This window comes from Epargyreus clarus, unplaced genomic scaffold, assembly GCF_041222505.1.
Source record: "Epargyreus clarus isolate Ecla_fem2 unplaced genomic scaffold, WU_Ecla_fem_2.2 ptg000021l, whole genome shotgun sequence".
NCBI lineage: Eukaryota > Metazoa > Arthropoda > Insecta > Lepidoptera > Hesperiidae > Epargyreus > Epargyreus clarus.
Window position 1 is genome coordinate 3,365,786 of NW_027332228.1, and position 144,179 is coordinate 3,509,964.

Genomic DNA, 144,179 nt, shown 5'->3' on the forward strand with positions numbered 1-144,179 from the left:
CTATACATAATGTTTGTTTGGACCCTTGAACCTTCCCACGTTTATGAGCATTCCCCGGGAATAAATTATGTGACGTTTTTACACCGGCCCATAAAAATATTGCTTTTGGAGTAACGAGACGCAGTATTACACTGATTATATTCAAATCCATGGACGGTATGCTATGTGACATCGGCAGAAAAGGTTCATGAATAGAAAAAAGTCAGATTAAAATTTCGCACATGGAAAACATTTTAATGTTGGTTTTGTGAATATTGCGGAATGGAATGAGTTTTATTTTTATTGCAATGTTTATTTTTGTAAAGTCAATCTTTCAGCAAGCGATCAATGTAAGATTTACGAAAGAATAAAATAAGGATAAAACTACTTACGTTTTATGATAATGTTTAGTTATCTACTCCGGTATAATCTTCATAAATATGCCATATAACAGATATATATCATCCTCAGAGCAAAGAGCGTCCAGTAGACAGTATTTTGTTGTAATTTAATCAATATGCACACTCATACCATAAACACAAGTACTTCCAATTAACCGTGTGATAGTATCAATTATTTATACCATGTTTGTGCAAAATGAGAAACGACATTCCTTTAAAAGTGTTTCTGGGACACTAAAACAAGACAAGAGTCCCGCTCTTCAAAAAGGTATTTTATTTTATACTCATTGCTGCCAATAGTCATCTAAAACTCTCCATGCAGAACAGGGGGTCTACCACCATCTTTTAAAAACCATCATAGTTCCGGAAACTTTTATTTCAATATTGCATCAACATTTTGTTTCGTACCACGACCTCCTTAAAACAGTAAAATATTCCGTCATACACAGTTGGAGAAACTTAAACCCTTATTCATTTTTCGCTTATCCATTGTATAAAACCAACTGAAATTGTCATAGTTTGCTTAAAAACTTAAATTTCCTGCAAAAAAGAATGAATAATTTCGACCGACATAATACAAAAATGTTTAGTGTAATGCTTCGATCACTAATAAGAACGTGTAATGTTATAAAAACAATCTTACTTTAACGAGGTCGTGGTACGAACTTTCAATGTATGATTAAAATAATATTGTTTTAAGAGATGGTAGTGACCCCCCAGGTTATACCTAAAGGCAATCATAGATGCGTCACCACTCCTGAGGACTTAGATGGTTACCGCATAAGTAAATCAGTCGTCATCCGCACCCTTATACCGAAAGCCAGAACTAGAAGCAGTTCTGAAGAGTTCGCTGGAAATGGAATCAAAAACAACCGGAGAATACTGGTATGGAATATGGTAGCCGACAGTAGCTATTTTCCGTTAGCTAACCACATCACTATATCAATTATAAAAAAAACTAAATAAAAAAAATGTGAGCCGTCACGGGACGCCTGGCAGATGTGAAACATCGACATTATTTTGTAAAAGTAATATGCAGAAAATAACATATTGTGATAGGAACTAAATATGTCATAATGATAAAATAAAATATTACGATTTTTTTCCAAATAACGATAACTAATTATTGAATTCGATTGCGCATGGCGACGCGTCGCCACACCGTACACACTACTGCATATAGACTGTATATATATATACCATCGTATAGCGTGGCGATGCCACGGCATGCGTCGCCACGCCAGAAATCGGTTTTACGTGCGGCTATAGATGTTTCACATCAATAAAACACAATTTCATTTAATGATCGACTCATGAAAATGAGTTTCGGGAAGCACCTTACCTGCATTATGAAAGTGTATCCGTTTAGTACCATAATAATGGTTTTATAAAACTTTTTTATGTATGATGCCGTCTGCTTTCACGGAGTTTTATTAAGAGTTCTTTCAGTTTAATGGACTCGTAAACATTTTATAAGAAATTCGGATCTGCATCAAATCGTATTACTTTTACGTTGTTCCTATAATTAGATATTTCAAAACAATTGGAGGAAGTGAAAAATTAATTCAATTTAGGACATACGCAACAAAAATTTATTCATGTACCTACTGTTCTTCGTCATCAACCCATTACTGTCCCATTGTTGGGTAGAGTTAAGATTACTCTCAGAGTAAAGAGCGTGAGACCTTGGTAGCCCAGATAATAAAGTTATACCTATAGACTTGGATTTTTTTCGCTTATATTTATGGCTTTTACTCATCTACACCCATTACGCCTAAAGATATATTTACGGCCATGTATCAAAGGCATTATAACATAATATTTTAACTCGAAATATTATGTAACACATAATAATTGGCCAATTATGATTATTGGTGCATACATCAGTCGTTAAATTGAGGACAAGTCGTTAGAAAAAAATAACTATGTAAACAACCTTACTCGTGCTCTCTTGTAAACAAGTTGTTAGTAAACATATACAGGGTGAATTTTTCAAATAGGCCTTCAGTGTCAAATCGTAAACTATAAGGATTAGCGAAAAATGCTAAAAGGAGTTACGAGGCCGATTTTGGTAAAAACTAAAACTGCATCATTATTTTTTTTAAATATATTTTTCCTTAATAAAAAGGACTAAAGGATAAACTTTTTTAAAATAACTTATTCCTAGGGAATAAGTTATTTTAAAAAAGTAATGATGCAGTTTTAGTTTTTATGAAAATCGGCCTCGTATCTCCTTTCAGTATTTTTCGTTAATCCTTACATTTTCGGATTTGGCCCTGAAGGTCCGTTTGAAATATTCACCCTGTATATAATTTATAGCATCTAGTAATAAAGCACAGACGCGCATTGTTAATGTGTAATGTCTCAATTCCGCGATAATTTTAGTCTAAAATCATATAGCACAGAATTAAGTTGTTGTTATTTCACTTCCATTTTGAGTTTATTTATTTTAAATTAAATACCGTTACAAATCAATCCTTAGTCGCCTACACTTTCTCAAAAACATCCATAATGGTGATTCTTCTCCAAAAATACTCTTTAGGAAAAAGTGCACACGAAAAGTAGAAACACGTTTACCTATTAGCTGTTATAACTAAATATTAAATTTGAATTAACACTTCATTGAATCGCGTGAAACAGGACTGCGCAGCACTTCGAAAGTGGAAGACACTTGGAAAGTTATTTGCCGAATAAACATTTCAAGTGTTTCCATTGGTTGGTCTCTTTGACACCAGTATGTAGAGATGCGAATATAAGTGTTAACGTTACTTAACCCGTCTCTTTCTTTGTGCCTTAAAGTGAGACAGTAGGTTAATAATGATAATTACTTTTTCAAAGTCGGCATTAAATTTAAAAATACAAAGCTCACATAAGCGACCCGGGCAGCTAAGTCTGACAAGAAGAGGGCTTTGATTCCGACCAGACAGACCTTAAACGATCTATTTAAAATCCTGTTCTGGGTCTGGGTGTTATTATCTGTATGGAACCTTAGTAGCCACGAAACAGGTAATCCTAGCGAAAAGTTATAAATGTAGAAAGCATATTTCCTCAATAAAACTCGAAGCCTTCAGCTCTATGCAAAGAGAAAGAAAGGTGAAAACTAACTTAATATTAAATTGGAACTTACAGTACATTGAATCGTGTGAAACACGACTGCGCATTCGTTTCGAACACTTGACGGAGCCGTGTTTGTGGAGTAAACACTTCAAATGCTTCTTTCGGTTTGGCCTCTTTGATACCAGGCAGAGACGAATACACAAGTGTTTACAGCCAAACACTTTAACTACATTTCAATAGTTTATGTATAAATTATTGGTCACTTCTAGTGAATGTTACTTTAGTGAATTTGAATGAATAAGTTCGATGGCAGATTGGTAGATTTTTGAAATTGAAGCAATTTTTAAGGTAGTAGAACCCTTTGTGGTTCGACTCCGGCGGCACCACCGCCACACCTATTTCTACCTAATAACAGCAATGTTAAGCGCTGCTGTGTTCCGGTTTGAAGGGTGTGGTAAGGGAGACAGACTTTTCCGAGGCGTTCCAGCTTAGTCCTCAGGGGTAGCGGCGCATCTGTGGCCGACCTCAGGTAGGAATATCTAATCCTATCTGGGGTTGATTACAGATGTCCATGGGCGGCAGTAGCCACTTACCATCAGGTGGACTGCATGCTCGTCTGCTACTCTTATATTATAAAAAAAAAAAAAATTGAGCAATCGAGCATGCAATCCAGTGAAGTGAAGCAATGAAGTGGTAACTATCTTTCTGTAATCAACCCCAAATTGGATTGAACCTACCTGAAGTCAATCTTTGGTACCGCTGGTTCTTTGGTACAGGTTCTTTGGTACCGCTGAAGACTTAAGACGACTCGTGTAATTATGTAATATAGGTACTTATTACTTATTACAAATATTTTCCCTCTGTCTTTACTGTAAGAGCACAGGAGGCTCGTGCCCAGGGCCCCCGACATAATGGGGCCCCGAAAAATCAATATATTCGCTTGTATGACACGTTGAGATTAACGTTCAACTTTTCTAAATGGAAATGTTGATCACTGGTCTGGTTTTTATTTTTCTCTACATTATTTCTTATCTATGTATGTATATAGAGATTAAACGTACATTGTTTATGAAGAGATTATGTCAGTGCAATGTTATAAGGTAGAAATAGATGTGGCAGTCGAGCCACAGGGGCAGAAATGTAGCGTGTTGGGACATAGGGCATTTTTCTTTATTTGGACAAACTTTATTAATTAGAACTTTTTTCTATCATATGATGTAACACTATTTATTCAAGGCAATCTTTTTGTAAGCTACGCCACTGAATAAAATAGTCTTAACATGTCCGACAGCAGGGCAGGGCAGCAGCATTACAGCAGTGACCACTACTACCATTATATAATAAGAAAAACAGAAAGTAAGCTATAACAGGAATATAAATCTCTCGGCGGGAGACAGGCGAGCCTGACCGCGGTTGATGGCAGGTAAACGCCATAAAACAATATAATATATAAACGTTATCAGATTTTGCCTTTGTGGCTTAGGGACGGGATGTTTTTTAAATATAGGAGTAGCAGACGAGCATGCAGTCTACCTAATGGTAAGTGCACTGCAGCCCATGGACATTCGTAATCAACTCCAGATAGGTTTAGATATTCCTACCAGAGGTCGACCACAGATGCCCCGCTACTCCTGAGGTCTAAGCCGGAACGCCTCGCGAAAGTATGTCTCCCTTACCACATCCTTCGAACCAGAACACAGCAGCGTTTAACACTGCTGTTATGAGGTAGAAATAGGTGGTGGTGCCGCCGGAGTCGAACAACAAAAAGTTCTACCATTTTCATATGATTCAGGTGATGCTAATACTTAAAATGTTGGCGACCAAGGCTTCCTACTAGATTACATAACCTAAATATTTCTTATTTCTAATTCCAATTTTTCCAAAATATATTTTAAAATTCTGAAACGTCTTTGTATGTAGTTTTTATGCTTTACTTTTAAATATTCGCTTCTTTTTTACAGTGTCGTAGCTAAGTCTTAGTAATAATTCATGTACGTTTCATATTTACATTCCACATAAATAAAGACTTACAACCATTCATTTTCTTAAAGAAACATTAAAAACGTAAAGCTTAACGCAAAACATTTTTACGCCGAACAGTTTTAATTCGAATATTAAGTCCTTCAAAATAACCTACTCAGCGAACCGTAAAAAAGGTTTATTTACCGACCACAAACTACACGCAGTAACGCACGCGCAAAAATCACAATTTCATAATTTACTCGTCGGCTGTAAAATGTTCGTTAGCCTGTGAATGAAAATTTAAAAAATAAATAACCACCGGTACGAATGCAAACAGTGACTTTCCGATTCGAAATAAATTACATAAATTCCCGCCAAATTGTCGCGCGAATTTGGCGCAAGCCGAATAAATAAAAGATAAATTCGATTACAAATAAAATCAGATTACTTTTTTTCAGTAAACGTTACTCTACTGTTGACGCATTGTAACGGTTCAACGACATAATTCAATATTTCTTCGTATTCCGTCTGAATGCACTGCTACAGAAACAGAGTAAAACTAAAAAAAAACATAAAAGTATGGTATATCTCACCGCCTTGTAATTGAAGGAACGTCTCCGACTGCCATGGTGTAATTTACGCGGAACAATGCCGGCATGTGCAGTTAATTGGTGCAAAAACACGAAATCGAAGAAAAAGTGCGGAGAAATATCGTTTCATTTTCGTTCTAAAAACTATTTTTTTTAATAATTTTCAAACACGAAAATAGATGACAGTGACAATTTCAATTGTCAAAACTGGTTACATTTTCTTATTAGAAGTGAGTAATTTTTACTAATATATGAAAAAAAAACTAAAAAATTACAATTTAAGATAAAGGACTGTTCGCCGCTTAGTTAACTATACAGGTTATTCATTACAAAATATTTTCCCTCTGTCTTTACTGTAAGAGCACAGGAGGCTCGTGCCCAGGGCCCCAACATAATAGGGCCCCGAAAAATCAATATATTCGCTTGTACGACACGTTGAGATTAACGTTCAACTTTTCTAAATTGAAATGTTGATAACTGGTCTGGTTTTTATTTTTCTCTACATTATTTCTAATGTACCTAGATAAACTTTTGTCTACATAATGTGATACATCTATACATTCAAATCATAGTTATTATTAGGTACATGTAGACAAGGTCAATAATGCCACGTCGGCTGAGCAAACTGCAATTAGCACTCGCAAGCAATTGACATCTGTTGCAAGACAGCTACGGGACAAACAAACTGAATACACTTATCTATGTATGTATATAGAGATTAAACGTACATTGTTTATGAAGAGATTATGTTTACGAGTATGTATCTAGGTTGTAGTGTACGAGAATGTGGTTATAAATTGCACTTCAAGTAGACATTACAAAATATAGTTTTAATAGCGTTCCGATTTTTTTTATTAATATTGGAGTAGCAGACGAGCATGCAGTCCACATGATGGTAAGTGGCTACTGCCGCCCATGGACATCTGTAATCAACCCCAGATAGGATTAGATATTCCTACCTGAGGTCTGCCACAGATGCGCCGCTACCGCTGAGGACTAAGCTGGAACGCCTCGGAAAAGTCGTCTCCCTTACCACACCCTTCAAACCGGAACACAGCAGCGCCTAACACTTCTGTTATTAGGTAGAAATAGATGTGGCAGTGGTGCCGCCGGAGTCGAACCACAAAGGGTTCTACCACCTTCAAATATGTAAGTCTATCGTTTTAATAAATTTTCTTAATTACAATATAACATACGAGTATTTTATGAACTGCTTAAATCAAGATTCAACCTAAATTCAGTTTAAAAAACGCCCTTTTACGGTTTTACTGATGTGCTCTCAAAATAAGTACCACATAGATCCATTATCTAAAAGCTCTATCCATTTTATAAAATATCCATTTACCTTTCAAAGTTCAGACATACACTTCTAATATTATAGTTATTTATATGAAACTAAAAACGATGCGCTAAATAGCAAAGGATTAAAGCACAAAGCTCACAAAGGCTAAAGTTGAGAGGATGTGGGAATCCCACGTGTCTAGCGCTACACAACGTACTTTTGCTAACGACGGGCAGTATTTCAGCTGGAAACGACTACCTCGCCATGTAAAAACAGTTTTATTGTTCCAAGCTCCACGTTAACGTTATATGATGGTAGGTAGTAACTTTTATCAGTTGTTATGGCTGTTAGTTTATTATACTATAGCGAGATTGGGAGGATTTTAGTTTTCAAGTCCGCTCGTATTGCGAAAGCTGATTAATATGGGAATCGCTTTAGTAATTTACAAAAGACTGTCTGTCATTACAAAATTGTTATTTCATAAATAAGTGACTATGTTTGAAGTTTGAACCCACAACCTCTATCATTTAATGAAGTGCTACTCATCTAATTCACACGAATATTTGACGTTTGAAAATATTCCTGTAAAAATATTTATTTCTATTATTTTCGATATTACATTTACGACTTGGTTTTCAAAAAAGTATAAAACTGACTACATATATTACCAACAAAAAGAACCTTCATTTTTCACAACATAGTAACAATTGGAATTTGTTGTTACAATCCAATACAATCAATACAAACCTAAACAAATTAGTTCAGAGTTCGGCCACCGATCCAACACTCGCTTCATTGTTTGCACGTGGAGTTGGATCGAAAAACAGCGACAGAACTCTAATTGAAATTGCAAATGTTCACTTCGTTTTTTAGAAGAAACTCCGTTTATAAACACTTTGATTAAAGGTGGGAAACATTCTGTGATTTACCGGTCGCTACTGTTTCGTTTACAGAAGAACTGTTGACTGTTTCTTGATTTTATACAGGACAGGAGACCTAAATGTTTAGTGATATTAAAAATATATCTGTAATCAACCCCAGATAAGATTAAATGCCTACCTGAGTTCGGCCACAGATATGCCGCAACCCCTGAGAACTAAGCTGGAACGCCTCGGAAAAGTATGTCTCCTTTACCAGTTACGACACCTTTCGAACCAGAACACAGCAGCGATTAACACTGAAGACAGAAATAGGTGTAGCGATGGTGCCCCGCCCGAGTCCTACCAAAAGTTTCTACCACCTTCTAAATAATAAATCTGCAAAGTAATTTACAAAGCTAAACATCTCTAAATATGTCTTGTAAACTGATCTCATTTGATGTACCTACTATAATGCCCATGGTTACAGTAGCTATCAATAATATGTACAAACTCTGTGGCTTTCTGCCGCTTCTACCGTTACGGGATCCCACAGGTTTCCTATCTGTGCTGACATTTTCCGAACTTTTAATAAAATTCGATCCATACTATCAGCATTTTCCTACAACAACTTTTATTGCTTTTGATATAATAAATAGCGTTGTTGTTTAAGCATTAAAATTTTTAGTTTCATTAAGAAATAGTCTGAAGTAGGTTTATTTTGCAACTTGCTCAAAACACAAAACTATACAGTAAATTTTAGTTTAAATCACTAAGGATTAATATTTAACAACGACCATTGTTGCGAAGTTACAAATTAAAGTCTGGCAAGTTTCAATTGAAACAAATTCCAATAAATGTTGGAGTTATTTTTTTCTTAAACAGAACGATCTGAAACGTGAACTTTGAACTTGTCGCAATGTTAGAGGATTGTTTATTTGGGGGTAAAATTTACTGTAACTTTGAACACTACAGAATTTATGCCAACTGTGATATTTAGAGGAAACAAAGCTTTAAAAACCGTTGTCTTATAATTTATTTATCAATTATGCATAGTTAGATAAGTACATATATCAAAATTTGACTAGCCGTTTCAGGCTGCGAATGAACAGACAGCCATACCTAAATTTTATTAAGGAAACCTTATTTCTTAAATAATAATCATTGTCTTCGTAATGACTAATTTATTATCACAATTAAATTATATAAAAATTTATAGAATATAAATTTATATTTTCATAAATAAAAGAAAAATTTATATTTTTATAAAATACTAGCTGTGTCCCGCGGTTTCACCTGCGTTAAGAAGAAGTAATGCGAGTGAAACCGCGGGGCACCGCTAGTTATAAAATGTAAGTAGCCTAAGTTACTCCGTATTACGTCAGCTACCTGCCAATAAAAGTCCTGTCAAAATCGGTTCAGCCATTTCAGAGTCAGAACAAACAGACAGACAGACAGACAATTTTTTAAAAAAATGTTATTATAGTGTATGTACCGTATCTATATATTCTATATTCTAAATTCATATGCATGTAGTAAAAATCGGTTATTTCAATATTAAAAACAGACACTCCAATTTTATTTATATGTATAGATGTAGTAGTTGTGGACTTGTGGTAGGATTATATGCAGACGTCAATGGGCAGCAGTGATCGCTTTCCATCAGATTGATCGCACGCATATTTTCTAATTTAACTTTCATAAAATATCCTAGGAATTGTATAATAACATTTGACTATATATTAAAACACGATATCCCATTATATATCCCACCCAATCACGATTTAATAATAATTTAGTAGACATAGTAAGTACCTAGTTTTTCTATTTTTCTAAAACCAGACAGAAAAATACGACAAAAAAACCGAAGTAACTTTAGGCATTCTATTGTAAAAATATCGCAGCATAGCAACAGTGAACAGTCAGTAGGAATAAAACTCTGGGTCTAGTGAGGGTAAGGGTAATAAGGATTATTAGGTGCATTGACGTCGCATGGAAACTTTAACATCGAATGAACCCCGAATATAAAACGTTGATTTCTTTTATAAATAAAAGGTTTTTTCCAGCAAATGTAATAGAAAATGATTTTATTATTTACAGACCATTGGTATATAGATTTATATCAATGCTACAGACTATTTCTTTGAAATTACATTTAACAATTAATGTTGTTCAAGTATGGTTCAAGTTAAAAAAAAATCATAAATGCCTATGATTTTGATTTGAAGAAGTAGCATGTAGATATTATAATAATACATTTTGTGATGCAAATAATTCAAATAAAGAGAAAAAAATCAATAACTTATTATGCCAGATTTAGGTACTCGTGAAAAATCGTAAAGTGTAGTCCGGGCCAAACTGCTAGTACACTCAGAATATACAAATGAGCGCGGACCAGCGCGCGCGGGTCCTCCAACACTCGTCTGCCGCCCGCTCTCGCCCACGGGTACGCGTCAGTGGTCAGTGTGCCCTTACTGTTTGCTGAGGATACTGTTTACTAAGGATATATACTTTTAGTTGTGTTCCACCTCATTGACTCTCTGCGCGCAACAACTTCAAAGCGGACTAGCAGTTTGGCGCCGACTATAACTAGCTAAACAATGGACGCGCAATCCTTTGATTCGCAGAAAAAACCTACACCCCTTGGAGGACGTAGGAGCTCGACAAGTGAGTTGTTTACATACTCGCACTTGTTTCTACTCGTCTGTACTCGGCGTATATGTAAACCTGGCACTACATTTTAAATTATGCGACACGGAAATTATTAGTTAATATAAGACGAAGCAAAAAAATAAGAAAGAAAATAATTTTTTATTAATAAAATATTACCAATAAATATTACCATTACCAAGATTATTTAGATTACTATTTATTTTTTAAACTCTCACTATAAATCAAAATTTTAAATGAAAACGGAACGTTAGCTATATGTGTGGCATTTACGTCAACGTCAAAATAAAATTGTTATTTTGTAAAAGTCAAATTGACAAGTGTCACGCGTGCGAGAACTTTCACGTACAGTTTATAAATCTGAATGTTATAATATCTGTTTCATAAATATATGTTAAATATTGAAAACAGTACAGCAAACTCTACTAGCAACAAAGTTGTGAACACTACTGCACTTACAACATAGGTTAGTACAAGTACAATTCAAAATGAATACCCAAAAATCTTAGCACGTGTAAATGATTTTCGGTCAAATCCGCGTTCTTATTTCAAAAATGTCGACATTACGTGTATCGCTAGTGCCGGACGCTGTGCAGGGCATGAAGCAATTAGATCGGGAGAAATTTCAACGTACCATAGCAGTGCCTGTGTTACACCTCTGTTCTGACAAAGTCGCTAAGGCTCTGTCAGTGTGCAAACCCTACATCCTCAAGCTAGAGAATTTTAAACCAGTGCAAAATTTGTGTGATGATGACAAGTTTGATAGACGTATTTACTTGAACCCACTAAAGGTTGAGTGTTGGACTGATATACCTGAGGAAGTCCGCCAGTCGTTCAGCTCGTGTGACGTCAGTGAGGACAACTTTATTAGCAGGCAAATACAGCTAAAGTATGAAAACTATTCATATGAAGATATCTTCAAAGCGGTGTTACCGGAAGGTGAGGAAACAGTGAGTGGCTTCTCTCATATTGGTCACATTATACACCTGAACCTACGTGACCACTTGCTTGAATATAAAACATTAATTGGCACTGTTCTGGTAGACAAGATCAAGACATGTAGAACAGTTGTTAACAAATGCAATATAATAGATAATACATATAGGAATTTCAAAATGGAGGTGATAGCTGGTGATGAAGACTTCTTTGTGACAGTTAAAGAGAGTAATTGCCACTTTCAGTTTGATTTCTCCAAGGTGTATTGGAATCCACGGCTTTGTAATGAACATGACAGGGTTCTGAAGACTTTAAAACCAAATGACATACTATTTGACGTGTTCTGTGGTGTTGGTCCATTTGCAGTGCCGGCAGCAAGAAAAAAATGTAGAGTGTTTGCAAACGATTTAAACCCAGACTCTTTCAAGTGGTTGAACCACAATGCAGAACATAATAACATTAAAAAGACATTTTTCAAATCTTACAATCTGGACGGAAAAGATTTTATTTGTAACATCTTTAAGAAATTTTTAATAGACTGTTGTAAAAAAGAGGAGGTGATACATCCTCATGCTAAAATATATGTGACAATGAACCTGCCGGCCTTGGCTGTTGAGTTTTTGAAATACTTCAATGGTCTACTTGATGATAGGGAGTTATTTGATAAGTTTCATCTTGATATTATTGTTTATGTATACTGTTTTGCTCCTGGGGATGACCCTGTGGAAATAGCTAAGAAGATGGTAATTGATAACATAGGACGAGATGTAACTTCATTAATATTAAATGTGTTTGGTGTGAGAAATGTTTCACCGACAAAGGAAATGATGAAAGTGACACTTAAGTTGACAAAAGAAATATTGTTTGGTGTTAGTGATCAGGACTGTAATGAACCACCGTCGAAAAAGAAGTGTGTAGAAAGTGCAACTGAAAACTGATATGTGACATACTGTGCAATCAATATATTGACTTAAAATTTGGTAAAACTGTACTTTATGACCCATTAAATTTGTTGTTAATTTTGGGTGGGGGGAAGTCATAGTAACTTCCCCTGTGAAGGGGGGTTGCGAAAATCCCCCCTTTTTTTAATGTTTTTTTTTTTAATTTTGGAGGTTACCTACGTATTTCATTAGGAATCAAGACTAAAAAATTAGGGGATGTACATAATATTGAAAGAAAACAACCCCATCCATCTCACCCACCCCCGCATAAATATAAGCTAGTTCCAAAACAATCAACGAACTCCGCTTCACAGGGTTCTTATATTTTTTTATTGATTAAACCATCAAACCAGAACCTAACCAACCAGTTCTATTTGACATAATTTATCCAATTAAAACATCAATTTAAACCTAGAAATTGATTACAATAAGTTCGGTTACACTAAGGTTGTTTGGCCAGGCCTTATAGACTAATAGATGTTTTTGCACCGATGATGCAAAAAATCGACTAAATAATTTTAAAATATCATAAAAAAAGGGTGATTTCCGCAATTCCATGTTCACAGGGAGAGCTCCTGTAGTACCCCCCTACCAACCTATATCACTCGCAATTCAACATTCGGTGGGTTATGAAGTACAGTTTAGCCAAAAATTCTTAGTCATATTTCTAGTTACTTACTTTTTATCAAGATAAGTCAATAGTGGTATGGTTAAAGTGCTCTTAAATTATTATTTTTTTTAAATTTATTCATTATCATGCCCATAACTAGTTAAGCTAAAGCTGTTTTATAACTTTGATCAATAAATTTAGTTGTCTTTTTTTTGTTTTTTTTTTAAACCTAAATTAATTAACTTTGCATACAGGTATTTCAGGTTTATTTACAAGTTATACTATCAATATCTTAAGTTTTTGAAACAATGACATGACAGCATACTGTATATTAATTATAACATATTGATTATATCACTCCTAGAAATACCACTGTAATTAGTTTGAATATTTTAATTTTATCCACAAAACTATAGTTACAAGTAATCAGTAAGTCATTAATTATTTTTAAATGGACCTGTTTAATACAAAATTTATTTCATATTTAACTATGTTTATGGAAACTCATATAATTGTTATTTTCCTGACAATATCTTTCCTTGAAATGTTTTGTTTCCATTCAATAGTTACAAGTCATTAGCTGAAATAAAGTTTGCATGACAGGAAAATGGTAATAACATATTACTATGTGTGAAGTGAAAACAAAAACATGAATTTCTAAAGATTGTTATTAATTAACTAGCACCTATAGCAGGCAGGTGTACTGTGAGGCATCACATAACTTTGGATAGTATTATTGGAACTTTGACAACACAAATATATTAGATATAGTCATTGTTCTTTGGATAGAAACAAAATTTAGGTTTTAGTTAATTTTAAAGTGAAATAAAATTTTACAGCATCCTGAAAGTTATATTTAATAGCCTAAGGAAGACAACATGGATCTGATCGAGCTAGCAGATGTCTTAGAAGAAACTAAACAGGTATTTTAGTACAAACTTTTGGACAGTGGTAAAAGATAAACGAAATAGAAGAATGGTTTACCTAGCATGCAGAATTTTGGTGGAAAGTTTTAAATGCCAGCTGCCTTCTATAGAAGGTGATCTTATTCCTCAAGAGTGGTTTGAGATAGTCCTATAAAGTTATTCTATTACGAGTTGGTTACAGAAGTCCATGGGCAGCAATGGCTACTTACCATCAGGTGTACTGCATGCTTGTTTGCCTCTTCAATATTAGTAGAATAGAAGTAGCAGACGAGCATTCAGTTCACCTGATAGATGAAGAATGAACCCCAGATAGGATTAGATATTCCTACCAGAGGTCAGTCACAAAGAGGTAAGCTGCAACGCCTCGGAAAAGTATGTCTCCCTTACCACACCCTTCAAACCAGAACACAGTAGCGTTTAACACTACTGTTATAAAGCAGAAATAGGTGTGGCGGTGGTGCCGCCGATGTCGAACCTACCACCTTCAATATTATATTTACTGTGAGCTCAGTTATGAATTTAGTTCATTTGAAATTACAATGTTGAACATAAGTTTTATAACATGTTGGATGGCCTTGAACTTTATGATAAGTATTGCAAGATCAATTCCATAAATTCTATTACTTTTCAGGTATTAAAAAATTGTTTCAAGAAATATAAATTAGAAGAAGTTTTTCTATCATTCAACGGGGGCAAAGACTGCACGGTGCTACTCGATATAACACTGCTAGTTCTACAGGAGATGTACGAACGGGACGATATAGCAAACGATCTAAAAGTCGTCTACATACGTACAAAGGGGCCTTTCAAGGAAATAGAGGAATTCGTACAGGAAATAAAGAAGATTTATGGCGTTAAACTAATCGTGTCTGAGGGCGACATGAAGAAAACATTACAGAAGTTATTAGTAGAAGATCCGAAACTCAAAGCGTGTCTTATGGGGACGAGAAGGACAGATCCACACAGCGAAAACTTGCGGTTTATGCAGGTTAGTGATAGTAACTGTTGAAAGTGGTAGAACCCTTAGTGGTTCGATTGCGGCGGCACCACCGCCACACTATTTCTGCCTAATAACAGCAGTGTTAGCTGATGTATTCCGTTTTGAAGGGTGTGGTAAGGGAGACATACTTTTCCTAGGCGTTCCAGCTTAGTCCTCAGGGGTAGCGGCGCTTCTGTGGCCGACCTCAGGTAGGAATATCTAATCCTATCCGGGGTTGATTACTGATGTTCATGGACCGCAGTTGACACTTATCATCAGGTGGATTTCAAGCTCGTCTGCTACTCCTATATTATGAAAAATAAAGATAAGGACATGATTAAGCGGCTTAGCATGTACCGTTAGGTACTTTTTAGAAGAAAAAATCGTTAGTGCATTCATAAAGTCTAACTTCATAAAGTCAAAAGCTTTTGCATGCGTGCACTATAAGTTATACTTCACGTGCACGTGCGCCGTTAGAACTTTACATTTTACACTACATCACTTATAATATTGCAATACATTAAACGTTAAGCCTTACATTACAGTGCGTAGCGCTTATAACATAATACCATCCCAGTAGGTACTGGTTGTTTACTTTAAATTTTATTGCATATAATGAATTGTAAGCTATCTGTTAAATAGTACTTTATAATATGTTTCTAATATAAAACTATTTATTTATTTATCCTCAGAAAACGGACCCGAGCTGGCCACAAATAGTGCGAGTGTCGCCTTTACTAAACTGGAGCTATCACCAAATTTGGAAATACATATTCGTCCATAAAGTTTCTTATTGTTCATTATATGATGTTGGGTAAGTTATAAGCACATGCAATAGAATTTGATGCTATGTCTCTAAAAACTTAAATCTACTTGCAATCCACATACACTTATAATATTCCAACAATAATTACGTATGTATCCATATTACATACTTTTGTATATAATAAGTAATAATAATAGAAAAAGTGGATATGTGCAAGGTAGAGCAATAATTATTATCATACTTTTTACAATCATGTCTAGGCACTCTAAGTACAGATTCGCCAGAACCCGAATAGATCTCAATTCATTTGAACGCCGGTCTTATATACACATACATGATACTTTTCACACTAGATATACTCTATAAAACGTCTCAATTCCAGCTACACATCAATAGGCAGTACCGAAGACACGAGCCCAAACCCAGCGTTACTATACAAGGACGCGCGGGACCGCTGCGTTTACGCAGCCGCGTGGCGGCTCGTAGACCCCGCGCTCGAGCGGGCCGGCCGCGGCCCGCAGCCCTGCGGGGAACTCTGCCAGAGCGTATACCTAGACGATATAGACATGACCAATGATATAGAGGTCACTAACTAATTTAGTTAATTTTTTACAAGGCTCAACGTTGACTGAAGTAATCAAGTAAACACCTAAGGGATATTAGTAGTAGATACTTTAATACCGAAACAAATAATGCAAGGATGGAAGGATAGAAATCTAAGCCGTAAACAAAGTATAAAAAATGTGTGTGATTTTAAAATAACTACCATTTTAAACGTATCTTTTCATTCCTATTAATACTCTTTGAGGTAATCTCTTAAGTGTTCTACTAATATACACAATACTTTTACGTTTAGATAACAGATGGGCAAATATCGAAAATTCTTAGTAATTGGTATCATGTTTGATACAGATAAGGGTGAAGTTACCACGGGATAAGATATTAGGCTCAGACAACACACCTCAGGCATTTCACTCAGGCAAAATGAAAAGATATTTGGACCAATAGTACCCACCATGATTGATAATTGATCATAATTGATGTATCACCAGAATTTTGAATTAGGGGCCTTCTTGGTTACTCAGTTTATTTCACAACAGGAAAACAGTGTAAATGTGTAATGTGTTTATTTTTTTTTGTTATTTATTTATGTAGAAAAATTATAATTAGTTATCAGACCGAATAGAAATAGATCTACAACATAGTTACCGTAGTTAGCGTCTCTATTTCATTACAAAGTAATGTATAAATTTCGTCGCTGTATACAGGTCTACAATTTTTTGTTAAATAGTTTTAAATGTGTTTTGTGAATGTAACAAAAATAGATGTTTTGTTTAAAATGTAATAGAAATAGACTCGTTTTAAATACTTTATTTACATTAGAACTTTATCTATCTATCAAATTTGAACTGTAATTTGAGAATAATTAATTTAATTCTTCAATAAACGAATTTGCAATGTTAATGCTATTTAAACCACATTAAAATCTAAGCCATGCAATTAAAGAAAATAGAGTATGGTTGTGGAATATGTCACAATTTCTAGCAAAATTATGACTATACTATAATTATTACTATATATAGACAGTGTTTTCATGTGAATCAAAAAGTTGAAGTAATTTTACTTAGCAAACTGTATATGTAACAAAATATACTGCCTAGAGTTTTGCTGTTTTAGTACTAAGAAAGTATCACCACTATGTTTAGTAAATTTAAATGCCTAAGTATTTATTTTACGAGAAATATAGTTATCGCTAAACTGCCAGTCCGCTCTTGAAGTTGTTCCCAGCAGGTATAGTCATTACTATGGCGACGCGATTAATTTCTATATTCAGAGCGGACTAGCAATTCGACGCGGACTATACAATACTTAACTAGTAATTATTATGAATAGTAATCCAAGATCTTTATTATAGAATTACAGGCAGCTACTGCTAAACTAGGTACTTAATTTTATTCATACTACATTGTAATTTGTACGTAGATATTAAATATCAAAGACATTCAATTAGGTTGATCACCCTTTATAGAGCATAAATTGCTTGCTTTTAAATTTCTATTTTAAAAGTAAATATTAAAATCTTCATCTGAACAAGAGTTTTCAAACAATTTCTTCATAAAGTTATTTTCAAACCTATTGTTACCCACGTGAAAACCCATTAAAATCTTTATCTATACACGTTTATACACACATATTAACTGTGATACACGAAATTTAAATTATGTTTTGTTTTTTATTTTGTAATATTTAATGATGATATTGGCGTCGAATATTTGGTAACGGTGGCACATCTTTTGAATAAAACAGTTATGTACAGTACCTATTTTCAATTTTTATTTATCCTTACAAAATATATCTTATCATAAACTTATAAAGTATGTTTTTCGCAAGCCAGTTATTACGAATTACTACCGAGATCGTTCGGTTTTATGTGCTTCTTGAGAAACTCCTGGAACATTAGAACATCTTCTGGTTTATCATCTGTAAGAAAAATAATATATCTATCAGTATCTATTTGTTAACTAAAACGATATGATCAATTTTCTGCGATTCCTCAGTGGCTCGGAGTTATGGATTTTGATCCCTCCTCTCAATTGTAGACCGACTAGAACTTAGCTATACAACAGCAACTATAGCCATGTTTAAAATTATAAAGGTTCCAAAAAATATCGAAATATATGAAGGTCCTAAAATCGTACATTTTATATAAAGCTTATCTATAGATAGGTAGGTGCCAGACCTACTATTTTTATGTTCTATTTTTTTTTAAGTAAATTGTAACTGTCTTGTATTCTCAGACCAAATTAATAACATTTATAAACCGATTCCGTGCGGATGGCACTACAGTTGTGCCACATCACCCACAGTTGTGCCACATCCGCACGGAATTAGTTAACCAAACCTTTTAATTCTAACTTTCACTTTAACAGCTATAATTTCAAGAAATGTATGGACAGCTTTACTATTAAATCCAAGTTTAGTCTTGCTATTAAATCTATCAGTGTATGCTTACCTTCTTCTGGTTTCTCCGTCTCGGTACCTTCATCATCACTAGAGCTCTCGTTTCCAGGGTGCTTGAGATACACATCACTGATTTCCCGACCTCCCATCACCTCTTCTATTAACTTATTTTTATCTATTACTGTATCTGACTCATCTGTTAAGGAAAGTAATTTTAATTTATGTAGAAAAATTTAATTATTATAGATAATGGATTAATCGATGTAAGCGTACGTGGTGGAAAAGCACATTATGCTTTTGAAAATAATATTTTAGCAAATACTTTTACTTCACTAATTTAATAATGCAATTATCTATCCATCAGCTTCTTGAAGTATACTGCTGCATGTAGACGTCTACTAAAAAAGGAATTTGTAAAGTTAGCACCTCATGCATGTCAGTAATAAGCCACGGAAAAGACGAAGTAAAACAATTTCTGGCTGATAAAAGTGGATTAAAATTGGTGTGTATATATTGTAATATAACTGATTGCATAATATAACAAAAAACTATTGCATAGAGGGTTTATGTACCTTTGTCTATCCTTTTCTCTTCCTCTTCCTTTCTCTTTTGTTCCTCTAACTTTTCCGCGCGCATTTTTAACCAATCTGCTTTGTATTCCCTGTAAGAAATAAATTTTAATTAAAATAATAAAAGGTTCGCCTAATTTTGAGTTTTTGTGTGGACTTTTTAAAGATTGCTTACTTTTCATACTCTTCTGCCGCTTCATCTACTAACTTGAAGAATTCATCCAAACCCTGAAATTAAATTAAATATCTATTATAAATGATATATGTGTAGTTTAGATTTCATATTATCTAGTAAACAATAAAATAGAAATGGAATGTGGTAGAAGGGTGTGGAAGCTAGCTCTCTTACATACGAGGCAATCATTCCACAGGAGGAGATAACACATCTATGGTCCACTTCAGATATCCACAATATTTTGTATGAATCGGTCACAGATGTCAATGGGCAGCATTGACCACTTACCACCAGTTGACCTGTATACTCGTTATCCACTTCAATCTCATAAAAAAAAGAATATATTTGTCAACTAACTTGACCAGTATGCGCACTGACACCACAACACTTCAGATCAGCGTAGAATGTGTCCAACGCGAGTGCCATAGATCGAGTGAGGTTCCCGACGTAGGAGCCTCCCTCGCCGTCGCCTTCCGCATCAAGCGCCTCCTGGAACGCCTCGAAGTCGCGCATCCACTCCACTGCGTACGCGTTGTCTACTACATCTGTCTGAAAAACATTATAAAAGAAATTTATTACTACTACTCCAGTTTTGATACTAAAAAATTTTGACATAAAAGAGAATACAATTCATTGAATAATTCTTTCAATTAATTAATTACTTTCAATGTAATTGAAGAACGTATTAGAACAGAAATATATCAGTCTGTAAATTCTTGTTTTAGCGGTTATTGGTGAAGTGAAATGAAATGAAATGAAATGAAATGAAATATATTTATTTTGTATAGGCCAACGGCGGCACTTACAAATTGTCAGTTACAATATTTTCTTAAACTACTACCGGATCGGAACGCGACCTCTACTGAGAAGATCCGGTAAGAAACTCAGTGGGTTTGTCTTTTTTAATTTTAAAAATAATTATTCTCTTTTTAATTTTTTTTTTTTTTTTTTTTTTTTTTTTTAAGTAAGACACCTACTTGTCACCACCACATTTGGTAGGCATATTTTGCAACAGAAAGTAGTAAGTACACTTAAGTATACAACATGCAATTATGAACCTGTTAGCTTTTGAGTAATACAGAGTTATATTCAAATTTATTATAAAAATATTGCCTCAGCTTATCACAACCAACAGATTCACACTACAAAATTCTGTTACCTATGATAAGTCTCACCACAAACATTTCAGCCATTAATATATTATGCTCAACCAGAGCCAAAACTTTCAAAATGGATTCTTTAAGTCTAACCTAAACTAACTTACATAGAGAGAACAGCCTAACCTAACCTAACTTACATACAAAGAACAGCCTAACCTAACCTAACTTATGTAAGAAGAAAAGCAATTGAAAAAATACCTTATTCATAACCACAATAAACGGCAGCCTGGTCTTGTACAGTATAGAGCAGGCGTACAGCATGTTGGACATGAATGTGACTGGGGAGACGCTGCGCACTACGTCCATGACGTACACCACCACAGTCGGGCAGGAAGACGCCAATGTCTCTGTCACTATCGTACCTGATGCTGACCATGTGAATACTTCTATTTGTCCTGTTATAAAAAAAATATATAATGTTTTTTGTTCTCAAAGCTACATATCAGGATTCTGTCATGGATATGGTATCCAAATACACACTATATGTATACTACACAAAGATAAATACATAGACATATTGGTCTAACACACCTGCAGGGCAAGTATATGTATAGTTCTATCTGAGGTTTCAAATTAAATACTTTGATACATTATAATCAAACATGTTATAAATAATTTAACATGCCATAAAATTGAATAGTATCTATATTTTTGTAACAAACTCCAAATAAAACGGACTTAATATACTATAACAGAGTATTTCCAATATTTCATACAAAAACAATAAAATAAACATAATTGATTTACTTATTAATAAATTGCAATTAAAATATTCCTGTGTTTGCATACTAACCTGGGGTGTCAATAACACAGTACTTATGCTTCTGTCCAGCTTTCTCAATCAGATCTACAACTTGTCCAAACTTTGTGGAGAATAAGTTAAGGGCTGTCACAATTCCACCATTAGGGCCGAGTCCATATTGCTTCATCACTTTCTTATAGTTCACTGTATCTCTTATATCTGTAATGGGAATTTAAACATTTAAATGCCATGGGGCAAACTGAAAATCAGAGCTGTGGTTAGGTATTTGAACCGCTCATGGGATAATGCTGAGTATGTTCCCTTTTGCGTATATTATTATTATTAAATGTTTTGTTAACATGTTTATTATTTATTTGGTTAGTTTGTGTTTTCTTCTTTTCTTCCATGTTTTTATTATGATTATTTTTATTTATCTCTTTGTATTTTTAGATAAAAATATTGTACTTTGTACTGCAATTGTCTTGAATAAATGATGTTATTATTATTGTTAAATATGTTGATAAATAGTTATTATAAGGCCAACTTTGGAGAATTCCATGTTCAAAATTAAATGAAAGTAAAACTGCTTATTATACACAAATTCTAAACTTCGTCTAGTTTAATTACTACACTACTAACTATTAAACTACTTACTGCAACAATGCATGAACAAAATAAATGGTCATATATTTTTAAATCATGCAGTATAATATATGTATGAATGAAGCGAAACAGAAAAATTATTACAGTACCTATATTCGCCGGATAGGGTACTTCTCGGCAAGCCGGATCCAAATTTATAAGGTAAGGCCTGGAACCATCAATAACTTTTCCGGCTAATCGACGTGTAAACGACGTCTTGCCGGCCCCCGCCATGCCTAAAAATATGATAAACAAACGAAATTAAGAGATAATGCAAAGCAAGTAATGTTAAGGTCACCATAACACAATACTAACCTAAAATAATCATACACACTGGCTTTTTAGTTTCTTCTTCCATTATTTAGTACTTTGATATAAAATACACAAATTCAAAGTGTTTAACACACAAAACTAAGTTGTAAATAATCTTTTCCTACAACAATAATATAATTTATCATGCAAGTACATGAACATGAACTTAACAAAAGTTTACAAAATGGAATTGGTGAAAAGATGACATTGACATTGACATTTCTTTGATTTATTTGACTTTTAAGAAAGCTTTTTACAGCTTGGATTCTTACTTTTTGGTCTAACTGTTTTTTGATATCGTCATTTCCTCTTTAATTTGTTACTTTTATCGTATTTTGCTATTCTATTTCTTTCGATTCCTATTTTTTCTCACTTTTGACAAAGGATTGAATTAAAAATATTTACTAACAATATGCATTTCTATTCTAAAGTTCCATACAAAACGGCTATTGTGAACATGGTATTGAAAAATAAACGTAAACACGATTTAAACTGTTTATTTCTTATTAATAAAATTATTTACATTATGTACAACTCTTCACAAACAAAACATACAAAGTACTAATTAGTGTCTGCTTCTAAATTTAAGAACATAATCGGATACAAATGTCCCAGCTTCGCGATTCTCTTCTGAATTATTATCCGGAGAGTATCTGTGTATTGAGATGGCGGCTTGCAGGTAGCTGGGTCACGCCAATGTAGACCTGCGTAACAAATATATGTAATATACTAGCTGACCCGGCAAACGTTGTGTTGCCATATAAATAAAAAAAATGTTTAGGGCGAACAACAGTTATCACTTAGGGGTATGAAAAATACGTACTAGCCGATGCTCAGACCTACTGAATGATATAAAAATCGGTAAAGCCGTTTCGGAGGAGTACAATAACTAACATTGTGACACGAGATTTTTATAAATAAGATTATAATTAATACAAGTATAGAGGAAAAATATAATAACAGTTTATTTTTTTTTAAATATATCCTCTTGTGAAGAAGCCACATCTATCTGGATACCCTAATACATACCTAAAAATATTGATAAAGGTTATAATGATGACAATGAAGTACCTGAAGCATCGCACGTAAATAACGCAGGCGACGGCACATGGTCTCGTGTATAATTCCACAAACAATCTCTTAGTACTTGGACCGTCTGAAACAAATGATAATATTAAGTTTAATAGTATCATACATTTTATATCTTACATTTTATATCTTTGGATGGTACAGGTTTATTTGAAGGTATATGTCGATAAGGAGAAATCCCTGAATATCCTAAATAAGGTAAACAACTAAGTGAACCAAGATTGCTGAACTTGCTGATTTTTGTTATTTCTATGTGTAAGTATCGATACGAAGGTGGTAGAATCTTTTGTGGTTCGACTCCGGCGGCACCAACGCCACATCTATTTCTGCCTCATAACAACAGTGTTGAGCGCAGCTGTATTCTGGTTTAAAGTATGTGGTAAGGGAGATATACTTTTCCAAGGCGTTCCAGCTTAGCCCTCAGGGGTGGCAGCGCATCTGTGGCCGACTCCAGGTAGGAATATTTAATCCTATCTGGGGTAATTTACAGATGTCGATGGGCGGCAGTAGCCACTTACCATCAGGTGGGCTGCATGTTCGTCTGCTACTTCCATATTATAAAAAAATATATATATTATATACATATTTCCCAAAGAAAATTAAATTCAACTTTCAAAAACAATTTTCCTATAGAAAAACATTAATAACGTGAATATTAGTAGTGCGGAAGTATGTGTAGAAGCGTGTGCGTCACCTCGCTGGCGGTGAGCTCGGGCGCCAGCTCCAGCATGTGCGCGAGCGGGTGCGGCAGCAGCTGCCCCAGCGTCATGGTGGCCAGCAGCTCCGTCAGCGCCGCCAGCTCGCGCGCCACCTCCGCCGACTGCGTGTGGCGGTCTGGGAAATATACATTCGATGTAAACACCATAGATAAATGTTTGTTTTTATGCCACAATGCGCAAAAGACGTGGATCCCTGGTGCGCCGGTTGGAAAGCAGTACAAACAGCATCCTAAACATGATTGCGCATAGACTAGACTGCAGCTGTGAGGCATTGCTGTGCTGTTTCTAGTGGAATGGCATGGCAATGAAGCACATTATAGTTTTGTATAAGATTAGATTAGGTACTAACATAGGAAATAAGCATACTGTATTACTAACAAATATGAGTCAACAGCCGCTCGAAATAAAAAGTTATTATTATTATTATTGTGAATATAGATATCTCACCGCCTTGTAATTGAAGGAAACCATTAAATGGCTTAAACGGCTGATTCTGTCAGCCATTTAATGGCTGTTATGCTGTAATTTACGCGGAACAATGCCAAGCGCAAGTGCAAAAACACGAAATCGAAGAGAAAGTGCGGAGAAATATCGTTCGTAAATCATCTAAAACTACATTTTTTTAGGTTTGTAGCTCGCTACTTGTAAACACTTTTCAAATAGTTCAACAATCAGTTTAAACTGCTATTACGACATGAAATCTCTTGAGTAACTTATAGTTGTTCTTATAACTTTACATCGTGTTAAAAATAGAACTTAAAAATCGAATCTGTATGATTATTTAAAAAATTTAGAGTAGTAAGAAGCCTGAATTTTTCTATCCTTAAAAACCGATATTCTTATAACTCCACCCGTGAGGCTAAATAAAAATAGTCAAATCCCATAAACATTTAACCCAATGATATACTTACCTAAGCATATGCATTATGAAGACAAATTCCAATGGCTCTAAAACCCCCGTATTCCATAACCAAGGGAATAAATCATAGACAATCAGTATTACTGGAAAACTCTTATAAAATCCCAAAGAAACGGGTTCAAATAGACTTCGGATTCGAAATGAACAACCCATAAAACGTATACCTAAGTGGCGTGATTTTTGCGAACTTATAGTTCGCGCCAAACTGTTAGTCCGCTTTGAAGTTGTTGCATACAGATTAATTTCTATATTCAGAGTTGACTAGCAGTTTTACGCAGACTATACCTAGATGCGCCCGTAGCCGATGCAGTAGCGTAGCGGCGGACGCTCGTAGCAGCGCGGAGGCGAGGCAGAGGGCGGGGCGGGCGCGCGCTACGCGGCGTAGCGCCGCTCGAGCTACGGCACAGCGCTCCACCGCGCCGCGCATGTACAGCTCGCGCTCGATGCTCACTTGCTGTTGAAAAAATTGCGAATTTTGGCACTTTGGCAAAGGGAGATCTTCCGCCCGGCTAGGTGATCATGCCCGGGGAGCGGCCGTGCTCCGACAGTCTCAATTCGAAACTTGTAGATACACTAGATATTTAGAAAACTTCGATAGCGTGATTCAGAATACTCGTGGCACCATTTCTTGACGAGTAGGGGGAGGTCGCCACAGCACATTAGGTAATTTAATTTTGCTACCAATACCTACACACCTGCTGATATGTAATTGTAAAACCAAACTAAAATAAAAAAGAGAAAAGCATCCTATGACAATACAACAAATCTATTTAAATAGTTATTTTTCTTAAAGATGAAATGAGTGAGTATAATTAATCCAGTAATAAAAACACTCCAATCCTATTTCAATTAGAATATAGAAAAACAAACATGTGCATACCTTAGTGAAATCCTCATCGGGCCAGGGCAAACCATTGTACATGACGTCGGGGGAGACCAATTCAACCAGTAGCAGAGATATTGACGTAGCACCTTCTACCACGCCGCTGTTGCCGTCCTACAATCAAAATATTGTTGCAATAATTACACATAGTAACACACATGTGGCACTGCACACAACAAAACAACACAACACTACAACCACACGACAACACTGTTGTTACTACTTACTAGTATCGGAGCTCAACATACAAGAACACAGACGGTGCTTCAACGTGATGCACATAATGAATATCCAGAAATTTTAAAAACAACAGATATAGAGATAGTTGTATTTTATTAAATGGTAAAACTAAAACTCAATTTTTTGATGAAGTAATCAAAGCCTCACTAAATAATTTATCGCCATATTAATATGAAACATTATCAGAAAGCTAAAAAGGTCTATGGCTATAAAGATTTTATGTTTAATGTAGTACACTGACATTCGATTAAATTCGGTAATAGAAGATACTATGATAAATAAGAAAATAACACATTCAAACAAATTCTTAAGAAAAACTACAACGCTTTTTTGAAATTATTAATAATGATGTGGTTTATGGCTACATTTGATACGAAGTTTAAAAAATAATGATTTCAACTAAACTACATAACAGTGCGATAATATTTCACAGTTACTCACGTCTTCTTGTCCAGCGGTCGTACAAGGGTGGTTCTGAACAGAAATTTTGCTTGTAAACACTTACACAATATCTTATAATATTAATTGATTCCGAACATATTGAAATCACTCATGACTTCCAATATGAATTACAATATGGAATTATAATAATGAATAATTGTATTATTAATTCGATTTTGAATTGCAATTATTTTTTATATTAATTTAGTTTTCATTCGCCTTTACCATTTGCTTTGTGGACAATGACCTACTAAAAATCGAGAAATGACAATATCCAGAGACGCCTGTTATTAATAATTAATCAATGTATCAATAATAAATTGTCAATTTTAAGTATGTAAAAATTGAAAAATGTCGATCTATGGTAAGAAAAATATCGGTTAGTAATTATAGATTTAACTGTTAAATGATAAGGAACCCTAACTGTTCTAATAGACCACAAACAAAATACACTCACCATGCAAGCCATCAACGCGCCCATGAGCAACTCGTTGTTGGTGGTGAGTATGGGTGGTATGGTATCATCAGACCGCTCGCTGGTCTTCCGTACGCCCTTGCCGATGATACCCGCGTGGAATACCGACGTGTGACTTTGTGTCAGCTGGGTTATTGGACCCTAGGTAAGTGACAAAGTGAAACATATAATAATTTATTAATTTATTAGAAATTAGTAGTGTTACTTTGGTAATTAATTGTGAAAGAAAACGTTAAGAGAAAATTTAGTGTCAAGTAGGAATGGAATCAAATTATTGTTAAAAACAGCTACGGTTATAGTCATAAATATTTATATTTTTTCCAAATAAGTACTAACAGTATTTCCCATAAAAATGTCTTACAATTGTTATTTATTGTAAAAGATAAAATTGATGTGAAATTTTATTCAGTGAACTTAGGCGCACTCCTCACATACTTAATTAATCGCATGCACGCCCATACGGCTGTGCAAACATCAACACTAGCGTATATATACACTCTCGCTCATACTCATTCGTTCACGAATTGATCGCCACAAGCATGTAACAACGTATAATATGCGTTAAAAAGCTATGGCCACCTGATCAATGGGGGGGGGGGGAGCAAACACTAAAGCCCGCTCCACATTCTCGCGGGATTCTCGCGAGGACGCGTGAAAAACCAGATTCGTATTAGTTCCACATTCTCGTTTCCCGTGCTTTTCTCGCGTTCTCGCGAGAATGTGGAGCGGGCTTAAGGCGTTTTTTAATGTCTAGGGGGCGTGGCTAATCCCCCCACCGCAACACTCACGTGCTTCTGGTTGAGGTGCACGAGCAGGTCGTCGTCGGTCCAGTCGCGCGGCGGCACGGTGTCGGGCACGACGGGCCGCGAGCCGAACAGCTCGTCCTCGCGCAGCGCGGCCGTCTCCAGCAGCTCGCGCAGCGCCACCGCGCGCGCCAGCTTGCCCGGCAGGCACAGCTTGCGCAGCAGCCGGCACGCGGTCTGCACGCCCGTCATCTTCTGCATTATGTCTGTGGACCGTTAGACGTTTATTTAGAGTTTTTAGAGGGGATAGAAGGGACATCCTTATTATATCTATGGAACATTGTCTTAGGGAGGCCACACTCAGTGGCAGCGTAAGACCTAAATTTTATGTGGGCAAAATATATTTTGCGGGGCCCTCTACCATAATACAATGTAAACAGTGACAGAATGGAATAGAGGCCCTTAGTCTAAAAAGTAGATTTGATTTACAAAATGACAAATGTCACAAAGACTAATTATTCGCCGACAAATACGTTCATTCATTCATTCAAATGGGTTCATTCCAGCGAGCTTTTTTTTCGTTGACCACTGTGGCCGTGGTGACCACGTGAGACCGTGGGCAGCGGTACCTACCTGTCGCCCACGCCTTACGCCGCCTCTGGCCACACGAATGAGCTAATATGTCACCGACAGACAACGAAACTCGACAATAGTAGAGTCAATTCATTAAAATACAAAAATAATGTATGAGTATGTAATCTTTAGGTTATATTTTTGCTATGCAATTTTCATTCAGCGGAAAACTGACATCAGAATCCAACCAATATAAGTTAACATAATCACACATGGTGGATTTTTTGTAAATAAATAAAAAATTGTACCTTCTTCGTGAAGACATCTGAAGAAGTACTTGACAGTAGCTTGAACCACTTTTATAATGGCCTCCACGCTGGGTGGCGGTGTTACCGTCCCTGTTAAGTCGATTCTATCCAAAACCTGAAATATATTAAAAATTGTATAATATTGTAACAGAAATTTAAATGATTTTTAATTAATAGTAATCTTTAAATGTTATTTATATTTTCAAAATCTTGCTTTATTGTTTTGTTGTATTTTTTATTATGTGTATTGTGTTGTTAAAAATACGAGACTGGAACAAGCAGACAAATTTATTTTTGCAGCAGATAAAAGAGTTAAATTAATTTTGATTTCGTTGACTTATTTTTAAATCGTTACTACGCATGAGAGCTGTATTATCTTGACATTGATATAAATACTATTTATCTCGTGAATGCCCTACCACGTCCGCTCGGACCGACGGTCGCGGTCAGACTGACTCACAGCTGGCACTCACCTAATGACCGTAATGACGTATGTGCTCGAAAAAACTACCCACTTACCTATGTATGTGTGTATTTGTCTCGAGTGTCTTTTGCGAACTGGTATTATGTGACATTAGTGTTTATTGTCTGTGGTGCGTACTATTAGTACTAGAGCCCACGACCACAACCATGTGTCATAGCAATACGGCCGAAACTGTATAAAATCGTTAGATTATATAATTCTGAACCCGACTAGGTGTGGAGTAACGGTCAAAAGTGTAGCAATTGCCTGGGAGACTATTTCTGCTGTGTCCAAAAAAAAGGTAGTCGGTATCATAGCAATACGTCTGATATTGGAAATGTACATAGATTTTATAATTTTATAACGAATAAGTAGGGTTTCAGACATTTTGCGCGTAGTGTATGGCTGAAGTGATTTTTTTAAGCCCACTCCACATTCTCGCGAGTCTCGCGAAATGTGGAGCGGGCTTTAAGTGTTGCGTACCTGAGCGAGCGCGTGGCACGTGGGCATGTCGGGCAGCGTGGCGGTGGTGGCGGCGGGCCGCGCTCGCAGCAGCGCCGCGTACTCGCGGAGAGCGGCCCCGAGCGCGGGCAGCGCTGTGCCCGCCGCGCGGGATATCGGCCGGGTGCGGAGGTGCGACACGCGACCCGTGGCCTCCCATCTGATAACAATGGCAATGACTATTATACTATTCATAGTGGTGTGGCGACTTCTCGCCACTCGTCAAGAGATGGCCTCCTGCACCTATTTCTGCCTAATAACAGCAGTGTTAGGCGCTGCTGTGTTCTGGTTTGAAGGGTGTGGTAAGGGTATGTAATCCTATCTGGGGTTGATTATAGATGTCCATGGGCGGCAGTAGCTTACCATCAGGTGGACTGCGTGCTCGTCTGCTACTCCAATATAATAAAAAAAAAAAAGTTCCAAACTGAGATTATCGGAGCATGGCCGCTTCCCGGGCATGATCACCTCGCCCGGCGGGAGATCTTTGCCAAAGTGTTATTAAGACACGGCCCGCGGATTGTGATTATAACTCATCTACAAAGTTTGCCACTACCCTGATATAATTGTGAAAAAAGACCCGGGCTCTATAGCGAAATGTAAAAAATCCTTTATCATTTAATTTTACTATAGCAAATGACTACTTCGTTAAAATACTTATAGATGACAGTTAGCTTTAATCTCACCAACGTAAGCGATACCACAGACAATCGAGCAAGAGATACATTCAAAACACACTCATTTTCCACCCCAATCTCACAATAATTGTGTGATAGTGCTGTACAATTAACTAAAACATTACTACAAACTAACCTCAACAACTTAATAATATTGAGACAGTAGAAATGCAGATACGTCTTCTGATCCTCCGGTACAGTTCCCTCCACGAAGCACTTCTTGATCTGCGTATCGGATATCATCGCATCCCGTAACCCATACTCAACCCCCGTAGTGATATACTCCTGGTACCGTTCAGTGTCCATGTTGATATCGGGCGAGTCGTTAGGGACGTGCATCGTTATCGTGCCGGATATGATCCGAACGAGCAACGCCAATGTTTTGTCGTCCCGAGAGTACTGAAGTAGGTAGCTGATTGTACTCACGAATTCTGATGGTTGGTTGTAACCTACAAATGAAATTTATTGTTTATAATTTATAAGTGAAAGGGAGAGACGGGGAGTCACTGAAGTCCAAAAGGAGTGGCAAAAGTCAGACAAAACCTATTTTGAACATTTCACCCAAAAACGATAAAGCCTGTATGAATGAATGAATGAATGATTCATTATTTATAGTACTATAATAATATTTTAATTTCATTATTCAGTTTTTATCTCATATTATTTAAATATTATTTTCGACAGTATTCAACAATATCCAGCGGTAACAAAATAGCCTACCAATAGTATGCGAATCTTACATAACAAAAAATTTTATAGAAAAAATCTGTTTATTGTAAAAGGCACCAGGCATTCAATTCTAGTATCCTACATCCTCTTTAATAGGTAAAGCTACTTACACACTAATATAAGTACTCTTGCAATAGAGTATTGCTCCAACTGATTGCCGTCTAGCAGTTTATCGCGCAATATGTGTATTTCTTCAGCCGCGCTCGTCAATAGTTGCAACGGTTGGTCCGGGAACAAACTCTCAAACTCCAGCTTTTGCAGTAGATATTCTGTGAAGATAACATACATATAAATAAACTATATTATATCAAAAGTTATAGCCTTTATTTTTATAATAAAATACATAAGATTTTAAGTCCATATGTCTGCAATTAAATGAACAAAAAAGTTTTTAACAGTTTTATATAATGCAAAAAACTACACAATAAAACCAAGATGTCAATTTTAATTAAACTACAGACAATGAAATTTTATACATATTTATACTGCATTACATTAGTATAAGTATAATACAAAAGAACAGACATGTTTAATACTTAAGTGATTAAGACTTTTTATTGTGCCATTTCAAATGAACAATTTAAACTGTAGCCTAATTTTTTTTATTAAGAATGTATATATATTTTTTTTATAATATTTTTAAAACTATTCATTGTAACACATACCCAATAGCTGTCTGCAAAAGAGATTCCTCTGAGCGTGTTTGAGCAACAAGAGGAAGCAGTGTACATCGGACCTTTGCAGCAGAGGGACTAATGTGGCAGGCCCCACACCCTCCCAAGCACCACTGTACCTTTGATAGGCACAGATCGTACACAGTCTGTCTACCACTTCGTCAGTTACTGAAACAATTTACATTGAATAAAACATTTTATTAATATAATATCAATTTTTTAATATACAAGAAAATCTTATATGATGTTGGTAGTAATAATGATTTATTTTTACTTATGTGTAAATCTGTTCTAAGTTTCAATGTTCGTGTTCGTCCTATATGTGTGAGTATAGCATACATACGTCAGAAAAACCTAGTAATAATCTATTAATATAGAAATTGTTTCATAACCTTAACTAAATAGCACAAATTATATTGATAGTCTTTTGTATATTATTTATTGAAACACAAATGCTTACATGTGTTGTCAATGTCTTGGATAAGAGCTTTTAGTACTATATCGGATTTTGAGGCGAGGTTCAGTAAATAGGGGATGACGTCACGTTTCTTCTCAGCCACGCTGTCCTCTCTTATCGCTTCCTGCAATGCAAAACATAACTTGTAATATTGGTGTAAAAACATGCGTGTATGTCCGCGTAAAACTGCTAGTTCGCTCTGAATATAGAAATGAATCGCGTCGCCATAGCAAATTCTATGACTACACCTGCTCGCAACAACTTCAGAGCGGACTAGCAGTTTGACACGGACTATACTAACGTAATTAGAATATATCTATTAATATTTTTTGTAAAAAATAAATAGCAACAGTGCATGAATCAATATACACATGCACATAAAATGAAACTATGTATATTAATAAGCAAAAAAAATTACACGTAATGTATTGTGTCGTATCGTATCTATGTATATGATATGCTTCATTTTTTTTGTAAACCCGCAATATTTAATAGCAGACTTTATGGAGTCGATTTAAAAATCTATCAGTTTTATAGAAATATACTCCCACTCATCATGTTTTTCCAGTTTTACCAAAAGAAATTACTACAATAAAAAACGATACTATTATTACAATACGGATGGCGTTATCACTACTTACGTGAAAATATAACTAGTCTAAGTTCGTTCTAAAATATAAGTAGCCTAAGTTACTCCTTATTACATCAGCTACCTGCCAATAAAAGTCTCGTCAAAATCGGTCCTGCCATTTCAGAGACTAGCCAAAACAAACAGACAGACGGACAGACAAAAATTGTAAACATGTTATTTTGGTGTATGTACCGTATGTACATTCACATGTATGTCGTACAAAGCGGTTATTTCAGTATTAAAAACAGACAGTTCAATTTTATTTATATGTATCTAATGATATGTATAGATTTGACTAGTACTACTCACGTGGAACAGATCGAGCAGCGCAGCGCGTACATGCAGCAGCGCGGGCGGGTGGTTCGCGAGGTGTGCGAGCACCGCGCGCGCCGCGTCCGCGCCCAGCGCCAGCGCGCGCGGCGCCACGAGAGCCGGCTCCGCGCGACCCACCCACCCCACAGCCCATGAACACGCGCGACAGTCTACACAACGGTTGAAGGTTTACATCATCACCGGAAAGGCTAAAGCCCGCTCCACATTCTCGCGAGAATCTCGCAAGAATCTCGCGTGAACGCGAGAAAACCCCAAATCGTAATGGCTCCACATTCTCGTTTATCGTGCTCTTCTCGCGTTCTCGCAAGATTCTCGCGAGAATGTGGAGCGGACTTAAGAGTGTAATACGCAAAACGGACTTTTTTATAATCAGTGTTCCTGAACGAAACGAAAGCATAGAGTTGCCCACTAAAATCGATATATTCGTACCAAAAATCGGTATATGACATAATATTAATACAATATCCAATTTTGGCGACGTTTTTCAGATAATTATGTCCTGTGTTTTTTTCATTCATACTTAAATATCTATCGATTTTGGTAAACTGACTTTTACCCAAAATATTTCTAGATAATCAAAAATGTTTTAATTTTATTCACTATTTCTTAAAACTGTGTACCAAAAATTGGGATAATTTACATCCTCTGAAATCGTAAAAAAATCTATGCATTTAGGTATTTCGGTAGAACAGGGCCAATATCAGCAGAAATACCGAAATAGAAGTATTTTTTATTATATAGGAGTAGCAGATAAGCATGCAGTCCACCTGATAGTAAGTGGCTACTGACGCCGATGGACATTTGTAATCAACCCCACATAGGATTAGATATTCCTACTTAAGGTCGGCCCATAGATAACCACCACTACCCCTGAGGATTAAGCTGAAATGCCTAGAAAAAGTATGTCTCCCTTTAAACAACCACACCCTTTCAAACCAGAACACAGCACCTGCTATTATGCAACACTGCTATTATGAGGCAAAAAAAGGTGTGGTGGTGGTGCACCTGAGTCGAACTAATACATATACAATATTAAATCCACATATAAATAATGACATACCCAGCATCATGTCAATGCATTTTGCTCTTTCCTCAGAATTCAGTAATGTCAAGTTTTGGGTGGTAATATCCAACAGCACTCTCACTGGCTCTGTGCTTTGTAGTAATGCATCTAAAATGTAATATAGCTATTAAAATACATAGTAATAAACAAAGTTACCAATGATGGTAGACATTATTATCATATTGTCTACAAGGGTAGAGTTTTAGTGGAATCAAAGAGAGAATAGTATAGGAAATGTAGGGACCAAAACTTTCAAATTACACTTGATGTAAAGATATACTTTTATAGTTATTTATAAGATTTATTTACATTCATAATTTTGTTCTTGAGCCGGACTTAAAAGTTAAATCTGTGGCGACCTCCCGCTACTCGTCAAGAGATGGGGCCACGAGTATTCTGAATCACGCTATCGAAGTTTTCTAAATATCTGGCATATATACAAGCTCTGAACTAAGAAAGTTGGAGCATGGCCGCTCCCCGGGCATGATCACCTAGTCCGGCGGGAGATCTCCCTTTGCCAAAAATCTATATTTAAATAATAACTCCATATTTAATACCCAGATAACATGCTTCAACTATTTTAAAAGCTCAAAGGCTTCAAGAATTCCTGTAAGTATTCCTTAATCAATCTTAAAGCCTAATAAAACATTTATAATTTATTTAAAAAGCATTTACAGTAAATTATTGTACAAAGTATACTTACTTGGCAGGTTAGCCTTAGTAGTAGCTATGTCCATAATGAGTTTGATACACCATGGGCCTATGAAGGGTGCCCAGGCATCCCCTAAGTTGCACAGCTCAGGCCCAATCATGCTCACACTCTCCATTGAACCTGTTGCACTTGGGTCTGCCTATTGTAGAAGGATAAAAAAATATGTTTCATTATAGAAAACTTAATATTGGAAAATAGTTTAATATGTATGTGTATGAGTAAGTTAGTGCTAATTTTTTTTTTTTTTGTAATATAAGAGTAGCAGACGTGCATGCAGTCCACCTGATGGTAAGTGGCTACTGCCGCCCATGGACATCTTTAATCAACCCCAGATAGGATTAGGTATTCCTACCTGAGGTCGCCCACAGATGCGAGAATTTTAGGACGGAAAACAAATCAACCCCAAATCGTATCTGTAGTGTGATGTCCTTATAGATAGCTTGTTACCTCTGAAGAAATAAACCTGCGTTATTTTACACCTTCATTATTGCTAATTATAAAAATAAAAAGATAGATATGTAGTCTTTCTTGTTTTATCTGAAATCTTACAATGGAGTACTACAGAGGATATGCTCAGTTTTTTACCATGCCGAAAGACAGAGATCAATAGACAAGCAAATAAACAACCTAATCCTCAAAAATTAGCTGCCTTAGTACTCAGGCACATTGCTTAACGCAGGCTTTAAATACACAAGCTTTCCCATGGGTAATCCAAGAAAGTTCCTAGAATTCCTGTAGACAGAGAGAAGACAGAGTTTTTGACTTTGTGTAAGTAATAGATATCTAAAGGCTGATGTTTGAGACTGTCAATTCCCACAAACACTTACACCGTGATATTAAGTATGTTTATTAAAACAAACCTCATAATCCATTTGATTGATATATACGTTGACAGCATCATGGAACACCATCGCAAAATACTCTAGAACAGCATCCCTCGCTGCTGGAAAGGATTTAAGCAAGGTAATACCAATTTTGGTCAAGTCTGGCGCATTTTGGAAATTCCGCCTCGACACGCCGTATATAAAGTTATTTAGGTCCGAGGACAGCGCCATTGAATTATTCGGGGTTGTCATTGTGTCTTTCCTTAATGAAATCTAAATTTAAAAGGATTCTATAGGAAACAAAACATCGGCCGTAAACGTAAACGTTTTGGTTATTTTGACATCGGCTCCAACTCAGACACAGATTAAAATTAAATTATTTCATGTCAATGTCGACAATGACAGTTGTATGTCAAACAAAACGTTCCGTTTCTACTTGAATTTTATATATCTGTAAAATAATAAAATATGGAAAAAGTTTGTAAAAATAACTTAAATATTTGTTCTGATAATGCCTTTTTACTATACTATATAATATTTTTATACTCGTCTTGATATATGTCGTTATAACATGTTGAGTCTCGACAAAAGCAACCTTAATATTTTATTTGAATATTATATCATTGTTGCGCCGATATTATTGTGGAACCAAACATACTTAGATTTAATTGTTTGTTTATAGTAATTTACTAATCTAACTAACAAGTCTTCAACTTCAGCTTCGATGAAAATACTATCTAGATAGTATATAGTTATATTTTAATTTCTATTTGACGCATTCGGAAGAGTATGCATAACTAGTATAGTATCATACGGCATAACAGCCACTCGCCCTCCCATGCACTAATCTGACCGAGCGGAGGCGGCTGCGCGAATCGCGTGCGCAGGGATATCGATCGCCCTCACCCCACTCTATGCCTGTGTGCGTCCATCCCTCGTAGTACATAACTATGTACCCATCCAATACCGATATGTAATGGTACATAGCATGACGCAAATCTATAGCGAACAGATCAGTTATAGAGCTACTGCTTGGTATGGCTTTGATAGTTTTTAAAGAGAATTTGTTTTGGATAAGTTTTACGCGGGCTTAATGCATATGGACCTTAAATGTATTTTTATTAAGGCATAAGTTGTAAAGCATCTTAAATGAACATAAGTAAAATTAAATACTTTACTAAGTTAATACCTACCTACTTATATAACGTTGATAAAGTCCGATAATGTAAAATTGTCGCACACATTTTTGTTCCAGCGCACTTCGCTGAAATTCACATCTTCACAATATTCGAATGCATTTAAACTAAAAAGATCTACATACTACATAAGACGTACATACTACACCTTATTTATGTCGTGTCAGGTAAACGCAGCAGTTTCCGCCTCATGATAAAAAGTTACTGCTTCTCATGAACATCTGTAATGACCTCTAAATAAGACTGAATTCTTAACAAAGTCCGTCTGAATTGCTATCCCCATAACAGGAATAAATTGAAACATGTTAGTACCTATATGACCCTATCATAGCTATTATCAGAACATAGTATTGTTGTATTGGTATTACTTAGCACTTAATATGGTAACCGTATAACAGTAAAGTATTCCGCTGCTGCCCTGGCAGGCGAACTACTCGTACTAATAGTTCTATTTAGGTACATCAATAAAAAATACATATTAATTAATATAATATTTTTCCGCGTAAACTAAAAACACTAAATTTTAATATGTTGTCAGTTGCTACGCTCAACCTGAGAGTTTTTATTGGCAAAGTTTTTCAAGATCTACACACAAGACCTACACTGAGCATTGGACTTAACCTAAACCTTTTTCGTTTGGAGACAAAACTCTTAATATAGCGTTAGTAATGGTTTGTCGTTTGATTAAAGAGTTGTTCCCACACTCATTTTGAAGGATGAACATCTTTAAAGTGCATTATACAGTGTACACTGTAATCTATATCTGTGAAGTATCTGTATCTGTAAAGGATTTGCACCTGGGAACAGAAACTACAATGCAACCAATACAATGTGGATATAATATATACATATCTACATTATATGAATATCATCGAAGCGATCGCAGCATGTCAACCCTCCAGGACAGGGTGTTCCGTAGCAAAATATCTAAACAGATGCCTACATCAGATTTCGTTGGCTACAGCTTCTTTTTTTATAATATAGGAGTAGCAGACGAGCATGCAGTCAACCTGATGGTAAGTGGCTACTGCCGCCCATGAATCTGTTATCAATCCCAGATAGGATTAGACAAGCCTACCTGAAGTCGGTCACAAATGCGCCACTACCCCTGAGGACTAAGCTCGAACGCCTCGGAAACTGTATGTCTTCCTTACTACACAATTCAAACCACAACATAGCAGCGATTAACACTGCTGTTATTAGGCAGAAATAGGTGTGGTGGTGGTTCTGTCTGTAAATGAGTTACCATGTCATGAGTCATGGCGTCTGTTTGTAAATGGGTTTTCTCATTTATATATCTGTTTATCAATAAAAATAATAACTTAATTATGTATATAAATATGTAAAATAAAACCCCATTCAATGTTATAGTTTTTGATAACAAAAGTCACAGAGCAAGACGATATAAAGTTTATGGAGTATCTACGTAACACTTCTTTGTTCTATGTACATACGTACTTTTTCGATGCATGTATTCACAGTTGAGTACCTATGTATACATGAGTACCTGCAACAGGATAGGTACATAGTACTATATAGGTATATATCCGACTACAACGCGTGGCTGTTTGCCAGAGGCAGGATTTCAGTTTGCATTGTTTACGAACTGAGAAAATATGTTTCTATTGTTTTGCTTTGGAAATTAGGGATTCAAATTTCGCAGTGTAGAATTTCCTAAATATGATTACAAGAACATGTAGCATATTTTTAATGTAAAAAGACATCAATACAAATAAAACCACCATCATCATTATCAACGCACTACTGTTCCACTTCTGGGCTTGAATGAGAAGAAATGCAATGAAGTTTAACATCCTGGACAAGTGCGAATTGGTTAATCGGTAGAATTCACATACCTTTAACAGACTTTAAAACTTTTTTTAAAGATCTCTGAAGTGTGTTTGTATTCTCCTTCGCTGTAGACATGTGATAATTAATTAATGATACGCATATAAGTTTTAAAAAATAGAGGTAGGTACAGCCTGGAATTCGAACTCCGGACGCCGATTAGATGCCGAAGCTCACTAGAGTTAGACTATCACTACTTAGTTTTATACATAGGTACAATTAAAATATTTTTTTAGAAATGATAAATACGATATGATAGACTTTACCAACTTCTTTTTTTTAATTGTTTTTATTTACTTACTTATACAAGATAGAAGTAAATGTGCAAGCATAAGCATAAGATCTTCAAGAAAAAAAAAATCTTTTGATGAAATTAAAAAAACACATTAAAAAGATTTCATTATAAGTCAAGAAATTTCCCGCGAGAGTTCATTGCAGCCTCTTTTCGTTAAGTGGAAGACTCGATCAATTTCGGCCACTTGTTAGGGTTCTGTAATTACATAATGATTCGTAATCATTTGGTTGATCTTATAACGAATATAAGTAATTACGCCATTGTTTAATTGTACTAGTTACTACTAGTACTATTAAACAAGACTACTGTCTTAACTAAAATATACCGCATTCATATACTAAGAGGAATTTGTAATTATACTTTTATAAGTAGTAATGCCAGTGACCAGTGGTTTGATAGCACTATTTCAAAACTTTCTTGCTTTGGGTGTGAGTTCAAACAAAATATACCTCTGATTTTGGTTTTATATATCTAGATAGGTAAATATTTTAATTTGGTTTGGTTTATTGCTGCTTGAGTAAACTTGAGAGTACAGTTTTCAATCCACACATGGTTAATGACATCATCGTGGATAAGTTGTACTTAAATATGGCTAACCCATAAGGGGGACAGCGGGGACTGGGTCTTAATATAAGTTAAGACCAAATCCTCGCTGTGGAATAGTAATCGGTTCATAATAATAATAAACTGCGAAGTTATATATCTACACATCTATAATAGCTAAACAATAATTAAACAAATTCAGTCCCAAATTACTTATGGCATAAATGTTTTTCTAGTTGGATACAGGTCCGTGCGCACGATTTTAAGATTCTGTTAGATGATTTAGTAAAGTTTTATTATAATTAAGTAATTTAACGTAAACCTTATAATTACATTCCTATTTACGTTTCTTAACTTAGGTATGTTTTATCTTAAATTCAAAAAAGTGCATCGTATATCATTCGTAGACTCGATCGAAAGTCATGGTTTTATTCTGCTTTGTGATGTCGGCTCTGATTTAGAGTGCATGCAAGGGTGTAGGACTGTAGGGTAGCGAACGATATAGATATAGGTGTGGAATAAAAGCAATTTGCGCGTGAACAGGGTGGCGCAGGGCATTGCGGCAGGCGGCAGGCGGGAGTCGGCGGCGGCGCCCCTCGGCGTGCCGCGGCGTGCGCAGGCGTGCGCCGCACCGACGCCGCGTGGCCGACACCGACACGCCACCCATGGATCGATGAGATAAACGCGCAACCCCGCTTTTCGCGTTAAATCAATACGACTGCCATCGATTTTAGGAGCCGCAGCCGCCGCACACCAGATCCGAGGGTCGCACGCGGTGGGTGCGCGCACGATATAGCGTGGTCCGACGCCGATTTGGGCGACGATTCGGGATATTTATTGTAGTTTTTAACGCGTAATATGGATTTTGCTAAGTTTGTCATCGATCGATCACATCCATTGCCGGTTTTGTAAGGTAATTTGTATTTACCAGGCTTTGTAATAGGTACCCAATTTATTAATTTTTCTATGACAAAAATATAGATTTTATATTATGTTTCAAATGAAAGTATTTTTTCAAGAAAATCCTTTAGTATAAAATAGCTAAATAATTTATAGTTATCGTTGGAGAATTAAATTTTGGAGTCATTTTCTCGAGGGCCGCCAGAGCCGCACGCGGCTTTTTGGACGCCGGTATTCTACCATTGTACTCAAACTCACTTCTTTCACGATTTGATATTTTATTAATTGGATATTACTTAAAATACTTATCTTTACTTATAATTTTGATAATAAATCATATTTATATTAATGATTTAAAATAATAAAAATAGTATCCTTAAATTTTTGAAAACTTATTCTATGTAAACTATTTTTTATTATCAGATCTACGATCAGTGTCACCTGTCAAATATAAAATGGAACGGCTTGTTTTAAACAAACAAAATCGAGGTTATTTCGTGATGTAAACATCGTGTAATTGTTGTGTATTTGTGTAGCTGGGTGCCGATGGAGTGAGAGTGTAGCAATATGACTTCGACGGACACATATCAGTTGAAATGGCACTCGCACAGCTCGCACCTGAACGGTTCCGTGGCGGCTTTGCTCCGCTCGGAGCGGTTCACGGACGTGGTGCTGTGCACGCTGGACGGGTCCCAGATCCCCGCGCACAAGTTCATACTGAGCTCGTGCAGTATTTACCTGAGCGCCCTGTTCGACGGGCAGCGCTCCATCACACGGATGGGCGGCATGATCTACGTCGTGCTGCCGTCTGAGATATCCACTAAAGCTCTGAAGATACTCGTGGAGTATATGTATAAAGGTGAGTGTTAACTCTCTGTGTATATATTTTGTTGTCAACAAACATAAGTAATCCTATTTGAAACTATTCCACCATAACATTGTAACAGATGTCGTTATTAACATTTTGTATTTATTCATTGATTCATTTTCTTGCTTTACTTTTATGTTAATGAATTTGTATTTTTTAAAATACATACTTGATTATAATGTGTCTTATTTAGTCATATTTTATGGAGTATTTAAATGTATGCTTAGTAAGCCCATGTTTATATGTATCAACATTGTATAAGCTGTGCATTAGTATTTTTTTTTACACAGCAATATAGCTTTCAAAGTGATAATCACTTAATGTCAAAGATATTAATATTCTTAAAATGAAATAAATAACTTTTCTTTCCACTTTATTTGTTGTCGGATACTGTTTATTTTTTTTAATTCATAACAATTTTATAATAACGTCCCGATCCCAATGAACTATGTTCATTGGAGATTAATTAGACACAGATAGATCACATGTCACTTTGTTCTACCGTCAAATATTCTATACATTCTCTTGACGGGATCCATTTTTTATAGGTGAAACAACAGTGTCAAATGAAATCTTGGACATAGTACTTAAAGCAGGAGAGATTCTCAAAATCCGAGGACTATGGAGGCAGTCGGATGAGCTCGGCGGTGATTCCACACCTGCTGAGAAGACCACCCAGGCTGCTAGCGTCAACAAGCAGGGGAAGAAGCCAGAAGAGTTGACAAAGATAGCTGTTAAGAAAGATGACAAACTGCTTAAAACATTTAATCCAACTGTGCAAACATCCACTGGAGTTACAAGGTACGGATGTTATTGTAAATTTTAATTTTGTGTTTAGATAGACTGGATAGACACATAGCAATATGTCATGGAACCAAATACATATATTAATTACATTTACAGTAGTTTTTACATATCTGTAAATCTATTGATAATAAGTGCTTTTTGCACTCAAAGCTCCACACCAAGATTTTTCATGTATCTACTGTACCTGTACAAGTACTTGGCACCCATATCACATTTGTCAATACAAACATTTTTTTCTATACACACATTGGCCTTTACAATGATGTATACAAACAAATAAGGTCTAATTTACACATTCATATTGATCGCAACCGTGGGCCCAGCAGTGGGGCAGATATGAGTTGATGGAGGTAAATTTAAGAAGTCTGTTGTACCTTTTTAAGAGAGTGTGTTCTGTGTATTTGCATAACATTGCAAATAAATAAACCAAAACTATTTTAAGAAATCTAATCTACATCTACACTATAATATTATAAAGAGGAAAACTTTGTTTGTTTGTTTGGATGTAATGAATAGGCTCAAAAACTACTGGACCAATTTTAAAAATTCTTTCACTATTCGAAAGCTACATTATCTACGAGTAGCATAGGCTATATTTTTTTTATGAAATATATTTGATAAATAGATTTTGAGGTGGTACAAAGTTTGCCAGGTCAGCTAGTAATAATATAATTCATAATTGTTCACAGGTCAATGTTCCTCAATCCTCCAAAATTGGTGTTTATTAAAACAATGGACGGGACTACCCAAGCAGCAAATATACGGCCAGTGGGTCCCAAAGGTCAGACCATCCTAGTGGCTCCCTCACCAAACGCAGACTCTTCACATGTAGCAACGGCGACCTCAACATCCAATATTACTGTGGCTTCTTCAACATCTCTGGCAGAGGATTCTGATGAAACTCCTCCTCCGCGTATATTAAGGAAGACTGGGGTAGAAAGGAAATACGGCAAGAGGCAAAAGACTGAACCCGTAGATCCTGATGATAATGCCGAGGAAACGGAAACTGCTACTAGTACCTCAAGTAAGTTTATATTTTACTTCTTCTATAATATAAAAATTTTCACTTTGCGTTATATTTTAATTTAGTTCTTGGATAAAATGTGGTATGAGAGGAAAGCTGCCAAACAAATTTCTCCTTGGCATAAACCCTTTTATAATGTACTGCTGGAGTACACTCGGCCATGCTTCTCCAATTGGTAAATTGTTGAATGTGGCCAACCTGTGTCAGATGTATTTAAACCCTTTATAAGACATAGGTTTGCAATCTCGTGTTCTAGCAGATATTCGCATTTTTTAAGTAATGAGGATTCCCTCATTTTCGCGATAATAAATATTACGCGGTATGCGCCGGAAGATTTTAAATGATTATTAGATTATTTAAATAACATAAAAGTTATTTCTGATATGTTCTTTAGAATTTCAAATTTGTTTGAAGTTCGAATCGATCAAATTATATTTTTTTTATAATCAATGAACCCTCACAGCCCCACAATAGCCCACAATAACTCTCTGCGCGTCAAACCGGTATGACGCTCTGCCACGCGGGTCATCCTTTTGTTTTTACATCCTAAATGACTACATCATAGTTTGGTAGTTTTTTTTATTACTAACTTACAATGTGAACCAAGCTCTTGTGCCGAATTGTGTGCCTAAAGCTCCCCGTATTCCCTAAGACCATCGTGTAGGTAGGGCATTGCTAGCGTGAACTATATAAAAGGTAGGTATATAAGGTTGCCTTCTTACCAAAAATGTGCGAAGTAGCTAAGCGGTATACGATGTCGAAGCTAAATTAAGCGAATTAAATGTGTAATGAAAATAAATAACTAGTCAATTAAATCTTTGATAACATATTATTATAATTACTTTTAGATAAGTAATTATTATAGAAATGAAAAAAATGGCAATGAATTAGATTTTAATAAAGTATGCCGGTCTTACCCTAACTGACCTTACTAAGTTTCTTTAGCTCTCTTTCGAAGCTCCATTTTTAACTATCATCCCTATATAGTAAACATAACTTAGCTCCCAAAGCTAAGCTTAGTGAGCGACTGTAATGTGCTATGAAAATACTTATAAGTATACTTATAGATGTACATGTCGCCGAAGCTCGCATCCCACTATTTAAAACTTGGTTCAGGTACCAAAGCCAACATAAGTTAGCAATGAAAAATAAGCAATTCTATTCGCACATTTCTGGTGGAAATGCACCTGATTATTCAAGGTTATGAGCGTGAAAGGAATTAATTAGTTATCACTTGCTTAAACGGTGATGGAAAACATCGCAAGGAAACCTACAAATCAGTGTTCTTAAATAATTGGCCAAGCGTGACTCGAACTCGCACGCTGAGGGTTCCGTAATAGCGAATTTTCATTTTTTAAATATTTATTATCATAGCAGCCATAGAAATTAATGAATTCTGAAAAATTATTTTCCTACCTAGGTAGGAAATCGTATCTATGGCGAAAATATTCTTGTATGGTGACCTCCACTTATTTTTAAGTTTTTTTTATTTTTAGTATTTTTAGTTATAGCGGTCACCATAATACATCCTCTGTAAAAAATAACGTGTCTATCTATTACAAGTTGTTCAAAAGATAGAGTCCCGTGAAAGACGGACAGCGCAGGCTTAGTAATAGTGTTCCGTTTTTACTCTTTGGGTACGGAACCCTAAAAATAGTCTCAAGGTGTCTGAAGTCCAGTATCCGCACTTGGTCAGCGCGTTCTAAACTTCTTGTTGCAATAAATAATGGGCAGCGAGGAGATCCGTACGACATCCAAGATCTGCTTGCATTAGGGTTGTCATTCGCTAAAATAAATATTGTGCGTATTGTAAAAAATACTATTTTTCTTCACAAAACGTGGCATGTTTCGCTCCAAAACAGGGCATCATTTACGTTTAAGAACAGTTAACTATGGCCAATAAATGTATTGTATATCTTAATTTTTTTGTAACTTTTCCGAAATTTATATATTTTAGTAATAATAATTTATTTTTTTAATGTGCATACAAATATTATGCATATACATATTATACATAAAATCCCTACGTGTTTTTAAATAAAAAATATGAGTTGATATAATTATGTACAGTCACGAGCATAAATATATGACTACTAGTGGTGCCCGCGGCTTCGCCCGCATTTTAAAGAAATAATATGACATACATAAAACGGAAAATTTGTACCTGCATTGGAATGACAGTGGTGCCATCTGTCGAAAATAGGTCTTACCAACTCCCCAAACCCTTGTGGGCTCTTGGATAACAACTTTGCTAAAGATCATCACTTGATCAAATGCATAGTTTCCGATTCTATAACTACTTACGAATTAAAAATTAATGAAAAAAAACCTTTTCCCATGGACTAAATTGTGAATCTAAACCATTCTCAAGTCCCCTTGAACATACACAACAATTTTTTTATAAAATAGTATACATCTGGTGGTACGGAAGCCTCCATGTGCGAGTTTGACTCGTACTTGGTGAATTATTTAAAATATCCCTATACAGGAATCGAACGAGTTCATTTTGAAAAAAAAAACATATACACCTTATATTATTCCACTATCGGATAGTGTTCCTTATACGGATTAAATTCTGGGATTAAATGACAAATTATAGGGAAAGCTTCAATTTCACCCTGTATACAACAAAAATAATATGTCCTAACGACTTTTACAATATTCTATAGATTATATAATATTAAACTAAAATGGTCACGAATATTCTGCTAAGACAAAAATATAAAAAAGAAGTTACCGCAACAGTTAATTGATACATGTAACTTTAATTATTTATATTAGCAATACCAAGTTCTACAATTAGCAATATTATGGCAGAAATAGGTTCTACGTTTTTGATATCGCTTTGATATATTTTTATCGTTAAAAAGTGGGTAGTAGATCTTTTTATCCAACGCTGTTGTGTAACGTTTCGGAATTGTTTGTAAGTTTATTATTAGAAACCTATTCAATTTTTACTATAGTATTTTCATGATGTGTTATTTTTATAATAATAAGTTCTTTTTCATAAAGTCACTGGCTGATATGATTCAATGACTTAGCATAAAAAAGAAAAAGAACGCGGCTTGACGTTCGAGTTGTATTTTGAGCCGGAATAACAAAAGTGAATAGATTAATATTGTCATATAGTTTTGCTTCGTAAGGTGGTCACAATTATTTGATCAACGTCATCATCACATATTTTTGCTGCCTATTAATGTCAGATATTTTTGCTGCGTTCTTGCAGGCAGATATTATTGAACTCGTTCTTGGGTCAAATATTTTTCCTAATTTGCCCATAGTCATATATTTATGCTCGTGACTGTACATAATTACATATCCAGTAATACACCGATAAAAATTGTATATTCATTGTTTATAATGGATTGATTATTTTTCAGTATGTAAATATATTGCACTTTCAATAAGATTACATACATGCGTGTCGTATTGATAATATACTTTTTTTAATCCACGTTGCGCTTCATAAATAATTACGTCACGTCCACATGCCGTGGAAGTCTAAGGCGCCGCGCTGGCGAATTCCACAGCGTCGGAGAAATCACGAGCGCCGGCGAACCGTAGAACTTTACGGCGCCGTAACGTGCTTTTGCGTTTTCGCCTTTATTACTATCACGCCATTCGCATCGGGTCGATGCGGCAACTCGTACCGTACCCCACCCACCCGCGTTAACCGATTCCATCGCGCCACCAGGCACCATTTCATTTTCCTACAGTTGTGTAGTAGCGTGTACGCAGAGCACTATCGAAATTCGCCAGAAAAAATGGAGGACGACATAAATCCAGAAATTTTAATCTCGCTCGTGGAAAACAGAAGTATATTGTGGGACAAGACATGCGAACAGTATAAGAATAAAATTGGGAAACTGGAAGCCTGGCGAGAAATTTGCTCTATTATTAAACCTGATTTTGTGGATTTAAATGAACAAGAAAAATTTAATTTCTGTAAGTACATATTTATTTATCAGTATTAATGTTGTTATTAAGATTATACCTGTGCCGCTGAATTCTGAAATAAAACATAACCGATTTGTGAAGAAAGGAAAATCTTGCGTTGTCCCGTCAATAGGTGCTTCTTCATTTTGACGACACGACACCGGCACAGCACCGACACGACAGGTGGAAAACCGGATATTTTTATGTTTTATAAATAACACAGCAGTAACAAATGTTTTATTCAATATTTATTGCGACTAAAATGACAATGAATCATTCTGTAACATAGTAAATAATAACAAATATCGTCAATTTTCAAAGATAACATTTTTGTTCTTGTTTTAATATTTAACATAATTAAAAATTTTAGGATTACATTCTTTCCTATAAGATCCAATACTGGCGTAGATAAAAAGGTATTCGAAGTCGATTCAACTATTTGAAAGAAAAATAATTGAAATATATTACTTGTAATTAAAACAAGTAAGCCATTATTTGGTCATTTAATGATTCATAAATGTTAACTGTCAACTGTCCCTAAATGTCGCCAAAACATTTTTGAAAATACTTTTATCCGTTTACAGGTAAATTAGTAACCACTAAATGGACTAACATAAAAGATGGATTTAATAGAGCAGAAAGAAAGGAAAAAGAAGGAAGGAGATTTGGTTCAAAGTCAGTTAAGCCTTATATTTATAAACCACAACTGAAATTTTTAGCGAAACTTAGCGAGCCTGAGAGTATGCCCGAGTCTTTTAATACTCCAGAACAAGACAATAAACCCATTCCTTCTGCGCCACTTACACATCCAATGTCAATACCTTCTACTAGTAAGAGATTAAAGATTGACAAGTCAAAGTTCCTTGATATACAGCTACGACGCGATATTAAAAATGAATCCCCACATATGTCATTTTTCAAAGGTATTCTACCTTCAATAAGTACATTTAATGAAGACGAGACTCTAGAACTTCAGGCCGACATTCTAGCTACAATACAAAGGATACGGAAGAAACGGCGGGACACGAACTACGCTGTCGATTACTATAGATATTTTTCGCGCAAACAGGAATTTCATGTACCGGTTCCAGCTGAGTTGACGCATACTCGTGTCACCTCGCCAGGATCACCTGCTCTTACGGATATGACAAACTCTACCCAGGACAGTTTTAATTTTGAGGGTATATAATTTTTCTTTGTCGTGATAATTACTAGTTAACTATTAATAAATAATTTTATTTAAGAATACTGAACTTATTTTATTATAACTTTTTGTTTTAACCTCACATGCTTTAATCATACAGCCAGTCTTTCTTCGGTTCACTTCTGAATCTATTTTGTGTTTTACGCTTCCTAAACTGTACAAATAAATCGTGAAAAAAGTTATATTAATGATATAACTTGAATAATTTAAGAGCGCGTTGTGTACGCATTACTATCCAAATCTATCCAATGTTTACCTCCCAAAGATCGAAATTTGCCATAAAAACAATACGTCGAATACATATAACTACTGATGTATGCGCTATCAATGAAAAAGTACTAAAATATGCAATTGCATATAATACGATCATAACGCTCATTCGTCACATAGACACTTATGGGAGTTATGAGCCCTTTTTTTACAATTAAATATATCTTTTTTTGTGGTTAATACAATTTTTCATTAACTAACATCATCATCATCATCAACCCATTACTGTCCCACTGCTGGGCACGGGTCTCCTCTCGGAATGAGAAGGATTAGGCCATAGTCCACCGCGCTGGCCTAGTGCGTATTGGTAGGCTTCACATACCTTTAAGATTTTTTTTTATAAATCTCTCAGGTATTATCATAATTATCACTTGCTTAAACGGTAAAGGAAAACATCGTGAGGAAACCTGCATACCTGAGAGATTAACTAACATAGATTTAAGAAAATATGTACTAACCAAATCTATGGACTGTAATAAAAGGGTCTGAATTTCTGAAATAAAGAAATATTATTAAAAATTTATTATTAAAAAAAATTAAGTTTATTTTATATTTTTTAGTTTGATCTCTATAAAAGCGTGTAGGTACTTTAGTTTTTTTTAAACTATATTTATTTTTTTATTTTTAGTTATTTCTTATAAAAGCGAGTTCTTTAGATTAATTAATTATTATTTATTGTTTAATTTATACTGCTGTTCACATTAAGCATCCACAAAACGTCATAATTATAAGGATGTATGTTGATCTCTTTCTACTGAAAAACGGAGTTACTCACTAACAAACATACAAGTGAAGCTAATATTAAGCGTGTAAAAATAATACAAGCTGTACATAATATCTTGTCCTATTGATCTCGTGTGCTTTTGACAGTCTGACCAAAAACGATAATCATATTAAGAACATAATATAAAAAAGTTTTCATCTGAGATGCGCTGCTACTCCTTAGGACTAAAATGATCGCCTCATATTATAAATCCCCCGTTGAACGATACTGATTCTACCATTTCAAGGTCGTAGAATATTTTATGGTTGGACTCCATGTGTATAAATCGTGCCAAACTTCTAGCCCGCTTCGAACAATGCGTGATTCGCGTCGCAGAAGCAAATAAAAGGTATCTGAGGGACGAGGGCGGCGGGTGGCGGGGGGTCCCGCCGGCACAGTTCCGCCGCTCGCTATGATTGCGAGCTAGTGTGCGTTCAGCGTTTCTCCGGATTTTACACGTGCTTGTTTTCGTAGCAAAGTACAGTCGCCCACATTACGTTGTTTTGTTTTTGTAATTCCTATATTTTATTTGTTTCGTTTTAATTGTTATCGAGAAGTTAAAATGCCTAAACGCAATGCGGTTTTACATCGGCAAACAAGAAAAATGATCTATAATGTTTCAAGATTTATGCAGACAGAAGCGGACGGAGGGATAAAAATAAACATTAATCACGTACAAAAAAGAGTTGCAGCAGCTACTGGAGTTTCAACGCGAACAGTACGCAGAATTAATGCAGAAGCCAATAACGCGGAACTTCTTGTAGTATTTCGAACACCTGGCAAGAAGAGGTCAGGGAAAAAAAATACCAATATTAATAGTTTTGACGAAAGCGCAATTAAAAGATGTGTTCACAATTTTCATAATACGGAAAAAAAATTGCCAACAGTTGGAAGCCTTTTAAGAAAGTTACAAGATGAGTTCAACTTTCAAGGTTCTCCAACTAGTTTACGCAGAATTTTAAAACGCTTGGGGTTCCAATGGAAAAAAACAGCAGATAACAGGAAAATTGTTATTGAACAAAGCAATATACGCTTGAAACGAATAGAGTTTCTGCTGCAAATTGCACGTTATCGCGGGGAGGGAAGACCAATCATTTACACTGATGAGTCGTACGTCGAGTCGCCACAACTAGGTCCGAAGGAAGGAATAAAAAAGAAAAAATCAAAAGGGCAACGTGTGATAATTGTACATGCCGGCTCCAGAGCTGGTTTTGTACCAAATGCTCTGCTTTTGTTTAAAGCCGGGACAAAGAGTGGGGATTACCAAGACAAGATGAATTTTCAAAACTATGAAAAATGGCTTAAAACGCAGTTGATTCCCAATCTTCCTCCCAGGTCAGTTGTGGTTGTTGATAATGCATCCTATCATAATAAAAAAGAAGATCACTGTCCCGCCTCAAACGGTCTTAAATCTGATATGCAGGCATGGCTTCGTGAGAAAGGAATAAGTTTTAGTCCCGAGATGCTAAAACCCCAACTGTATAAACTGATTCTGTTAAATAAGGAGAAAAATATTAAGTTTAATATGGACCATATGCTCGAAGAGTACGGTCATACAGTTTTACGGCTTCCACCCTATCATTCGGATCTGAATCCTATAGAAATGGCTTGGTTAGCAATAAAAGGATATGTTGCGAACAAAAATATAAATTGGAATATAAACAAAGTTATGGATCTGATAAGAGAAAAATGTGACATGATGGGTGAACCTGAGTGGATGGAACTATGCGCAAAAGTGGAAAGTATTGAAGACGAATACAGAACAAGTGATCACGTAATAGATGCACTAACCGATGAAATTATCATTAGAGTCAGTGAAAATGAGTCGGAATCCGAAACTGAGGAGGAGACAGAATCGAGTGAAGACGACAGTGAAGTCGAGCCTTGTTCTAGCACATCCACTTGGAATTTTTATGCAGGTGTATAACCGTTGTAATTTTTAAAATATTTAATAACTTAAAAAATATTTAATAACTTAAATAACTTAAAAATATCTAATAACTTAAAAATAACTAGTTACCTAGTTACTCGCTTTACACATATATAAGACAACATACATTTCAAACTAACTTTCTAATAATTCGGGCTTCGCCCGCGTGGTTTTGGTTTTTTGTGTGAACCACGTGGGCGAAGCCGCGAGCTACGGCTAGTGTAGAATGTGTTAGTACCATTAAATAATATATAATAACTATTTTATAACTCATGTTTTGTCAAAAATAAATAATGTTCCTTCGTTTTTCCTTTCTTATTTTTTTTTTACTCTGACAGTATTTTTTGCATATATGTATATAAATGTTGCGCTAATTCTGTTTATGTAATCGGCGGCTCCCTCTATGAAAAGCTTTTTGTAATAAGGAATATTTAGATGACAAAGTTATATGTTACAGAACGTCACTCTGAGGTCGAGAAATGCATAAGTCAAATTTTTTTATAAAAAAATGTTACTTATGCATTAGCTTTGACTGCCGTTTTGAAATATTGCCCTAATAGTGAACAGTGTCACAACTTAACCTTTCACGCGATAAAATATTAAAAATGTTACAAGGAAATATATGCCTGACTGTACGTACACCTGCGCGTAGCAACTGCAGAGCGGATTAGACGTTTGGCGCGCTCTATAACTAAGAGATGATGTGTTGTGTTTCAACTTTAATTACGGCTCTCTAAACACTACATACTTATCCGAGACGTTCCAGAATTTATTCCTTAGAAGACTTAGTCCTCAAGGGTATCAACGCACCTGTGGCCGATCTATGGTAGGATTGTAATCTTATCTGGGATTGATGATTGATAACAAATGTCCACGTGACCTGCTTAATTGCATAAAAACTTCTAACATGGTTGTCATATCAATGTTTATTTGCAGAGAAATCAAGCCAAAGCTCGAAGGAGCCGGACGCGACGATGGAGGTGCACATAAAGGACGAGCCCGCCGAGTGGGACACTAAGAGCATCGAGGACGCGGACCAGTCCATCGCGGAGATGTTCCACAGCGAGATGAGCGTCAAGCCCGAGCCGTCTGATGACGCGGACAGCGAGGACGAGAGCCTGGTGAGTTTGTGAATGAATAGACATTTAGTTGATTGTATCAGGGGTTACTTTGCGGAAATCCATGCTATCAAGTTAAGATTAAAACTACTTCGCAACAATCCGCTACAATTTGTATGATGATATATATATTTTAATCCCATGCAGTATGTACCACCCTCTCTCCACAAAGGATGCGCGCAGATGTAAAAAAATAAAAATATACACCACCATACATATCACCACCAACACGTGTTGGTTTGCATACATATTTGTAGCGGATTGTTGCGAAGTAGTTTTGATCTCAACTTAATGAATAGACACTGTCAGAAGTATTGGGAGATTCGTAAATAAAAACCGTCTTAGCCCGTTGGCAGTCAGTAACATAATGATTTATTCCTTTGTAGTCTCTTAGATCTACATTATAATAACTTCTTACAACTAGTTTCTTGGCTATGTATGTTATCTACAGGTTATTAGTACATATATCTAATTATAACAAGTACATAGCTTACTCTATATGACACCATATTTTATGGTACACTCACAATACAGGTCTGTGGGTACACTATACTATACTATATTATAATATGTAATACTATTCAGTAATCTTATTCTAGTTAACATTCCTTTATAGTGTAGCTTAAATTTGCAGTTCATGATTGCCATTAAATACATATTAAGTACGTCTATTTTTAACACGCTTTTATTAGTTTCACCTGTATGTATGTTTGTTGGTTTGTGTGTAACTAGCTGAACTGAGGGTTCTAATCCACGGTGAAAAAAATGTTTTTCGGCAAAGGAGACTGAACCAATTCCATACATTTCTGGGCCCGAATGTACCAAGATAAAAATGGTGTCAATTTAAAGGTTCCTAGTTAGTAGTCCCTCACTGGAAATTCTATAGGTTTCTACTATCTGAGAGCTGAAATAGTGGAGGCTTAGTAAAATTGAGGTTGTATTGCAATCTTGAATTATCACATGTTACCTGAAGTCCAAAAGATGGTTTTAAAAATTATTTATTGTTATATGCAATATGAATTCAATTAAAAATGTTTGTCAAGTCACATGGATTAACGTAAGTCATATGTTGGGGTCAGGTATTATGAAGTAATAGAGTGGTGCAGAAGGATAGAATATCTGAGTAATAAAACAACACGTTTAAACATATTTTATTGTTCTTCAATAATAATTAAAATGTCATCAAGAAATTGTGCAGGGGAACAATATCTTGGTAGCTAGCCCAAACCAAACGCTGAACATCTAATTCTATATCTAATTAACAAGCCGGCGATAAAGTCACCAACAACAATTCCAAGTCAAACGTGTGAACGATCTTTGGTGTCCAATGAAAGCCAGGGTCGGAGTCCCTAAAACAGAGCCCTAGTCGGCGTAAATTGAAAATAATTGCAAAGGAACTAACACAAAGGGAATTAGAGCAAATGGTAACTGTCAAAAGTTTCGAAGTGTCAAGTGTGAGTAGATATGATAGACTATAATAATACAATACTGATTTAAATCGATTAGAAATCAATAATAATATTATTAATTATTGTTTAGTTTATTGTTGTTGTATTATGAAATTTTAATTATATTGTATTATGATGCGTGTGATGCCGTTGTGTATGCTGCATTTATTTACATGTAGTGCAAAGGTTTTCTTTTCTTTAAATGTCTAATCGATTATTCAACAACGAATCGATTATGCCATGTAAAACATTTTTTTTTTTATATTTGTCCGCTTCCAGATTGAGTATAGATAATTTTATATAAAATATATGACCAGTTTTTTTAAACTATATCTCCACTTGTTACATTTAGGCCCACCATGTTCATTCTCCTTTTTACAATAAATCGAATTAAAAAATGAAAATAAATATAGTTTAAGTAAGTTTTGTAATTGAAGGAAGTAATTAAATGGCTTAAACGGATGACAGTTCTGTCAGCCGTTTAAGCCATTTACCGGCTGGCCATGGCAGCCATTAAACGGCTGACGGTTCTGTCAGCCGTTTAATGGCTGCCATGGTGTAACACGCAACAATGCCGACATGCGCAGGTAAGTAAAGCAAAAACACGAAATCGAAGAAAAAGTGCGGAGAAATATCGTTTCATTCGTAAATGATCTAAAAACTACATTTTTTTAATATTATTCAAACACGAAAATAGATGACAGTAACAATTTCAATTGTCAAAACTGGTTATATTTTCTTGTTAGGAGTGAGTAATCTTTACTAACCTATACTGTTTTCTAAGGTTATTTCCATGATACTATAAGGTAATATCGTGTTCGACAGATCTACAGTCCGCTGGCGTGCGAGCTGTGCGCGGAGGTGTTCACGGTGCCGGCGGCGTGGGTGCGCCACGTGCAGGGACACTCCAACTACGACCAGAACTCGCGCAAGCGGAAACTGCGCTCCAGCGTACGTTTTTTTATTTTAATCTTTACTAGCTGACCCGGTAAACTTTGTACCGCCTCAGAATCTGTTTGTGAAATATATTTTATATTTACTCACCTTTTAAACCTTCCCTGGACTTCCACAAATTATTCTAAACTAAAATTAGACAATTCGGTCCAGCCGTTCTCGAGTTTTAGCGAGACTAACGAACAACAATTGCTTTTTATATATATATATAGATAATAAAAAAATAGGAGTAGCAGACGAGCATGCAGTCAACCTGATGGGAAGTGCCTACTGCCGCCCATGTACTACTTGAGGTCGGCCACAGATGCGACGCTACCGCTGAGGGCTAAGCTGGAACGCCTCGGAAAAGTATGCCTCCCTTACCACACTCTTCAAACCGGAACACAGCAGTGCTTAACACTGCTGTTATGAGGCAGAAATAGGTGTGGCGGTGGTGCCGCCGGAGTCGAACCACAATGGGTTCTACATACTCAATTTTGATTTATACTATCTTCTTTCTTTGCTCCAATAATCAACATAGGGTTATTATATGTATTTATCAATTATTCAGAATTATATTTGTTTATCTAGAGTTGCGTAATGGTTAAGAAACTATGCCTCTTGGTCTAAGGGTCCGAGTTTCAAATGCCAGGCACGCCTGATTTTTCAACATGTTATGTGCGTATTAAAAAATGATGATCACCTGCTTAAACGGTGAAGGAAAACATCGTGAGGAAACCTGCATACCTGAGAGATTTACAAAAAAAAACTGTAACCTATGTGTATTCTACCAATATATACTTGGCCAGCGTGGTGGGCTATGTCCTAAATAGATGATGAGGATAACGGTATCTGTTTATCCCACAGGGTAGCGACGACGACTCGGTGGTGCTTCTGCGTTGCGATCTCTGTCAGAAGCACTTCTTGAACCCAGCTGAATGGGTTCGACACATTCAGAACACGCACACGGAAACAGGTACATTTTATTATAATTTATTAAAAAAAACTTGTCGAAGTAAGACTGTGACGTTTTAGCTGCATACATGGAAAAGGTGAATAATATCAATGAAACAAAACGACAGTCGTAAATAATATATGATATGTTATTTACAAAAATAAAAATCAATTCAATATTTTGAATTTTTTACCAATACAAAAATGTAATTATTTAGATATTGTCCTCGTTGGGATTCGAACCTGGAACTCTCTTATAATATCTTATGTCTGGTAATATGACCTTTAGTTCTGGTGAGTCGTCACTATTACATGATTAGTCATTAGACGATAGTGGCAGCATAATCTTCACACTAAATTTTGCCTTTAGCAGCATTTTTTGTAAATTGGTGGTATGGAACTGCAGGCATATGTGTCAACATTTTTAAATGTAACTAAATCTGGTGGGCTATTCAGCATTTTCTTGTTGGACAACAACCTATTTTTAACAATCTAGTGTAATTTACTTTTATATTTAATTAATTGTAGTAATTATTACTTAGAGTAAATAATAATTAGTATTTATTTATATTACTAACATAGCTGAATACTGATTGTTATGTACGTGGCTAATTCTCGACATACGCGGCGTCTAAATATTGTAATTAAATAACATTTTCTTTTATAATAATATTTACACCTGGTTATGTTTTTCATGTGCTTAGCCGTGTCTATCTTTTAGTTATCTGTGACACAACACTGACCCCGCTACACTCATGATAATCACTTCAGTTATGTTCTGTGAAAATAGATCCATGTGATGCTTTGTTTATCTGTACCCTGCACTTTTGAATTTCGAACGGGGTGGGTTGCGAGATTTTGATAGCCGTGCCGCGCTAAAAATATTGTAATGTCAATTTGACAGAACCATTGATGTCATTCCATGTTTCTTACTTCGCGCCATCTACGCAGATTATCGAGCTACCCTCCCCATTCGGAATTCTTCACTCGAAATTTTGAATTCTCCCGCAGTATGACCAGAGCATTGCACGTTACAATATGTATGGACCCATATCTAAATGTTCGTTCGGTGTCGGTTGTCTAGAATTGGCCAATGCAAACAAGAGTGCCCCACCAAAACGTCACAATCGTTTCACAGAGGGCGTACAGAACAAGACGTGTACCCACTGCAACAAAACATTCCCATCTCACGCATCGATGCTCATACATATGCGTACGCATACAGGTAAATATTATTTTATTTTACTAAGTATGATATAGTAAGGACATGTTGAATTGTTAACATCGACTATGTCAGTTGTGTTAGCAAGGTTGTTTGCAAGCGTGACGTATGTCTTAGCACTAGCCGGGTAGCATATATCTATGATTAGTTTCGGAAATTAATCGGCCATGAAAGTGCACTTTATAATTTTGGCCTCCTTATTTAAATTCTACCAAACTAAAAGCAGCTAAGCAAAGTTAAGTGAAGTGTTTAGAATAATGTCTTTAAATGATAAATTATAGTCATTGTCCTTAAATAGCTATTCCACTTCGTGGAATTCTTCATTAATAATTATTGATACATGTCAGCTCCTTAAATTTATGAACCTACCTGAACTGAAAATTGTAGTAATACTAAAAAGATGAGATAATTTATAGTGCGTTTTTTCGTGGTAAAAATATGCAAATTCAAACTGCACATGTTGCAAACTGCTGCGTGTCTTATGAATATGGTTGAGTTGCCAAGTAATTTTATATTTTTGACATAAAGCCTTCTTTAGATATTACTAACGGCTATATCACATGCGCAAGTTATGACACCGCATTTTTTTTGTTTACGAGGAGAAAACCTTTAAAAGGTACCTGGTGTTGTGGGAGTGACGCAGGGTTATGTGGGATTCTTACCGCATTGGTTTAACCTTCAAAAGGTACCTGGTGTTGTGGGAGTGACACAGGGTTATGTGGGATTCTTACCGCATTAAAACCACCACGACTTCGCATGGTTGCACGTCGCGATGTCGCGTCGTGGACTTGCGTTACGCGTGTTTTTTAGCCATATATCAGCTGTTAAGTGTATTCCGTTGTGTACCAGGTGAGAGGCCGTTCATCTGCGGCCTGTGCAACAAGGGCTTCAGCGTGAAGTCGAACCTGGTGCGGCACCTGCGCACCCTGCACGACCACCAGGAGAGCCCGCCGCGCGACGAGCCCGGGCCCTCCGAGGTCAAGCGCGAGACGTGAGCCAGGGGAGGGGGGGCAGGTGGGTACCGCTGATACTGTGACGTCACGCGGCTGGGCGGCACGACCACCGAGAGCCACCCCGATAACCAGCCTACACCAGAAAATAGAAAGAGTGCGCGTTTATAATTGTACGGTGTACACGCGCAAGAAGTGACATCCTTACAAATTAAAATATATGTAAAATTATTGGTACATGTTATGTAAAATCGTAATCTTATCTACAACAATTTTCATGATGATTGTATCTCTTCGACGTAACTGATTCCGGTACAAAAATAATTTTAGCAATTTCTAGGGAAATATAATTTCAAAACAAGTAACTTCAAAAACTGACAAAATAATTCCTCCCTCGGATATATCCTTGTAGCTGCAAAAATATGACCAATTGACCCATGAGCAACGATTAAAAATAAAACCTGTTATCCGCTATCAGGTAGAGGACGCGGGCGGCGCGGCGGGCGCGCGGCGGCGGACGCGCTCAAGAAGCAGAGCTACTCGCTGTTCCTCAAGCAGCGCGCCGTGCTCTTCTCCGCCAAGAAGTGGAAGTAACGCGACACCCGGCGACGGTTGAACCACACACTATAATTGTTTCATGTCCCAAAATATTCGACCCGTGACACGAAACGACATGTGACAAAAGTTTAAAATTAAATAAGGAAAACCAAACTTTAAAGTATGCCTCTAAAGATATACCATTATTTTTTTAAGATGTTTTAAATTAATAACGAAAACCAAACTTTAAAATATGCCTCTAAGAATATACCGTTACTTTTTTAACCAGAAATTGAAATTGCCGTCTCGATTAAATCAGGTTTTGTAAAACTACACTTAAAATAATTATTTAAGTCAAGAAAAATTAAGACTTATTTTTACTATTTTAAGACAATTTTTTTCTACATTTTTTGCGTTCATGTCGGGGCTACATTTTTTGTTTCAATCTTACAACTACATTGGTTCTGCATCCAAAATAAAGTAGCAATTGTAATGAATCTATCATTTGCTAATGTTTTAAACACTGAATAAACTCGTATTCTTAGCCAGATAAATAGCAGACCAGTAATTCTTTAATATTCTACACTGATCTTAGAAGTTAATAATAATGTTTTACACCCTAAGAATTATTTGTATTGTTTGAAAATAATGTTTTTCGTTAAATTTCTTCAATAGATTGCAGTACAATATTGTAGTTCTGTATAAAATTTTCAAGCTATAAAATAATTTGATGATTACCTTACGCTCAATGTAGTAAATATAATTTCAGTTTTAATTTATAATTCATTATATATTTGTACCAAATATTATTTTGTATATGATGTAATAAATATTTCATAAATAAAATTGGCAAATATCATTCTAAATGATTCACTATGTTTCAACAAAATAATCGGTGTAATTTGTAGTGTGCATTTTGACATTTTTAATTAACTCCTCTCTCATGTAACTAACTGGTAAAATAATTGTTAACAGTACTAACTTACTTGGGTAGTTGTAACATAATAATAGTATTATGCTTATTTAACTCATCTCTTGCAATAATATAAACGATTGTTCTATTAGTAAATTTTTCCTTATACTCGACGTTTTATATTGAACATGTATTTGGAAAAAATACATATTATTTAATAAAAATCAAAAACCTATTTAATAAATAATACTATTCAATAAATTATAAATTTAACCTTATTTATTTTTAAACTAAAATGTTACTATAATTAGTTGTAAAGTTAACTTTACTTTAAATTCAAACTACTCGTTAAAAAGTATTAAACATTCGAGTATAAGGGAAAATGATTGTACAGTATTCTGTCGCCTTTCTGTACGTCTATAAAACAAACTAACACTTAGCATAACTATCAAAATATTTCGCTATTGCTTTCTGTATTGTATTCATTAAAACATTAGTTATAAGTTCGTGGTTCCAACCGTCGTTTTAATAATATTTGAACTAACGAATTTGTTACATGTGTGAAATGGAAAACTATGCTTAGATCGCCCACACATATTCGTTTTTCAGAGAGAAATTGCGTTTGACTGATATATAAACGATCGAAAAATAAATGGAAGCATCCTTGTTGGAGAACTGATTCTGAAATTAAGCCCAGTAAACGAATGTATGAGGCCGTTCTAAATTTAGTTTTGTTGTCACATTCGTATTATGTTGGTTTGAATGTATTGTGGAATTTTGGCACTTTGCATTTTTTATAAAGCAACATAACGTTATCCCGTGATAATTTAAATTCTATTAATATGTGCATTACAAAAAACCGTTATACTAATTTCAACGCCTGCGAATATTTAGACCACAAATTGTCTGATTGCATTGTTGCGACCAAATAATAACTATTAGGGCTATTTATGATAAGCTTGTAATTCCTTTTAAATTGTGCATCGTGTACGAGTCACCTATTTAAGTCTATATAATACGGTCAGTATGGTTGCTTAATGGACGTGGTATTTACGACTCAAAACATATAAAAAATAATACAGATTTGGTAAAAATCAGCCATTATGAAATTGTTAAACGGGGCTTATAAAATGCATAGTGTTACAAATTCAAGTGGTCAGTCGCAAGGGTAGCGGTGTACGAACACTTCATTTTCCTGCCCACCCTCCTTTGGTATTTTAAATATTTTTAATATATTCAACTTGCTATGAGTGACTTATTTTTTATAATCTAGTTGTAATATTTTAGTATCTCGACTTCGATGTAGCTATGTTAGGTTAGGTTAGAATTCTCAATTTTATTTTCATATTTTGCCCATGTACGAAATATAATAATGTACGGGAAAATACATTAATATTAAGTAAATATTTAACCCTACAATTGAAATTTAGGTTTGCGTGTATTTATCTTTATAAATTAAGAGTTAATTGTCTCAAAATATATATAATCCGCGGATTCGAAATAAAGATATTGCTATGATGTTTTAATACTAAAATCTTAAATAATCTAATTAGACTAGGGTAGAAGCCTTTAAAAATAATAAAAAGTGAAATAAAATTGTAGTAGGATGAAACCCATTAGAAAAGGAGGGGAATATTATAAAAATGAAGGGAATAATCAGTGCTTTATATCCAATTTAATTTCAATGTGTGGAAAGAATATTTATTATGTATCAATGGTATGGTAACTCATTTCAATAGCAGTTTGCCAATTCATAGGGATAACATATTAGACCATTACTACAATTGATTCGAATTGAACAATAACGTCTCCTTGATTTCGAATGTAATGGCAATATTTTATACAAAAAAAAAACTACGACAAAGATGAAGAGTATATACGTATGTATATAAGAGTTTGGTACTTTGAAAACATTTAACAATTTCTTTATTTCAAGTAGTGTGTGTCGGTTTTACGTTTAGGATTTCTATTTATAATTAAAATGTCGAGCTTTAAGTTCATTCCATTATTTTAATTCCTGTTGTGTCATTTTCTTTTTGTATATTCCAGTAGTGAAGCATAATGCCATTTAATTAATATTTATTTAAATACTCATGTGTAACATGAACATGATTAATTGGATTTAATTGTAATATTTTATACATAGACAGAATAACCAAATGGATTTCTAATATTGGTAACGCGTTAATATCTTAATGTATCGTGGTATAGGAGGCAAGTGTGCGATATATGATGGACATAAACACTCCGAGATCTGTTTGTCTGATATTATAACAGAAAGTGCATGTTGATTAGGAATCTACTTGGTTATTTTTTCTTTGGTAGTATGTGGAATAAAGGTATAAAAACGTAACTAAATTATTTATTTACCATATTTATAATCTATTCATGTAATCAAATAAATAACGCTTATTAACTGCGCAGGCTGTTTTTGGTGCGAATCTATGTTATTTTGTTTCGTAAGGAAACAGTAGCTGGTGTTGGACTAATATGCATGTTATGATTAACTGTAGCTTGCATTTTGTCCCTGCATAACTTAACAGTTATTAAAAGTACTAATGAGTCGACAGAGATTGAGCAATGTGTTGTAAGTGTTACACTATGGCACTGAGATAATTTTTCACTACAGGATCAAGGGCAATGGATATAGATCGCCAAAATTGATATAGAATCGTGTCTTGGTATGCTCCTTCTGAACGTACGCGCAACGTACGCGCGAAAAGATAGCAACGGATTCGCCTTTTCTGGACAAGATTAAAAAGTTCGACACACAACAACAGTTTAATTTTTGAAACAAAAATTTCATATTTTTGAATAATAGTAGAAAAGAAAATGTAGAATACTATATACTATGCTATAGAATAGCGGGTAATATAATTTTTTAAAAAAGTATGAAAATGTTTATGCAAAATACTTTAATTACACCAAAATAGTTCGCTCTTAATCAGTTCTTCACATAATTTGTTTGATACACACAGTGTATGACATGATAGTGGATATAGGCGAGAAATAACAAGTAATAATATGAAAATTACGGACTGTAGAGGTAAGAAGAACCGTCAAAATCCAAGTGACTGTTGAAGGTCGTGTAAATTGTAAAAAGTGCAAAAATATTTACGAAATTATTTTCGATTACACAAACATTGAGGTTTTCTATACTGCTGTTCTATGGGCTAATCGTCACCAAAATTATTAAATTTATCAACCCTGCACAGTTCATTTTGTCTACAACAGCTAACTTTATTTCTTTTATTACACTAGCGCCATTATGAAGGGTTTTCGAACTGTTATTTCCAGCTTACAGCTGTGCACTTTCAACAGACCAACATGTCTGTTCTCCTTACCCCTACCCCCATAATGAAAATAAAGTTAATCAATAATCTAGCTGTCTTCCTCTTCGATTTTGGGTGCAAGGTAGTAGCGGATGTGGCCGATGTCTGGGATGCGGTACTCCACTACTAGAGGCACGTCGGCTGACATGGACAGTTGCACCTGAGGAGATGGACAATAAGATGTTATACTTGACTGTTATACTTTATAAATAAAAATAACGTGCTTATTGTATCCCTAAATTAACCATTATGGTAAGTTGTGTTAATTGTCTTAAAGGCCTTGACTTGAACTTGAATAGGAACTATTACAAATGATTAAATAGGAACTATTACAGTTGTTTGGAAGTTTTATGGAATTTAAACTAAAAATATTTAAAGTTGCTAGAATTGAAAATAGTTTTTGAAATTGGTCACAAATTCAACTTTAGCTGGATGGATTACCATTTTAGTTCCCTAAAAGACACCCTAAACCTTTTCACTAATGACAAGGTTTTCTTTTACTTAAACCATAGACAACCTCGAAAATGCCTAATGATCAAAGCACACAAGTCCATATTTTGTTCAAATTAGACAGAAAAATAATAATGTAACTATTTACCTGTGGACTCAACGATGTAGCTTTAGTGAAGTAATTGAGATACTGGCAGGCGAATGTTAGTGTAACCGGCTCGTCCATCTCAATGACTACTGCCTCCTCCTCCTTGTCTATGGACGCCGTTTGCGCTAACTTGATGTTCGCGGAACCGATGTCGCCAGACGCTGAGAATTTTACACCTGCAGAGAGCAAAACGATTTTACTATAAATTAATCTATAATGAATCATTTGTCAACATGCAGAATAGTGGTTTGAAGCAGTCTATCACAAAGCCAAATGAGAGTTAAACATTTTTTATATAGAAGTAGCAGATGAGCTTGCAGTTCACCTGTTGGTAAGTGGCTACTGCCGCCCATGGACATCTGTAATCAACCCCAGAAAGGATTATATATTCCTACATGAGGTCGCCCACAAATGCGCCGCTACTCCTGAGGACTAAGCTGGAATGCCTCGGAAAAGTATGTCTCATACTAATAGTAATAGTAAACATAATATACCTTTGAAACTATATACTTTTCAATATTAAAACAATGTTACTTCTACATCAACACTATATGTGTAGTGTTGATGTAGAAGTAACTTAGATGTTTAATGTTATTGTTAATTATATAATTTTGACTTTTAGATGGTATTGAAGATGTAGAACCCACTTTGACTCTTGATGCACCATTGCCACACTTCTGCCTATTAACAGCAATATTAAATGTTGTTCTGGTTTGGAGCATGTGGTTAAAGAAACATTTATTCATTCCATTTAGGCATTCCAATTTAGTCCTCAAGGGTTACTTTTATCTTTACTTTTTGAAAAAATTCCTTTGACCCACCTTCCTTTGTGCAAGATATGACCATGGATTCACCAAACTGTGAAAGATCCCTGCAAATGCGCGCGAATTCACCGCTAGGCATGCGGATTGTACAGCTGTATTCAGTCTCTGGGATACCTGTTGGCATGTGCATTAATTATTAGTTTCAACTCAGAATTTCATATACAATTTGTTCAATGTTTTAAATGATTCCTATTGAGCAGTATTTTTGTTCCAATATTTATTTATGCTGTCTACTAGGGCCTTAGTTGACAATACAGGCATTTGTAGCTTCCATGAGCATTTGGCCCAAATAATGTATGATTACTTAAGCAAAATCGTGCAAAACATATTAATAGTAGACTATAGGTAACATGATCTAAATTATTCATAAGTAAACCTACCTAAATGTTCAAGGTCCAAGTTCATAAGTTTCATTTCATAGTCAGACACTTTCTCCTGGTTGGGGCTCTCAAACACAAATGTGACTGTGTCTGCATTATCCTGTGCTTTCATTGTCACTGTGTCTTTATCACCGGCACACTTTAAGATCTTCGACATGCTGGAATATTAATAAATTGTGTTAGTTATTTATATTTTACAGATGCAATAACACTGCTTTATATTTAGCAGGTTTAAACATTGCTAACTAGCAATAAATAACTATTTATAATTTAAAAGATGTGTTGTTAGTGACATAAATACAATACAAAGTGCTTTTAAGTTCATTTTAAGACCATAAAAATATTAAAAAAACCGGATCTTTACAAAAACTTTTGATTATGGCAAAATTTCATATTCATACCTTCCCAGATTCATGCCCATGGATATGTTTCTATCACATCTGTACTTGTCGAAGCCATCTGCTCGTAGTGTGAGAGATACAAGAGAAACATGGGAGTTGTCCATAGCCTGAAACATTGATAAAAGATAAATCAGAATCAAAAATTCTATATTGTTTTATATTACTGAATATTATACGAACAACAATAATTGCCTTTCATTTGTAGAGACCAAACAATCTCACGTGTGAAGTCTATCAATTTGCATTTGGCCAAAGAAATAGACTATGGCCTCAACCCTCTTGCCTTTGAGGGGACATTTACCATCCCTCTTGGCGAATACTACCTTTGATATATGTAAAAAATCCTTAAGATAACAAAAGGAAGTACCTAAGAAAAGTACAGCTAAGGATAATGAACTTACTTGTAATTGTATTCCATTGTCATCACAGTCGAACGTGGCTTGCGTGAGGAGATCTTTGATGGCTTCAAGGACTTTCTTCAGAGTCGAGCTTCGGAGAAGGCGTGCCTCGAACATTTTAACCTGAATATTATTATGAATGAATTTTACTAAGGAAACTGATAAGAAGTACGAAAGAGAAATGGGAATTCGTCTAAACACTTCATTTAACGGCTTTTTCTATACAAAACGCGTGATTACAAAAGTTAGTTAGGATTCCAATAAGGACTAGAGTTAACGAAAAATGAATATCATCTCGTCAGTAGTGGTGGGAAAACGTGAAAATACTTACAAAATTTGTGAAACAGGTGGAATATTACAGATTTGTGACAAAGACACAACAGAATCCAACAATTTTTATAGAATTGACGTCGGTGACCTCTTGATAAATGACAGCAAACCGGCGGCAGCGGGAAATAACGGCGCGAAAATTGTAAAATGTCAAACATATGCCACAAACAGTAGCCATATTTTCATAGACAAAGTAACCGTTCGAAAAAAGTTTCATTGAAGCATAATATGCTAATATTTATAATATTATTATTTTAAGTTAATTAACATAAGATAACATAACATTGATTAATATAAATGTTTGACTTGATAAATTATATGTTTTTAATTTGTGTAAGATTGAACATGTTTTAGAAGGTGGTAGAACCCTTTGTGGTTCGACTCCGGCGGCACCACCGCCGCACCTATTTCTACCACCTAATAACAGCAGTGTTAGGCGCTGCTGTTTTCCGGTTTGAAGGGTGTGGTAAGGGAGACAGACTTTTCCGAGGCGTTCCAGCTTAGTCTTCAGGGGTAGCGGCGCATCTGTGGCCGACCTCAGGTAGAAGTATCTAATCCTATCTGAGGTTGATTACAGATGTCCATGGGCGGCAGTAGCCACTGACCATCAGGTGGACTGCATGCTCGTCTGCTACCCTTATATTATACATTATCTCGTTCTAGCTGTGCCCCGCGGTTTCACACGCGTTAAAAAGAAATCTAACAATATCATAAACATAAACAAAAAATCGTCAAGACTTAGGCTGAGAAGGCACTGCGATTAAACGCGTTTAACCGCAAGACTGAAACCGCAAAAATATAAAACATATTGCTTTCTATACAAGTGCACGCACTAGTGACTTTTTCAAGCGACTGATTTATTTTGACCGCGGCTTGTTTAATAAAGCGCGGTTTTTTGTCTCCCATAGTAATTGTATGGTGGCTCATTGATATAAACTAAAGATATGTTACTAGCGGGTAAAACATGAAATATTCATTTATTATTCTAGTCTTCTAAGCCTCAAAATGCCTTCTTGTGCAATGCGTAAATGTACAAATTATGTAAAAAAATTGTGTATTTTTAGCTTCAAGGAATCACATATCACAAGTAAATGAGGAAAAATCATTATATCTTGATTATTTTTCGTGTTTGGTCCCGCCATAATTACGTAACTGACAAAAAAGAGATCACGTGGAATACGTTTCCACAAGTAGTGATAGAGAAGCAAAATTTACGTAGATATTTACGTATGAATGAATCTTGAAACGCAAACACTACTTGTCTTTTTTTATCACATTGTTCCACTAGCTCTGTCACTTATAAAATATCATGTAAGCAAAATGAAAAACGTGCATTTGTGTGTCAATGCGCTCGCGGTTCGCTCACTTATTTGTGTTGTTTAGTGGGCAGGTAACATATCTATAGTTTTAAATATCATTGGTTTTTTATTCAGTCTCGATGGACGAGCGATGAAACTAACCCCACAACACGTGCTGTTCGCGTGAAATCCATGATGAGACTGAAATAAAATGAAGCCAAAAGAAAACCGCAGTGCGTGTTCGTATGCGTTTTGGCGTATTCAGCTATTTTTATTCAGTCTGCGTTTAACCGCAGTGCGTTCTCGGCCTAAATGGTCTCTAAAATTTGCCTCCCGGTGACTAATTTAATTTCAAGGTCTTCCTATGGTATTCCTTTAGGATACACATGTACAATAAAAACAAAAACGCTATTTTGCCCTCTAAATGTTTTGTTATCCCACGTTATCCCACGGTCGAAAGGGATAAAAATGTCCTATGTCCGCCTCCTGGTTCTAAGCTACCCCTATACCAATTTTCAGTCAAAACGGTTCAGCCGTTCTTGAGTTATAAATAGTGTAACTAACACAACTTTCTTTTATATTATCTCGTATATATTTGTTGTTATCATTATTATTGTAATGCTATGTACCTATAAGAAGTTTCACTTCTATGTAGATGCACTGTTCTCATTCACTGTATATACTTTTTAAAATACAAACTAATCTAGTTTATATGCATGGTTAAAGGGAAAAGTAAATAATTAAAAAAACAACAATCTTTATTTTTCTTAAATAATAACAATGTGTAAAAGCATTCCCTTTATCCCTACACTAAGCATCCATATACTTTACTTTAAATTCCTCTCCACATTTTAAATGCATTCTAACAAGAAAGTTGTACAACTTGATCTTGAGCAGGATAAGCTGGTATTGTTAAATTGTATTTTTCAATTATTTTTGGGGGTAAAAATCTACCACCCAGGACATGTTTGGCATTTCCTAGTATCTCTGGCTTAGCACACAATTTGGGTGCTGATAAGGAAATTAACAAGGTTGGCTTGAGAGCCCGATCAGATCCTGGGCCTTTTTCTACATCCCAGCCACTAGGGATGTCCACACTGAAAAAAAAATAAACAAAATAAATGCTCAAAGGATGTGGATAAGTATATAATTTATTAATTACAAATAATAATTATATCTCTATTGTTTAAGTTTCCATCTAGAGATAAAAGTAGTAAATGGTTGGGAACCCAGGCCCTTTTCTCCCGCTTAACACCATAGGGAGAAGGGTGTGACTGAAAATCAGCACTGAACAGTATTACAATCCTTATCAGCAAAAGCTGAGTTACTTCCTTTTGCCCAGTATTAATTTTAAGTTAGCATGTATTATGTAATGTGTATTTTTTTGTATTTCAAAGGCAGTAAATGTTTATTATTATTATTTTATATTCCTTCTTATGTTAAGCTCGGCATTATGCATCCGGAGTATTGACATTCACGGGCCTAAGCCAAGTGTGTGCCATTTACAACTAAACTAAGTCGTCGTGGTAATCGAATCCTTTTCAACTTGTAAAAATTTTCGTACAATTCTGCATGTGTTCAAAATTACAGCTTTTTGTAAACTTATATATGTGTATGCTGGTAAATTTAGTGTACTAAGTGATTGTTTTAGTTGAGTGGGAATTATGCCAGTAGTGGAAATAACTATCGGTACAATAACAGCTTTTCGTAACTGCCACATTCGAGTTACCTTATCTTTAAGATCAGTGTATTTACCTATCTTTTCTGCTATTGTGTTCTGCACATTATGGGAATTTGGAATGGCAATATCAATAATGTAAGCTATTTTGTTGACTTTATCAATTAATGTTATATCTGGTCTATTGTAGTGGATAGTTTTATCTGTTAATATTGCTCTATCAAAGTAAAGTTTATGAGTTCTATTATCTAAAATGACTTCTGGTCTATATTCATAATAGGGTTTGAACGGTTGTGCTATAAGATTGTGTTTAATTGCTAGCCTTTGATGGATTATTTTAGCTATTTGATCGTGGCGATGTTTATAGTCAGTCTGAACTATTGCCTTACATGCCCCGGTGATGTGTTGGATAGTTTCCGATGAGCTACTACACCGTCTGCATAGATCTGTGGGGATAGGGCTTTTCATTATGTGTTTCTGATAATTTCGTGTTTCTATCACCTGGTCTTGTATAGCTATTATGAACCCTTCGGTCTCTGGGAAGAGGTCGCCACGCCTCAGCCATTCGTTCGACGCAATTCTGTCTACGTTAGTTTGGCATAAGTCATGACGATGTCTTCCATGTAGAGATTTCTGGGTCCATTCAAAGATTTTTGTTTGTATGTCCGTCAGTTCTTCATTCTTCTGTTTTGACCTGTGACTCAAATTAAGGGGGGTTAACTTTATATCATTTTGAACAATAGCCTTGTGGAGATTTGAAGTTACTATCTTGCCATGAAAATACGTACGTAGGTTTTTAACTTGATTGTTATGTAAATTACTAATATCTATGAACCCCCTACCCCCTTCTTTACGTGGTAGAGTCATACGTTGTACACATGACCTAGGGTGATGTTTACGGTGTTTGGTGAGTGAGGTATTTATAATACGTTGGAGACTTTTTAATTCTGTTTTGGTCCAATTAATAATTCCAAAAGAATAAGTTAGAATAGGTATGGCAAATGTATTTACTGCTTTAACTAAGTTTTTTGAATTTAGCTGTGATTTAAGAATTGTGTTCATTCTGTGCTTAAATTGCGTAGATAACATTGATTTAATTTCTTTGTGATGTATGAATTTTGATTGTGTGTATCCAAGATATTTATAACCTCTGGTTTGATCTAAAGGGTCTATATACTCGCCGGATTCCATCTGGTATGTGAGTTGCTGTGTATTTCCTGCCTGTACTGAATTAACTTTACATTTTTCTATTCCAAATTTCATGTGTATATCGTGTGAAAATTTTTCTGTTATGTTAGCTAGACGGTGCAAATCATCTTTGGTATCAGCATATAATTTTATATCGTCCATATAGAGCAAATGGTTGATTCTAATATTTTGTACACTTGTTTCAGCATTAGGCTCGCTGTCCAGGTATTTTAATGTATATCCAGTACCACTTAAACTTAGAATTTTAGACAATGGGTTGAGTGCAAGGCAAAACCATAAAGGACTCAGAGCATCGCCTTGGTATATTCCACGCTTGATGTTAATTAATGGTGTTTCCGTAATGCCATTTGTTGTTGTCAGTTTTAGTCGTGTAGTCCAATTTTTCATGATATTACTAAGAAAACTAATGATTTGTGGATGAATTTTATATATACGTAATACTTCTATTAACCAAGAATGGGGAACTGAATCATATGCCTTCTGGTAATCAACATACATGCTGTAAAGATCTTTCTTTTTCTGCTGTACTTGTTTCATTATGACTGAGTCTATTATTAATTGTTCTTTACAACCTTGACTTAATTTTCTACAACCTTTTTGTTCCTCTGTTAAAATGTTATTTGTATTTATATGTTCATAAATATTATCAGCCAAACATGATGTTATAATTTTATAAAAGGTTTGGAGACAAGTAATTGGCCTATATTTTGATGGATTCATTTGATCGGTTGTGTCTTTTGGAAGCATGTAAGTAGTTCCTGCCATTATATATTTAGGTAACAGTTGTGGGTTTTGTATAAAGTTATTTATGTATTTAAGAAGATAAGAATGTGTGTGTGTAAATTTTTTATACCAGAAATTTTGAATACAATCTGAACCTGGCGCTTTCCAATTTTGAAGTTTATTAAGTACATTTGTTAACGTTTCCACAGATATTACTCGAAACTCCATTTCTCCTATAGTACTATTTCTTACCTTTTCTTCTTTTATCCATCCTGCATCTTCCTTATGGGTAACTTCATTATCCCATATAGAAGACCAGTAGTCATAAAGGTCTTTCGATGTAGGTGTAATCTGTTCATGTAGGATATTTGCTGTATTACGACTAGAGGTTTCATTATTTCCTGTATTTCTTAGACCCCTATAAAATTGTTTTTCGTTTGTGATAAAGTGTTTGTTTTGAGTTTTACGAAGTGTACATATTTTATATCGTTTCAGCCTGCTACTTGCCACTATTAATTTCTGTTTTAATGTGTCTAGAAAATGTGATAATTGTGTGTTTTCTTCTTCATGAACTGAGTGTAATTTATATGTTTTGATTATGTAATCTATGTGTTGTTTTAGTTTCCTACTTTTATTTCCCGCTATAAATTGTGTTAGTCTACCAATTTTTCTCCTTAAATCCTTTACCTTTTCCTCTATCCTAATCTGCCATTTAGGCTTTCGACTACTTCTATTTCGGTATCTGTTATCTCTAGACGGTATGCTAATTTTGGACCCGTTGCACTTTGATGCTGTCCACGCTGCACTATATATTACAGTTTGAAAAGTTTCAAAAGTTGTAACCTCATTTAAGTTTTCCGGTAATAAAGTTGTATTAATATAGAAAATGATATTAGCTAATTTTTTAGATGATTTTTGCTGTGGGATATGTTGTCTTTTAGTTGGATCTGTGCCTGTAAAATATGTAAGTGTTTCTTGAAATGTTTTGTCTATCTCATAATTTCTTTCTTCACTACTTTGTTCTAGTTGATCGTGATGTTCAAGGAAATTTATGTCTATATTATCTAGAAAGGTTTCATTTCTATTGATTTCACTATTTATATCAGTTTCAGATAAAATAATATTATTACAGTTCAATGCAGTTTTTTGTGAAATTTGCAATTCTGAAATTATTTCTCTTTTTATGGCTTCTAATTGTTCTTCGGAGATTAGTTGATTATTTGTAATCACCCTCCTTTGGTCAGCAATTCGTTGTACAGTGATATGTGCAAGATGAGGGAACTTAATAATAAAATCATGATGTAATAACGTCCTGTAGGCTGTCATGTCAGTTTCTAATTTTGTTATCTTCAAATATGAGCGAATAATCGATTCATTGTGTTCCGAAGTCCATCGCATGCGTTGGCCTGTTAATATATTTTGACTTTGATGTGTAGTATGTATTTCATTTGTAAATTCTGACTGTACTTCTGCATAAATGTTATCTATTTCATGTTGTTTTAGTAGCTTATTGCGAATGATCGCCCTTCTTTGATCTCCAACCCGCTGACGACTAACTTTCATATGTGGGAACTTATCAGAAAATTTAGTGTAAAGTAATGGAAGGTAGCTATTTTTGTTCTCAGTTTCTAATTTTGTAATTTGAAAGTATGTGCGCAATATATATTCATTCATATCTTTGCTCCATTTATTGCGCTTGCGTGATACGTTGGATATGGGTACAGGTTCTTCAGCATGAATAGCACCCTGTACAACATTTCCCCGCAAAATACGTTCAGTGGTGCGCACAGATTTCCCATTCCTTTCATGTGCACACTCACTTGACACAGGTGTTAAGGTATTCGATCTAGATGATGATGATGATGACTGGGTCTGGTATGAATATGGCGATGAACTGGGTGATGGAAAAATGCTCTGCGTTGATGATATGGGCGATGATGGATGTGAGATGATATGGGATGAATTGTCGACTACAGCAGTCCGAGACTGGGCAGTCATATGCGAAGCGTTGCCCCCCCCAGAATACGTGGGGCAGCCCGAACCAGAAGGCCCGGGGCGGGATTCTCCCTCGCGGGTACCCGCCTGGGGTATTTGCCTACTTCTTAGTCGCATCGCATAAGTTCTGACTACTAGTGCTCCGTTAGTCATTGGTATTGAAGCTAAATGCTACCAATGTCCGCCCCTCACGTGGTAACAGGTGGTCGTACCGGACGTGGAGTTAGATTTATGAGGGGCTTATTATTATTATTATTATTATTACTAAAAATAATAAAATAAAACTAAAAATATATTTTTCAAATGAAATTACCTGCACACTGGCAACCCAGCATCAATCAGAGCATCTAAAGCTGGTTTCAGCTCTTCTCTAACTGGAGGCTTGAAACTAAATCCAAATAAAGCATCCACTAAAACTTTGTATGTATTCTTCAGCTCACTTGGTGGAGGCAATGATTCAATAATATCTACTCCAAAGCTCTGGCATTGATGTAGCAGATTCTCATACAGAGGTTTTGGTGTGCGTTTTGGATAATGGACAGCTACAGTGTAACCGAAGAGGGCCATGTGGCGAGCTGCCACTAAACCATCACCACCATTGTTACCAGGACCACACACTATAAGCGCTGATGCATGCCTGTAATGTAGATATTAAATTTTGAGATTAATTTCAGAAAATCGGGAAAATATAAAACTCTTAATGAATAGATGATTTCCTCATATTTTTTACCAGATGACTTTAGGTATTAAAAGTAAAAAGTATAAGAATACAATAATAATAATTGCTAGCCTTGCAATATTTAGAAACCCAGTTTTACTTTAGTAATAGAGTTGTAATAGGAGTAAAAATATATCAATAATTACAGTGCAACCTTAATATAACGTACCTCAATATAACGACTTCCTCGATTTAACAAATTCTTCGTAATCCCCTTGAATTGTCCATAAGAGTCAATATAAAATATACCTTTACATTGCGAACATTCTTTGCGTACAACCTCTTAATAACGAATTTTCAACTATCAAGAAAAAGTATTCATACCTCTAATTAACGAATTTTGCCAACCCAAAACCTTTATATAAAGTTTCCACCAATAATATAACTCTTGTAGTGAAATCCATCACGAAATTAGATTGCGCTTTGGATGTCATAACTCATACCGGTGGTAAACAGACAACTATCAATGACTTTTTTTCTAATCAATGAACAAAATTGAGATTAAGCTACTATATAACCACATTGTTAATTGTTTTTGATTATTAATGTAAGAAAAAAAATTTACTATCTACCTAATTGTTTTTAAATACATAGCAAATACATATGGTAATTTGATAAAAATGTGTTATCATTTATTAGTAGAAGTTTTTCGCTATAACAAGATAAGTAAGTAATATTGAGGTGAATAAAACTATTATTTTACCTCTTTATAACGAATTTTAGACCAATCTAACCTCAACATAACAAACCTCAGTTCAACGAATTACTTGATATTACGAATATTTTCTTGTTCCCCTCCGATTTGTTATATCGAGGTTGCACTGTAGTATGTCTGAAACACATGAAGCATTCCAAATTAGTTCTCAGGAGAATACATCTGTACCTGACCCCATGTAAGACTGCAGTCCTCTAAGGTGCAGTGTGCGTAGGCGGCAGTAGCCACATACCAGTAGGCGGCCTGAATAGTTCTTATTTACTACTTTGATATCATAAGAAAAAGTAACATAACACATTGTTACATCATAATATAACATGTATTTCTGTTAATAGTCCAATAAAATAAATAAAAACCAACGTGTTAGGTGGGTAAGCGCGTGCGACGGCCGTGGCCACGCTCAGGCCAGCCAGCTCCATCAGCTGGTCCACGCTGAACTTGTACTCGTTAAACAGGTCCTGGTCGAGCGCCGCAGCGTCCTTCTGAGACAAATAGTGGATACTTTTCCCGCCGCATTGGTTCGCCATTACGCCTCCAAATAGATTTGCGACGCGAAGCTACGGTAAAAGAAAGTTTCACGTCGTAATATGTAATTTAGAAACTAGAAGTATATTAAAAGTATAGTAATTGGTAAATTAGAAGAATATTGTATTGTATCGGTAAGTTAAATTACCGGCCGGTAATGGTAAAAGAATGAAACATTTACAAACCAGAATAGCGCTCCTGAAAAACCTTTGTATTAACATTTACACTTAAAATTGATATAATAGCTCAGTGCTAGAGTTACTAGTTGTGATTAGCGATTTTTAATCTACGTATTTTATCCTCTAAGTTCTTTTACTTCGTGTTGTAAATGTAATTTTTTTCTGTTTTTGTTTTGACATTGGTAAATTCATGGATTGGCTCATCAATGTCAAATTCATGCATAGATAACGAAGGTCAAACATGTCAAATTATCATAATAAGTAAACTTATTTGATTTTATAAAAAGTAATCAAACCAGTTGTTAAAATATAAATGCAAGAACATTGTGAATAATGTAATGAATTAGAATAGCAGTCTAATAGTCCATATAGATATCCACATTTATGCATAAAGAAACTGGCATTTTTTATGAAATGCAAAAAAGATTGTTTCGATTGAAAAATAAATTGACTAATAAAATGCAGAAAAGAATGAATCCAAGGTTATTCAATGGTGATAAAAAATAAATTTAAGTGTTTTGTATTGTTTTGACATAACTAATGACTTTGACTTTGACAAATAGTTCAACCGTCACAAAAATGGCTGCGCTCAGGGTATTTAGTCGTAATTTACCGTATTTACGACAACAGTTTTCTGCTTTATTGGGCAATACATCGCCATCAGTGAAGTTTATTTGTGTTGTGGTAGTTATAGGGTATATACTGTCGTTTTCTGATGATGTGGTGAACATTCTTAGTGTTACACCTGGGTATCTGTTACCACCTTCTTTTCAATTGTGGTCCACTTTCACGTTCTGGTTTCTAGAGATACATTTGTGGGAGGTGATCATCGATATAATAACTGTAGGGTTGTGCGGGAAGTTGATAGAGCCGCTATGGGGTCAAATAGAGATGATGAAGTTCTTTTTCTTGACGAATTTTGGAGTGGCCTTCCTAACAACGTTTTATTACTTGGTGATATTTGCGTGGACTCAAGATACTTCGCTGTTGTTCGACATACACGTTCACGGGCTAGCGGGCTATTTAGCAGCCGTTTGCGTGGCAGTTAAGCAGATTATGCCTGACCACCTCATTTTCAAGACTCCCTTAGGTAATAAACATAACAAGTATACACCAAATATTACTTTACGAGACAACAATGTACACACGTCATTATAATTGTTTTACAATTTGCTATGCAAAAACATACAATATAATATTGTGTAATAATTATTAATTTCGTAAGAATTCTTATCTATTTGAATTGTTTCCTATCTACTGTTCAATTTATTTTATTGCAATGACTCAACACAAAGTGTACGATATTAAAAGTGAAGTTTAAATTGCTTCATTTATTGGTTTATGTGTTTTTATTTGCTAATATTGGAAGTTATTTAGTAAAGCAGTTTTGCATTCTATAAAAAAAAACCAGTTGCAATTAAAACATATACATATAATTACGAGAATAACTGTTTCTGGCACAATAATAAGGCTTTTTGAGAATCATGAATTTTAACTCTAATGTCAACCAATAAACAAGAATAATATTTATGAACTGAAAAATATTTACAATTATAATTAAACTTACAGAAAAATAAAAGAAATAAATTAAACTATACATATAAAATAACTTATTTACAAAATTTACATATATACAAAAATGAAAAACAAAAATATAAAAACAAACCTATTAAGTCTCACTGCTGGGCACAGGTTTCATCTTGGAGTAAGAGAGATTTAGATCATTAGGTCATGGTCCATTGCGCTAACAAGTGTGAATTGCTGGACTTCATATACATTAGTGAACTAGGCTTTCTTCACTCTTTGCCTTTACTGTTTAATCAAGTGATAATTGATTTTTTAAAATGCACATAGTTCTATAAAATTTTTGAGTATTTCATTAGGAAAATAACTAAATAAATATTATACGTAACAGATGAGGTTGAGTTGATGAGGTTTAATATAATGACAGTTATTTTAACCTTCTGGTGTTATAAATGGACACACCGAAGATATGTAAAATAAATACTTAACAAACAAAAATCAAAGTTACCTCTGACATAAGGAATCTCTGACATTTGATTCATGTTTGTCCATTGAAAGTTTTACCCTCAATGATATTAGTCTTAACTACTATCACTGCATATTGCCAGGGCCGGATTTAGAGGTCTAGAGGCCTTGGGGCAACAAAGAAGTGGAGGCCCCCTGGCCCGAAATTATTTTCCGAATAAAATGAACAATTTTTTTCTGTTGAGTTATTTAATAAATATTTTATTGTGAAACGCAGGTAGATTCTTCTAGTATTCATGTTTGTACAAAGTATTGTAGATAAAGGTAAAACAGCGAAAAAAAAAATAATATTTTTTTTACTAGTGTTTACTAGTTGGAATTAAAAAAAAAATCCAACATCTCTATTGTGGGGACCCCTCTTTTGTGGAGGCCCACGGTTGCCCCCCCCTTAAATCTGGCCCTGCATATTGCTACTACTGTATTTCATCCCAATAATTTATTTAACTGATATTCCTATTTATATTCCAGGAAAGTTTACAAATAGGTCACTGCCCTTATTGATTCTTGTGACGGCGATTATACTCTGGGCCATCGGTGCTCTGGAGGGCACATACCCCTGCATGTGGGGCAGCGGGACCATTCTGTCCTGGATGTACCTCCGCTTCTGGCAAAGGCACAGCAATGGCAGTAGAGGCGACATGGCGGATAATTTTAGCTTTGATAAGTAAGTCATATTTTTCTATTTTTTTTAAACCATATCAGTGGTATTCATAGGAAGAAATTCATGTAAAGGAAATTTGGGTCTTAAATCTATTTTTAAAGTAGAGTTATTGAAGAAGTTATGTTCTAGAAGAGTGAAGATCTGTTATCTAATCAAAAATAATGCATATTTGTCCCAAATGTATGTATCTTACAATGTAATAAACAAAGGTTTTGAAAAGATGAGAAAAACAAACCTTACAAAAGCTTAAAAGACTTAACAATTTTATATTTAGCACAGACAACAGATTTTTCTTACTTTATGACAAAATTATGATTGAGGCAGTTTTGACCATAATTGATTTGGTTATTAAAATGGGCTTAACTATAAATAAGAGCAGTAACATATATCTTATCATGTTTTTATGATTAGATTATCGATTTATTTACATAAGTGTTCAAACATAATACCTATTGCATGTATTTAGAATATCTCCTGGATGGGTTTGAATAAAGTAACGACTACATGTTAAGTCAAGATGTGGACTATGAATATCATTATTCTATTGAATTCAATTTAGTTTTGGTTTCATGCAATTTCAATCCCACAGAAAAACAGACACACAAAAATTCTAAAGTTGGTAAAATTGCTACCATTTCTTATTCTCAATTCTGCAAATAAATTTGGTGTATGGACAAGTGAAGCTTATATTTTTATTATATGTATCTATTATATAATATGGCTCTTATAATACTTTAAGTGTTTGGTTAATCTGTGAACAAGAGGATGTGTAGTAAAAAATTAGCAAAGTAAAACATATTTCTGGACTTTGTACAAAAAGTGATTATGTGCATTAGGCATATCTAATTATGTTTTAGGCTGGACACAATATTTCAACCTTAATGTGTACTTGTTTTTGCTTGGAGTTTTATTAGCCAAATAAAGTTAATTATAGAATGTGAGTTAAATATCCTGTTTGGTATTCAAGGTGCGATATGGAATGTTTTTTAAGGAAAATATCAGTAGTTGGAATTATATCACGAATATGTCTTTATATGTATTGTTAATTACTTTTATTACAAAAGTTGGAAAGAACAAAATTTTTCAACATTGCTTATTTTTTTGCATAAAGTACAATAGCAGCAATACCATGATGAACATGAATGGGTCAAATCAATGATTATGGGAGCTATATGCTTTGCTGCTTCCTATTCTCACAAATGCAAAATAAAACAGTCAAATGCCACTGTTATATATATAGTACATGTGGTGGACCATTTTAATAACGACACTAAGCTTATCCAAACGAAAACTGTAAAATTTCACCAATTGGTGGGATATATCAATAGGTTGAAGTTATGGTTTAAATTTAAAATTCAGTTCCAATATTTTACCTTCAGGGACATAAAGTAATAAAGTAAATTAAATGTAAGTGGTAAAAAAAATGTTTCCTTCCAGTTTCTTCCCAACGGTCCTGCAACCAGTGGTGCGGGGGATCCTGGGCCCCCCTCACCGCTGCCTGGTCCGCATGGGCGTGTGCTCGCCGAGCCCCCGCCGCGTGCACCTCGCGCTCAGCCCGCGGGGGGTCACCATATCTATGCCTGGCGTCGAACCACAGGATATGGAGAGACGCCGGTAAGCTGTATTCTTAAATCTTACGATAGGGCTACCTGACGGAAAGTAGTCACCGTCATCTATGCACATTTGCAACCCCAGAAGAGTCGCTAATCCGTCGCTTTGGAGGAGAGATCTTTTTGTGCCTTTTTTGAAGAGCCCACGTCATCTATTGTTTATTATTTTAAGACTTGTTTTTTGTAGCACATTAGTGTTTGAGGTTGTAGAAAATTTTGTAGTCTCATACTTATAACAACAGTATGAGAGTTCGTTGTAGTTTGTAGGGTAGAGAAGACGCTACATTTCCGTGTGGGAAAATTATGATACAATGCTCTACGATGTAACATTAAAATTATATTGTCAATACTATACTTTTGTAGGTATGGTTAATGTAGGTGTGCTCTTTACAAATAAATTGGTGATAATTAGTTGTGATACGACACTTCAAAAATAGTAGAATGTGTTTAAAGCTATACAATTTAAAGTCTATATTCAAATACATTTTCGAATGGTGTGTCGACAGAAAATTATATAATGTTGACTAGTGAGGCCTTTTTGAAATAATATTCTCATAAGTATACTCTAATGTTAAAATGATTTAAAAACGCATTTTACTTATCGAATTGCCTTATCGAATATAATATGTTACCGTGTCTGTATGTGTGTGCGTGTGTGTGATATTTCGTTTTAGCATTTGTTTAGTTCCAGTTTGAAAGATTGGATATTTTTTGGATATTGGATATTCTATTTAACTTGTGGCAAGACCCCTATATATAAAACACCATAAGGTGCGATTAAAACTAAACAATTTACAGCCAAATCGCGCTCAAGGCGTTGAGCGAGAGATTGTCGGAGCAAACGCGACAAAAGAACCTATCGACCAAAGTGAACATGGACGCGGTGAGAAAGATACAATCAACGCACGTGATCCCGCAGTTCCCGCCGGAGGTCCCGGAGGCCTCGCCGCCAGTTCCCGCGGAGGCCACGCTCGTCGACATCACTACCGATCCAACCCCGCCAACGACCAAAACATCATGATCCAAGTCGTATTAAATAGTGTTCACAGAACCAGTGTGGAATTAATCGGACTGTTTTCGAGCATGTTGCATATGCCAAAGTTTTCTATTTCTATAAAGGGTGCCGTATTGTTGTTGTCAGGCTTGGAACTTACGGAGTGTTCGTTCGGGGAATAGAAGGTTTTTATTCTGAAAACCGCGCGTAGACGTATATGATAATGTTGTCATTTTTAAAACAAAATATATTCATACCTTGTCCACACATGGAGACGAAAAAAAGCTCCGTAAGTTCTCGCTCTCAGTTAGGATGTTATTTAATTGGGTTGGACTATATTCCCATATATTCGATTGTAGGTATCAGATATAAACCTGAAGATTGTTCTGGTTTGAAGGATATAATAATCAATATAAACGAAAGTGTTCTAATTTGTGATCATTATTCGTCTCGTTTCATTAGGACGGTAATCCACTTGACGATAAGAATGTGAAAAATTACGTGATAATGGTTGCACTCATGTTCATTGCTATCGTCAAGTAGGAAACTATTATAGTTTTTTTGGATACTGACGACCTTATTTAACTATTCTGAAAAATTAATTAAGAGTTATCGATAAAAGGAATGTCTTTGTATTGTCTATGGTGGATCCCAGTTGTAAAAATTTTCGTTATAAGGGGTGCGATTCTTGTAACTCATAGATAGGTCACTTATGAATTTTTATGGCATATTTTACAAGATAACATCTTAATTAACAAAGACAATATGTGTGAATGTCCATAGCGTGATCAGAATAAAGTCAGGGTTGGGTCGGAAAATTAATCGTTAATTTACTTTTATTGAAATTATTTTGTCAACAGCAAAGCAAACTCTTTGTTGCTTACATAATGTTGGAATAACTCCTAAGATCATTATTTTTAGACGTGCGCTGTTGTGTTAACTGGTCAGTTACAAGCGAAAAACAGATATAGTGGTATTTTGAGAGATAATTCCGCACTTACTTTTTGTTTAAGAGCCTTTCCAAAACCCTTCTATTTTATATGTAAAACATTATATGCATAGTATTATATATTTTAATAAATAGTTGATACAGCAGTTTTATTTACTAATGCTCTATTTACATTTGACAATTGTGTAATAGAGACTTGAAGTAATATTAAAAGATTATTAGCGCAAGTTTACGTATATATTATAATTGGTCCTACATTAATTTAGTGTGGGGTTAACCAGAGTATACAGACTGTTACGTTTTTATTTTAAAACGAGTCTAAACTTTACAAATTTGTAGATGTGAATACAGCTTTAGTAATCATTATATAAATTAACAAACGTTAATTAAACATAGATTTAACCCTGTTAATATTTACTTTCTTTTATAATGATTCACATACATAACTGACTTTCCATTTCATACAATAATGTCATTGAAGTTGAATTAGTTTAATGAGGGGAACGATTATGTTACAAGATGTCGACTGTTAAATTTATATGGATTCCAATTATTATAGGTTTCTTTATGGTTGAATCTCACTCGTTGCACGGAACCTTATCTAAGGGCGTATTTTGTTCGTATAAAGTTTATAAAATGCGATGAGTTTATTCTTCATCATATAGCACTTGATAGTGCTTTGTTGAAACCGGATTTGATTCTATACATTGTCGTGCGTGTATGTGTGAGTATGGCAACCTCTACAATCTGTAGAGCTCAATATGTAACGCTTATTATAAACATTTGTATGCAGGAATACATTTCCGAATAGTTATAGACCGCGCCATACTGCTAGTCTGCTCTGAAGTTCTTCTGCGAGCAGGTGTAGCCATACAATTTGACGACGCGATTCATTTCTGTATTCAGAACGGACTAGCAGTTTTACGCAGACTATACCATTTGCAAGACCAAGTGAGGTTCAACTACTTCAAATATGACACGCATTTATTTATAACGAATTTAGAATTTCTGCAATGGAACTGTGAACCTGTACATTACGTTAGTATTAATCGTTTTTCCTTTAACAGTCCGATAGTGTATTTTTCAGTATGTTGTATTTTTAATTGTTGAGGGTGATGTAAGTAAAGTAAATATTTTTGCAAATTATGCATTTGTTGATGGTGTCCAGTTGTTGGCGCGTGAATGGGGCGATGTTGTAAATATATAATTATAATTAATTATTGATATTGATTAGTGTTAAATAAATAATACCCAATCACCATATTATGTTTTTATTCCATTTTCTACTTATCAATTTACACATAGTTCAGTCAATTTAACATATCAAGATTACTGGACTTTTTCAAAATATACGAGGAGGTATCAAAATGTTACAAGGAAGAACACATTTCAGTATTTTAAAGAAGAATCACTTGATGAAAATTGAAAAAACGAAATGATATGAACAATGAATATACCATAGATTATGAGTATTTGGGGCTTCAATGGGATCAAATTAGGAGGCCGATACATCATCTGTGTAATTATAAACTACTCTCTAAATATATTTAATCAATTGCACATTACTTTATTTAAGTACATTATTATGACATCATGGACGGTGTAATTGGTGTAAACTTGTTTTTATATTGCTATCCATGCAGTTGCTAATACATATTATTTATGTAGAAAGTAATTCATTAGTATGAATGCAACAACCATCTATACATTTTCTGCTACATCTTTACTATGTGTATACATATATATAGGCCTGTACACATGTGAAAATAGCTATATTTTACATTTTAGTAAATGACTATATTGTATATTAACTAAGTTTTTCTGATTTTAAAACATGTATGTAACAAGATTTATCTTTATTTCAGCCCCAAAAATTTATAAGTGAGATGTTCATGTTTACAATTTATTTATTACAGAGTAATAATTTGTTAGATAACTACTTAACATGCAAAAATATACAGTAATTTTGTTAAATGTTACTAAGTATGAAGCAAAATTATTCAATTAATTAAACCTTTAAATATTTACATCTACTATCAACTAATATAACATACAAATGTATAACAATAAGTAGTGTATACATAGTAAATTTAAATAAAGTATGATTCATTTCATATTGGAGAAAAGTCCTTATAATAAGGGACAAGAAAACTAAATAAATAACATTATAAGTCTTTCTTGTAATCAATTATAATCAAGAAAATAATATATACATCAAAATCTAGTATATTAAACAAGCTAAAATATTTATCTCTACTTTGAAAAAAATCACTTTTAAATTATGCATAATGATAGTTTAGAATATTAAAAATATGCTGACTCCACGCTTTGTACACATATATTTTTATAAGTAAGGATAAACTACTTTGCAACAATCCAATGTGTATGATGGTATATATTTTAAACCATGCAGTATGCCACCCTAACTTCCAGGATATGTGCATGGATTACCGCAAAGTAACACCTAATACTATTAACAAAATACATTTTTGCTGACTGTACTGTAGGTCAGAAATTAAAGTAGCGCTTAATACACTGATATACTTAACTTAGTACATGAGTTATAATATGGCAGTCTTTTTGAGTATAGGATGTTTCATACACATTAATTTCTGGGTCTTCATATTTTTTATATTCTATGAACTAATAGGAATATCCTATAGAGGTATTTCAGGGAGCTATATTGGTACTGTCGTCTAATTGTGATTGAACTGTACCAGAGGTTTATCAGCTCACACACTTTAGTTGCTAAAGATATGTTAGTGAATACTAATAAAGCATTATGCAAATTACTCGATAATTCTTTGCTATCTAATTGATTTATTACTTTTTTGACGTGATATTGTTGAACACCTAAGGATATACTACTATTTTATTAAGTATTAATTACAAATGAATCATTCTTCAACAAACATTACCAAATGAAGTTCATTAAACATTGAAAAACAGAACAACAAAGAAACAATTCTGCTATTTCATTGCAACACAAATTCTATTATTTAAACAATAACCATTGACATGGGGGTATGTAAAGGAACACTTGTATTGTCTTCTTGCAAAATATTTAGTTGATAATATTACGGAAACCGAAAAACAGTAAAAAATTTGTTTGTTGATAAAAACATTTGTTTATTAAAGAAATCTTAAATCTTAATCAGCAAAATAATTTTCATCATTCACAACAGTGGCAAACTGTTAAAAAAAGATGGATATTATTATTCTGTGTACCATTTAAGATTTCCTCAATAAAAACTGTTTTTCACATACAGATAAATTTATGATTAATCTTCGTTTTCCTATTATATAAATGCAAAGAACTCAAATAAATCAAAACAAATTATTATGAATTATTAATTACATTGAACTTTGCCTTTAGCTACAAGTATGTCTAATATTATTGTATCATGGAAGAGTTTATTGAATAATGAAAAATATATTTTCTAAGAATTAGGCTATATTCACATCTACAGACTTTGAATGTTTCAGACATTATAATACATTTCTATACCATATTTTGACAGGCACAGCTGTATTGAGTTGGAAATAAATATGATAATATGCATTGTGTAATTAAGAAAATACTTTTTACGACTGACACATTATGTCTGTAGGTCTAAATGAAGCCTTAAAAGTAGAATATAGTCTAACTACAACTTACAGTCCATTTTGTTGCCTAATACATAATTATTCATGTGATGTTAAGCTTAGACGAGACATATTATGCTAACATCGAAGTGACGAGCAGTCTACATACAGCCATTATTAAAATCACAACTTCACAACAAATTCCTAATAAACAAATTATATTTTACATTATCTCATTTTTCACATCACTCATTAACTGAACTAATTAACTTCACTTTAAGATATTTGAGTTTCACTGACTGCACTTACTCATAGATTGCACTTTGAGAATTGCTGCCCTGACCTGCTGTCATGTATGCCACACATACGCTGTTCACTCCAGCACACAAATATCATAAAAAAACTGATTATCTGCTGCACTTTGAGAACATTGTTGCACTGATCTGCACTTGAGACACACTTACACTGTAAAGACTATGAAATTCCACACATTTCACTGAATTTCGTAATTCCTTGCTTCGATAAAGATAACACTAATCTGCATTTGAGAAACACTGTTAACCGGGAGAAATTGAAGTCAGCATACTAATACAGAATTTTGTAATCCATTAGGGGAGTTTCACTGAGCGTTGCTCTAGGGTATGCCCGTACCCTCGTACCACCCCCCGTGGTACAGCCGCTATCTGTAGTAGTGGTGTTGGTTCTGTGGCCACTGGGGCACGGGCACGCCGGGCGGTTGGTAGGCGCCGTCGGGCCAGCGAGTAGAGTCGCTCAGGCCACTCACGGGGCCCATTGGAACTGTTGGCATCGGGGATACGCCCGCCACGTTCGTTGTCATTGTACCACCTGTAAATTGTATAAAGGTTAGGTTTTTGCAATGAAATATTTGTTAAGGTGAGTGGAACTTGTAGTAGCCATTAAATAAATTGTTTCTGACAAATTTGTTTCGTAATACTTTAAAGCATGGGTTAAAGAACATTGAAATTATTTGTATCTGTACATATCAATATAAGATTATTTGTTTATGTTTAAAATTTTTTTTGAAAGGTGGTGAAACAAATATTGTTTCTCAATGCTACATTCATTATCAGTTACATTTCATATGTGGCTAACATCTTAGTCCACAGGAGCGGCAATGCGTGGAAGGTAAGACTGAAGCGGTTTTACCATTCCATACAGATAGAGATCTATGTGGAATTAGTTACAGTCATACTTGGACGGTGGGATAACCGGCGGATGTGACCAGTTACCATCAAGCGGAATGCATGTTCTTTAGTTACTTTAAGCATATACTTTAAGCATCCATACCGGGCGGTGCGTACGGCGCAGGTGCCGGGGTGGCGTAGGGCGCGGCGGCGTAGTAGGGCGGCGGCACGCTCAGGCTGTGCAGCACGGCCACCGACGACACCGGCGGCAGCGCGGGCGGCGGCACCGGCTGTGGGGCCTGTGGATAGATAATAACCATATAATATGATAGAACGAGAATTTCAGGCTATTATTGCTTCTACATAAAGTGCGAAAGTGTGTGCATGTTTTGAAGAATATGATTTATTTACTTTTTGAATCACTGTATCTCAGGAGCGATGGTTAGTAAGTAAAGATGTATAAGAACACTTTTTGTAGATAATTCCATAATCTCCAATCTATAATTTTTCACTGATCAATTTTATAACAAAACTTAATCTTATATTTTTCACCTTTGCCTGTCCTATTACAATTTTTATGTCTATTTTGACCGAAATAATTTAGGATTTGAAAACACCTAACATGGTATGGTTAATAACTCATACATTCTCCACTAACTGGCATTGGAGTAATATGGCGCTAATGTAAAGTACGCTTTAAGCGTCCCCATCTGCACGGGAGAGACCAGAAATGCACGTGTAAGAGCATTGCCCAATAGTACAACATAAAGTTGGTTGAAACGGTACCTGATAGTAGTTGTAGTAGGCGTGCGAGTCGGTCTGGTCGTGTATGGGCACGGTGATGAGGTTGGTGCGCGCGCGCGGCCGCTCCGCCGCCAGCGCGTGCGCGCGCGGGTCGCCCGCGCCACCACTCGCCGCCGCACCGCCCACCTACACACAAACATTTATATTTTGACGGCGGCAATGACATTTTCTTCAAATAATTCGCCATGTACGAGTCGAACTCGCACATGGAGGCTTTCATACCACCAAATAATTAACTTATTTTTATTCATATATTATATTATTTTCAACAATACTTAGTTATATGACACAACAATAGATAGCATTGGGGCAATGATGAATGATACATAAACAATGCCAAAAATTCCAGCTTATTGTATGGCTTGTTGTTGTATGGTATCCCTTTAATATTCAACTTTAATTTATTTTTAGTATACCGAACCTACCACCTTTTTATTTTTACTTTCAAAATGCTCCCTTATTGTAAAATCTTATTCCAATGCATTTCCTAGTATTGTGAATATGTTTTTATTATGACCATTATAGTTAAAAAAGAGGAACCATAAATAATTCTATAACAAATCCATACCGACAAAGGCTTCACAATAGCTACGGATGGAGATGCATCGGATTCCGGCTTGTTTTCCGCGCCTGAAGACACGTGCCTGTGATTTATATGTGCCTGCAAGTCTCTCTGAAAATAAAAAAAATGTGCAATTAACCATTGTTATTTTTATAATAAAATATTATAGCTTTCCAGGAAAAAGTATTTCATTTGTAGCTATGTAATACGTAAAGTAGTTTTGAACAATGGTAAACAGAGTTCTCCCATAACTCTGTTTACTATTGTTCACATATTTTTAGGTTATCCGACACAAATACAATGATGAACATTTTACAAACTGGTTTTTATACTTTAGCATAATGCAAATAAACACACCCATCTTTTAAAACTTTTTAATAATGTTGATTATGGATATTTACCTGTGAAAGATAAGTCCTCCTGCATCCAGTATTCCCATATCTAGTTCCGGAATGTGTGCACATGAACACTGTGCCCAAGCCAGTTTGTTCAACTCTTAATACCTGAAATGTAAGTTATTAGATGTAAGTTCTTAAGGCTTTATGGTTTATATACCTTAGTATTATGTAAATGAAGCTTTTCTTCGCTAGAATATTGTGTGAACTAACCTAGTGGTTATGAAAATAGGACAAGCATGTTAAAGCGTAGGTATATAAAGGTTAATATTAAAAATCATTTTAATAGCATTTAATGAAGTTCATAAACAAATTGGTTAATTCAGTTTTAAAGTAAAATGTATTTTAATGATATTACCTTTTCCCTACACCTAGGGCAGTGTGTATGATCAGATCTCGCACAAGATAAACAAAACACATGTTTGCATGGTATCTGAAAAAATAAGTTTTGTAGGGAATGTATACATTTTTTAAGTTAAAAAAGTTACAGGCTGTATTCAATTTATATCAGGTGATCAGTGATCATTTACTAACACACTAAGAATTTATGGATGTCAACAATGTGAATGTAAATGTTTATTTTTTTTACTATTATTTAAAATCAGGCACTTTGCAGAATTACTATGAGTTTTTATATGTATATATTACAATATAGATTTTTACACATATTCTTACCATTCGTCCATAAATAAGGATAGGTTTTGAACAAATATCACAGCAGTAGATCATGGGGTTGAGGACTTTCTCCCCTATGAGGGTTGCTCGGTGGCTCCAGTCTAGACGCAGCATTGGCTCGGGTGGCCCGCGCTGCAGCGTCGTGAACACTGGGGCCTCCAGTTGAGATATATCTGACGGGACCTCAACTGTGAAGAAATTGACTTATTTTGTAAAATAAGTCACTTCATTTTGTTTTGGTTCTATAATTTAATATTACATGTGAAAAAAACTCAGTATTACTTTAAATTATATGAAGAATCTAATAAGATTATTTATTTCATATTTATGTACTTTTACTGGTTAGTCAGTTTTGCTCATTTTCAAGTCATTAATGATTTTATAACATTTACAATATCTGTGAACTTGTTTTATTCTCCAATATATCACCATTCATAAATGTACATAGTTTAGGCCAGATCAATTTGCACACACCTTAGTTGTTTAGTGTAGCATAATGCATCACATGAATCAGGTCAAAATTCATTTATATTGCAACAAAATTTTGCTACCCATAATACAAGTTTAGGGCCACACAGATTTAGAAAAAATATTTACAAGTCATCAATAACTTAGCTTTTTGATATAAAATAACATAAATATGAAGTTTAAACACATTCTTGCCACCTAAAGAAAATATGGCCTATGATAACAACACAACTAATATTTGCAACAACTCCTGACTCATTCTACTCAATCCTTGTGGGTAGAAAATATAGAAAAGAGAACAGATAAAGAATACCCATAATGTTGTTGACACTTTGATAACAAGTTATAAATAACATTAACAGTTAATAACCGTTACGGATGCGATAACATACGTTTAGGTGGCTCTGCTTGTTCGCTCTCTTCTTTAATCTCCTCAGGAACGTCTTCCGCCTCCTGAGAGGTTTCTTCCACCGAACAGTCTTCCTCGTCAGATGACATAACCTTGGGCACCTTCTTGCCCCGGCCTCTACCCCTGCCGCGGCCGCGCCCACGCCCCCGACCTCGACCTCTACCACGCGCATTTCTCTTCTCACTGTTCATTTAAAACTGTTGATAAACTCTACGTTGACAAGTGCAAACCCGCTAACCTAATTCCCTAACTATAATGACTGAACACGTATTCAATATATCAACAAAGATTATCTCCTGAACCCCAAAAGTATACTTTCAAAAAGTTTGTTCGCGTTTCCATGGAACTTTAAAGTAAAGTTAGGAAATACATTGCAAATTCCAGGAATCCTGTAATATGCAACGCTTCGCACAGATAATAACGCGATTCGATTTTCCAGTTTTGACTTATTGACAGCAGTGACATCTAAACTATTACACAGACTAAATAAAAATAAATTGTCCAGTGTTGTCATATTTTGCAAGTAAATAGAGAATGTTATACTCTGTGGCTGTGACGTATTAAAGTTTTTAAATCGATTGAATAGAGCCAGAAAAGATAAAATATTTTTAGTGCCAAAATATATCGTAATAAATGGTAATTTAACATTGATACTTTAATACCAATGTGAATTGGCCAAAAAGTCATTTTTATTATTACGTGATTTATAATTATTGCACTGAGATCTAATAAATATTGTCTTATTTATACTTGAAAATACTTTATTATGCCTTTTATATTATTACCAAAACCATAAAAATATAAATACGGTACGTATGCCACTGAAATAAACAAAATAATAATATTAGTAGGTACTTACGACATGAAATAAGCTTATATGTAGATACGTAACATAATTTTTCAGACAATGCTTAATTTAAATGATTTATGACCGGGTGCTTACCCATACAAACGCAAGCGTGCAGTGGGTAATAAATCATTTTAAAATAAACAATTGATTTCCTTGGGTACTGTATAATGTTCCGATATTTATTCGGTCGGTCTAATCGGGAATTCATAGGGTCAATGCCATTGACCTTCTAACGCCTCGGTCAACCATCATAATTCTGAAAAAAAAAGTGTTTTAAATATTTTTCTGAGAATTTGCTTTCGGAAAACAGACTGCTTTGGTAATCTTGGCAGGACGTACAAAGCAACACTCTACGTAAATATTTCTTGTACTAGGGTTGGCAGGAAAATAATTTAATTTGGCATATTTGTAGACTACTTTAACGGTAAAAAATAGTCGGTTAACGGTAAATGGATATTAGGTACCTACATGGATTACTGGCTTGGATTATTAAAGTGGCTGTACCTAACTCAGAGGGCTCTTACCAATAGCAGTAGGTACCAAAATCCTAATCTGCATACGTACCTGGTCTACCTATAATTAATTTATACCTTTTATAAAAGTCATCATTACAAGGTGTTCAGTCTATTAAAGTTCCCGTTCATGGGTTTCTGCTATCTTCAGAAATTACTGAGCACTAGGCATATAAAATATGTTTTATACCTACTACCTTAATCTACTATGAAAATATTTATTTTACTTAATATATCTATTGCGTTATAGTTTATACCTACTCTTATAATATTATATTATGATATTATATTCTCTTGAAATTATAAAAACATGAAAAAACGGAAGAAATGAACAATATAGATAATATTGTAGATTTCCGTGTTTTCATTTATAAATATTTTGGCTGTTGTGAAATATGTTGGTTAGTAATTTAACTGCTAATAACTAGTTCGACATGAGTTCAGTTGGCACAGTGGCTAATAGAATTATCTTAATTTTATGTAGGAAGGGTTTTCAAAATGACAACTGATTGATTTATGACGCTCAGACACAAGGAAAATATTTCTTTCTCATGTATTTTTTTTAAATCCAAGTTTTAAAATAAATATTTAATTTCGTACTTGTATTTTACTAGTGCATGGATATAATATTCTAATGAGCTGCTCTAATAGTAAAGTGTAATTTTCTTACAGTTTGAGAAATTCTGTTTACAGATTTGTATTACGAAAATCGCTTTTAATCATTTTTTTGTCACGGATTGCAAATATCTTTTACATGTATATTCAGAAATGTTCAGATGTATCTTTTACAAATATATTCAGACATGTTCCATCTTGGATTAGATATTTTAAACACTTCCTTAGAAGAACTCAATGTTCTTGCAAATTACCACAGATGTTTCTGATGAGACGAAGTTGTATAAATAATGCATCGATCCTTGTGTTAATAACATCAGGCGATCCCAAGCGCATGACAACGAGTTCCAAGCCAGCTTACATGCATAATTTAAATTAAAGGAAAAATCTCGAGCCCTTCAATTGTGAATAAATGTTTTGAGTAGGTCTTTGACCTCTGGGTTGCATTTTTCTAGTAGGTATTAGATAGTTGGGCCCGGTCTCCGTTCTCGTGAAGATTTGGTTCATAAATAAATAAACACTTTCTACACTCACAGCCCCACACTAGGATTCCCTGTCGTAGGTGCCATGGGCACACACATAGACACAAACACCCAAACCCAGACACAGAAATCTAAATTCATCATTTAGATATCTGTCTGGCCGGGGATCGAACCCGGGACCCTTTGCGCGTCAGACCGGTATGGTGGCCGCTCCGCCACGCGGGTCGTCATAGTACTACGGGGGAATAAAATATCTGACTACTTTGATTTAATTCTGAATCCGACTAAATATTTTAGAGCAACAAGGGAAGGTATTTATTACACGTATTTTCCTTGTAATTACAAAACGTAAAATGTAAGATACTCTAGGAACGCTGTTATTTTTATTATCGAACCTTACAAAAATGAAAATTTGTCTTATTTGTGTAACACTTACGATCTTACCTACCTATTTACTAATTAAATATTATACGCGCCTATAGAAATAATATTTCAAACATGTCCGCGAACCTTTTTGCTACTCAATATTCATAGATTTAACACTTGAGAAATTTATCTTAGCTACCACGAGAGCGCAATATGGAATGATTTTAAGCCCCGCATGAAAGATAGAAGAAAAATATGGGATTCTTTGAAATCAACGTTCAGTCGCCGGCAAGAAAATTTCAGCAATGTCGTTTTGTTAATTAAGTAGCTAAAACTAAAAAATAATAATACTTATTTTTATAATATAGGAGTAGCAGACGAGCATGCAGTCCATCTGATGGCAAGTGGCTACTGCCGCCCATGGACATCTGCAATCAACCCCAGATAGGATTAGATATTCCTACCTAAGGTCGGCCACAGATGCGCCGCTACCCCTGAAGACTAAGCTGGAACGCCTCGGAAAAGTCTGTCTCCCTTACCATACCCTTCAAACCAGAACACAGCAGCGCCTAACATTGCTGTTATTAGGCAGGAACAGGTGTGGCGGTGGTGCTGCCGGAGTCGAGCCATAAAGGGTTCTACCGCCTCAAAATAATAGACGAACATTTTTTGTTTTGACATCTTAAAATACGCAAAATTAAATCCAAATATTTTTTCTGAATAGTAATCTCGATTCACTTTTTATTTATTAGGTCAATTCAATGCATAACACCAACGGCATAGCACCCACGCTTTCTACCTACAGAATATTTGAGATTAAGGCACAATACACTATTTATTGAAGCATTTGATTATTTAAGTTCAGGTTTAGGCATTTTCTAATCTCAATGCGATCAACTTAACTATAGGCGGTCTCTGCGTAGGTTTTTATAATGGAATATTTAAATCCAAGATCAATTCCGGTTATTGCCATTATGAAAATAATGTATAGTTCTGTACAATACAATAGACATTCTTCGAAAACATAAATGTTAGAACAAAAAGCAGTCAGAATTAAGAAACATTAACTAAACTATGAGAGCATCTGCGAAAAAAAAACATGAAAATTCGTAGCAAATATTTTCGAAATTAATTCTTCAGTAAGTACCTAAATTATTAAAAATAGTTTGTAAAAGTAATTTTACTGCTTAGTTTCGCTCTAGTAAATAATAACAAGTAATGATTTTCAGTAATAAATAATATAATAACAAGTCATAATTTCATACACATTGTTTATTCTTGTATCTAAACTCTAAAGTGACTGAAAACTCTTTATGCTAAGGGCTCCTGCATGGCCTAAAGCGGCCCTGGTAGAGTAGAGACTATCACCGAGAGTCACTAAAGGCGTTTTATAATGCTCCAGTTTTTCAACCTTAGTAAATGGCATCGTTAGTTGTAAGCCATGCAATGTACCTTGTTTTGGTAATGGTGGGGCGTCACTTGACGTAAATGTTGTAAGGTATGTGTAGGTATCCAATATACCCATTGGAATATATTTGGCAAATACGAAAATATTTATCTTACGGTTTAAAAGCGTGCAACTAGCAAGAGAGTTTTAATCGCTTGTTGTGAAATAGATACTTTCAGCTAGATCTATAGTATTTATGACACATGGCTAGTATACCCAGTCAACGAGTATCTAGCAGACAAAATAGTCCGTTTTTGAACAGAACTTTTCTCGTAGATTGTTTATAATCTGTTAGCAAGTGAATACGACTACTGGGCAAACTACTACTAAGTCGCAGACAGTGAATTTGCCGGTTAGCAGCTAGTAAACTCGCACAATATCATCAAGGCTTCAGGTGGAGTTCTGCTCTTTAATTATAAATTGATCAAATGTAGGTGACCAGGCGGTGGGTGGATTTCGTCTTCAACATATACATATTACAAATAAATAAAATTTAAGTGGTTGTTTTTAATATCAAAATAGCAGCTTTTACTAAATGCAATATGAGAGTATATACGGTACTTATAAACATGAAAATGTTTGTCTGTCTGTTTGTCCTAAACTTATCGGCTTATCTCCTAAACGGCTGAATAAATTTTACAGGATTTACTGTGTCAGTTAATTAATTTTATAAGTATAATCCGCGCCAAACTGCTAGTCCGGTCTAAAGTTGTTGCGTGCAACTACAAGCATACGAGTATGTTCCGTAGCCACGTAAGGGCATACTAAAACAGCTATGTACCCGTGGGCGAGAGCGGGCAGCGGACGGGTGCCTGGAGGGGTCCCGCGTAGTCTTCGTCCCGCTAATATCTACAATTTGTTACTCGACGCGACTAGTTTCTATATTCAGAGCGGACTAGCAGTTTGGCGCGGACTATACGCACTGAATATAGTAACTAAGCTACTTTTATTTGAGAAAAATAGTTTGGATTTCGCGCCGTGCCAAAAAGTTAAAACTAACGAAATCTTGCTCTTTCAAACGCGACTGAAACTTGGGATACAGGTCGTTACTAAATAAAAAGTTACCAATATGCGACATCAAGTGAAGCACCACTACCATTGTTATGTAAGTGATGCAGCTAGCGGAGTGAGGTCGCCGTCGCATCGCGGTCACGGTCGGTTGTCGCTCCGTCGAGAGGATATAGCATTATATATCTAACGTTAATACATACCTTGTTTATCAGGAGAGGTTTGCTTGCGAGTTACCTTGGTAATGGTGAGAGATGTTTCTAGATTGTTGTAGTTTGTTGTTGAATACATGCTATTTTTGTAGGCTGACACGATAATTGTGTGCTTTTGTGCACAACACACAATAAGTACTTAATAATATGTATATTACATTTAAGAGATATAATATGAATTTTATTACTGTTTTCTGTGGTGTGGTTTCTGTGTGAAAGAGAGAGTCATTTACGCCTCTCATAGATAAGTAAGTATAGATATCTCACCGCCTTGTAATTGAAGGAAGCCATTAAATGGCTGACAATTCTGTCAGCCATTTAATGGCTGTCATGGTGTAATTTACACGGACCAATGACGACATGCGCAGTTAGGTGGTGCAGAAACACGAAATCGAAGAAAAAGTGCGGAAAAACATCGTTACATTCGTAAATGCTCTAAAAACTACATTTATTAAAAAAATGTAGTTTTTAGAGCATTTACGTATTTTTCAAACACGAAAATAGATGACAGTGACAATTTCAATTGTCAAAAGTGGTTACATTTTCTTGTTAGGAGTGAGTAGTCTTTACTAATCTATGGCGCCTCTATGGCTGTCGTTAAGGAGGACGCAAATTTTATTTGAGGTTGATGTCCGTGAGCCGCAGTTGCTTCTTACCATCCTATGGACGGCATGCTCGTTTATTAATTATAAAATACTTCTATACTATAACATACAGTATTCAATCGAGATGGTGTACATAAATCTTGTTTATTTATCGAAGAGTATTTATTTGTGCGTTGTTGTTTCTATCGTCATCAATTAGCGATCTAAGGACGGTTGAGGCTTGTTGAGGCTCGAGACTAGTACCTAAGTCGGTCAGGGCTGATTTCAGCTCCCAGTACCTACACTCATATTGTATTTAAGGATAGGTTTGTTTCGGAATGATGCATGAGTTATTAGTAATCTAATAGCATTTTTTTTCTGTAAGCAGAGCCGTCATTAGGAATGATGAGGCCACTTCGCACGGAAGAATTCGGGGCCTCTAATAATACACGTGTATACGAGTAGATACATGTACATGTACGTCCAAACGAATATATATTGGACTAACGGGGCCTACCGAAGTCAAGGCCCTGTTACGGGCCCCTTGAGTCCCTTATGACAAAGACAGAGTAGTCTGTAAGAGATTAAGCAAAATTTGCTTCTACTGTAGGTATAGTCCACGCCAAACTGCTAGTCCGCTCTGAAGTTGTTTCTAGCAGGTGTAGTCATACAATTTGCTATGGCGACGCGATTCATTTCTATGTTCAGAGCGGACTAGTAGTTTTAGGCGGACTATACCGTTTATACACGGAAAAAATTGCCAAACATATAAACGCTACTAACGTCACCTGGTGAGAAATATTTAATTTACTCGATTAATTATTATAGAATTTTTAAATTTGTAATGATTTTGATATTTTCTATGAAGCGAAATTTATATTTTTAAAATTACTTAATCTGCATAAAAATAAACTATTACCAGTAATTAACACATAGTTATTTAGGCCTATTGTTACAATCTACACCATATACATCGTTCACTTTTTGCTATTCTTAGACTATGTATTCTGAAACTTGTTTTGTATTGGCTCTATCTATAATCTATTATATCTAATGAAGATAGAATTATAATTACAAAAATACGTCAGAGAATCAACGCTTATCTCCACAGCGTATCTTTTATTTCCATTGGTTTCACTCAATCATGACATTCACAATATAACATGATTTTCTCCTTTCCGATCCGTCATTTCTTGGATTGACGTTTGAAAGAGCTTGTTTACGATTTATACCGATCTGGTATCACATAATAAAATGTTGTTTGTTCGTAGATCAAGGCTAGGTACAACATATTGACATGTATATATTAGGCTTATCGTTTAATATCTGAGGCTTAGACATATAGGTAGGTACTGGTACTAACTCCAGAGTGGCATTTATGTGACCGGCTCGTGTAGTATCTGTTGACCACAGATGTCCATGGACGTCTCGCTTGCTACTCCAATCTTATAAAGAAATATGAACGATAAGCATATCATCTATACAATGACATTTTCGTCTTTATTAGTAGTATATCGATGCATCTATATATGAAAATCTATTTATAAACTGTTTTCTACGATACGAGACATATTATTATAAACGGCCATCTGTTAGCGGAATTAGTTTTGCAATCAGGAACCGATATCTGGCGGGTCAGGTATAAAAATAAATTTGGCAAACATTTCTCACTTCCTTGAACAGAACGCTTTCCCCGCTGACGTCCATCGCGGTTTTCTTTGAAAATAGAACAGAAATATCTATGCGTTGCGCGTAATGGCCGACAATTTTTGGCCATTATTTCATATTGAGTTCATTTACACGTGTTTTTCACTATTTATAGGTATTTGGATTTGAATGAAGAAATTTTTATTGACTTTTGAAGTGACAAATGGAAATTTTATTAGAATCAAAGAATTTAGGTTGTATGTAAATTTTGATGTGGTAGGTATAGGCCGCGCGAAACTGCTAGTCCGCTCTGAATATAGAAATGAGCCGCGTCGCCATAGCAAGTTGTATGACTACACCTGCCCGCAATAACTTCAGAGCGGACTAGCAGTTTGGCGCGGATGTTACTAAGTCATAGACGTCTTATTAATTATAACGATATAAGTTAGTATTGCTATTTTGGAGAAATAAGATAAACTTGCTTGTCTCTTTTCTGCGGAAAATTTCAGGCAGGGGTTTATAAGAAATAGAATTTGAGAATTACGAAATCCCATTGGTTACAGCTACCACATAACATCAGGTGGACTTCACGTCCGCTTGACACTTATGTTCTTAGATAATGTATTGTACAAAATATCTATTTTCATTCATTATTATTCGCACACGGCAGTCATTTTTCACTGACGTTACAATAAAAAAAACAATGATGCTGTTGTTTCATGTTGTATTTTTAATACATTTATTTTAATTGTATTTCTGAGTATTAAGACGTGTCTATTTAATAAAAAATGCTAATTTCCCCCATTGAGTTTGATAGAGGGCGCTTCTGTACGTCACCTTTAGCATTGCGAGCAGCGACCTGTAGCAGCGCCCGGCTGTCTACGGAACCCTGAACTCGTTCGCGACCGCTGACACCACACTGTCTCATACATTGGATTTGTCTGTCTTTTAGTTTATACATATCAATAAATTAAAAAAGTACTTTACTATTAATATTTTTCATTTTTTAATATGTTTGGTTGCATACTTTTACTATGATAAAACACTGATTTAACAATTAAACAGTTTTGGATTAATTTCTTTATTAATTATTTCGTCAAATTAATATTAGATAGGTAGAAAAAATACTTAAATAATAATAAAATACTTTAATCATCATTTAATATTTAGGTAATTATTTGTATAAGTTTTGTGCCATTTCTTTGCCTAATATTAAATACTTAAAGGTAAGGTAACATTTTGGCAAAAACATGTTTGCATTGTATAAGATGTGATAAATCTAAGCAAATAAAACATTGAAGACCATAGCAAACATTTTATATAGTTGGTTGCTATGCTCCGTTCGTGACTGTACTGGCATAAAATAAAATTCACACATGCACGCTAAGGTAATAAAAAAGCAAACCATATTTTTATTCTGTGGTGTGCGTAACAGATAACTTTGTCAACACTCCACTTCACATATTTATTTTTTGTATCTATATCTTATCAATATGCAATTTGGTTATGAGTTTGATGGACATTATTATCTGGAGTAATGAAAACATTAAGTTTAGAGTTCTATGAATGTTAATTTCTGAGCGAAAATTGTTCCTAGAAATGTTATAAAGGACATATTTAAACGTTTCTATGAAATTGTAAAAACCGTTATAAGCTTATTAGTAATAAGTTTAATAAAATTTTAAAATCTTACTTCAAGAAGTACTTATAAATTTATTACATGACCCAAAAATGTGTTTATACGTTTTGTACTAGTTACCTACTTATTGTAAAACCTACATACTTATTTAATAACATAATGCACTTAGGATAAAAAATATTGTATCGTGAAAAAAATTTTCACGTTCCAATGGTTTTGAGATAAACATTTACTAATAGTTAAGTTACTACAACTGCTGTAAGTATATTTGTTTTAACTTTGTTAACAAAACAGCTATTGAAAACAAAAATTGTAATTCTTGTTAGGTTCAATTCTTTGAAATAACTGACCGACGTGCGGTTACCTTGTTGAGAATCTAAACGTGTATTGTTTGTTTCGAAGAAAAGTAGTAAATTGGAATGTATGCATACCACATACAGAGCTAAACTGATTTAATTAGTACTTAGTAGGGATAGTAGGATGGTAAGTGTCATTGCAGCTCATGGACATTTGTAATAATTTCCAGATACGATTAGGGCAAATTGCAGTTCAGGTGCAGTTTAAATGCAGTTGACACGACTGCAATAGAACTGCAAACCAAACGCGCAGTCCGATTGCAGCTCAATTGTAGTCGTGTCAACTGCTTCCGAACTGCACCATACCCACCCGACACGACTGCAATTGAACTGCAAACGGCGGTTGGATTTCAGTTGAAATGCGGTCCGTCTGTCTAGAGCCTTAGTGCAGTCCTACCTAAGGTCGGCTACAGATGCGCCGCTACCTCTGAGGACTAAGCTGGTATGCCTTAGAAAAATATGTCTCCCTTACCACACCTTTCTAACCGACCTACCTCTGAGGACTAGGCTGGAATTCCTCGTATAAATATCTTATCTTTCCCTACCATTCTCTTTAAAACAGAACACTGGCGCTTAACACTGCTATTATTAGGCAAAAAGCGATGTGGTAGTGGAGCATTGTAGTTGAACCACCAGTTTTAACTTTTGATCTTGTTATTTCTTACGCCAAGTACTTTAACGACATTGTTTTTCAAAGAAAATATTCCATAAATCGTAATCTATTCAAAATCACGTTTGTTATTATGTATGTATGTGGTGAGTACCTAATTGTATTCAGCGCAGAATCAGTGCCATGAATATCCCATAAGACCGTATCATTATACGAAATCTTTAAACATTATCTACTTATTTGTACTTCTTTAGTTAGTCCAAAACAAGTTCGAAGCATCACTATCACCTAGATTCTTTCCCACAACTGGCCATAGTGTTTCTTCGAGCGTGAGGATTTAGACCTTAGTCCGACACGCTGGCCAAGTACTGTTTGGTAGATTTTCTTTTTCTTCATTGAAAGCACGTTATAATAGATTTCTAATACGCAAAAATTAAAAAAAAAACAGAGTTCATTGCCCAATTAAGAAGATAACACACGAGAGTCAGTTCATGTCAGCAATGATCCTCTATGGTCATTGGTGGAAGCTTGCGTCGCTGGCAAAGTACGACGGTCGACGACAGTCAGCGACCATCGGCAAAGACAGTCGGCAAGGCGTGGGCTATCCGAAGTATACATTCAAGTGATTGAGTTAAGGACGAAACCCTGAATATTACTTACAAATAAATTATATTTGTGTTCGGAGATAGTCATTGACGTCAGCAGGATTTAACAGATATGTAGCGCTAAATAATACGTCCGAATTTAGTCACTTGTAAACACTTAACATTATTATCGATGTACTAACAACCTCTGATTAACACTCGACCTTCAAGTACATGTTAAGTGCTTCTTCATTGGACCCGATTTTATTATTGTGATTCATTAACATAATAAATATTACTTACGGATCTTTAAGTAGGTACATTCGACAGCGAAATTTCGGCTCCCTCCGAAAGTAAATCTGGTAAAATTAGGATTAGTTACTCGTAGAATGCATTTAAAGCCGTAAAGAGTTTTTAACTGCCTGAGTTTCGTCGGAAATCTGACGTAGAAAATACCCGAAACTTCGAACGAAAATACGGATTTCGTGCGTACAGACGACTTCGATTTTTACGCGAGTATGTATAATAGAGTCTGTGTATAAGATAGATGCTATGCTCTACCGTCCTAGTAAAGAACATACTTTTAATGTTTTATAGAAAGCCAATATTATTGGTGATTTTTATGTGTAGTTCGTAAGATTGGTATGTTGATTCATTAGACGTTGAAAAATATTTGCCTAACAAATATTATATGAATTATAATTTTGTTTTTTTATAAATAGGTGACGAAATAACATTCAATTCAAGCATACGAATCATACTTCAGACTGGCATGAATGAAACGTGAACATCACACCTGTGTAATTTAAGAATAAATGGCATTTGTTAAAACAACAACAATAACCGCCTCAAACTGGATTTGGCAAGGCTAAATAGTTAAGAGCTGTGCGCACTACTCAATAGAGGGAGTTAATAGTACGAACTGTTTTCAAACTGTGTAAACCCTGCGAATACGCATATTTTCTATGCGTTTTTACATAATTATATTAATTATTCGGCACTGATACGTAAGAATAAGATTCACGTCTTATTTATTGATAAAACAGACATACCTACTTTTAACAATACCCTGCAAGGATCGTAGTAACTGTGAAATTAAACCTGCATTTCGTGAGTACGCGTTATGTAATAAAATGTAAAAAGTAATTCTGCGCCTTGTTGCAATAAATATGGTATTCCAAAACAGTGGCATTGCTAATGACCTCACGCTTATTCTCTATAATAAGTGAACGAGATACTTACATATATTTCAAAATCCGTCGACCGATTAAAACTATAATAACCGACTTCAAGGAACATGATGAATGAATGGTGAATTATGGGAAAACAAATGATTTGGGTGTTTTTTAAAGATGAATCTGTCATAATAATGTAAAATTTTTCACTAAGACGCAGAAATAAAATAGATAAAATAGATTTATGGTCAATGCGTATGGGGCTTTAAGGTAGTGTGTTATCATCTATTGTTGTAACATTGATTATTCTATGGTTATAATATTATAAATTTCATAACATAGATATAGAATATATATTTTATTTTCTTGTACCATAAAATCCAATTTGAACCGGTTTTTGTTTATGTTTGTAGTTCTGCAAAGATCATTGATTAAATTGACTACTGGATCTCCTATCTATTGCATTTAATGTAATCTTCGGACTTAATAGACTTGCTACTTTTAGTATCGGCGATCGAGCTTTTAGTCACTTTTTGGAAGCAATATGCAACAATCAAATGCTCCACACCGCTCACATAAAACCGTTTGTCGGCAATGAAGATATTAAGCTTAAAATTTCTATTAATTAGTCGCAAAAATACAATGTATGTAAACGCGAATAGGTGATGTTGATGTAAAAAGTTGCATGTCTGTTATGACCGTTAGATTTAACATTTCTGGTCATAATTATAAATTTAAGCTGATTTGACATTTTGGCTTTGAATTTTGGCTGGTCTTGCCACTCTAGACATCTTTGATTTTACCACGTCTGGGAGTAGGTATACTGTAAAAAATCTCAAATTAACCAATCCAACTTGGCCAATACGGTGGACTAAGGCCTAAACTTTTCGCCATTGTGAAGAAAGATCTGTGCCCAGCAGTTGACAGTCACGGATTGATAATGATGACATTGATAATAAAATGGAACTATGGCATATATTTTTTATCGAAACATAATTCCATTTCAGTATTTACCTTGTATTTCTTTCAAAACCTGCACAAAGTCTACAAACTAGATATATATTTTCCTCCTCATGTATGCATTCAGTGATGACCTTTAGAAGTAGGCCAGTAACCTATTCCCTTATTTTAAAATTCAAACAGCTCCTGTGGCATCTAACATGGTAATTTTAAGATAAACGGTGTTTTACTGCATGCTATTGTTGATTTTTCTAGTAGATTTGAACTAGAAACATACAGATTCGTCTGATAAAATCTTGAGGCGATTTAAGTACGTCATGTCATTTTTGCAAAGATTTTTTCGTTTATAGCCCTCACAAAAGTTAAACCATTGCTTCAATACTAAAACGTATTTTTGCTGTCAATTAGAGATGAGTAGAACTAATCTTATTATATTTAAATATTATTTTCCCTAAATCAAATATCTAGCAAAGACTATTTACTGAAGTTCAAAAAACATTTTAATAAAAAACCATTTCGATTTTATTTGAAAGTCTAAGACGGGATAAATAAATAAAAACGATTGTTTAGGATTTTTTTATTGTGGATACTATTTACTTAAATCTCGATGACGGATAAAATATAATATAAACATATAGATACAATATTTTGTAAATATATTATATCTACCATCTAGATTTACGACTTGCATCATGATGGGTTTATTATTGTAATAAGTGCTTCCCCAATGCAATAATGTGCAAGTTCTGACAACGAAAATAACTTTACCAACAGGTTTTTACGTAGTAAGTAACAACAGTAGAAATAATAACAGGGAATATTAAGATAAGCGTACACTAATCGGACTTCGAGAACAGAGTGACCTGCCGTATCTGGCTCATGCAATTTCTGACGCAATGGCGTATTTCTTTTGCGTCATGGCGTCTTAATTACCTGGTTAATAGACTCTTGTTCCACTGATGAGTACCGGAACCGATAGATAGGTTTGGGTTCAAATCCAAAACAAACTTGTTTATCAGCCATATGCGCAAAAGTTTGTTTATCACTTATAGTGTGGCCAAAAACATTGCGAAAGTATAATACTTAAAAGTTCTTTGTTTAGACGTTTGACCTATAATTACTGTGCATATGCTAGGCATGGACCTCCTTTCAGATTATGACGGATCGAAAGCATAGTCCACAGCATTGGCAAAGTGTAGATGGTATCACAACTATGAGAACTTTTTTTAAAGTACTCATTCGTGTAGTTTTCACGATGTTGCCTCATCATTGAAGCCATTGGTAATTAATTTCTAACACGTACATGACTTTAAAAGGCCTGGGATCGAACATCGAGCCTTAAGAAGTCGGGTTTAAACTACTTTTGCTGCGACTGTGTGAACTCTACTAACCCTTACTTCACCAGCATGATGAACTTCAGCACTTACGCTGACTTTCAAGCCTACAAACTGAGAAAACAAGTATATCGATTTTCTAACTTATTTAGACCAATTAACGACAAGTACCTACCTTAATCTAAGACATCATTTACTTACATCAACTCTTATCTAGTATAAAACCTTGGCCTTAATTAGAACGACTTTCTTAGTGAATAATTACCAATATTTAACGTTTCTACCGTCATTTCGAAGTAATTTCACCGTAATAGACATGTGTGTATATAAGGTTAGGTCCTGATTTCTTCCTAAGCATAGGCGAAAAAAGGAAAAAGTGTTCGTTTATTATAAATTACGAGTAAGTATCCATATACGTTAATAGTAGGTAAAAATCGCGTCCCCAGGGCAGAGCGCGACCGGGGCATCGCGCTCGGAGGACTCCGGTTGTGTTCCATCGGAGATCCCGGAGTTCTCCACCAAGCGCTGAGGACGGCCACCGGGGGTTTTAGTGCGGTAAAAATCCCACATAACCCGGCGTCGCTCAATTCCACGAAAATATTAGTCTAAAATCATAAATAGTAGGTTCGTAATAACATATCAATAATATTACTTTTCATGTCGCGTTGTTCTGTATTAAATATTGTATATAAATGCCTACTAAGTAAATTTATTGACAGAAGATGTTCTTGACGTTAACAATCCCAAGGTTTCGTATTTTTGGGCTATTAATTAAGGTCGCAAGATTCGAGACCGTTATGCCTTATGTATATCTGTTATCACTTATCAGTATGTAGTGAAACTTACGATTGACATCCGAAATCAATAGGCCGATAGCATTGACCTACTCTTGCATTTTAATATTAATACTGTCCACTTTTGTTGATGTTGAATGATATTTATTTCTTCGTTTTTCCTTTTACTTCCTGCGCTTTTAATATTTGGTCACATATATACACGATGTCGATACCACGATACTGAAAAACATAATAAGAAATTGAAATATTTTAAGTCAAAATTAAATATATTCATTGGCCAGGACATTGTGAAATATCGGGATTGGTAGAGATTTTGAGATTTAAGAATTGTTACAGCTTGAACTGTAATAAGAAGATTCTGTCATTATTTTCTTGATAGAGTGATGCAAAAACATTTTCATACATTATTTTTGGCATTATATAACCTTTGTCCCACACGCACTGAATTTATCGTTGAGGTAGAGATATCTTGCTGATAATTAAATAAATCCTATTGCGACGTCTTGATCATGATCTTGATTGAAAGTAATCTTCATCAAGTTAAGTCAACTTCTTTCTTTGAATTAAAATTGACATTTTTTTAATTACGGATGTAGCATAGTGTATGTTATGTAAAAAGGCTTATGTGTTATGTTATGCAAAATCAGACAAAAGTCTGCATTGCGACTCAATTTTGTCAAGAGTAACTTCGAGTATGTAATTTATTTATTTATTTAATTATTTACTCAAACTTATAATAATCCGTATGCACATCAACTATAGGAACCTATGTTCTTTTTATCCACATAATTAAACTCTATAAACTAATCGTTCATACTAGCAACATAGTTCCACTGTGTTGTTCATTAGTATCTCTTCCAAGATCGTGTGACCGGCTGAGCACGGGATCAGTTTACAAATTATGTAAAGCTTGCAATGATTGATGGGTAGATCAGAGCATTGGCGGCTAAATCCACATCTCCTTGACCCGCTAACCGCGTGACGTGACATTCGGACAATTCTGTCTACTGTTCAGTAGGTTTTGGCACGTTCACGAACACCGATTTCAATTTTACGGGAAACAGTAAACTTTGCGTTTTATGTTTCAATCTTTAGAGTTTTCTTCAAGTGTGCGACAGTCGAAATCGTCTACTTCATAACATTTAAGTCTGTGTAGGACATTCGTAAATTTGCAGGCTTCTAAAGTTTTAAGGAAGAATTTGGTATCCTATTTCTTGTCTTCAGGTACATATTGCAAGTGTTCACAGACGGTGACGGATTCCCAAATTCAACTGCAGTTCATACGCCTCCTATAGAAACAGTGCATTTGCTGCTTTCGATTCTGTCCTGGATGGTCCATACCGAGTCATGTTACTACACCATTTCAGCGATCATGTAGTGGGAGTAATGTATCACATAGAAATCATTATTCCACTTGGAGTAAGTGCTAATTCAAAAGGAAATAGCAGTTGTTGTATTGTTTTTGCCAACACTGGATTGAGTCAATTCAACTGCTCTATAGATTTTCATGCTAAAACTAGTGTTCTGAATCGTAGCTATACCTAAATTAATAAATATATGGCAACAGTAGGCTGTTGATATAAATCGATTCGATAACAGAAGAAGCCGTCCGTGGCTTATCTCAACTTATCTTTGCACCTATATAAAAGAATAAACCAATAAACCATTAAAAACGAAAACCGTATAAGCAAGCCTACAGCCATTGTATTGCGCAGTTACTTTACAAGAGATTTGCTCTACGCCCGATGAAAAAACTATATAAAAACAAGTTTGAAGCTCATTAGCGACATTATTATCATATGCATGTGGTCTATCGAGTTCCACGAGTAATGAATTCGTCTGACTTTAATGGTTTCCGGCACGCCTCTGTCGCGTCGATATCGATACGTAAATAACGGTTTGTCGCGATTATTTAAAACATCGTTTTCATGTTATACAAGCACCAATCAAACCTGCAGGTGGCCTGTCAGTTGTTGTTTTAATAGACTCTATTTTTTTCACTAAATTTAAGAAGTAATCTGTTGGGAAAAGACTTTTCTGTTCATGTTTGTTCGTTTCATTCTTTCAATCTGTTGAAGACGGCTTTGTGACGAGAGAGTAATGAAATATTTATTTTTATTGATTACCTGATAGTAAGTGGTCAATGCCAATGCCATAACTACTTGTAAGTAAGTAACGCCAAATAAAATAAAATTTATTTTTAAAGTCGGCCATAGGGGCGATACTGACTAACTTTTTAATTACTATAATTTGAATCGTATATGTATTGACTATATCTCAGTATTGAACACTTTTACTATTAATACGTAGTCGCCACGACTACTTTTGAAAAATTCCACTTACCTAATTAGATACGGCATATTGACTGTAATTAATACATCTAGACTAGACGTAGTCTTCCGGCACGCCTCTGGGTGTCTATAATGAGTAGTTTCTAGTTTATTACATACTCAATGTAATGGCAATAATAAATTTATATTAGCAATTATAAATTATTCGCTATTATTCGTATAAGTAGTCCATTTACTTTGTAGTTTAAGAAAGAACTCTTTGTGTTTCGATTCACCTATTTCTGCCTCATAACAGCAGTGTTAAGCACTGCTGTGTTCTGGTTTCAAGGGTGTGGTAAGGGAGACTTATTTTTCCGATGCGTTCCAGCTTAGTCCTCAGGGGTACCGGCGCATCTGAGGCCGACCTCAGGTAGGAATATCAAATCCTATCTGGGGTTGATTTTACACCTGACTTTACCATCAGGTGCACTGCATGCTCGTTTGCTATTCCTATATTATATAAAAAAAAACGTTCTAATATGATTATTATAACTCATTGATAAAAATATATTCATGATTATGCTATTACCAACTAAAATATTGAAACGAGGGCGCTCTGTGACGAGATTTTACGAGAACTTTGCCTAGTCACAGTGAATTGGCGAAAGAACATGTTTAAGAAATGTTTGTCACGTTTAAAAAAATATGTACACTTATGTTGACGATTTAGTATTTCTTTAAGAAAAGAAATACTAAATCGTTACAAGTTAAATTGTGAGGCATCAAACTTTTCAATTCCCCGACGTAATTACTCGCCTTGTCACCAACTTTTTCAGCCATTTTTCAAAGACAAAATCAATTAACGTAGATTTTTATCAAAGACGAGCTTTTGCTCGCGGCATCGCTTGCGTTACAAAGTAATATTTTCATCCCCTATTTTATCCCCTTGGGGGTAGAATTGATCAAAATCCTTTCTTATCAGATGCCTACGTCATAACATCTACCTGCATGCCAAATTTCAGCCCGATCCGTCCAGTGGTTTGGTCTGTGCGTTGATAGATCACTATGTCAGTCAGTGACCTTTGAGTTATATATATTTAGATGTAACTCACAAGTAGGTAAATGTATGCAATTTTCCATTAAATATAAGCTTAGGTACTCGGCATCATCTGCTTTAATTTATAGATATCTAGTATTAACGGAATTTCCAATTTTCCATGTTTGAGTTTGTTACGAGTTACCTCGATCTACAAAATATTTTTATTACTAAAATTTATAATAATGTACGTTACGTTACGTAACATAAAAATAAGAATTATGAGAAAATTAAAATATTTACTATTTTTTGCCTCTGACATGTACCTACTCTTTCTGTGCTAGACACGGAAACCATTGACCGGATTTTTGAAATAGATGTGTATTTGTAAAATTGCGAGAATCTGCGCGAAAATATATTGGATGTGATTATTAAAATTGTCAAGGATCTCGTTGCTAAAAACGTTAAATACGTTTTGAAATCGCAAATATTGTTATTATGAAGATTAAGCGTTGGTTGTGCGCACAAAAATATATTTTCGAATGAGAGTCATTACGTATCTTTACGTTTACATAACAGTTGTATTTATGTTTTGAAGTACATAAGGCAACGAATAATTCTATATTAACAATTTAGAAATGGCAATTTTATGCGGTTTTTGACTATTGTCTAAGTAGAATGTAGAGGTATGTCGACCTTTTTTTCTTTAATCTTAAAACTAATTAAATTAAGGTTTATAAATCTACACTAATATTATAAAGAGGAAAACTTTGTTTGTTTGTTTGATTGTAATGAATAGGCTCAAAAACTACCGGACCGATTTTAAAAATTCTTTCACCTTTCGGAATAGCTTCCGTGGATAGCTACTCGTGGATAATGTAGCCATTATCCACGAGTAACATAGGCTATATTTTATATGAAATATATTTGATAAATAGATTTTGAGGCGGTACAAAGTTTGCCAGGTCAGCTAGTAATAATATAAAGTTGCTCTTTTGTGTTTTTATAAGCACCATTTAATAGCAAATTTGCCATGGACATTAGAATTACCAGAAATGCCAATATATCACGGGTTATCAAGATTTCTTTTGCACCTTGCTTGAATCTGGTAGTATTTCAGAAACACATTCATATCCCACGTTCCATTAATCTGTATGTCATTGAACTCGTATAAATTGTGGAAGTTATATGATACGCTAAATTATTTTTAACTAATTTTACAGTCAGACAAGTTGCCTAAATATAAATTTATTATGTAGTTGAGGTCAGTTTGGTGACTGTCCGGTGACGACGTCATGGCGTGACGCGGCGTCACACCCACGGTGCATTGACGCATTCATTAACCTAACCGCTGTAATAGACCACATCCTCATAGCACGCTAGGGCCTCAACAAAGGTGGGTTCTTACAATTTTCATAAAAGTATATTTATCAAAATCTTTGTCAAAATTCATTCGTGTTTTCCACGACGGAGATTTATAGTAATTTTAAAATGCACATAAACACATGCTGAAATTTAAAATACTCTAGTTCATATTGGACTTTCCATGGTACCCTAATTGAAAAAGGGGGTAAAAGCGTAAATTTAAAGGAAAAAAATACTTTCCTCCAATATGAACGAAATACTACATAAGTAGATGCCCTGAAATAATCTTATTTTCCTCTCAAAGCTGATATCAGCACAGTTTTATATTTTTACTAGTACTATATTTTGTACTAATGAATACATTTAAAAAATCTAAATTGCTTTTTAGTTGTGGTTGGGAGGTGTCGAAATAAGTTCAATCGAAAAATGTGAAGAGCTATACCTATATTTTTGGTAAGTTAGTTGTATATAGTAGGTAACCCTGTTAGAATAGTGTCTATTAGCAAAGGAGAAGTTAAACGTACCGGAAATGTATAATGTGCACATCAATTTCAATTCAGTACATTACATTGCATTGCGTCAGAATTTACGCAGTCATTCATACTTTTAAGGAAAATTAAATGAATAGGATTTATTATTATTTGTTTCCAAGTTACTTGAATGCCATATTTTAGGGTTTTTACAGGTTAATTATTTCTTGGGATATCCTGTCATAATAAGACTATATAAACAAACTTATTTCATTGTAAAAAATGGCGTGAGACTGCTGTATTCTTCTAATTTGATCGCACGAAATCAGATTATTATTCGTTATTTATTCGTAAATTTTCTCTAAAAATGTTTTTATTTGTTAAGAATTCAAAAAAAGAACTTACTATAATAAGCCATTTGCGGCTTCATTCAATTTCAAGGCGGCGAAGTATCTTTACTAATCTATGCTACGATGTGTCAATTTTTAATTTCACTGTAGTACTTATACTAATTATGAAAGATAACGAGAAATTTCACTGGTCAATGATGACTAATCATGCGTTAGTCATTTGTAACAAAATATGCATTAGATTTTAATTATACTAGTCGTAGAAAAAGTAAAATATTTTATTGTTTAATAAATAACCATCAGTATAATTATAATATATAAACTAATTGGATGTGATTAGATAAGAGGCTATTATTTTGTTTTTGTTCTTGAGAAGATTGCACCTATTTTTTTGTATTTATAATTAGTAAATACGCTGTACATTAATATAAAAGTACGTATTATATAAAAGTACGTACGTTACGTATACGTATAAATACTTTCTGGATTTTGCATTTACGAATGTTTACAAATTCGTTGCAAAAAATGCAAATTTGCGGAATATTAGCTTTTTTTAATTTTGCATGGTTAGTTAAATAGAGCCTCATGGACTTATCGCTACCTTATGACTTTGATTTTTCACTTTTATATGTTATACTGTTATAGTCAAACATTGTGAACTGCAACTACCAAAGTACGGAATTCAACGATATTGGTCAACAAAAGTGGTAAGATTCATGATTAACGGGCGTTAGTTGGTCAATCTCTACACTCTACATTTGACCTCCAAATACTTACAACCTAAAATAAACAATAATTAAAGACTCGTTTTATTAATAAATTTATCTACGATACTTATACATACCAAAGAAATTTTCCAATGTTTAACTACATATTGTCTTTCGATCTCTAGTAGGCAATACATTGTATAGATTGATTTTTCAATAAAAGGAGTATGAGAATATGACTATGAAGATATTTTGGTTGTTACATAAACTTTTCAAATGATAGTCCGACCACGTGGCGGGTGATCCCGATTCACGCGGAAATGGGACAACGTGGATCATTTTCGTTTCAGCCGTCTCGCCTTGTATGCACGCAGTCGCGTAGTATCATGTTAACCTTTAGTATTGTTTTTAACTTTATATAAAGCGTAACTCGTTTATTTAAGTCAAGAAAAAATACTAAACAGTTTTTGACGTATGCAAATAAAATATTAGTAAGTAGGTATTTTTTAGGTTCCACGTGGCTTTCAGCTTTGATAATAACTTTAGGGATAGTTGTGTAGTATAAATGCAAGAATAAGTAAAACTTACTGACATATTCATATAAAATATATGTAGGTATTATTACCACAAACTATTTTCTTGATCCAATTAACAACTTTTATTATTCCCGCGTAAAATACAAGTCCCGCGCCAAGCGCGTTCATTTTCTTGTTTTATGCTAATGCTCAAAATCGTATAACCCATACAGCCAATGACTATATAAATGGGCACTTATTATTATAAAAATAACACAACATGAATATAACACAAAATAATTAATTAAAACAATACTACAATTAAATAATTTGAATATATTGCTAACAGTATGTTGTGGGATCCACGTGGCAGAATAGTTGGGGGATGAATACGCGAAATTGATATTTAATTGATGCTTCAGTTTCTAAGGTTGCTAAAAGCCCCGTTATTAATAAACAAACTATCAAATATGTTGCCTAACAAAGCATTTGACAATTAATGCCTATTAGATAATGTCAAATTTCGATTTTCAACTTCGACAGAAATACTTAAGGCTGTGGAATTCTATGACTCTATCAGCAAAGTTGTATCCGTGATCATAATGTCATCATGTGTGTCTTTGTATATCTACGTTATATGACATACGTTATATACTAGCAGGGACCACGTTATTAAATTCTGAAGAATACTGTAGCATTTATATCCTAATGCAAAATTATATATATAAGTATAAATATAAATTATATATATAAATTAAACTAACTGTAGCTGCGTTTATTTATAGCCCAGAAGGTTATCATAAGATATTCGTACAAATTAAATTGGAAACGTTATTTCTGGGGACAATGTAACGCGGAAACGAAGATTGGTGCGAGGACGCAGTTCCTTACAAAATACACGGAAAGAAAAAACATTCCGCGTCCATTTCTCTTGTTAATACCTTCCGTATGTTTTTGCGATCTAGTCTCAACAATATTTATTGGGAAGCTTTCATGAGCTTTTACGCAGCTATGTCACTGCTATCGCAAGACTTTAACATTTTTTGTACGTCATTTATTAGCAATTCTTGGTCGAATAGATATTTGTCGAGTTTGTATATTTGTTTGTTACTAATGTATGTCATTATCATCAATTCTTAGAATTAGGTTTTTACTAATGTTTATTGAAGGTGAAGGCGTTTATGATTCGACTAGGGTTACATCATCTTTATAATTATTTCAGCAGTAATAAACATTGTTATGTGGCTTTAAGGATGCGGTAAGGTAGATAGATACACACTAACACGAGGTGTTCCAACTTAGTTCTCATTAAAGTCCACCACATATGCATATGTTCATAGTTGGCACGTCTACACTTGTTTGCTTCTTAAATAAAAAAAGAGCATACATTCTTATAAGCTTACCTAATTACAGACATAGTGCCATACGTCTAGTTTCAATCTAGGTTCCAATTTAAGCCCTAATGCCTACGCGTGCAGTCTCGCGCACCACCACACATCAAAGGCCTACGTGCTCGCTTGCCCGTCAACTAATCCACTAATAACTTGTAAAATATTGCGGGAGGTCAGGTTCAAAGAACCACTTCTCCTTCCTAAACTACGAAATTGTGGACGCAGAAAGTTGAAGGACAGGAATGGGGAATTACCAATATCATTGAAGATTTGAGGTGACGTCATTTTATTATCATCAATAGTTCAAGATATCGTGTGGTATTTCCTTTGCTCTGTCATCTTAAAGGTCCTAGGTTCAATACCCAGCGAGACAGATATTTGTGTAGTTTAGTTTATGTTCTGGATCTGCAGATTTATGACTTTTTAAAATATTGAAACAACAAACAAGTGTGCAGTTCGGCGAAAGTCAAGAGGTGATTGCCACTCATGGACATCTGTAATCGACCTCTGATATCAATGAAGACTCATATTTAAGATAGGCCACAGATACATGAGAACTAAATAAAAATAAATAAATTTATTTCAAATTATTTATTTTATTTATTATTCCTACCTGAGGTCGGCCACAGATGCGCCGCTACCCCTGAGGACTAAGCTGGAACGTCTCGGAAAAGTCTGTCTCCCTTACCACACCCTTCAAACCGGAACACAGCAGCGCCTAACTGCTGTTATTAGGTAGAAATAGGTATGGCGGTGGTGCCGCCGGAGTCGAACCACAAAGGGTGCTACCACCTTCAAAACTATACACTATATAGTATATATACACTGGTTACTGGTGGTTTTATATAAAAACTATATAGTGCCACCAGAGTTTGATTACAAAGGGTTCTACCACCTTTGACCATAGGGGATGTAGTGTGCCGATTTTAGCGTTATCACGTTTCTGTTCTAAAGGTGAAGCGCCAATCTTGTGTGGTGCGAAGTCGGTCGCATTTTTGACACTGTAAACAGATTGTCGACCTACTTTCAGACATTGTTCGCGCGGCGCCTAGCCAAATCTATTTCGATATTTATCTACGTGGACCTTAGAGTTGTTATACAGCATAGAGCAGGCGTGCTTGGATGTGAACAGTAGAATAGGTCAGAACACCATTGTTATATTCGGTATAGGACTAGCAGACATTCAAATACAAATGGAGCTGGTTAATATAACAATTTTTTGTTATAATAGGAATCATGAGTCAGATGTAATGTGCTGCGTTATAAGTAGTAGTGTGTTCTGGTTTGAATAGAGTGGTAAGGGAGGTATACTTTTCCGAGGCATTCCAGCTGAGTCCACAGGGTTTGTGGCGTATTTGTGGCAGACCTTATCTAGGAATCTAATCTTATCTAAAGTCGATTACAGATGTCCATGGGAGGCAGTAGCTACATACCACTACATAGACTGCTACTCCTATCAAAAACAAAAATTACAAAGCTTAAGCTAGCTTATCCACCTACGACTTTTATTAAGGTGTCGGAGGCATGGTCGCTCTATATAATTATTACTCTGAGACGCGGTCTCAGTAGTACGTGCAGTCTGCCCAGTTTTTGCAATGTTTACAATTCTACGCGTCTAGCTTCAATTTTTAGTGCGTGAGCCAAAAATGTGGTTCGCGAATACTCGTATTGATCGATTGTCTTACTTTTGGATTATTTATAAGTGCGGAGTCTATTTTGTCCTTGGTTTCTGTATTAGTTTATTTTCAACAGAAAGTCTTTGTCTTCAAAATTACCTTTATCTTTAGTTTGAGGGTTAGGTATAGTGTTTGGGAACGCGGTTACAGGACTCCGGTTGCGTTCATTTGAAGATCCCGCAGTCCTCTATGCAGAGGACGGTCACCGGGGAGCTTTTAGTGCGATAAAAGTCCCACATAACTCGTCGTCGCTCCCACGGAAGCTCCCACGGCATCGGGTACCTTTTGTACGCATTGTCATATGTACTGTAGCGTGGCATTAATGCACATTTCGTAGATAGAAAGTTATGCTTTTGCACAAATAATGCATTGTTTGATTACACATTGTTTTGTATTATTTAAGAAACAAAATATTTAATTTTCTCCTGGAATAGAAGTTTATAATACAAGAAAGTACTAATACTTTTTCTATAAAGCAGGCATATATAGATGTATTCAGTAAAATTTGTGGTTGTTACATCAGAACGTTTATTTCCAGACTTCTGTACTTTTATACCCAAACACATAGCCTGTGACGTACCAATACAACGAAGATAATTAGCAATAAAGATCTGCATGTAAATACAGCTATTTAACGTTTTATTGTTGCTATTTTAGTCGTAGTATAATTAAATGGGTAATTGCTTGGTTTCAATGGTTTAATACTATCAATGTGGAAAGTGAATACTAATTGTAGAATCGTTTGCATTTACGATTTGGGATTAGCTAATTCACATGGACGTTGTTAGAATGACATGAAAATGGTCATTTTTGTTGCATATACCAAGCTACGCATGATATTACAAAAAAAATCACTATATACTGAAGGTGGCAGAACCCTTTGTGGTTCACCTACATATTTCTGCCGAATGACAGCAGTGTTTGTGTTGCTGTGTTCTGGTTTCCTTTGAAGGGTTTAGTAAGGGAGACATACTTTTTCGAGGCGTTCCAGCTTTCTCAGGGATAGCGGCGCATCTGTGTCCGACCTCTGAATCTGTTTGCCACTCGTATATCATAGAAAAAAACATGAAAATGATCATGGTTGCTGCATGCCCCAATTTAGGCCAAATATTACAAATAGTTTCCTAAACAGTAGAACCCTTCGTGGTTAGATTCCTAAGGCACCGTCACCACACCTACATACTGTTGCCTTATTATGGCAGTGTAGCGCTGTTGTGTTTGAGCTTGAAGGGTAGGGTAAGGAAAAGACCCTTATACAAGGGATCCTAAACTGTTTAGGGATAGCAACGCATTTCTGACTGACTTTGAGTATGACTAATTTGGGTGGTTTACTAAAAGGTAAATCGTGTACTTGTTTGCTCTTTCTAAAAAATAAGAGCGAAATTAAGCGACCTAAAGGAATAATACTAAAGAAATAACATAAAGTAACAATTCCTTTATTGTTCCCAAACGGCAAATTAAACAATTTTTCTTTCAAAGCTGACATAATAGCCTTATTTGTACGATAACCAAACTACGTAATTTATAAACAAAGGCAATAAAGACTAGAATAATGTGCTATTTTCGCTACATTGAACTTATTTCTGATCTTTCATAGCGATTAGCCTAATTCCTTACAGACATACCTATTTTATAATAAACTACTTGCTGACCCGGCAAACTTTGTACCGCTTCAAAATCTATTTATCAAATATATTTCATATAAAATATAGCCTATGTTACTCGTGGATAATGTAGCTTTCGAATGGTGAAATAATTTTTAAAATCGGTACAGTAGTTTTTGAGCCTATTCATTACAATCAAACAAACAAAGTTTTCCTCTTTATAATATTAGTATAGACAAGCTAAACCGCGTTTAAAGGAGTAAATGCTTGGGAGATTACATGGGTTAGTTATCTATATAGGTACATAATATTGTTATAAATTGCCAATGATTTTATGGTGTCGATAGATAGATAGGTAAATTAAAAGTTTACGAAGTTTAATAACGTAAGGAACAATCGAGAATTGAATAACTGGTAGTGGCTAAATTTCATGTGCGCTTTCACTCCTTGGTATGTTAAGTTATAGTCAGATTTTGTCATTATATGGCATTTCTTAAACAAGTGTTAAGCGCTGCGGTGTTCTGGTTTGATGGGTGTTGTAAGGGTAGCATACATTTCCGAGTTATTGCAGCTTAGTCTTCAGAAGTACTGGCGCATCTGTGGCCGACGTCAGGTAGGAATCTTATCTTATCTGGCCTTGATTACAGATGTCCGTGGAAGGCAGTAGCCACTTACCACTAAGTGGTCTGCATGCTCGTCTGCTACTCTTATATTTCAAATAAATAAAACTGATGGTCGAATTGAAAATATCCGATACATATTAGCAACTGACCCATGGTCCATGCCACACAGAAATAAAGTTGTGACTTTTTGGTCAAATTATAATAATCTTAACCACTGTGCGTATGTTTATTAATAACAATAATTCATTGGAACACACACAGTTCATAAATAAAGTACAAGCGTAATATCAAATGTGTTTGAAAAGCAATCAGTCGGAAATAAATCTGTTTACTGCACACGAGCAACAATGAATGGATACAGTACTAAGTGTGCTTTAGCGTCTGTTTAAGTGCTTCGTTTTGGAGTTGTGCCGAGCTCGTCTGGACTCTGCGTCAAAATTGTTTCCTGTTCGGTCATAAAAATATCCATATGTTCACGTTGTTGTCTGCTGTTCCGGTGTTGCCAACTTAGGTAAATTCGCTGTACACATCGTAACGCTACGGCATTACATCATTTAAGGCCTGCATTATAGTTATTTATCCACAAGGAATCAGGACTCCAGGCAATAGTGGGAAAAATAAATATTTCAACTCATGTTGCTGCAAAATATATTAAGTACTTATCGTCAAATTAAATTCGGATGTTACAGTAGAGGCATATGTTTTAGGTTTAGAGGATGACGATATTTATTAAGGATAGTTAAGATATTGAAAAAATAGGTATTTTATTTTTGCAAATGCCTAAAAGGAAGACAATCTGACCCTGTAAAATGCTCTTGATATATGTCTCTCTCTCTCATTTAATGCTACAACAAAAGTATAGCCTCCATAGCCGTGTGAAAGCTTTTTTTTTAAGAATTTTGATTGTAATTAAATCTTTTGGGTAAAACAGTTTATAAAAGCTGTAAGCCCTGGTTGATTTTGATAACTTGTGACATTGAAAATATTTCGGGCATAAAAGGATGAATCACAATCGTTACTTTATTTAGGATGCTGGCATCATTCTTTATGTTTTATTCTTAAAACATGTCTGTGGTGAAAATGCATAAAAGAAAATGTACAGATATTTTATATGATATTTTAAAATAAAAGTACGTGTATATTGGATGAGTTTGTGTCCGACAGTAAGTGCTCACTGCCGCCTATGGATGCCTGTGACCAAGTACCTTTTAGAACATGGGTTCTATTTAAAGTCGATCACACACTGCTAAGTTCTAAGATCATAAGTAAGTCTGCTGACATCACAGACTCTCATAGATACGCAAGAATTACTTTTCGCTAAGTGTGGTAATTCATAATCTCTATTTAGTAAATTTTTGGGTTACAATATATAGGATGTACACATAGTCAAAAAAGGCACCAAAAATTTAATATGCCGATTAAGGCGTTCTAAATGTACGGTATCGTCCCGGTCGATCTATTTTGGCCCTACTTTTTCAATATAAGTCCACTTATAAACTTAGCTGTATAAACCAGGACCAAACGTGAATGAACATAAATTAGAACGTAACGCAGATTTATTTAAATCGTGCGTTAATTGATTGCGTTCAATTGCCCCTAATTGACCCCTCGAATACCGGCCCTGCACTCTATATTTGCATATCCGCACTGAATTGATTCTATTGTTAGTAAAATTGATTGTTTAATTTAGATTCAAAATAGTTTGCACATGAAAATAACTAGGGGAAGGCAGCATTTTAAATATAAAGTAATAAAATGCATACAATCCACCTCTGTGGACAATGCCGTTCATGGATATCTGTAATTAACCCTGAGCCATGCTATAAGAAGTGCTAAGCGCTGCTGCCTCAAAATCAGTAAATTTTGAGAGCTTTGGTAATAAATATATTTACACTAGATGTTAAAACTTGCTTTTAAGAGGTACCATCGCATCAACGGCCGACCTCAGCTAGGACCCTTATCCTATCTAAGATTTCACAATTCTAACGGTTTTTGTTTGCTACTTCTATAAAATATACTGTCCTTATTAAGCAAGTTAATGTTTTCCTAAACAATCTACAAAATTGAATACATCCAAAACTGCATTTTCATGTTTGCGGGAAGAAAATAGAAGACGTATTTACACAAAAAGGACGGTTTTAGACGGATCTCTCCTGCAACGGTACTTGTTGCCAAATCTTCAAAGCATTATTTTTGTATTCTGTCCATTTTAGTATCATATTTTATTTTCACACACACAGCGGCTTACCCTCGTGACTACTTGCGTGCATCCCCGTGCATAGTTATTGGTTACACCTGTCTCTTGCTTTGCAATTGTGGTTTTAAGGGTCGGAAACAATGCTTTTTATTACAATTACATACTATACGAAAACGTTACGTTTACTATGCTGCCCATGGCAATGCAATAATTCGGCGTTTGCTTAAAAAATATGTCTCCGTCGCGGCACGCTGGACGCGTTCGATCTTTATAGTTGGTATGGTAGGAATATCGATGTGAGGGCATTGAGATCTGAGAGAAAAAAACTGTCCAATTTATATATCAAAATTAAGTATCTATAGTTGGCCATAACATTAATTTGTTGCTTCTATTATTGCGCAAAAACTCCAGCAAAACAGCCGCTCTACCTTTCAGCAGCACTTAAGGAAGAACAAGGTATCATTTGCCTACAGAACAGACACAAACAAAGCTGATCAGCGTTGGCAAAGTGGCGAGCTATTTCAGCGCGGTGACGCACGCGCGGTCAAAGCTCCTGACGTCCATCCGTCAAGCAGCTCCATCGGAAATGATGCATGGTGTAATAAATCTACGAGATTAGCTGATGCGGTGCTAGGTTTGTATAGCTCAGTTTTATTTTACACAGTAGCAAGATAGGAGGATTTAGTAGCACTATTTTGTTAAAGTTCCTTAAATTACTTAATTCTTGTCTTGCAGTTTTAACTACAGTACGTAGAGAGATACAAATACTTAAAAGGCTTTCCAATTTAATTTACAGACGTTACAACGCATCAGCGGCTGACCTAAGGTGATATAACTATGTATATGTTTATTACATTTGTTGCTGACAATCGGATGGATTGCTCGTTTGCTACTAGATTTCCATGAAAGCATATTTTTAGTGACAGAAATCATTTAGCAGTCGACTGTTTACCCACTTGTTTGGGAACACAAAAAACTAGAAACAATTTACTTAAAATGCAAAAACAGATATTTCAGCAAATTGTGAAAGAGTTAGCGTTGAATGACACGAACAAGAGCAGGGCCTTGATGTTATTCTAATCAGGATAATATTAGTGTTGATGTCCAAGTCCAAACAGGTGAAAGTACTGGATGACTTCCAACTTCCACCGAACGCCGTAACACATAAGTTCATATAATATATTACTATTTTCATCTAAAAATATGATAGTTTTGGAGAGCGCAGTTCAAAGCCAAAACAGAGTTTTCTATGTATTTGTATGGACAAAAGTAACACAAGCTTAATTATGTTTAAAAAGTAATTAAAATGAAGACTGTTTCCGCTTCACCAACGTTTTGCTTACTATAATTCAAATTAGACGCAAATACACGCATTGATATGCAGAAGAGTAGGTTTATCTACACGACTTTTTTTTTGGAAAATTTCACATAAATCTCACTTTTATCAATAAAGTCTGTGTTGTGTAATAACTCATTTGCAGTGTACAATTGTCCATCGTATTGTTAATCAGCAAAATGCTTTTTTGCCAGAAGCAGTAACTTTGAAAGTCAGAACCTTTTTAACAAAGGACTTCGGCCACCTTTGACTTTAACCTACAGATGGAAACTGTAATCATAAAACATAGAAAGGTATCAATTAAAAAGTGAGTACCTATTATTAATGTTAGCATTTATGAAGTAACTTTAAAGTAGCCGATATGTCAACCGTAACCAACGACCGGTTTTAACATGCACCCTACACGCATACCTCGAAAGCAATTACTGCCCTTATGTTTGATAATAAGGACATCTATATATCCAAAGCTATAAGTTTTAGAAACAGACTTCTTTCTTCTCTGAAGCTATTTGGGGTATTTTTTAAAACTTGTTTGTACACGTTAAAAATAGGTTTAATCATACATAGATTTAGAATTTTACTACGAGGTTTTATATCACATAGTACTCTACATTTAAATGAAAATTTTCGATTCATTAATTGTCACTCCAAAACTTTACGTCAAATAAATTAACGAAATCGGTAACAATAATTCTTGAAATAAGAAGTAGGTACCCGATTCCATCACGGTAAGACCTTCTTCAGACAGAAAAAAATAGATTTTCTGAAATCATAGTTCCGTTACACAATAAGAACACTCAGTTATGTCACTTAAAAAAAAGTAAGCCAAATTCAGTTAGTCCGTTTAGGATAGTTACTAAACGGGCTAACTGCATTTGGATTAATTAACATAAATTAAACTTCCTGTTAAGAAATACAAGGTCTTTGATAGTATTAAAGCCAAAGTACAAAAAATGCTACTATAAAGTTGAATGTATGTGATTAAAGCATATCTGACAGTGTGTGTCCGCTCTATACTCAATATTACGCATCCTTTGATAAAAACTGTGTCAGGCGGGCCGACGGTTGGTTCATGAATATGCAGGTGGTTCTCGAGTGAACCAACTCTTTTAGCTCAGGCCTTAACGCTATGCATAGCTCACACTTCACCATGCTGATATGCGCTTTTCAATACTTTGTATAGTACAGTCGGCGGCGATGTACTTTTTTGCTGAGTGAGGTTTTTGCGTCAATGATAATATTTTTTCATCGTTTGCATCCTATTTAGGAGTTAGTTTTAAGTGCTTTTTTCTTGGTGGAAGGGTGTGGTAAATTGGTGTCCACTTACCATCAAGTGGTAAAAAGTATGTAATTTCTTAAAACTTATGTCTCCCGAAAATCTAAGGACGGTTAAATCTAAATATGTATATATAACTCAAACGTGACTGACTGACATAGTGATCTATCAACGCACAGCCCAAACCACTGGACGGATCGGGCTGAAATTTGGCATGCAGGTAGATGTTATGACGTAGGCATCCGCTAAGAAAGGATTTTAATCAATTCTACCCCCAAGGGGATAAAATAGGGGATGAAAATATTACTTCGTAACGCGAGCGAAGCCGCGGGCAAAAGCTCGTTTACTTAAAAGGGACAAAGGTTCAAGTTAGTTTTACGTTACTTAGGTATTTTTTTAAATTTGGATTACAAAACGTTATTGACACAAGTTTTTTAGATATAAACCAGATAGGCACCGACAAAAAGGCGAAGTAGTACAAACAAGTATTTCCGTACTTTTATATATTACTAAGGCAGGTGTCGAATTCACACACCCACGTGTTCAATTTGAGGCCAACAGCGGCAATGTGTTTGATGCTAGAAGATAAGCATTTAATTACTTCATATTTTGGTTCGAATAGGAAGGGTTGTAAGCAAATGTGTGTATAGGCCACCTGACATTTGAAGTGGTTAGAATCACAGGTTAGAATCATTACTGCGAAAATGTCTTAAAAATTGATTTCTTGTCAAAGGGCTTTTTGTCACGCGGGTTTAAGACTGCGTGCGTGTCTCATCCACATGCGTGAATTAACTTGATGCAGTCTTTTTGCGGCCCTCGTCAATTCTATTATGTCAATATTGATAATGTATGTCCCTTTTTAAATACTTTATCTATTTTTTTATATTTTTGGAGTATGCAGTCTTACTTTGATTTATCAAGTGTCATTTGATCTTTTCTTCCATGTCTTTTGTTAGAAAAGTGTAATAAAATAGTGAATAAAGTTAAGTATATGTATATAAGGTACTTATGTGCAAATTGATGATGGTGAAGAATGCCCTGTATATTTGAAATTCGTTCTGAACGTTTTTATAATAGGAAAAGTATCTATGCATCGATAAAATGCGGGAGGCATGCGGATCAGTTCCGAACGTGGGCTCAAACCCGCGTGAAAGGAAAGGGCCCTGAAAGCGTATTCACTGACCGCTACTGATAACGCCGGAACACTGGTCTAACTCCGATATGATCTTGAAGATTTTGATCTAAAGTCGTCGCGACAGTATAGATATCGTTAGCGATAAACAGAACTTTCATGTGTCATCGACAAATCAAGCAACAAATTGGAGTGACATGACAGAATGATTGACTGCGTGACATACAGACGAACGTGGCATTTAATGTTGCTTTAATTTGATTTTTTATTTGTAATGTCGTTTTTTCTATGATACAATGAAATGATCTCATCATCAATCCATTATTGTTCCACTGCTGGGCGCGGGTTTCCTTTCATAATGATAAGCGTTTAGGAGATGGTTAACTACATTGGCCAAGTGTGAATTGACAAATTTGACACGCCTTTCAGACTTTTTAAAAGTATTGTTAAAATAATCTTAAACCATAGATAAGTATCGTTAAAATACGAATTTACAGGAAACTCCTTACCACTTTTACTCATTTTTATGGGAAGTAAAAAAGGAATTAAGTTTTAGCTGTACAGCAGAGATTGCCACCAGAGCAGACATTGCCACCATTTTTACTGACATCTTATTTGATTAATTGACATTTTACATTTATTTCGGAACAATTTATTATAATTTAAGTAATAAATTGTGAATGACACGTTTACTCCCCCTGTCCGGTCTACGTCCCCATTATTAGTATAATTATAGTTAAATAAAATATCTTTGACTCTACCTCTCTATTTCACGAATATATTTTGATATTCTATGCAAAATGTTCAAGGATTATAAAATGATTGATGGGTGGTCTACCTACGGTGGTGGTATACAGGTTTGTGTAAATATTTAAATTGGATGCATAACTATAAAATGAGCTAGACAACCCTAGTAATCGGCTGCAAGTTGTAACGGTTTAGGCAAACTAGTTTGGACGTCGCTAGCATTTAACTGCATACTTTATCATAGCCGTTCTAGATAATTGCTGGCATAGTATTGAAAGGGCTATCGGTTTCGTAAAATTTGTTATTGTTTGTTGCTATAAATTTATGTTATTTGTTATGGAATTGATCTGTTTGCAGAAATCATATTTCCCTAATAGGGTTTTCGATTTGGTTCATTATTCAGTCCTCAAAATTACGCTGGAAATAATCATAATTTTGCTGGATTCTGTAAATAATCAAAAGGGTGTTCTCGTTAGAGCTAGGCTATCAGCGATGGTGATAACAATAGTGTAATAACTCTAAATAAAAAATCTGCAGGTAATTTTCTGAATTCAAATGTTTAGTAGGTATACAGTATACGATTTCCATGGGAAGAGGCACTGTATTATTCGAAGACACAATATCGATTAAGTTCTGTGAAAAATAATGAGTTACTTATGGTTTAAATATTAGAATTTACTTCATTTCGCTCTAGCAAGAAAGGTATTATATAAATATTTACGATTAACAGTACATATCCAGACATTAAAGCTTACTACAGCATGATCGTTTACATCTTAATGCACCAAGTACTTTGTTGTTACATTAAAAAGTATACCAAACCAAATCGTAGCTATATGAGTTCGTGGGTCATTTTACTTGACATTTGAAACCAGTTTGCATCTCCTGCTGTGGTGGGTTATCTCAATCACGAGAATCAGTCCGTCCAGCGCGACTTCATTCCAAGCGTTTCTTTAAATATCTACCTCATTATACGCGTGCGATTACACACTTATTTTTATGTTTGCACTACACTTAAAGTCGAGATTTTTAAGTAAAGATGTTTTACATCTTACGATTAATGCAGAGGTTATTTTTGTCTTTACAAAACTTGATGGTAGGTACTACTGTCTTTTTGGAGCAGCAGTTAACAGTAACAATATCGAATATTCAGCTAGAGTTAAGTCTTCTTCAGATTAAAATAAATTAAGTCGAACACTGATACTCAGGAGAAATTGTCGTGCTAGTGGTAATGCCACAATCGAACCATAAAGGCCTTATGAAATTGCAAGATCAAGAGATAAAATGTAGCTGTGTCAGCTATAGATATGGAGCCTTGTATGAGATCGGGTACAGAAGACCTACTACTTATGAGGACTAAGTTGCAATGTCTCGTCACAATAGCGCTAAAGTCTTTAAAGCAGCAACTGGTGCGGCAGTCGTTCTGCCGAGTTCTAACTATGGCATGCCTCGTACATTAATCTGCCAGTGCCAGCTATGAATCTATGGGACACTAGCCTTATCCTAGACGGAGTTCCTTAACCGGAATGAGTAAGATGCCAACACACACAGGCTACATTTGCAGTGAAAGGAAGAATTCTCAACAACATTTTTCAACATAAATCGATTCTTGAAGCGATATCGACGATTGCGCAATTCCTCCTTAGTATTCCATGTTGCTAGAATGCGCTTCTAATCCCGGTTACACATGTTGGCCAATGGCTTGGTTCAATGCGTTTGACGAAATTGTAACGAATCGTTGATATACTATACATGTAATTTGAGCCAATATTTTGTATTTTTACTTCAGACGAAACTTTTGAAGAAGTATTATGTGCAGGTTGTCCAACTATTTGGTCAATGGCGTTGGTCCAAATGTGTAAACAATAGATGGAACTCTAACATTGTAACATTTCTTCACACCTTGTCCAACAATTCGACCAATACATTGGTTGGAAGTATTGTTAGCTCTAACACATTTGTATCAATAAATGTAACATAAACATGAATCTTTGTTTGTTTTGTTGTTACTGTACTATCTAACATGCCTAAAAGTCTTTATAAATGTTATGAATCACCAGTTTGAATACTTGAAAGCATTTTTACATTCTATCTGTATGATAAATCACCGATTGCCCCAATGTGTGTAGCCAAAGTAAATTTAAATTAATATAATGAACGGAAGTCGATTCATTGTTTTGTTATCATTGATTAATTTGTTCATAACAGGAAACGGTTACGCAACTGCAATAATAATATAATGTTTGGTTGTTTAGGGTTAAGAGGGTATTTCAATATTAATTTCTTTATAACAGATTTAGGTACAACCGTACAACTTAGGTGTAGGCTTAAGTTCTACCATTTAACAATTGACTCTGATATGTTTTGGCTAGGAAGTTGTCCTCCACCAGAGCTAGTTTTAAAACCTCAAATTTTAAGACGCCAAAGGCCTCAGGTAGGATGGTTTTATTTGTGGTTGATACTTAGGTACATAGGCAGCAGTGGGCAGTAGATCATGACGTAAATTACAAGCTCGTTTATCTAAATTTCATAAAAAACATAAATATTCGTATATTGATGTTATCTTACTAGCGATGTAATTAAGTTAGATTTTACTCATGCTCATATTTTGTTTCTTACTTGCTTACTTAAATTGCGGGTAGATTTAACTACTTAAATACTCCAAGGAAGCTTTTTGAGCGTGTGACAACCCTACCAGAAACCAAGGTTGGGTCGGCTATGCAAATCTGAATATCGTCGGCACAACTATAAATCAATATAATGTATTCCAATATCGACTCTGTGCACTGGACTAAATATCTATAATTGCACTAGCATTAATAAATAATGCATAGCGAGTTGATATAATCGTGAGGTACCCACTTGTGCCATAGAACTAATATTTGTTAGAAATGTGTGGTAAAAGTCATACTTTTCGGCATTCGAGCTTAGTCTTCAAGGGTAGCGGCGCATCTGTGGAAGACTTCAGGTAGGAATCTAATCTCATCTCGGGTTGATTACTATCAGGGAGACTGCGTGCTAGTCTGATATCCCTTTATTATAAAAAATGTAACTAATTTCATGTAAATGTAACGTTTTGTCAAAGATAAAAGGAAACAAAATATTCATCATCATCATGTACCAATTAACCTGAATATTGGTGCTAATTATCGAAGTAAATCGAGTGAATTGCATATTTGATATTTACCAAAAAATAAAGAAAAAATAGCAGTATTTAGCCTCCCATTTCTATTAAATAATAGATCTGTGACGGTTGTCTTGTACTGTACCCGTTGTCAAAGGTATTTCGATTTAATATTGCTATTAGTCATCCTTGAAACTACAATTGTTTTGATTCTTTGTTTAATATCTGGAATAATGCATACTATACCAATATACTGTCGTACAAGGGTTCGATATTCGGTCAGGCTATAAAAAATGTCTTGTCACACTCTAGACCAGTGTTCCGCAAAGTGTGTAACGCGGCACACTGGTGTACCGTGATTATCGTAGTGTGCCGTGGAAAAATAAGATTACCTTATAAAATTATTTTAGTAAGTAAGTAAGGGTAAGTAAAATACCTACACAAATGATGCAAGCGCACGAGCGAGGCGTTTTGTTTCGTTCATCTAATTCTTTGGTTTCAATAAATGTTGATTAATATTACTTAAAAACTAATTTTTAATTTGTGGTGTACCTCCAAAATGTTTAGTTTTCCTAGATGTACCTTGAACACAAAAAGTTTGCGGAACACTATGTGTGTAATACATAAGAATCCGATATACATACATATGCTCGAAATAGGTAACTAACGAACCTCATATCATCGTCCTGGTAGTATTCGAAACCTAGAATTTCGATGAAAACTAAGTGAGTTTTTTTTGTTTTTTAAAATATAAGAGTAGCAGATGAGCATGCAGTCCACCTGATGGTAAGTGGTTACTGCCGCCCATGGACATCTGTAATCAACCCCAGATAGGATTAGATATTCCTATCTGAGGTCGGCCACAGATGCGCCGCTACCCCTGTGGACTAAACTGGTACGCCTCGAAAAAGTTTGTCTCCCTTACCACACCCTTCAAACCGGAACACAGCAGCTCCTAGCACTGCTGTTATTAGGTAGAAATAGGTGTGGCGGTGGTGCCGCCGGAGTCGAACCACAAAGGGTTCTACCACCTTCATACTGTCTGTCTGCTTGAGATCCGAACTCAGAATGTAAGTAGTACTTGTGTAGTTTAATTCCAAAATGTATATCACTAGGCTATCACTACATTTATGTCAACAAAAAATATTACCAATCAGTTCCTTTATTGATTTCAACAAAAAATGGAGGTCACTTTTTATTTAATTATGTCTTCGTAGGTAGTCAAATACAATAGTTATTGACTAGATATTGTCACCAGCCAGTGAATTGGGTTCGAAGCATGAAATAATTAATTTGACAATCGAGTCTGTATGTATTAAATTTCTTTGTTATTTTTTTGTAACAAAGACGCCTTGAAAGTGATGGATACTTCCGTTAATTCTGGTTTCGTAACGGAATCGGTAAACAAGTTTAGTTATGTCAAAGTTAAAATCGTGATTCTGAAAACTTTCATATTCCATATTTACATACATATAGTTTTAGAATCACGATACAAAGATAGTTATTATTTTTCTACAAATAATTTTCTTATTTTTACTTAATTTATAATACGAAAATAAAATTGTCTAAATTGCAAGATTTTTGAACACGTTTAAAAAATGAAACTACAATTTTGCATAGCATTTTTTTATAAAAAAAAAAACAAATAAAAACCTGGGAATTGTGTCTGTCTCTGTGCGACATTTTTGTTAATAATTTAAAATTTCTTTTTAACGAAATCTCAAAGTTCGTTATTCAAATTTTTCTGTTTATATCTTTTTTAATTCTTCATACACGTAATATGACAACGGAAAGTCTTTCTTTTAAGAAAGTAGCATTTAATTTTTGCCCCTTATTATTTCATACAGTTAATATAGGTAATTTTCATAGCTTTTTCTATGTATTAAACTATCAGGCTTGATAGTACAATGTATTCGTGTCATAAACATGCAAGTGATCTGTCATAGTTTGTGATCCGTAGAGAAAGCTGACATATCAAACGTTATCGTTTATTAAGAGCTGTATGCACTGTATGGAAATCTACATTCTGGAGTTCAAGAGTTCACGTTGCTAAAGTCAAGTTACTTACAATTCGATATTTATAAAACCAAAATGACTGATGAAATTAAAACTAACTTAGTATTAGTTTAACAAGAAAATAAATTAAAAATTTAAAAATACCCTAACTCGAACTATATGATTGTTAAGCCACTCAGCTGTGTACTGATGATTACACATCTGAACAGTTTTTTAAATCATAGCCAAGAACTTTTTCAATAAACATATCAGAATATCCATTTAAGACGTACGATGCCACATCTTAAGCTTTAACATATTTTATAGCTTTGGAGGTTAAACATAAGACAGAAGAGATCTTGGATCGTGTGTAAGGTTCTTAATTTCGCGATGCTACATGATTGATGGCATATAACCGACTATTCGTTGCACCGTTTGACCTCAAATAATTCTATTTAATGTCCGATTGTGTAGTTTCTTGTATTTGTAGTATATCGCACCGATAACATAGTTTGTAGTCTCATATATAGAAGAAACTTTACTATTGCTGAATTTTTCATTGTTTACATTATTCATTTTTGTCATTTTTTAAAGCAGTAAATTAAGGTTCGGTACATTTTTATATACTGCGAGAGTTTTTCTTATAAGTTATAATATTGTTGTCTAATAGACACAATATTTTATGAAGACTGGTTCAATAACCAAAGAAAAATGCAGTAACGACTTCATTACTTGTTAAGCTCGCTCCACATTCTCGTTTCTCGTTTTCTCGAGATTCACGCGAGAATGTAGAGCGGGCTTTAAGGAAGTACATCAACTCTTGTCTTTCATTTTGGCTATTTTTGTTTCCTAATTGTCATAAATTGTTATAGCTTTAATGACACTTATAATAATTTCCGTTAATTAGAAAATAAAAACACCTAAAATGTAAGAATGAAATGGATATACTTCTTTAATGTACATTTTTTAAGTTGCATGGAATGGATACTTAGTCTTATGTAATATAAGCCTACGTTTCGTACAAAACGTATAAAATATAGTTAAACTGCTAGTCCGCTCTGAATATAGAAGTGAATCGCGCCGCCATAACAAATTGTATCACTACACCTGCTCGCAACAACTTCAGAACGGACTAGTAGTTTGGCGCGTACTATACACCTGTACAGTGCCTACTCTTAAATTTCTATTATCTTTTTTCAATAACTATATTGTTTACCCTTTACCAAGATTTCCTACATCGTGCTCAATGTCGCGCTTCAATAAATTAAGGAAATTGCTTTTTCCATTGTTTAACTTCCATATTTGGAACGACCAAGGCCAGTCACGTGAAAAGTAGACAAAAAAAAATCCATCATGTTTTTGCTTTTTGAAGGCGTTTTGAAGGTATTATACACACACTATTAGAATACATAAATGCATAGTTACCGAAATTGCAATGAGGGAAATTCGTGGTTGGGGAGTAAAATGAATGAATTAAAAAAAAGTGAACAAAAAACTAACTCATGTTTCATAATCATAGATAATAGTTAAAGGCGTGAGTTAAAATAATGTCGAAAACATTATGGTGATAGACCATTAAATTCGTTTTTTTTCGTTACTCTTCTTACTCTTTTGTCGGTGATATGTATACTATGGTACCTATATTTTAGAAAAAACTTACTGCTTAAAACGTTCACATTTTAAGGTCGTACTAGCCTCTCTCTAAAAATTAGAATATATCACATACATCCACATCTTCACCACACGTGAAACATATCACCACGCTGCTCCCATGTGATTCACTATTCATTCATTCTATTTAAATCTATTCTCATTTTTAAGTAGTTTACATTACGTAGCTATTTATGCAAATTATTGCCCAATTCGTTTTGTATCTGTATCAATTTATTTGACATGCAAAGCATGCCTACTGTTTTTGTTAAGTCAGAACTGCTCACGCGGTTACGCATGTGACTACATGGTCATTCGCGGTAAATGAACTTTTTGAACTTATACTCAGTTCGTTCGGGAAAAATATGTTTTGGTTTTTATGGTGCAGGCTGAGAACACAATGTTATAGAGTCTAAGTTATTAAATTAAAACGGACGAAATATTCTTCTTATATAAATCACAAGTCATTGTGTTAGTTCATATAAATCTTTGCAACCGCTCAACAAATTTTGATGAAATTTTGTAAGTATATTTTGTGACCTGAAAAGATAAATAGTTCGAACTTGAAAGATACGATACTTGCGACCTAATAGATGGCGCTTTTGCCATTATGTTTATTTTTCTAAGATTTTAAAATCTTTTTTTAGACTTCTTACTGAAAAATATGTACTGTCCTTTTTTCCTTTTCTCCGCTATCTTTTTTTTGCAATTTTAACGACTTCTGTATGGGTTGTTAATACTATTTATTCATCTTACGTTTACTTACATTATTTAAGTAGATAAAAAATAATTGAGTGACATTTTTCTTATCAGATAATAACATCACAAAAACACCATAGAACCATTTATGAATAAAAAGTAATCGATTTGAACGATCGCAGAAGTAGGTACCTATACAGGTGAGTACTAAAAAAATCTGAGATCTAGTATTTTTTGTCACATAACCTTGAATTATGTGAGACTAGAGCTAACAAAAACTACTATGAAGTACCACACAGTTATACTGACTGAACTTTCCCACATGGCTTTACTCGGGAACAATGCGGGTTTTTTAAACTTAACAGGACCCTATTTATTTTTGAGCTAAAATATAGCCAGTGTAAATTCCTATAATATTATCTATCTTTATTAGCTTCTTCTAATATTCTTATGCCATCAAAAACACTGCTTGTAAAAAAATCCAAGCCTCGCCATTCAGCTCTTCCACCGTAAAAAGTCGTGAGATCCATGCAATCCAAGTCGGTTGATGCAGTCTCTACTTAAGAGACCTTCTGTCTTAAGGTATTATCTCACTATCTAACCTAACAACATCTATGGGACCATATCAATATTAAAAATATTTTATGTTTCAAATAAATAGATTGGATTTGGCAATCGTACTAAACAAACTAATTTAATTTAATATACATAAACATATACTTGTGAGATACATTGTTTTTTTTATAATATAGAGGAACCAGACTGAGCTGGAGCGCCTCGGAAAAGTATATCTTCCTTACCGCACTCTTGAAACTAGAACATAGCAGCGCTTAAGACGCAAAAAATGATCTAGCGTTGGTGCCGCTGGAAGCGGTGATACCACAAACAGCTCACATTGTGTTTTAATCGCATCATATCGCAGCACATGAGTAACATTACTACGATTGCCAAGTCCAATCTATTTATTTGAAACATAAAATATTTTTAATATTGATATGGTCCCATAGATGTTGTTAGGTTAGATAGTGAGATAATACCTTAAGACAGAAGGTCTCTTAAGTAGAGACTGCATCAACCGACTTGGATTGCATGGATCTCACGACTTTTTACGGTGGAAGAGCTGAATGGCGAGGCTTGGATTTTTTTACAAGCAGTGTTTTGATGGCATCTCATTCCTTTTTGTAGGTATGCCTACTTTTTTTCTTTTCCGGAACCTTCTATTACTTAAATGTCAACAACAGTTTTTTTTTTAAGCCCTCTCTCCGTCTTACGAGAATGAGCGTTTTTTTTTGTAGGTAATATTTGTAGTTATTGTAAGAATTATTATTTGAAGAGTATATTAATAAAACATATTTTCCGCTACACCACGTTTTTATTCATTTCTATTTTAATCTTGTGTCACCGAACAATATCATTTTATACACAGCCAGTAATATAGATTACAATTTATATTAAAAAGGTTCTTACAATACGCCCCCTTTATCTATATTACCCACCTATAACAAAACTCTACATAAATACTACCAAACATAACTCTTTCGTGGAACTGGCTAAATAGTTGAATCTCCACTAAACTCTGACACGGTAGACTACTGTTACTATTTGAGTTACCTTTTGTTTATTTCAAATCAACCTCCATTGAAGTTGACACGGACTTACAAACGGACATACCAAACGCTTGCAATAATTTTAAAATACATTGTTTTTGGTCTCAAATAATCACTCAGTCATCTATAAGCATGTTATCACGCGCAGGTCCAACAAGAACTCAAGTTTGATTTTATTTTAGCACAAATTACGATCAGGCCTACACTCAGGCCGTTACAGGACCACTCTCTGAAATTAAATCACATGTTAAAAAGTTGTAAAATTTAGTTTATTTCCTCTCTCTAACAGGATAACGCCTATTACTACCATTACTTATATCAACAGATTCACGTTCCATTACTTCAGACTCGCTTACATCCGTCATAGCATTAGTCACATTACTTACATCAATTGTATCTGTAACCAGCACACGTACACCTATATCACCTGTAACACCAGCATCAGTCATGCACTCTTTTCATTCATCATCACTTTCATTCGAACATGACAATAAATTAAATCGAAAAAGTTAATATTTTGACAACTGGAATTACTCCCGTTACTCCTCAGGAAAAACATCGTCTAAAAACTTAACACCTCGACTGATTGTGATTTCACGTGTCTTCGTATTAAATAATCGATATCTTCTTATGAATATCCGACAAATATCATTGGTTTTGACTTTGCATCTTATTTTCGTCTTTTCTGTTTGGTATAAGAGTATACGCTGCACATCCAAATAAGCATAAATGGGTAACATCTACTCGTTTCCCAGACCATTTTTTTAGTGGCACGTAGTCTTTCACTGCCTTAGTCGGACTCCGGTTTTTGATATAAATCACAATATTTAACGCTCTTGCTCAAATTTGCTTCAATTTATTTATCGATAATAGTTCTGTTAGCTCTTTCAACTATACCATTCTGTTTGGTGGTATATACTATATATCGCCTTCTGATGTAGAATTTTATTTGTTGACAAAAAAATATCGTAAGCTCTATTACAAAACTTCGTTCCACCATCTGATCTCATACACTTGTTCGACTTGCTAGTTGCCTTTTCAACGCGAACTTTATATTTTTAAAATTTTGTAAAGTCTCACTCTTATGTTTGAGAAAATTAACATATGTCATTCGAGTATAATCGTCGATAAATAATAACATGTACCTTGAACCGTTGAATGAAGTAGCTTCCATGGAACCACATAAACCTGTATGTACGATCTCCAGTACATTGTTCGCTCCCGTTCAGAGTTTTGGAAATGGTTTCTTACTAGTCGACATATCCGTCGTAATGTTCACATCATCAAGACGAGTCACAATATTCTTTAAAATGCGCATATATTCCGGATTAGTACGGGCTAGTCTTCTATGCCAATATTTATTTGACATTGTCAAATCACATATCGGTGATTTGACAAATTGTTCAAATTTATGTATACCATGTACGTTGAACCGGGAATCGAACGAGTTCAGTTTTAAAAAAAATACACCCTCTATATTATTCCACTATATGATAGTGTCGCTTATAAGGATAAAATTCTGGAAAGTAATGTTATGTTATGACAAATTAAAGTAAAAGGAAAATTTTGAAGAAAATACATATATTTTCATACCTTGGCATACTAATCCTTAAGGATTATACATAACATATGACTTATGTTTAATTCTTTAGGACTATACATAAGTCATAAAATTGAAAAATTTGTTGGTTAATCAACTAATTCTTCGATGTTATGGCCATGACTTACGGCTTAGTATGAGAAAGTAATAGGTTGGCAACTAAGTTCCCGCCGAGGATTTATTTTTTAATAAAAATAGATAACTGATTAATTAGTAAATTCTTATTTTTCGTTGTTTACAACTTCGTAATAACGTTGAATATGATTTTCAATATCTCATTGTTAAGTAATCACTCGGATTTGACTCGAAAAAGTCATTCTCGTAAATTGTCAACTTTACATCTGTATGTAAACTCCGCATACGCATAGCAAGTTACAAACGCATAGCAATTTACAAATCTATTATAATGGTCCCAAAAATAACCTTAACTAAGCCGAACATAAAAATATAAATTCTTGGAGAACAAAACGTCCGCTTTCGAATGATTTAAAACATAAGGCCAAAAAATTGTTAATATGCGAAATGTTTAAATTAATGAATGGCGGTAACTTAACTGCCAAATTATTATGAAAAAAATTAAATTTTCTTAAAAATGAGGCTTTTCCTTTACTTTGTCATTCATCATTACTTTCAAGAATTTTATCCTTATAACCAACACTATGAGGTAGTGGAATAATATAGAGGGTGTATTTTTTTTCAAATATTACGTAAGTTGAAAACATGATTTTTTGTTTGTGTAGATATTGGTTTGTTTTTAATGCCATTTGGTAGGTTTAGGTCTAAAACGGATAGGGCAAAAGGAATTGTGTAATTAGGGTAATCCGTTTAAAAGTTATTAAGGATTTTACATTGTGAACTTTGTAAAATTTTATAATTATGTATGCTTATTTTCATACATACATTTATTTAAGCGCAACAAGGGCGAAATTTGCCTAAACATTTGTTTCCTTGGAAACAAACTTATTATTATTTTATAATACGGTGACAGTTGCTTTACCTCACGACAGTTATTGTATTTTGTGTATGTTAGCGCTAGATTGCAGAATACGTTAGCATATACATTAACTAGTTAGTCTCAAGATTAGCTAGAAGATAATAATATGCAGATTAACTATGTATTAAAATTCGACACATCTTTTCAGACTTTCTTTCGTTCGTTTCGACTTTCGTTCTTAGGGCTAAAACATATGCCTTTTTACGACATAACGACGTATCGTGACACATAGCGACATCATGCCGCAAAGCGATATTGTTTCTTGAAAATATGCAATGTTTGTCGTAAATTCATGACACGACGAGGCATCATGGCATGCACGAAACGACGTCAAGGGGTGAAAATTGATACAATCTTCGTTTTGTACTTCAGGTAATGGGCAAGCTAATCTGCGTTTTATCTGATTAGGCACATTAGCCGTAACATATTATTTTTATTCTCATGACATTTGTCAGAAATTCGGAATGTTTTTGATATTATATTACTTTTTAGGGTTCCGTACCTAAAGGGTAAAAACGGAACCTATTACTAAGCTGTCCGTTTTTTTGTCTGACATAGAGCTCTATTTCTGGAACCTTAATAGATATAAACTTAATTTTTTTACGGAATATGTATAATGATGGCCACTTTAACAACAAGTACTAAAAATAAAAATAAAAACTTTCAAATAAAGGAGAGTTTTTTTTCTTTATGAGGAGGAAATCTTTAAAAGGTACCCGATGACGTGGAAGTGACGCGGGGTTATGTGGGACTTTTACCGCACTAAAACCTTTATCGCTTTTTTTATCTATTGAACCGTAATAGATGTTACAGTTGACATTTTCACAATGCATTCTATGGCTGCTATAATATCAATTAGTAAATATAAAAAACACATGTTTTTTTGGTACGGAACCCTCAGTGTACGAGTTCGATTCACACTTCACCCATTATTTGTATTGAAGTTAAATTGAAGTTGGAATTGAATACTTCTTTTGTCTCGAGAATAAAAACAATTGACGTCGCGTATAATAGTAGGGGAGCCCAGGAAGATACCTTATATCCTATAGAGTATCTTAATCATCCATTTGGAGCATCCATTTGGAGGGTTCGCACGGGGAAAATATCGTGAAATCTATAGTAGCTTAATTACATGCTGAAAACAATAAATTTATAAAAATCTGACGATTTGAGGGTGGCGTAATTAGGGTTGCAAAAAAATCGTTACCTGGACATACTTGAGCGCGGTATTTTTTTTTAATATAAAGGAAATAATGCTAGAAAACGGGTAACATCATAATCATACCACACGTTTATGTAGTGAAAAAACAGTCATTTAAAAAGAGAATATGTACATACACTATGTGATAGCGTCACTGAAAATACATTTTTTTTTTCAAATCGTCGGTATAAAAAGACCCCTCCACTAAATCGTCAGATGAAGGGTTATGAGAAGTAAAACATCAGCTGGAATTTCCTGTATAATAATCTTACGCCCTCGAGTGTGTCAAGATAACGATTTTTTTTTGCATTTTCGAAGAGTCGAATCGAATCGTCAGTCTTTCGAATGGGCGACTCATCTGGGGTAACTTAATATCCCCTTTTGAAAATATAATGCACTGGTTTAATTTTTTCTCCATTTTTACCTCTCGTATGGCTGCAAACCAGCAGATAAACATATTTCTGCTGCGCCTTGAGTATGTCCGTCTGACTCATTTTTTTACATCTTTCGAATCCTCTAGAAGCTATTCCCACCGTGAATCGAAAAATATCATACAAACTTTTCTTCACTCACTAAAGTGTAATCCATACAATCGTATAGGTCCAAACGACGCTCGAGTTTCTTCCCATTAATCATCATGGGTTCCCCTACTACTCGTACATTTCGCGAACAGGAACACAGATTCATTAACTGCAAATGTAACTTTGTAATCCTATATACTTATATAGGATACAAAGTTATTTTATGTAGTTGGTGTATCTAGATAACCGGAAAGAAATTGCAAAATATTATAGTTTTTCCGTGAGTTATATACTAAACACTGATTGTATTCTCAATCTTAACCTTCTATGTCGGCTAGAAGTGCCTTAACATTTTGATGATCGGTCAGTCAGTGAGTGACAAAATTACGAAATTTGACTACTTGTAATTCTTAAACTACTGGTTCAAATTAAATGAAATTGGTAATACACCCTGTCTATACAATGCTTGCTTGGCTCCTGAAAATTCAGGCTTCTAGCTTCATATGCAACGAAGTTACAGGGGGTCAAAAATGGACCGAATTGCTTCGGGAAAAGTATGGTACGGCCGTGCCGCTTCTTTTGGCTCGACTTGGCGGAGGCACTGCCGTGCCTCCAGATTTAGCCTGTATGTAGACAGCTAAATATATAAGTATTTTTGTATTTCAATTATTTAAATTCTCAAACTAAACCTCCTTTGTTTAAATTGTGTGAATTTTCTTCTGGCTACTAAACTTAGGTAAAATTAATACAGTTTAGGTCCAAATCAGGTCTAATGGCTTAATGAAGACATTTGGATTCAGGAGCACAGGACCGATCGGTACCAATTAGAGGTATATTTCCAGTGAAACTAAAAAAATCAGTGGATAGTGAAAATAAGCTTCTTATTACACATAAGCGTAGAAAAATCTGTTATTATGAATTTACAGACAGACAAATTATTCTATTTACTTAGGTAGAGATACCGATACAGTGGGTTCGAAGCTAACTTGCACTTATTTTTGTTTTGTTGGCGATATATAGGTTACTAGTACCAAGTTTGCATTGACGCAAATTCTCTGCAAATAAATCTTATCTGAGACGTAATAAGCCTGACATTAAAAAAGTAATGGCGTAGTGCCGGTATCACACAACTGTCCAAACATTCGTTGAATTCCGAAACATTACGTCAAGTCTATGCGCATGTCATTTTTGTAAACATTTGGGATGTTTGTGAAGGCTTTGTTTTGTCAGGCCAATAAAACATTGTCCGCTCAAAAGTTATTATGAATTGCACAAATGCTTAAAGTGACATAAAAAACTTGAAAATAATATAATGTGCTAAGGACAAAGATAGGTACAATAATAGTAGCTCCATGTACCTAGGTATTTTTAATTGTCATCCATTTACGTTGAGTGTAATATCAATATTATTAATAAATTTTCATTAATTATATTTACTGATAACATTTATTTCTGTACATTAATATTATAACGCATTTCAGCGGTAGTGTGTATTTGGTATAATACAACGCCAACGTCTTACTTTTACGACGTCAATATTGTCAGTTCGCGTTTTTTGTCAATAAAGGGGGTTCGATGACTCATACATTATTTGTACGGGGTGATATTTAACCAAATGACCTACTTAGTTTTTAAAAACTTTTTTTTTGTAATTTTCTCTCAGCAATAATATGTTAATAAATATATTCGTATGTAGCTAAATCCATGGAACAGAAAAAACAAGAAAAATCTTACTTTTCTCTTCTATGGCTAAATCTATGTCAACATAATTTATAACTTATTGAACTGGTGCGTACTTTATACTGAAAAATAAAACTGGAAGAAAAAAGTATTCAATATTCGACATTCTGGTGTGTTACAAAACGTCTTATGTACGCTTGGCACTTGCCCGGTGCCCCAAACTCTAAACATCTATTTTATAGACAGTTTTTGATTCTAAATTAAACGAGATTTAGGGAATCTACACCTTTTTTTTATAATATAAGAGTAGCAGACGAGCATGCAGTCCACCTAATGGTAAGTGGCTACTGCCGCCCATGGACGTCTGTAATCAACCCCAGATAGGATTAGATATTCCTACAGATGCGCCGCTACCCCTGAGGACTAAGCTGGAACGCCTCAGAATCTTAGCTGGAGTACCTATACGTAATGCCACTCTATACAAACAAGTCAAATGCCCTATCCACACCTTTTGACACGTTTTAGTGGATAAGCAAGTGTGTGGGAGCGGCATTACGAGTACATAAAGTCGTCAAGAACAAAATGTTGTGAACAAAGGGGTGATTCCAATGATATTACATAAACAAGAGGGTATTCGGTATTCGCTGCCTCATCCACTTTTCATCTAGGGTGATTTCTATGCCAATTATTCCGTATGACTCATAGTGTCAACGCATAGTTTTCGTGCTGAGTCACTGTTGCCTTATATTTTATGACTGTTTTGCTGATATTAGTAACATTGTAGCGATATTTGACTAGGCGAATAAGGCTATTTTGTGTAATAGGTGTAGTATGCTTTTTTATAATATAGGAGTAGCTGACGACCATACAGTCCACCTGACGGTAAGTGGCTACTGCCGCCCATGGACATCTGTAATCAACCCCAGATAGGATTAGATATTCGTACCTGAGGGCGGCCACAGATGCGCCACTACCCCTGAGGACTAAGCTGGAACGCCTCGGAAAAGTCTGTCTCCCTTACCACACCCTTTAAACCGGAACACAGCAGCGCCTAACACTGCTGTTCTTAGGTAGAAACAGGTGTGGCGGAGGTACCGCCGGAGTGGAACCACAAAGGGTTCTACCACCTTCAAGATTCATCATAGAACCCCTTGTGGTTCGAATTCGGGGATACTACTGCCTCACCTATTTCTGCCCAATAGTAGCAGTATTCAGTGCTGCGGTGTTCTGCTTTGAAGAGTGTGGTAAGGGAGACATACTTAACGCCAAGGCGTTCCAACTTAGCCCTCAGGGATAGCAACACACCTGTGGCCAACCTCGGGCGAATTTTAATTTCATCTGGAGATGACTACAAATGTTTATAGGTAGCAGTAGCCACATGTTTGTTTGCTACATTTGTATTATTAAAAAAGTGTAATACATTTATCAATAATGACAGTATACAACATAGATAAGTAAAGATATTTCGCCGCCTTGAACTTGAATGAAGCCACAAACGGCTTATTTTAGTAAGTTCTTTTTTTGAATCCTTGACAAATAAAAACATTTTTAGAGAAAATTTACAAATAAATAACTAATTTACGTAATAATTACGTAATTTACGTAATAAATAAATAATTATTTCAAATATCTTAGGGACATTTTAGCACGGAGACGTGGCAAAACTTTTTTACGCAATTATTACAATTCTCAAAACTGGGTACATTTTCTTGTTAGGAGTGAGTAATCTTTACTAATCTATGGTATACATTACTAAATTTCAAGCCAACATTTTGTTACAGCGAGTATGACTCATTTGTCTACTGTAGTTAACATTAATACGTACTTATTCATGCATACATTTTAATTTACCGTCTAAATAATGTACACCGAAGTTTCTGGAGGCAAGTGCCGTATCAAATGGTTATTGCCAATTTAAGTTAGGCAAACAGCTGTCGTGTCGCTAAAAAACTAGCTGTGATAACTTCGTTCTTCTTGGACCTTGACAGTCAAACTAATAATATACTCAAAAAGTTTTATTACTTAGTTACATTCCTATAAATTAAGATTTCTTAGAAATTTCGTATATACGAGTAAATAAATATAGAGTATTTTTTACGATATCTATTACAAATGTTGTCAATAGTTTTTCGCAGGAATTTTTTTCTTTGTTCCTGTATTCTCAGGACCACAATAGAGCCGTGGTATCCCGTCTGTCGTAAGAGGCAGCTAAGGGACTAGGGTTGCGGGCGGCATGAGACTTCTTACCCTCCTGCAGCGACCTCGGGAAGGACGACCGTATGTGTTCCTGCATACAGTCTTTGATATTTGAAGGAGTGGAATGAGTCAATTTCTTCAGGACTGAGCCCAATAGGTGCCTCTACGCCCACGTCTGGTGGACTCTTTATTTTCTGGTGGAGATCCCGGAATCCTCCACCGTGGCACCGTAGGGGTTTTAGAGAAAATATCTCATATAACCCGTTGTCGCTCTCACGGCACCAGATACCTTATGAAGGCTGTTCTTTTTATATCTCAGTGCACGGCTAAAACTAATGCAAATTCAGATAAAAAAAATAAAAATTCCAAAATACCTAACAGACACACTTTTTTATTTTCATATGTATAAGATTATATGATCACGTTCTTGATATTGACTTAGTTGACTTCATTTGGCAATGTTTATTATGTGATATCATACATCAAGTGGGTTTAAACATGTCACTCTTGCTTACCGTATGAGAAGTCACTTTATTACAGTTTTTGTATATGTAACGGATATTACATATACAATTTTACGGACAAATGAACATTGGTAAGCAAGTGTCATTTTAGAATCAAGGCGAAATAGAGTGATTTATTGCATAAATATGTTGATTAGAATATAATTTAATACTGCATTATTTTTAACATATTAAACATATTTATTTAAGGCGTGCGGTTATTTACGACAGTGAAAAAGTATGTACAAATAAAATAATTTTTATCCATTAAGATAAAGGTCCTTCTACCATACTAGTCAATTGTGTAATGGTAGAGTTAAAACTGTTGCAATATTGGCACCAGTAAACCAGGTACTTTGTGTACCGGCGATAGATAATTCAGCTCCTTTGCGAATGCTAGATGCAGCGATCAATTGCTACTCTTCGTGTGTTTGACCATTAGTCGCTACCTTCGGAAGCTCGTGGTAGCAACTGAACGCGAAAAACGTGATGAAACATTAAACGTGTAAAATCGCAAAACACGAATCGCCGATGTTAAAAGTAGTTAGTCTGTTACGACCGTGAGTGAGAGACAATGCATAGCTTAAACAGGCATGAAAGTTTGTACATGAGTACCTTAAAGGTACACTATAGATATGTAGGACAACATTGGAAATGAAAACCTATATAAAAAAAAGTTCAATTAAATCTCATTGGTATAATAAAATACTTTCCAGAATAACTGTTTAAAATACGTTACAAAGCTTATCTACATTACATTACATAATATATGCTACATATAAGAATACGACAGGTTGTAAAAAAGAAACAACGACATAATTTTATTAATTTACAAATCAAGATAGCACAATTGCCCCTAATCTTTATATTGTTGTTTTATCTTTACAGCTCTTTGTGAGGTTTGACCGTTTGAACGCTGAGGATTCGAGTAATCCCTTAAAATTATAATAATACAATTATGTATTAATATTTTGGAAATGCAGGGTATCCTATTTTTGCTTTATAACGTTAGTGTAAACTATGTAGGGTTGCCATGTTCTGGTTTAACAAAGATACGATTCGGGATAACTTACGTATCCTTTTTTTGATCAACCACATATCTGTTTGAGTCTATCACAGATGGCAAGACGATAGTTGCCATGTCCAGAGAGATGTTACACAAGCTTGTGTAATCGAAGTCTTCTTGAAGGTAGTCATGTATAAATATAGTCACATATACGGTACAGAGTAACGATATTACAATTACACGTAAGTAGGTACACACTAGTGATTAGAGGTATTATAACTATTCCCGTTATTAAACTGTTCTTGCTCCGTCTCCGACCAGAATGTCGCTCTCTGTTAACTCGGGCGTCGCCATGATATCATCCCCACTTGACATCCCCACTGCATCTAGTGACTTATTATTTTAAAGTACTAATATAAAAATGCGATATCGTTAATATTCAAGCTTCGTATTAACGATGATAACACTTGCGTTCTTTATTCTGCACGAATCAAGCAAAATTCGTCTCGTGTTATGCAAGATCATAAAGGAAATTACATAAACTTCTGAAGATTTGAGCTGTAGTGATACATTAATAAGGAGTATCAAGATGCTTTTAACCTGTCTCTCAGTGTTTGGAGAAACATCCTAAAATAAACGCGCACGCTCCAAGTTCATGGATGACTCTAGTGACGCAATAACGTGTATAAAAATGGCCCTAATCGGCTATTAATATCCTTCAACCTGTATATAATTATCATATAGTGTAGATAAAAAGGTGTATGTATCATAAATTTTGTTACTGCCCAAAGTTAACTTTAAGATAAAGTAATGTCTCTAATTATAAACTTTTATTTAACTTACCTAATTAGTTTGTACGTGAGAGTTAAAACTTCTAGTTAATTTTAAACCAGTTTATCGAAGCAGGAATTTGGTTAACTCTCTCCAATTATTATCAATTAACATGTCACATTCATTGTTCTTATATTAATATTGTCGTAGTCAAACAATTTATATCTTTGCTTTTTACGAATCTTCTCTCAGAGGGTTTAGGGCATAGTCCACAAAGCAGGTCAAGTACTGATTGTTAGGATTCACACATTTAAGAACTTTCGTTAACAGAACAACTTATTTATATAATTAAACACACTACGAACGGTTTTCACAATCATCATCATAGTATATACTTCTTGTAATATTTTTTCTCAGTCGGTTTTATATGAGAAAAAAAAATCTCTGAACCATAAATAAAAGTTTGGGCTCGCCCGGGCCACGTGGCGACGTTGCACTTGTCAGCTGTTGGAACTAAAATAACGAACTGCGCAGCGAATGGGCATCTAATGGGTTGGCTGCTTCTAGCGATAATGTTTCTCCATTTGGAGTACTTATAAATAATTTATGTATGAACGATGTATGTATATATCAACAGCGTCTGGATAAACAGAGGAACGGATTGAACGAATAACACAAGAGCACGGCAACAGCAGTGTTAAGCGCTGCTGTGTTCTTGTTTTAAGATTGTGGTAAGAGCATAGATTAGTAAAGATTACTCACTCCTAACAAAAAAATGTACCCAGAATTGAAATAGTTACGTAAAAAAGTTTTGCCACGTCTCGGTGCTAAAATGTCCCTAAAATATTTGAAATAATTATTTATTTATTACGTAAATTACGTAATTATTACGTAAATTAGTTATTTATTTGTATTTTTTTTCTAAAAATGTTTTTATTTGTCAAGAATTCAAAAAAAGAACTTACTAAAATAAGCCGTTTGTGGCTTCATTCAATTTCAAGGCGGTGAAGTATCTTTACTAATCTATGGGTAAGAGATACTTACCTATATTTTACGCAATAATTTACTTGTTTAGTTGTGCAACATTACTGAGTAAACAGGCATGGTAAGAGATCGAAGGTAAGTGGTGACTCCTATCCAAGATCATCTTTAATTAACCTCAAATAGGATTAGACTAGTGTATTTACCTGAGTTGCTACTAAAGTGTAAGTCGGGACGCTTCATGTGTTATTTTGTATGTACGCAATGTGTTATTTTACTATATTCCTCCTAACAGAATATAGCAACGCTTAGCTGTTTTGGTTGTGGAATCGCCGCCTTCTAATCATAAAAAGTTCTGCGACCTATCAAATGGTTAAGAGTACTTATATTCTAATAATAAATTATAAACAAAGGAAGGAAATTTCTAAGGCACAGATAGGTTTATTGGTGGCGCATACGAACAAGAAACTATAACCTTTAAGCATATTCCTTAAACATTTCCTCATCATTCCATTGATTAGTAATCACAATAAACAAAATGA

The 144,179-nt window shown here is 34.8% G+C and overlaps 9 protein-coding genes across 14 annotated transcripts; 4 read left to right on the top strand and 5 right to left on the bottom strand.

The window, feature by feature from the left end:
• The first annotated feature begins 11,089 nt into the window (after nucleotides 1-11,089).
• Nucleotides 11,090-16,970, top strand: LOC140750540 (FAD synthase). The gene is made up of 5 exons (XM_073084107.1): nucleotides 11,090-11,264; nucleotides 14,125-14,208; nucleotides 14,843-15,199; nucleotides 15,883-16,004; nucleotides 16,339-16,970. Exons 2-5 carry the CDS (start codon nucleotides 14,164-14,166, stop codon nucleotides 16,550-16,552), a joined length of 738 nt encoding a protein of 245 aa, XP_072940208.1. The 5' UTR covers nucleotides 11,090-11,264; nucleotides 14,125-14,163; the 3' UTR covers nucleotides 16,553-16,970.
• Nucleotides 11,261-14,213, top strand: LOC140750539 (tRNA (guanine(37)-N(1))-methyltransferase). Its single transcript, XM_073084105.1, has one exon. It carries the CDS (start codon nucleotides 11,317-11,319, stop codon nucleotides 12,670-12,672), a length of 1,356 nt encoding a protein of 451 aa, XP_072940206.1. The 5' UTR covers nucleotides 11,261-11,316; the 3' UTR covers nucleotides 12,673-14,213.
• A 1,303-nt stretch (nucleotides 16,971-18,273) lies between the features above and the next one.
• On the bottom strand, nucleotides 18,274-22,712 carry LOC140750541 (GPN-loop GTPase 1). Its single transcript, XM_073084108.1, has 9 exons — nucleotides 22,521-22,712; nucleotides 22,316-22,441; nucleotides 21,615-21,782; nucleotides 21,020-21,216; nucleotides 20,019-20,210; nucleotides 19,662-19,714; nucleotides 19,490-19,578; nucleotides 18,970-19,113; nucleotides 18,274-18,437 (listed from the first exon to the last, which is right to left on the bottom strand). The coding sequence occupies exons 1-9, from the start codon at nucleotides 22,561-22,563 to the stop codon at nucleotides 18,355-18,357; spliced, it is 1,095 nt and encodes a 364-aa protein (XP_072940209.1). The 5' UTR covers nucleotides 22,564-22,712; the 3' UTR covers nucleotides 18,274-18,354.
• Nucleotides 22,713-22,998: 286 nt separating this feature from the next.
• Nucleotides 22,999-36,264, bottom strand: omd (integrator complex subunit 5 omd). 2 transcript variants are annotated; one of them, XM_073084456.1, is made up of 18 exons: nucleotides 36,005-36,264; nucleotides 35,136-35,283; nucleotides 34,430-34,540; nucleotides 33,346-33,518; nucleotides 32,409-32,529; nucleotides 31,940-32,116; nucleotides 31,385-31,543; nucleotides 30,682-30,994; nucleotides 29,854-30,031; nucleotides 28,908-29,022; nucleotides 28,072-28,292; nucleotides 27,266-27,424; nucleotides 26,809-26,841; nucleotides 26,125-26,241; nucleotides 25,530-25,698; nucleotides 24,301-24,440; nucleotides 23,589-23,673; nucleotides 22,999-23,221 (listed from the first exon to the last, which is right to left on the bottom strand). In XM_073084456.1, exons 1-18 carry the CDS (start codon nucleotides 36,218-36,220, stop codon nucleotides 23,079-23,081), a joined length of 2,778 nt encoding a protein of 925 aa, XP_072940557.1. In that variant the 5' UTR covers nucleotides 36,221-36,264; the 3' UTR covers nucleotides 22,999-23,078. The 2 variants fall into 2 exon arrangements, with proteins under 2 accessions (XP_072940557.1, XP_072940558.1); XM_073084457.1 differs by lacking the exon at nucleotides 26,809-26,841.
• A 4,250-nt stretch (nucleotides 36,265-40,514) lies between these two features.
• Nucleotides 40,515-59,583, top strand: LOC140750974 (uncharacterized). 5 transcript variants are annotated; one of them, XM_073084749.1, is made up of 10 exons: nucleotides 40,515-40,763; nucleotides 41,287-41,609; nucleotides 42,167-42,419; nucleotides 43,115-43,449; nucleotides 52,489-52,673; nucleotides 54,944-55,069; nucleotides 55,919-56,027; nucleotides 57,090-57,230; nucleotides 58,077-58,241; nucleotides 58,656-59,583. In XM_073084749.1, the coding sequence occupies exons 2-9, from the start codon at nucleotides 41,318-41,320 to the stop codon at nucleotides 58,220-58,222; spliced, it is 1,587 nt and encodes a 528-aa protein (XP_072940850.1). In that variant the 5' UTR covers nucleotides 40,515-40,763; nucleotides 41,287-41,317; the 3' UTR covers nucleotides 58,223-58,241; nucleotides 58,656-59,583. The 5 variants fall into 5 exon arrangements, with proteins under 5 accessions (XP_072940850.1, XP_072940849.1, XP_072940848.1 ...); XM_073084748.1 differs by lacking the exon at nucleotides 40,515-40,763 and having other exon boundaries at nucleotides 41,175-41,609; XM_073084747.1 differs by lacking the exons at nucleotides 40,515-40,763; nucleotides 41,287-41,609; nucleotides 42,167-42,419; nucleotides 43,115-43,449 and adding exons at nucleotides 47,142-47,394; nucleotides 47,970-48,566.
• Nucleotides 59,584-62,525: 2,942 nt separating this feature from the next.
• On the bottom strand, nucleotides 62,526-66,047 carry Pcna (proliferating cell nuclear antigen). The gene is made up of 7 exons (XM_073084750.1): nucleotides 65,892-66,047; nucleotides 65,564-65,683; nucleotides 65,163-65,269; nucleotides 64,762-64,919; nucleotides 64,379-64,495; nucleotides 63,558-63,733; nucleotides 62,526-63,119 (listed from the first exon to the last, which is right to left on the bottom strand). The coding sequence occupies exons 2-7, from the start codon at nucleotides 65,675-65,677 to the stop codon at nucleotides 63,009-63,011; spliced, it is 783 nt and encodes a 260-aa protein (XP_072940851.1). The 5' UTR covers nucleotides 65,678-65,683; nucleotides 65,892-66,047; the 3' UTR covers nucleotides 62,526-63,008.
• Nucleotides 66,048-67,925: 1,878 nt separating this feature from the next.
• Nucleotides 67,926-75,150, bottom strand: Naxe (NAD(P)HX epimerase). Its single transcript, XM_073084726.1, has 4 exons — nucleotides 74,937-75,150; nucleotides 74,587-74,783; nucleotides 73,107-73,430; nucleotides 67,926-68,285 (listed from the first exon to the last, which is right to left on the bottom strand). The coding sequence occupies exons 1-4, from the start codon at nucleotides 74,970-74,972 to the stop codon at nucleotides 68,051-68,053; spliced, it is 792 nt and encodes a 263-aa protein (XP_072940827.1). The 5' UTR covers nucleotides 74,973-75,150; the 3' UTR covers nucleotides 67,926-68,050.
• Nucleotides 75,151-75,471: 321 nt separating this feature from the next.
• Nucleotides 75,472-81,099, top strand: LOC140750958 (transmembrane protein 115). The gene is made up of 4 exons (XM_073084724.1): nucleotides 75,472-76,020; nucleotides 77,448-77,643; nucleotides 79,078-79,254; nucleotides 80,049-81,099. The coding sequence occupies exons 1-4, from the start codon at nucleotides 75,510-75,512 to the stop codon at nucleotides 80,269-80,271; spliced, it is 1,107 nt and encodes a 368-aa protein (XP_072940825.1). The 5' UTR covers nucleotides 75,472-75,509; the 3' UTR covers nucleotides 80,272-81,099.
• A 1,349-nt stretch (nucleotides 81,100-82,448) lies between these two features.
• Hakai (E3 ubiquitin-protein ligase Hakai) lies at nucleotides 82,449-89,699 on the bottom strand. The gene is made up of 8 exons (XM_073084725.1): nucleotides 89,220-89,699; nucleotides 88,360-88,547; nucleotides 88,043-88,117; nucleotides 87,691-87,792; nucleotides 87,296-87,400; nucleotides 86,710-86,853; nucleotides 86,087-86,222; nucleotides 82,449-85,624 (listed from the first exon to the last, which is right to left on the bottom strand). The coding sequence occupies exons 1-8, from the start codon at nucleotides 89,425-89,427 to the stop codon at nucleotides 85,458-85,460; spliced, it is 1,125 nt and encodes a 374-aa protein (XP_072940826.1). The 5' UTR covers nucleotides 89,428-89,699; the 3' UTR covers nucleotides 82,449-85,457.
• Nucleotides 89,700-144,179: the final 54,480 nt, after the last annotated feature.

Coding starts and splice junctions, on each gene's coding strand:
- LOC140750539 (XM_073084105.1), top strand. CDS start 11,317: ATGATTTTCGGTCAAATCCGCGTTCTTATTTCAAAAATGTCGACATTA.
- LOC140750540 (XM_073084107.1), top strand. CDS start 14,164: ATGGATCTGATCGAGCTAGCAGATGTCTTAGAAGAAACTAAACAG. Junction 14,209..14,842: donor TCTTAGAAGAAACTAAACAG/GTATTTTAGTAC, acceptor ATTACTTTTCAG/GTATTAAAAAATTGTTTCAA. Junction 15,200..15,882: donor AAAACTTGCGGTTTATGCAG/GTTAGTGATAGT, acceptor ATTTATCCTCAG/AAAACGGACCCGAGCTGGCC.
- LOC140750541 (XM_073084108.1), bottom strand. CDS start 22,563: ATGGAAGAAGAAACTAAAAAGCCAGTGTGTATGATTATTTTAG. Junction 21,783..22,315: donor ACCCTATCCGGCGAATATAG/GTACTGTAATAA, acceptor TTCCCATTACAG/ATATAAGAGATACAGTGAAC. Junction 20,211..21,019: donor TTATTGTGGTTATGAATAAG/GTATTTTTTCAA, acceptor AATGTTTTTCAG/ACAGATGTAGTAGACAACGC.
- omd (XM_073084456.1), bottom strand. CDS start 36,220: ATGACAACCCCGAATAATTCAATGGCGCTGTCCTCGGACCTAAATAAC. Junction 35,284..36,004: donor TCAATCAAATGGATTATGAG/GTTTGTTTTAAT, acceptor CTTCTACAATAG/GCAGACCCAAGTGCAACAGG. Junction 25,699..26,124: donor CCGATGAGGATTTCACTAAG/GTATGCACATGT, acceptor TTTTTTCAACAG/CAAGTGAGCATCGAGCGCGA.
- LOC140750974 (XM_073084745.1), top strand. CDS start 50,185: ATGCCTAAACGCAATGCGGTTTTACATCGGCAAACAAGAAAAATGATC. Junction 55,070..55,918: donor AGCGGAAACTGCGCTCCAGC/GTACGTTTTTTT, acceptor TTTATCCCACAG/GGTAGCGACGACGACTCGGT. Junction 56,028..57,089: donor GAACACGCACACGGAAACAG/GTACATTTTATT, acceptor TCGGTTGTCTAG/AATTGGCCAATGCAAACAAG.
- Pcna (XM_073084750.1), bottom strand. CDS start 65,677: ATGTTCGAGGCACGCCTTCTCCGAAGCTCGACTCTGAAGAAAGTCCTT. Junction 64,496..64,761: donor CTTGGACCTTGAACATTTAG/GTAGGTTTACTT, acceptor ACATGCCAACAG/GTATCCCAGAGACTGAATAC. Junction 63,734..64,378: donor CATATCTTGCACAAAGGAAG/GTGGGTCAAAGG, acceptor TGCTCTCTGCAG/GTGTAAAATTCTCAGCGTCT.
- Naxe (XM_073084726.1), bottom strand. CDS start 74,972: ATGTTAATACAAAGGTTTTTCAGGAGCGCTATTCTG. Junction 74,784..74,936: donor TTTTCAGGAGCGCTATTCTG/GTTTGTAAATGT, acceptor CTTTTACCGTAG/CTTCGCGTCGCAAATCTATT. Junction 68,286..73,106: donor GCTGGGTTGCCAGTGTGCAG/GTAATTTCATTT, acceptor TTTTTTTTTCAG/TGTGGACATCCCTAGTGGCT.
- LOC140750958 (XM_073084724.1), top strand. CDS start 75,510: ATGGCTGCGCTCAGGGTATTTAGTCGTAATTTACCGTATTTACGACAA. Junction 76,021..77,447: donor CATTTTCAAGACTCCCTTAG/GTAATAAACATA, acceptor TTTATATTCCAG/GAAAGTTTACAAATAGGTCA. Junction 77,644..79,077: donor GATAATTTTAGCTTTGATAA/GTAAGTCATATT, acceptor GTTTCCTTCCAG/TTTCTTCCCAACGGTCCTGC.
- Hakai (XM_073084725.1), bottom strand. CDS start 89,427: ATGAACAGTGAGAAGAGAAATGCGCGTGGTAGAGGTCGAGGTCGGGGG. Junction 87,793..88,042: donor GCCCTAGGTGTAGGGAAAAG/GTAATATCATTA, acceptor CTTACATTTCAG/GTATTAAGAGTTGAACAAAC. Junction 87,401..87,690: donor GGAGGACTTATCTTTCACAG/GTAAATATCCAT, acceptor TTTTATTTTCAG/AGAGACTTGCAGGCACATAT.